Here is a 141508-nt window from a genome sequence, read left to right as displayed (position 1 = left end):
TAGCATTTTCACTTCCTTGGTCAAAACGTAAGATAAATGTAATCGAAAGATAACAGCTACCATCCTCAGAAGTCAGAACTATCATTTTTATATTTTTGAACAAAATCTATAATTTTCCATGTTGAAGAATGTAGAAGCAATCGAATCGATCTCTGCTCACCGATCGAAAGATCACACTTGTGTAATTGACTCTCTCTGTTTGCTAACTCTCTCAACTCTCGATTGTTTGTAGATCGCGACTCTACTCTCGCACGAAAGGAACAAGAAGAAAAAAAAGGAAACGAAAGCAAAGACACAACGCAAGTTTTAGAGTTCCCCAGACCTTGGGTACATCTCCTTCAGGATCGATACCTGGAGTTCACTATTTCTTCTGTATCTCACAGTTTACAAGAGCTCTCTCAATCTAACCACAATGGCGTTTCACCAACGCCTTATATCAGCTAAGGATAAGGTCGTTAGGTTGTTACACGGAAATGATCCTCTGCTACGCAGACTCTCATTAGCTCCTTTGGGCCATTCATTTAATCACCGAGGCCCAAGTGTGACCCAAGACTGTTCAGTCTTCTTGCCAATCTCACAAAGAAGGTAGTTCTTTGTTTGAGATGTGGAGATGCCATTGAAGCTATATCTCTCATCCACATGACTTTGGACACGTTACAGCAACTGGATGGAGAGGATCTGAAGAATCCATTCGGGATGTCGTACTTGCTTTTTTTCCTTGTCGTGTGACTCCAAAGAAGACTGCCCTTGCAGGGACATGGATTCATGGGTTTTAGAACGACATTGCTTTGTTTGTTTTTAAAAAAAAAAAGAAGATAAAATGGCTTACAAAGGGTCCTACCGGTTAGTCGAACCCAGGTCGCTGGATTCAAAGTCCAATGTGCTAACCAATACACCATAGAACCACTATGATTCATTTTGCCCTACTAAAATGAAATGTAAATCATATTCTAGTACACAGCACAGGTGGTTTAAGCCACATGCCAAAGGTGATTGTCTCACTTTTAATCTTATCAACATAAAAAAACAAAACTATAATATTCTATGGTATTATGATATTGTTTGAACTTTGAACTATAACCAGACCCTACCGTCATGTCAAACTATGATGCTTGAAACAAAAAAAAAATGTTGCCATGTAAAATGTAAATTATAGTATCAAATTCTCCAAGTTCGAAAAGAGTATTAAATTCTCCACACCTAATATTATTTACAATGGCTAGTTGTAATGGTGTCAAAAAGATGATTTAGATTAATTTTAGTTGAATAGATTCAATTAGTTAAAAAATATGCGAGTGAGATCTACATGGAAAACTTGGACCAGTAAGATTAAATTTGTGTCTTCCACTTTCTTACAAAGTTGGAGATTCTACATTTTAGAATAAATACTAAATATAATATAACTGTTAATTCTAACTGTTGTTGAAATAACTTTGTTTTTATTCATTTTATTTATTTCAAATAAATTATTTTGTAGAAATATTGTTTTTTTTAATTAGATCAAATTTATCATTTTCTGCTCTATAAATAGAAATTTGTTTCATTTAATTTAGATAAATAATTTTTATTATATTATTGATATTATTTACTAATAAATTATTATTTACATAATAAATATAAATTTATTAAAATAAATTCATAATAAAAATTAAAAAATGAAATTATTTATTTTTGTCAGCACAATGGTAAAATGTTGTATTTTTAAAACAAAACGTTGTATGATGAAAAAAAAACGTTGTATAACATAAAAGTTAAATTAATTTTAATGCTTGTGTGAAATAAAAAAGATGTAATACGGTGATGTGTACTGTAAAAAGTAAAAGAATAGGTTGTTGAATAATTAAACCATTATGCATGGTCTTATAAGAAAAATAGGATCGACTAATTTTTTTTAAAAAACAATTAAAATTTATAAATTTATAAATTTATAAGATCACTTGTCGCTTTGGTATAGAATCATGTTCCAAGCGAATCCAAACTGATTTTTGATTGGGTGCACAGCGTAAATCTACCAATGACAATAGATATATATATATATATATATAAAAAATTAGGCTAAAAATACACTAATTTTTTGAAAATATTTTGGGTGCATGTGCACACCTTCTCTCCTTACTAGCTTCGCCCCTATCAAAAACTTTCCCGGAATGGTCTATTATGTGACGATCAAAAAAGATCCACCGCTGCTAGTAGCCTTAATCTGGCAAAAATAATTGGGAGAATTTTTCTTTTGGTGTTATTTAGTTAAAATGGATAGATGAATCCTAAACCCATCATATTTTTTACTATAATGAAGAAATTAAATTAAAATGGAACAAATGATTCAAAAATGATGAATTTTGTTGGAAATAGATTATGGTGGCTGCAAAATTAGGGTCGCAGGCGGATCTGGTCGGGAAGAGTGACAAATAATATATTACTCTCTCCGTTCGTTTTTATTTAACGTTGTAAGACTTTGCACTTAAATTAAGAAAATTAATGATGCAATCTCTATTCTAGCTTTTTCAATTACTTGAGTTTATTCATTAAGTCAAAGGATATGCTAAACATCACGTTAATAATTCAAGGGTAAGAAAAGTCATATTGTGTCATTATTTGCATAGAATTCAGCAAACGTCTGATATATTGACACAATCTACTGTCAAATATAACCAAACGGAGAGAGTACTATTTTACATTTTATTAAAAAAAAAAAACCACAAACCGCTGGACTATGGAAACATATTGTTATTGTTTACGAAACATATTATTTAAAGTAATAAATTCAGTATTAACTTTTTAAAAAAAATCCCGAGTATTCTCCAATTTTTCAATTTTCCATGAACTTGTTGGATCATCCGTGCTAGTTCTGTCTAACAAGTTTCCGAACAGGAATATAGAAATGTGACTATAATTCAACTTGGTGTGATTTTTTTTATAAAAAAAATCATATTATATATATTAAATCATCCCAAAGAAGGCTAACCGGAACAAACCTCCGGTTAAGCTAATGGAGAAACAGTAAAACATGACAATAGACTAGGCTTATCACTAAGTACATGGAAAAGTAAACTGAAAAACAAACAGCGGGAGGGAAAGAATCCCGGTTCAAGAGACCGGAACCGGTCATCTATCATTACCACGAGATACGCGGGCAACAACGTCAACTAAACCATAAGGTTAAGCCGACCACTGCTTCTTCAATTTCCCCTCAAAGGAGCGCTAACACACAGAATCGAGTTTTACCGGACTGATCATTCTTCAACCGCCGGACCAGAAACTCATGAAATCAAAACAAACCACACCGTCAGGGTTACCGCATTCCCTAACTAGTTCGTCTCTTCTCCTAAGCTCCAACCCGAGAGTGAATAACCCACCAGGACCTCGTCCTCGCACCACGGAGATTCATGAAGGTCCGCTCCAAGAACTAGAGAACTGGTGAAGAGAACGACACATCCTTCTTATTAACGAGGAGAACTGGTGAAGAGAACGGACTGGAACTAGCTTGCATGAACCCAGATTCCAACATTGTTTGGACCTGCTTCTTGATTTCTTCCTTCTGATATGTACATAGCGATACGGCCAAACATTCACTGGATTGCTTCCCTCCTTCAGCACGATGTGGTGCTCAATATCTTGTGGTGGAGGAAGGGTTGTCGGAGCACGGAATATGTTGATGTATTGTTGCAATAGTTGTTGCATCTCGTCGGGAACATAGCCATCGCTGTCAGAGCTCTCTATCTGAAAACAAACGGCGAAGCAAGTATGACCGAGTCGTGTATCTTTCTCTATCCCCTCAGGTTGGGCCTGTATGATGTTGGACGGTTGAAGCCCATGAATTGTCTTGGTTTCTCCAGCCCGCGTAAATTGGAGAGATTGGGCCTCCCAATCACACAGTGTCAGCCCAAGTTGGAGCAGGCAATTGGATTCCTAGGACCATGTCAAGCACTTTAAGCAGCATTGGGAAAAAAATCAATCAGAAACAACACGCCGTCGACCCTTGTCGGTACTTTCCGGTAAATGCCGCTACACTGTATCGGAAATCCATCAGCCACTCTCACATTGAACGGTTTAGTCGGAATGAGTTGCAGATCCAGGAGTGCTGCGGTTTTGTCATTTATGAAATTATGGCTGGCGCCACTATCGATCAAAGCGACCATATTTTGTCTATGTATTTCTGTGTAGGCGCGAATAGTCTTAGGAGATCCCCATCCTGTAAGAGATTGGAGAGTGATCTCAGCGTCCTCTGTATCCGGCGGTATCTCACTGTCCTCGTCTTCATCCTCTACTCCTTCAATGAGCAATAGTAAACTGAATTCGAGCAAACAATAGGCGCGCAGCGACCTCCAGTAGTCGCTCCGAGAGGTCGCTCCAGGCTTCGGGAGCGACCTGGAGGGGTCGCTGCGAGACGTCACTCCGGGCCCGTTTTCGTGTCTCCGAGCGATGAAAACGCGAGCGACTTCTCTGCGTCGCTCTGGTAAGGTCGCTCTAGGCTTCGGGAGCGACCTCAGTGGGTCGCTCTGAGAGGTCGCTCCAGCTCCATTGTGTTGTCGTCACGCGATAGAAATGCGAGCGACCTCGGGGTGTCACTCTGACCAAGTCGCTCTGGGCTTCGGGAGCGACTTGGAGTGGTCGCTCTGATAGGTCGCTCCGGGTCAGTTTTCGGCTTCCACCGGGATGAAATGGCGAGCGACTTCTCCGCATCGCTCTGGTAAGTTCGCTTTGATAAGGCAGGTCAGAGCGACTTGCTGGTGTCGCTCCGGGAAGTCGCTCCCAACGCTCTGTTCGTCTAATGATCATCTTTACACCTCTTTCGAGCTCCAAACACACCCAAATGTCTCCGAGAACTCCATGTGGTACTCCAATACCTGATAAAGACTTATGTATGCAAAATGAAACCTAAACATGGCTAAATCCTAGTCTATATGATCAAAATGCACATGGGTGAATGGATAAAACCATGGAAATATGCAAGATATCAACTCCCCCAAACTTGTTCTTTTACTTGTCCACAAGTGAACTTTCTAGAACTCATAGAGAGAGAGGTTTGAAGATGGGAGCTCATAGCCAAAAGAAACACAACTAGCACTCAATTCAACATCTAATCCATCATGAGCACACTCTCTTATCACACTCTAGCTTCTCTAGGCCTATCTCAACTCCTTTTGCCATTATACTCATCATCAAGCATCCACACATTCAAATCAACCAACTCTCACATTCATTAAGCATAAAACATCAAGTGAATTCTTGCAAATGGTCAATTGGTCCAAATCATTTGGTTGAGTAAAGGGAAGGCTTTTATTCAGTCAAGAGGTTCAAAACACATGATCTTTAAAGGTGGTTTACTCTCAAGACAAGTAGCCTTGACATTGCACATAATATATCTAAGAAAGGGACCAACACATGCATACAATGCTCAATCTCCATTGTTCTACCCTTTTTCCAAACATACAAGTTACACAATCACTTCATAATGTCAAACCCAACTCCCATCTCTCACCAAAAGATCCCAAGAACACTTTGCACATAAAACTCTTTTTCTTTGAAATCTATAAAGGATTTTCTCAACTTCAAAACAAATCTTAGCTCTAAACAACTTTGCTAGCCCCCTTTTCCTTTTTTTTTTTTTTTTTTCTTTTTCTCTTTTATATTCCTTTTTTTTTTGGGGCCAAGACTTTTCATAAACTCGAGCTAGACACTTATCTACTAATTCCAATAAGATTATCCATTTAAACACAAAGAGTCTATTCTTTTCCTTCGAACTTTTCATGCTTCCAAGTCATAGTCACAACACTCACCCCCACCTATAGCTAGACAATAGAGTGCCTAATCTAGCAGGAATGAAGATCAAGCATTGTCGTTCCCGATACTCTCGACATTATGCACATGTAAGGCATTCCGAAAAAGGCCTCACACATCAAATAATGAAAGCTCAAAAGGAGGGAAGTATTTTGGGAATGGTGTACCACTCGAGTTTGTCAAAAAGATTGGCGTAAAGGATGTGACAACTCAAGTGTGTATATCCATGACTCAGTACACAAGGGACCATAAGCAAGAAGCATTAAGTTCGTTCAGTTAAAACAAGGTTATAGTTGGCTTCAAAGATTGAGTTTCAGCAACTAATGAGATTCAGAAAGAGTTTTCAAGGCTCGAAACGTACAAGGCTTTTTGAGAGATGCAATAGCTACTCGAGTGTAAAATAGTGTTCTTTACAAGGCATTTTAAATCATTGCTCCCAATGCAAGTGAATGCAACATATATGCTCTAGACTCTCCTAAAAATGCAAGTGATGCAATCTATATGATTTGTTTTTTTTTTTTTATGCTAAAAGGTATGCATGCAAGACTCAATGAAAAATCATCAAAGCAAACATGATCAAATACTTGGTACCTCCCCCAAACTTAAATGACACAGTCTCTGTGTTGTCAAGTAGAGAGAGATACCCAAAACAAATGTTGTAGTATAAAAGATTGTCGAACCAGTTCTGAGAGATATCAAAGCACCGAGAATGCAAGTAATCACTTAATCTAAGTGCAACCAATGATTTAGATGGGTTTTTAAACTATAACTAACTAAAAGGAATAACTAAATGATATTTTCTTAACTATGGGAAAAGAGAACTCATGGATATAGGGATTAGACCTCGGGTGATCAAGTTTCGAACTAAGGATGGCAAACGATCAATCAAACTATCAACCTTAAGCTTCGACACAATCCTAAACAAACTCTATGTCTAGATGAATGTTCATTTACTAACACAATTCAAAAATCAAATGTCTTTGGTTGAATAATATGAAAGCAATCATAACTAGCAAGTCCAATGGCTATCTTAGCACCTCTAACAACAAATGTCTTTGGCAAAGTATGCTAAAAGCTTAGAAGAGTTGTCTCGGGCATTTCCTCGAACACCTTTCGGATGAGAAATGCCTAAGGATCAACAACTGAGTGGCCAACTCAGAAGATGCATTATGTTCACTCTGTTAGCAAGGAAATATGAATGATCTACACTAAAACATCCTGGCTCTAACCTAATCACCCTTAATCTCCCTAACCCATGAATTCAAAAGGTGATTACTCACTAATCTCCATGATTCCTCTTAAACCCATGTTGGATTTCAGATTAATCATGTAGAGAAACACAGAAAATAGATATAAGAACACATAATTTCAATAACAAAACTGATCAATTGATTCAAGAGATGACTTTCCAAAGATTTTTGGTGGTTTTTCTTAAGAACAAAGATAATATGTCTGGTGGCTACAAAAGGTACTTAAAACATAGGTTTTGAAAAGTAAAAACGTGCATAATAAAATGACCAAAAGGCCCTTGAGTAAACTGAATTCGAGCAAACAATAGGCGCGCAGCGACCTCCAGTAGTCGCTCCGAGAGGTCGCTCCAGGCTTCGGGAGCGACCTGGAGGGGTCGCTGCGAGACGTCGCTCCGGGCCCGTTTTCGTGTCTCTGAGCGATGAAAACGCGAGCGACTTCTCTGCGTCGCTCTGGTAAGGTCGCTCCAGGCTTCAGGATCGACCTCAGTGGGCCGCTCTGAGAGGTCGCTCCGGCTCCATTGTGTTGTCATCACGCGATAGAAATGCGAGCAACCTCGGGGTGTCACTCTGACCAAGTCGCTCTGGGCTTCGGGAGCGACCTGGAGTGGTCGCTCTGATAGGTCGCTCTGGGTCAGTTTTTGGCTTCCACCGGGATGAAATGGCGAGCGACTTCTCCGCATCGCTCTGGTAAGATCGCTCTGATAAGGCAGGTCAGAGCGACTTGCTGGTGTCGCTCCGGGAAGTCGCTCCCAACGCTCTGCTCGTCCAATGATCATCTTTACACCTCTTTTGAGCTCCAAACACACCCAAATGTCTCCGAGAACTCCATGTGGTACTCCAATACCTGATAAAGACTTATGTATGCAAAATGCAACCTAAACATGGCTAAATCCTAGTCTATATGATCAAAATGCACATGGGTGAATGGATAAAACAATGGAAATATGCAAGATATCAAGTGTACCTCTCGTCACAGCTGAAACAGAGGCCAAGACTCCTCTTACGTTTCATCTCATCCGAGCTAAATCGTTTAGGATTCAAAGGTGTGGCTTTCTGGGCTGGTCCTTCTATCTTCGTATTCATCAGTGAATTCCGATCACCACGGTTGTTGAAAGAGGTTAAATGTCGACTATGCTGTAACTGTTCATCCCTCATTCGCGCCAACTCAATCGTCGTTTTCAACGTCTTGGGCTGGAACATTCTGATGCTATCAGAGATGGTATTATTAAGACCCCAATGTAAGTGCCTATGAGAGCCTTTTGAGTCCATCCCGTAACTTTATTCTGCAGACGTTCAAACTCTCGTTGATATTCTCGCAGAGTCCCCATTTGTTGGATCTTAGAGAGGGCTTCGTCGAAGTCTTCCGCTGCGTAGGTCCAAAGCGTGCCCATAACTCTTCCTCAAAGACCTCTCACGTGATCACGATCTGCTCTTCTTCTAGGGCTTTAGAGGTAGCCTGCCACCATTCATTGGCCTCATTTTCCAGATGATACGAGGCGAAGCTGACTCGTTGCACGTGCGGCATATTCTGGTAGGCAAAGTACTGTTTTGCCTTACTGATCCATGCCGTTGGATCCCCATGTTGAAATTTAGGGAAAACGAGCTTGATGTTACGATGTTGAGCAGTTGGTGCCACGAGATTGTTGCCCTCCCCTATTTCTCTATTCACGGACATCGATGGTTGGGCTCTTCCTAGTTGCACATCTCCTTGCGGAGTGCTGGATCCTCCTTCACGGATACTTGTCACCGCATCGGCCAACATCTGTTTGAAGAACTCCTCCATTCCACGAAACCTCGCATCTATGCCCACGTTAATCTGGGCAACTTCATCATGCACCATGCCTAGACTTGTCTCCAGGTCCAACAATCTCTCCTGTTGCTTGCCATAATCCTAATATAGCTTCAGGTTACAGCAAAAAAATTGCTCTGATACCAAATGTTGGTCCCAGTCAAAGCAATGAAAAGAAACTTAAGAACAATTGTTGTTTGGTAGTTAAAACTACCTATTTTTGGTTTTCTTGATTAGGTTAAATAGAAAAGAATACAACCTACTCGGAGCCTCAACTCCACTTAACAAGGAAATGGAAAAGTGGAAGAGTTAGTTTCCTCAACACAAGGAAGACTAGGTCTCTTCTTATATATGCACGCAACAAATATCAAAACGACAAATTAATTAAAATACTTTGGATTTGGTTTAGACCTTCGGTTTGACACCCTCTGGTCCGGTACGAGTACTTCAGCTTCTTCTTTTTTTTCTTCAACGTCTCTTCTTGGTATCGTCTCATCACTTCAGTTAATGTTGTATCTGTTTGAGCAGTTGAGATAACCTTAATGTCGATAAACTCAATGTTTAAAGCATCAGAATCTGCAGCTTGAGTTGTAACAGCGGAACATGTACTTGCATATTATTTGTGGCGTCAGCATAAACAAGAACCTTAGCATGGCAGAGAGAACAGAATCAGAAGCTACTGCTGCAGAGTCTATATAACTTACACACTAGTTGTCACAAAAGTTGGATGCTTGTCGTGTTGTACTGGTGCAGACGATGTGTATCCTTGTCATCACGAATCAAGACACCACACCACTTGCTGACGTCTATAATTTTCACATTATTCGGTACTTCCTTGCATTTTCCTTCGTTGAACTTTCAATATTTTGAATTCGAAATTGATTAAATATATGTTGAACATTCACTCTCCGTTGCAAATTTTCCATCTATTAAACTTTTAGATCACAGAAATATTACTAACATGGTTTTTTGTTTAACCTCTTTTGTATTTTAAACTCTTTATGGTTTCATCTTCTAGAAAAATGTATATAGAATAACTACACCACTGAACAATCAAAAAAACTTAAATCACTCGGAAATCGGCACGTCCACGATTTTTTCTTCTTCGTAGAATCCACTGAATTATGTTTTTACTCCCACGACTACTTTATTGGTGATATATTGTTGGAAATAAACATAAAGATAACTTAAGAGTTAAGTTACATCAATCCTAATAGGATTAGAGAAAAAAAATATATGTGTTCCTAATGAGTTTAGGAAATATAGTCTCTAAATAAAGACTTGCAAGAGGGTTGCACACCTTTGTGAGAGTTTTAGAGATTGTGTGTTTTGTGTGCTTAAGCTTTGAGTGATTCTTAAGCTAATAAAGAAGAGTTTCTTTATATCGAGTTCATACAATCTTTAGACTTATATTTGGTATCAGAGCCAAAATCCTTTGATCAAGAGTTGATCAAGAATCATGGGAGACTTGGTGGTGGCAACGACCAAGAAGGAAAGTGTCCTATGTTAACAACAACAAACTATACCGTATGGGCGATACGGATGAAGATGTTATTGAGAGGTCTTAAGGTGTGGGAGGTAGTCGAGAGAGAATCGACCGAAGGTGATAAGAATGATATGGCGACAGTTCTTCTTTTCCAATCGATTCCGGAGACTATGATCCTACAAGTTGGGAAACTTGATACCGCAAAGAAGGTGTGGGATGCGATCAAGACCCGTCATGTAGGAGCCGATAGAGTTCGAGAGGCGAGGCTACAAACCCTCATAACTGAGTTCGATCGGCTAAAAATGAAAGAAACCGATAAAATTGATGACTTCGTGGGCAAGTTATCAAAGATTTCATCAAAATCTACCGCGCTAGGAGAAAGTATGAACGAGGCGAAACTTGTTAAGAAGTTTCTACAAGGACTACCACGCAAGAAGTTCATTCACATAGTTGCCTCTCTCGAGCAACTACTAGACTTGAATACCGCAAACTTCGAAGATGTCGTAGGTCGCTTGAAAGCATACGAGGAGCGTATAGCTGCGGAAGAAGAAGAAGAAACACAAGATGATCAGAGTAAGCTTATGTACAGCAACTCTGAACCACAACATCGAGACGGAGGATATAGAGGACGTGGTCGAGGAGGCCGGTACTATAATAGAGGAAGGAAGATCATCATATTGGGAAAGTAGAGACCCCTCAAGGGTCACGTGTTACCGATGCGACAAACTAGGACACTTTGCTGCGATGTGTCCTGATAGACTACTCAAGTTACAAGAAACTATCGAGGGCAAAGACGGAGATGACATGCAAGCAGCCGAAGGACTCATGATGCATGAGATAGTTTATCTGAATGAACGAAACGTGAAGCCTAAAGAGTTCGAATCCAGTAAGGATGGAGAAAAAATATGGTACTTAGACAACGGGGCAAGCAACCATATGACTGGTAATCTGAGCTATTTCAATAACATTGATAAAACAATCTCCGGGAAGGTCAGATTCGGAGATGACTCGAGAATAGACATCAAAGGGAAAGGATCTATTTGTTTACGGGAAGAAGAAGAACCTTGCCGATGTCTACTACATACCAGCGCTAAAGAGTAACATCATAAGTCTTGGGCAAGACACAGAATCAGGTTGCGATGTAAGGATGAGAGAGAACACTCTTACGGTTCATGACAAAGACGGGAACTTAGTTGTGAAAGCTTCAAGATCAAGGAACCGCTTATACAAGGTAGTAATGGAAGTCGAAGAACAAAAGTGTCTACAACTCCAAGCACAGAGAGTTTCATCACGTTGGCATGCACGACTAGGTCATCTTGGTGTCAACGTCTTGAAAGTGATGATAGGAAAGGAACTAGTGATCGGACTTCCTGAGTTAAAAGTCGAGAAAGAGGTGTGTGAAGCATGCTTGCGTGCGAAGCAAACAAGGCAATCCTTTCCGGTTTCTACCTCCTATCGTGCATCTAAATCTTTGGAACTAATACACGGTGATCTCTGCGGGCCAATAACACCACCTACAGGAGGAAGAAACAAATACATATTCGTTCTGATAGACGATCATTCACGCTATATGTAGTCTATTCTTTTGAGAGAAAAAAGAGAAGCATTCGAGAAATTCAAACGGTTCAAGTCAATAGTGGAGCAAGAAACTGGTACAACAATCAAAACGCTTAGGACAGACAGAGGAGGAGAGTTCACAAGCAAGGAGTTTCAAAGCTTCTGCGAGGTATCAGGAATACAACGCCACTTAACCGCTCCCTACACACCACAACAGAACGGAATAGTGGAAAGGCGTAACAGAACCTTGCTAGAGATGACAAGGAGTATCTTAAAGCATATGGAGGTACCAAATTATCTGTGGAGGGAAGCTGTGAGATATTCAACTTATTTGATCAACCGCATCGCAACAAAGACCTTGACACTACAAACTCCATATGAAGCTTTCAAAGGAAGAAAGCCGAATGTCACTCATCTCCGAGTATTTGGATGCGTCGCTTATGCTAAAACAGAGGCATCAAACCTAAAGAAACTCGATAATAGGTCTCGTACTCTTGTGCACCTTGGAACTGAGCCTGGTTCTAAGGCTTACAGACTCTTTGATCCGACGCTACAGAGAGTAGTGGTAAGCAGAGACGTCATCTTTGATGAAGAACGAGCATGGGAGTGGAACAAAACCAATTGTCGTGAAGTCGAGAAGCCGGGAATGTTCAAAGTTGTGCTCAAAGGATATGAGAATCAAGACATCACAGATGGATCAGGCATTGCTACAGTTAGCAAAGAAGATGACAAACGTGAAGAAGAAGACACAATCGAAGAGGATCTCGAGCAACAATCAGACGACGATGAAGAAACAGAAGCTCCTTGTCGCCGGTCAACACGAATCAGAAAAACACATGGCTATCTTGATGACTACATCTACCTTGCTGAAGAAGAAGGAGAGCGTCTTATGTTGCTACTAGATGAAGAACCGTGGGACTTTAATGAAGCAATGGAGGAAAAGGTATGGCGTGACGCGTGTGAGGAAGAAATCAAATCGATCGTAAAGAACGGCACATGGGATCTCGTCGACTTGCCTCCAGGAGCAAAACCAATAGGTATAAAGTGGATTTTCAAGATAAAGCGAAACGCTGATGGTAGTATCAACAAGTATAAATCGAGATTAGTGGCTAAAGGCTACATTCAACAACGTGGCATTGATTTTGAGGAAGTCTTCGCGCCAGTTGCTCGGATAGAGACGGTCAGATTTCTTATTAGCCTTGCAGCCTCTAAAGAATGGGAAATCCACCATTTGGATGTAAAAACAGCTTTCCTTCATGGAGACTTGAAAGAAGTTGTATATGTAAGCCAACCCGAAGGATTTGAAGTCGCAGAGCACGAAGAGAAGGTATACAAGCTTAACAAAGCTTTGTATGGTCTGAGACAAGCTCCAAGAGCATGGAATGAGAAGCTCAACAAGGTCCTTGAGAAACTCAACTTCAAATGATGCTCAAAAGAGCCTTCCTTGTATCGCAAGACAGAGAGTGGGCATCCTTTGCTTGTTGCACTATACGTCGATGACCTATTAGTTACAGGTTCTTCAACAGCAAAAATACTTGAGTTTAAGAAGGAGATGTCAAACAACTTTGAGATGAGTGATCTCGGGTTGTTAACTTACTACCTCGGTATCGAAGTATGTCAAGAGGAGGGTATTATAACTATGTCGCAGGAGAGATATGCCAAGAAGATCCTATGTGAAACAAGAATGGAGGAGTGTAATTCTGTTCAAACACCAATGGAGTTTGGTCTGAAGCTCTCGAGGGCAAAGAAGGAAGAAAGCATTGACGCCAAAGACTATCGGCGAAAGATAGGTTGCTTGCGTTACCTAATCCACATGCGTCCTGATCTTGCCTTTAGCGTCGGTTTGCTATCACGATATATGCATGATCCTAAAAACTCTCACGGCGCAGCTATAAAGCAGGTCTTGAGGTACTTGAAAGGAACAACGAAGCTAGGCCTCGTCTACAAGAAAGCTAGCACGACCGAGATTAAAGGTTATAGTGATTCAAGCCATAACATAGATGATGACGACGGTAGAAGCACCACAGGTCATATATTTTACTTGAATGATTGCCCAATTACTTGGTGTTCTCAGAAACAAGAGACTGTAGCTCTATCATCATGCAAGGCTGAGTTTATGGCTGCAACCGAAGCAGCGAAACAAGCCATATGGCTTCAGGAACTTTTGGAAGAGATCACCGAGAAGCCGAGTCAGAAAGTAGTCATACGCCTCGACAACAAATCAGCTATAGCACTCACAAAGAATCCAGTCTTCCATGGCCGCAGCAAACACATACACAAGCGCTATCACTTTATCCGAGAATGCATTGAGAACGAACAAGTTGATGTTCTTCAAGTTCCGGGAGCAGAACAAAAGGCAGACATTCTCATCAAAGCTTTAGGAAGAATTAAGTTCAAAGAAATGAAAGATTTCGTTGGAGTTCAAGATATGGAAGAAGTTAACTTTAAGTTTAAGGGGGAGAATGTTGGAGATAAACATAAAGATAACTTAGGAGTTAAGTTACACCAATCCTAATGAGTATAGGATTAGAGAAAAAAGGAAATATGTGTTCCTAATGAGTTTAGGAAATATAGTCTCGATATAAAGATTTGCAAGAGGATTTCATACCTTTGTGAGAATTTTAGAGATTGTGTGTTTTGTGTGCTTAAGCTTTGAGTGATTCTTAAGCTGATAAAGAAGAGTTTCTTTATATCGAGTTCATACGATCTTTAGACTTATATATATATCATTGAAACTGTTAAGAAAATAAACTTTATTATGCAAAAGTTTTAGCTTCTATCTTACCTTTTTCGTCAAGAAACTTAACCATGTAATACTCCAGCCTCCTCAAAACATCCTCCGGCAAGGACACCTGAACACTAATGGCGTCACAGTTTCCGGTCACCGGCAAAAATAAACAGTAGATGTCACTCGTCAAAGAACCCATATACATTGGTTTTCCTCCTCCAAAATCCAAATCCTCTAATCCCAATCTCGCCCATTGTGAAATAACCAAACTTTTTGAGACGTCTGTTTTTACAGTTTTATCCTCCAGTAAATCTATCGTTGATCTTACATACTCGTCGGTGATTCTCGTTTTCGCGTCTTGTATTAATTTTACCACGTGGTAAATATTACCATTGACTAGGTGTTGTACTTTTCTCTCGGCGCAAGCTAGCACGAATCCGTTACCATAATACCCTTGGGGAAGTTCTGGAGTCAGCTTTTTCCTCATATTGACAGAGAACAAAAGTTTGACCTGCATGGTCAACGGCAAGTCAAGAGATCGAGCCCAAGAGCACCATGTGTGAGCCGCTAGTGCCTCGAACGTGGTGCATTCTAGCGAGGGAGCGCATGTTTTCTTTAAGCGTATGATAAGGGATGGTGTGAAGGTAAGAGTGGTGGGAGCCAGTGGTTGGGACTGTAAATACTTGCAAATGTTGAAGGTGGAGGTTTTGTTTACGGTGGTCCAGGTGAAACTGGGATGTGAGTGTGTGACATGCGGTGGATCTCGTGGTTCTAACATGTGTCGAGAGTGGAACGGTTGGATGGGAAGCGGAGCACTGGTGGTGTTGGCATGGGCCCATGCATGTAGGAACTGCGATGTGCCGATGCCGTCACAAAGGCAATGATTGATCGCAGTGCAGAGGATCATACCTCCGCAACGGACCTGTGTCATAAATCAACAAATTCATAAGGTTTTCTATGTTTAACCTTTTTCTATTGCATTGAATTCAAATAATAGTTTAAGAGCTAATATGAGTCAATGCAAAACCAATATAAGTTAACCCCATGGGTGGTCTACTAGTCTAAATCAACCACACGATACTAAATATGTGTTGTCATACAGATATGATGTTATAATTTGGATATCATTTGAATATGTGGAGAAAAGTCCATATGTGTAGTCCATAGCATCAGTTGAACACACTTGTTAAAAAACTAGGCAAGTAAAAGAGGTTTTGATCTTCTTTGTTACCAAGAAACGAAAAAGAGTAATATAGAACCATAGATAGATAGACATGTTATTCTCTATGTGCCCTTCAATTCTTTTTTATCCACCAGATCTCCTTTTTGTTATAAATCATGGAGTGGATTGCCATTAACCAGGTCCGGACCGAGACCGGCCCAATACCTAGAAGATGGAGAGATGGCCGAAGCCTAGAGAGAGGAGAAAGAGAGCCGACTTCAGGAGAGAGAAAAAGCGGCCACAAAGCTTGGAGAAAAGGAAACTTTTTCCTTTTCCTAGTAGATGTAATCTTACCATTATTATGTATTAGTAGTTTTCCTAATCCTAGTGAGTTTAGGTTTTGGATATTTTCCATTTATCTTCTTCTTGTAATCCTTATATAAAGGAACCCCCTTGATCATTAATAATAACACAGAAATATTCAGCCTCTAAACTCTCTATTTACAGCACGTTATCAGCACGATAGACTCCAAAACCTTGAGACAAAACCTAACCTAAAATCCGTCACACATAAACCCTAATCCAGGCGTAACTTAAAATCGATCTATCTCTCAAACCCTGAGGAACCAGATGACGAGCCACATATCAAATTTAAGCTCTTGACGAGACAAATCTATCAGCGCAAACCGTTCGTCAATCCAATCTAATACGGGCCCACACTCGCAGAAACAATACGCGGCACCGTCTTGATCTTTTGGAACCCTAATCCGAAGCAACAAGATTTTCTAGCCAAATTAAAATCCTGTGAAAGATAAGTTTATCATACCTTAGTTGTTTGATGATATCTTATTCAAATTATGGTGTTCATGTAATCTAATACTCCTTGTTTTTATTTTATGAGCTGAGAGGAGTTGGTGCAAAGATCTCAACACAAAGATGTTCGCGATCCATAACATGACCATGAACTGACGATCTCAAGCTTTACCAGCTCACGGTTCTTCTCATATTGGTGGTCCATTCAACCCTACTTAAGGTTGAGGTAATTCAAAATCCTTTAGAGAACCCATACCGAATTTGGATTGCTTGAAACTAATTGGAACCATAAAATCCTAATCGAAAACCTAGGATAATAGATCAATCCCTAATGAGTAAATCGAAGCTCATTATCTTAAGTTCGATATCCGCATTGAGATTGATTAAATCAATTAAAATCGAACCTTAATAGGTTTTGAATCTCAAAATCCTAATGATCTAATGATCAAATAGAAAACCCTAGAAACCCTAAAAGCTTAAATCAGTTTTGACTTCATCTGATCTATTGATCATTGAGGTTTCTAAATTGTTTGATTGTTTGATTGATTGATCTGAGATTTTAAGATTGATCGATCTAATCTCAAAATTCGAAATCCTTAAGGCCTTGAAACCCTTAATCTCGTTTGAAATTCCTAAAGGCTTTGAAAAACTTAAATCTCACATTGTTTGAAAGATTGATTTAAGGATTATGAATATTTACATATTGAATGGAGTTAGGTTGCTAGATTACTTGATTCTAAAATCTAGCTGAAACATTACCAACCTTGAGATTGGTAAACTTAATTGATATGGATTGTGTGACATTGTGTTACGAAACATACCAAACGGCCGTGTAGCCTAATGCATTGCTCACACTTGCGGCCTTGTGCCCTTGATTGATTAAAAGCCGTGTGGCTTAGTGAATATCAAAGTGACCGTGTGGCCTAGTATCCGGATGGTTATATAAACCGGATTGCATCATGATCCGATCCTTAAGATCGTTGTATCTTATAATGGCCGTGAGGTATAAGCATCACAATGCAAAGCCGTATGGCCTAAGCGTTATAGAGAGACTTATGAAATCATATGCACTGATTATTTAAATTGGTTGCAAGAATTCTAAAACAATGAATTGATTGATAATATGATTTCAGATGCCGAGATTTGAACCCCTGGATTATGCCATTCAAATTGCCCTGAAGTCTAAAGGACTCGGGAAATGTATCATTGAAAGAAATGATGAAATTGAAAGTCAAAAGTTAAGAGCCATTACAATAATGCGCCATCATCTCACTAAGGAACTGAGAAATCAGTCTCTACATATTGAGAATCCTCGTGACCCTTGGACAGAATTAAAGTCCAGATACACTATGGTATTATTACCAAAGGTCAAACATGAATGGATGAGTCTCAGATTCCAAGACTTTGAGACAGTGGCCGAGTTTCACTTTGCCTTGTCCAGGGTCGTGTACCAACTGAGATTATGTGGAGAAGAGGTAACAGATAATGATTGTCTATTCAAGACATACTCCACATTCCATCCAGAAGATTTGTTGTCAAAACATATCTACATAGAAAGAGGTTCTACCACTTACAATGACCTGATCTCTTGCCTAACGGTGATTGAGAATGACAAGGTACTAAAGAAAAGCAGTGAGATGAAATATCCTGAGGAAATGGATCAAGATGAATCCAAGGCAGCCGTGTCCAATGCAATAGATGGACAGGCCAGCTTATCTATTTAACTAAAAGGATCTCGGCATAATTTTATTTTAAAGTCCTTGATTTGTGATTTGCTTTAACCCAATTGTCATTCACGATTTTACATATACAATGGAATTGGTTTTGAATTCATTATCTTGCCTGATCTTACTTGAACATATGAATGATTCTATTTTTGCCTAAAGAGCATAATACCAAGTAAGAAATCATGAAAGGGGTATAGTAAGCATAGTAAAGAAACTATGGCTAAGGCATTCCCTATAAGGCATTATACACACCCAATAATATGTGACCCATTGAGTTATGATAATATGGTTTCCAAGTAGAAACAATGGGTAAGGAAGGAAACAAATTCCTTTAGATTTTAATAAAAACGCCTAAAACCTTGAAAGAAAATGGTCGAGACTATACCTATGATCTCTACTGATCAAAACTATGCTACAGGTCAGTATGATAAAGATGCAAGAGATGTGGTAACCATATTGAGATACACCACGAAATTTTACACTATATGGCATGATAGGATTAGCCATCCTAAAGTCTAAACTTGATGCAAAGATTGAAAAGGCACAGAGTTATCCCGTAAAAGATCTCACGTTGTGAAACATGTACACAAAGGGAAACTCATTAGGCTTAATTGTCCCAAGCACCATGACCTTATAGTATGGTCATGAGGGGGAGAGAGGATAAACCCATGATCAATACTACAAGTTCGTGTACTACTATAACGGCCAAACAATAAAGGCCATGAGAGACAACGGCCTTCGGCCGCAAAGGCAATAACCAGCCTCGTGTACTACTATGGCCTAAAACCATGTTTAGGACGGCCAAACCATAAGGCCATTACTCGGCCAAAGAGACCATGTTATGAACAGGTCGGCCGCAAGGGCCATAACCGGCCAGAGGGGCCATTATCTATAAGACTAAGATTCTAAAGTCTATAAGCTTGGAGACATTATGTTTTACATGTATAGAATGATAATATGCATCAGGCCATATAAGTGAGCATAGATATTCCCATCTCATATTGAATACGGGTCATAAAACCAGACATACACCATCTTAAGAGATTTTGAATAAACTACCACTTACATACATGTGCCGTCTAAGATGGAGCCTCAGAAGAGGATTGGGAATATATAAGAATAAGATCTTCTCCACGAAATAAAAAGGACCGAGAGCCAAAACATGGGTGATCAAAATAGTGGCCAGGTACGGATTGCATGATCAAATGAATCCGAATATTAAAGGAGAAAGATTATAAGCTGGATAAAGAATGTTAAAAGTATGAATGGTTTTAACCATCATTGTCTTGGCAAAGATCTTCGGACTAGAGATTATGATTTAAGACGCCCAAAGAAAGATTATATAAAGCTAGCTAATTGAGAAGCTAATCGAAATGTCAGACACTGACCCGAGAAATAACTAACCAGCTTAGCACCAAATGAATGTCCTAGAATAGACATAATCAAGTTGCTATAGAGTCTATACAAGACAGACCAAGTGTTCCATAAGATAAAGGAATCTCGGATAGAAAAATGGTGCATAGAATACAGATCCGAGATTATAAGAGAAACCATACCAGACATTGAGAAAAGGCTGCGCAGCTACACATCTAAGGTACCAAACCATGTAGTCTTGGGACGCCAAGCTACTAGGTAACAAAGGTCCTGGATAATGAAATCTCAATGTGATCAGATCATGTCTGGAACATAATGGAACCACATGAAAGTGTCGACACACACACACATTTGTATAATAGATACATAAAGTTATAGCACTGAACACAAAGAGATAAGCGAGGATCATGAACCCACGAATGAGTACTCATACAATCATAAAAGATCATATAGATTAGAAAAGATAAAACGTGGAGGTTCAAAGTATCTAAAAGAAAGATGGGCGTATTGGCCATATACATATACAGAAACGCCATCTGATAAACTAGTGAAATAGATGGATCTTGTGAGATAAAGAAACCGTGAGAGAAGACACATGTTCACGAGGTCTAAGAGTGTTCATGTCTTTCTACTTAACAGCATTAGATTATAGCTTGTTACGCAAGGTACTCACAGAGATCAAAGGAACATATTATAAGGAGATAAACTCCTATGTGGTGGATGCTGCTACAGATTTTCGAAATTGAAAATGGTCTGGTCATAAGAAAAGAAATTAGATACAAATGATGTAGTAAGCAGCATATGAATCACTGGATAAGATGAAAGAACAACTTCGTTCCTAAGCTGATTCATGGACTGAAATCTAAAGAAGATGCATATAGTATATAAAAGAAATTGATCACGCATGATCATTGATCTTGGAGTTGTATAAAAGACAATCCAATACAGTCCATATATTTGAAATTCCTTGTGATTATACTAAACCTAAAAGAGGTTAGTACGCATAGAATAAATCTATGTGGGTGTCCGACCAAAAGCGTACGGCCCCGGCCTTTCAAACTAAAGATGTCCGACTCTGTCCGTCTAAGGGCGTCCGGCTCTTCAGCAAAGAACGTCTTGCTCATCTACTAGACGCGTCCGCCTTTTATGACTAAAAGGCGTCTGACCCTTCTTCTTGATCACGGGCTGGTAGAGACAAAAGATCAACCGGATACAAATGTATTGTAATCCATAAGCTTGTGAGAGCCGAGATCTATGACCTAATAATATATATTTCAGCATGTGATATAATCCACAGCAACAGAGGTCATGAGACACCATCAAAAGATGGATAAAGGACTGCAATGTCCGAGATAAATACATATGGTATTGCCTAAAGCAAGAAAGATCGATGACCATATGTATGGATCATGAATATGTTCTGGCCAATAAGCCATAGTATGGTAAGATTATAAAGCCATTGATATACATCTGTGTATAGAAGATACACCGAGAAATAGGTTCATGATAACCATGCTTAGTACATTGTCCATGAGTACTTGGTTTATCCGACCATAGTAAAGAGTTAAGAGTAGACGATCACGTCTAGACTATGGACATATGCAAACACGATTTGCAAAGACCCAATAGTGATCTCCGAGGACAATGTGATTCACATTGCTTAGCACATATGCTTTACCGGGACACTCGATGTCAAAAGACATGTGAAACGACCTAAGAGGTCGAAGTGGTCTAGATACGGCTTAGTGATGAACTTGGCCGAATACTCCCATCCTATACATACAGGAAATATCACGCACCAAGATGCGTAGAATGTAGAACCTACACTGAGGTTCACATCAGGGGGAGTAGTGCGTGTTGTACTCTTTTTCCTTCATCATGGTTTTGTCCCACTGGGTTTTTCTGATAAGGTTTTAATGAGGCAACATGAAGCGTAATACAGATCCTGTATGGTTATGGCATCCAAGGAGGAGTGTTATAAATCATGGAGTGGATTGCCATTAACCAGGCCCGGACCGAGACCGGCCCAATACCTAGAAGATGGAGAGATGGCCGAAGCCTAGAGAGAGGAGAGAGAGACGACTTCAGGAGAGAGAAAAGGCGGCCACAAAGCTTGGAGAAAAAGAAACCTTTTCCTTTTCCTAGTAGATGTAATCTTACCATTATTATGTATTAGTAGTTTTCCTAATCATAATGAGTTTAGGTTTTGGATATTTTCCATTTATCTTCTTCTTGTAATCCTTATATAAAGGAACCCCCTTGATCATTAATAATCACACAAAAATATTCAGTTTCTAAACTCTCTATTTACGACACTTTTTGATTTATTATTATTATTCTGATGACATTTATCAAATCTCTATATTAAAGTTCACATATTTTAAGGAAAAATGTGGTAGGAAAAGATTTTATATCATTCAGACATCAAATGCATTATGCACAGCCTAAAAAATATGCATTTCTTATTTGAAAAGAATAAAGTAGCCGAATCAATTTAGGAGTCAGGAAAAAAATAACCAATATAAACTGTTAGTTTTATTTCTTGAGGATCATATACATCTGGATTTTTTTTTGTTTTACTAGCCGATCCATCTAACTTTATGACATCTACATTATTCGAGCTATACAATTATCCCCATCATAAAAGGAATAAATGGTCTGTTTACAAAGTATCAAATAATATGTATGGAAACGTTTTAAGTTATGCATGATTTTGATATCGAAATCAAGTTTCTAAGCAAGAAAAATAAATAATAACTAGGTTAAGATCCGCGCCTTACGCGGGATCAACATTATATATAAAAGTTATTTTATGTATTAAATATTTTTACATATTATGAAATAATAAATATATATTAAATAATTAAAAGTCAGTAACTATTAAATATATAATTAAATTGGTGCAATATCCAAAAAATATCTTTTTTTATATTTGATAGGATATGTTATTAAATTTAAATGATACTAACATAGATAATATATTTCAGTATATTTTAAATATTAATGTCTATTAAATGATGATTTCTACTCATATAGTTTTTTCGATCATTTGTATCTTTTATAGAAAAAAAATTAAATTACTGATAACAAAATTTTCATTGTGGGATTAATAGTTTTAGTAATTTATAATTTTTTAAAAAAATAAATTGTCAATTATCGTTCAAAACTTTTATCAAAAAAATTGTTCAAAGTGAATTTTGAAACTAAAATATTGTATTTTACATGGTGTATAGTTTAATTTAAAATGATATATATATATATATATATATTAATCTTAATAATTAATTAAATTAGACTTTTTACTTATATAATTTTGTAATCATTTGTATTTTGTCATAACAAAAATTTTAAACCATGGGATCATAAAATTTAAATGTGAGACTTTTAACAGTTTTAGTAATTTATAGCCGTTTGTAAAAATTCAAAATATAAAATATACATAAAAATCTAAATTTTTATTACATGGTTATTGTGGTTGTTTAATTTATTTAATAGTTTAAAGTTAAACAAATATGATAGAAGATACACTATTTTTTATCAAATCTTTATTATACAAATTCATTAATTGTCATATATACTTTAGCCACATTAGGCAATTCCGCAAATTTTATTTAAGGAAATAATAAAGTACATTAATGATGAGTTTATTGTGAGTTTAATAAAAAGCTTATTATATAATTAGATGGACCAACATATTTCTCTAATGATTCTAAGAATCATTCTAGTGATGACATGTGGGTACAAAAAGAAGTTGTAATGCTTCTCAAATAATATATAGGGAATTGAAATACGGAGATAAAAGGAGGAAAAGGAACCTGTATGATAAGAGGAGGGATATCCAAGAAACCGGTAGCTTTAACCTTAAACAAGAGCTTCGTCCAAGAGCTTTTTGGTTTGCGTGAAATTTCAAGAAACTCTTGACGAGTTATATCCATGGAAGCTTCTGCGAAAACTGCCCCCTCCCCATTACAGTCAACCTCGAGCTTGGTCTTGTCGGCAGAGACCTTGATCCGACCAGCGAACGGGTAGTAATCGACTAGCACCCTAGATAGAGAATCTTTGAGGGTTAGAGAGGAGGGAGACTTTTGGAAAAGGTAGAGGTACTTGATAGAGAATCTGAGAAAATGATGGTCGTCGAGGTTGGAAAGGTAGAGAGTGTGATTTGGCGTGGGAGAAGATGGAGTGATTAAGGTTGGTTGCTTTCCCTCGTACAAGCAATCTGGAAGTTCTTGCATCTTCCACTTTTTTCTTGTTTGTCTTTTGAGAGAGAAAGAGAGATAGAGATGGTGGATGTGAATCACAGGAAACAAGAAGGAGATGCAAGATATACTGAACTCATTTTCATTCAACTTAAGCACCATTACAATGCGGCTGAGCCTCACATATATAGGACACTCACCTCAACCCTAATGCTCACGTTAGCACATTACCTCACATGAATCTAGACAACCAAATCTGTTAAAGGTAAAGGCATCGTGTGCTGGCGTTTTGTGAGCTGGCTTCCTGATGGCTTGATCACGACAAAGTCGTGTACTGATCCTTGGACTGATACACACAGCTGGAGTGTTAACGGCTAGTGATGTTGAGTTGGTGGGCCTCGTATCTTGCATTTGAGAGCTCGGCCCACTCGCTGATTCCGAAGCCTCTGGCTTGTCTAGTGTCTTAGGTACACTTAGACTTATACACCCCCTCGAGCTTGGAGGCGGAGGAAGTGAGACTCCAAGTTTGTCTCTAAGTTTGAAGAATGCTTCTTGCCCAAGAGACTTAGTGAACACATCAGCTAGCTGGAGGGACGCAGGAATGTGCTTAACTTCAAGTGCCTTGAGTGCAACTCTCTCTCGCACATAGTGATAGTCCACATCAAAGTGCTTTGTGCGCTTGTGAAACATGGGGTTTGCGGTGAGGCACACCGCTGACAAGTTGTCACAGAGGAGAAGTGGAGTTCGTTGTTGTTGAAGTCCCATCACACGGAGTAGGTTTTGCAACCACACCACCTCTGAAGTAGCAAGCGACATCGTCCTATACTCTGCTTCAGTTGAAGACTTGGAGACAGTTTCATGACGTTTTGAGGACCAGGAGATCACATTGGAGCCAAGAAGAGTACAGAATCCTCCCGTAGATCGTCGTGTCTCTTTACACCCAGCCCAGTCACTATCACTATAGCAGAGCAGAGTAGAATCAGTGTTTGCTTTTATGCTTATGCCCATTTCAAGTGTTCCTTTTATGTATCGTAGGATGCGCTTGAGAAGGTTGTAGTTTGACTGAGTTGGAGCATGCATTCTTTGACATATGAAGTTTACTGAGAACTGTATGTCTGGCCTCGTCAGAGTTAAGTACTGCAGTTTACCCGCCAGACTTCTGAAGTGTGATGCATCAACAAACACTTCATCTTGACCAGGAACTTTGTCGAGCTTTAACGGTAGCGGAGTAGGCATAGGAGCACAATCACTCATTCCTGCTGTGACTAGGAGATCTTTTGCATATTTGGACTGATTTAGGAACAAGCAGTCAGAGTGATGATGCACTTGGATTCCAAGAAAATAATGAACATCCCCCAAATCCTTCATTTGGAAGCCTTTGTTTAGTTGTTGCAGAAGCTGATTCACAAGCTGGTCATTGTTGCCAGTCAGTATCATATCATCAACGTACAGTAATAGGTAAAGCACGTCTGTTCCCTGATGATAGATGAATAAGGAAGGATCAGGGAAGCTGCATTGAAACCCAAATTCGAGTAGAAAAGAACTGAACTTGTCAAACCAGGCTCTTGGAGCTTGTTTGAGGCCATAGATGGCTTTCTTTAGCTTCCAAACGTAGTCTGGCTTGTCCTTGTCCACAAAGCCCTGTGGTTGAGACATGTAAACTGTTTCCTTCAAGTCCCCGTGAAGAAAAGCATTTTGAACGTCAAGCTGTTTCAGAGGCCACTTCTTTGTAACAGCAATATGTAGCACTGTTCTTATTGTAGCTGTACGTACCACTGGGCTGAACGTTTCATAGTAATCAATGCCTTCTTCGTGTTCATTTCCTCTTGCAACAAGTCTTGCTCGAAGTCTCAGAGGATTCCCATCAGCATCATACTTCGTCTTATATAACCACTGAGAGCTAAGAGGATTCTGTTCTTCACTTGGTGGAACAAGCTCAAAAGTTTTTGTTTCTTCCATATTGTTCATCTCAACTCCCATGGCATTATTCCATCCAGGATGCTTCAGTGCTGCTTTCACTGACTTTGGTTCTGTGAAGTCATCCTTGACAGTGAACAAGACATATTTCGGATTTGGTTTGATGATCCCTGCTTTAGCTCTTGTAGTCATCTGATGAACTGGCAAAGCGGCTTGTGGTTCTGCTACTTGTTGAACTGGTACCTCTTCATTGTTGTCTTCATCATTAGTGTGATGTTGTGGAGTGACCGGAGCTGATGGAGTTGCTGCTTCTGTAACCACTGTTCGTGCAGGAAGATCCTCTTGAGGAACTGATGCTACCTCTGGTACAGTAGGCAACTGAATTGTAGCTGATCTCCAAGCTTTTAAGAGAGCAGATTGACTTGATTTGTGGAACCTGCTGTATATATCAGCAAATGGGAAGGAACTTTCATCAAACAGCACATGGCGACTGATGAAAACCTTTCCTGTGAGTGGGTAGAAACACCTATAGCCCTTATACTTCTCATTGTACCCCACAAAGACACACGTTAAGGACTTGGGATCCATCTTGTTAGTCATATATGGTTGAAGATAAGGGAAACACTTGCATCCAAAGACTCTCAACACAGTGTACAGAGGAGCTTTGTTGTGAAGCAATTCAAAAGGACTCTTGTTGTCTCTTAGTACCTTGGAAGGCAAGAGATTGATCAAGGAGTTAGCACACTTATAAGTCTAAGTGTCCTAGGTACACTTAGACTTATAGTGGAAATGGAAACTAAGAAGCAAGATATGTGAATTGGAAAGATAAGTAGTGGTATTACTTGGAGTCCTCTTAGACATGCAGGGTCTGCCCTCAAATATATAGATGCTATTTTAAACTATACAAATTTACAATCTAAAGATTTTATAGAGTAGTAAATATATGTAGAGTAAATATATAAAATAAATTATTGATCGGGTGTTTGGGCTGAATCACAACTAGTCATCCAGAAGAACAGTATCCACAAATAGTTCAGCTTCAGATTTTTAAAGAGTGCATTACCTATTAGGACACATTTTGACTTTCCTTACAACATAAGACACATGCTGCTGGAGAAGCACATTTTTAGTTTTCAATGTGTATTTAGGACAGAAATGCCCTTCTCGTGGCGAACGGAAACCTTGAACAAGTGGGATTTTTTAGCTGTCTAGTTTGTGGGGACCAAACTTAATGATATATATATATATATATACCAACGTAAATGCAACAACATTTAGTTTAGTTGGTTTTTTATTTATATTATTATTATTCTTTATTCTATCTTATGTTTCTATTGGCTTTTTTGACATTGTGGACATGTAAAAAACATACATGAACAAAAAAATGTGGACATGGATGGATGAAAAAACATAGAAAATCTCTTATATACAAATCATAAGAGAAAATTATTACACCGAAAGATACATTGTGGATAACAACGCCGCACCAACACCGAACACATTTTTTAAATCCTAAACGTTGATGGTGTCCACTAACCAAATCTTACAAAGCTAAATGTTGTATAAATTTTACCAATCTTTTGGATCTATTAATGCTTCCGGTGGCGATTAGGTGATTATTATGGCAAAGTTTTTCATGGCGATTACGGGTGCGTCTGAGCTCCGTTTGAGGCGTGGTCGGCGGCTACGGCTTCGTCTCGTTTAGAGGAATACGGTGATGGTCTCATAATTTTGATACGGTCAACGAACTGAGAGATCGAGTCAAAATTATATTCGACAGGTGAAGTTTTTCATGGACGCGTCCGAGCTCTGTTTGAGGCGTGGTTTGGAGCTACGGCTTCGTTTCGCCGAGAGGAACACGGTGGTGGTCTCAGATTTTTTATACAATTAATAAACTAAGAGATCAAGTTGAATGAAATAGGTTTGGGAAAACAAATTTGAGATAGGAGAGAGATGAAACTTTTGGATTTATCGAGGACATGTGATATTTTTAATTGTTTTTTTAAAATTTTTTATCTTTTTGTGTGGAAAGTAGCTTATGGTTTGTTATTGTTAGTTGAGGTTGTGGAAGACATTACACATAGAAAAAGTGTGTGACATGTGAGAAGTGTATTTATGTGTAACTTGAAAGTAAAAATGTGTCCTAGAGAGTATTTCATTTTTAAATGAGGCGTAAAACAGTATCCAATATGTCGTCTGGTCAAACAAATAAATTTTGTGGAATTCATATTCTAGAACCGAGGGGTTTCCGGCCTTGCCCTCATGACAATATACATACAACCCTAAACTATTAGAAAGAATGCCCAGAAAAACAACGTTTATTTGACTGAGTCATGTGTTAATAGTCTACGTGATGGATGGGATTTTGATAAGCCGTAAGGATTCACCAGAATATCTTTAGTCGTGGTGGTGGGAACCGGAATATGGGCCGGAAGTTTAATTAATCAGCACCCATAACAATCTAGTGGTCGGAGAAGAAATTGGATTCTTTTGTGAGACCTTTGGTGCAATACCTCAGTCATGGATTGTTAGGCAGGATGTATCAAAACATTGTTTAGTTGATTGGAACACTTTTTGATGACTTGCTAATACTTTGAGAAGATTGTTAGATAGCATATCTTGTAAAGATTATGTACTTCCTATATTCTAGGGAATATCCTTACTGTTGTAACAGTCTCGACTATATATGTCGCTTATCAATATACTGAACATTTAAGGGGAACTCATTTGCTTACATGGTATCAGAGGGTTATAATCAACGATTATGAACCTATCTTCTCAATTTCTCTTCTTCTTCTCGCTCATCACGTCTCTTCCCTTCTCTATTCTTTACGTCCATGGCGGCTCCTACCCTTTCAATCCTGGAACGCCCCTATGGCGTCACAAATATCAAGAGCCACATACCCCTAATTCTTGATATTGACGATCATAACTATGATGCGTGGAGAGAACTCTTTCTCACCCACTGTCAAAGTTTCGATGTCTCAGGGCATCTTTATGGAACGCTCCTACCTGCAGACGATAATGACCAGGCCTGGATCAAAAAAGATGGTCTCGTAAAACTCTGGTTGTATGGGACCCTTTCCAAAGACTTGTTCAAAGCAACATTCAAAACCGTAGGTACCGCAAAAGAGATCTGGGATCGCATTCAGAACTTCTTCAGAAACAATAAGGAGGCTAGAGCAATACGATTGGACCACGATCTCCGCACAAAGGTAATGGGAGACCTAACGGTTCATACTTATTGTCAAGAGCTTAAGTCAATTGCGGATCTATTAGCCAACGTCGACGCACCTATCTCTGAACGGACATTGGTTATGTACATCCTAAATGGTCTTGGATCAAAGTACGACAACATCATCAATGTCATAATGCACCGTCAGCCTTTTCCTACCTATGATAAAGCACGTTCCATGCTTATGCTCGAGGAAGAAAGACTTGACAAAGGCAAGCGTGTGACCAAGGATAACACAACATCTTCAGAGAAGGTTCTGCTTGCTTCAGATCAACGTGGCGCACACGCTTCACAACAGCAACAACCGCAGAAGGTCTATCAAAATAGAGGAACAAAGAAGAATCGCGGGCGTGGACGGGGTAACTACAACAACCAGCGACCACAACCACAGCAGTGGAATGCTCCTTTCTGGACTGCGAGTTATCCGATGTGGCCACAACAGCCGTTCAACAACTGGAGTCAACAACCACAGCAGATGCAGCAGCCTGGAATCCTCGGTCCACGACCACACATGTTCACCAAACAGAACCAACAACAAGCGGTTACAAATCAAAGAATGATTCTGACAATGGTATTCGCTTCAGCTTTCAACACGATGACTCTCATGGATCCAAGTGATGGCCAATGGTACATGGACTCGGGGGCTACTGCACATCTTGCAAACACGGCAGGTAATCTAAAGTCGATTTTTAACTCTGGCAATGGAAAATCAATCATAACAGCTGATGGAAATAAAATTCATATCACTAAAACGGGTTCCACATCTTTCTCTACTTCTTCTCGTCCTCTTCAACTTAATACTGTGCTTGTTACTCCTGCCATAAATAAAAATCTGATCTCTGTGAGAAAATTCACCAAAGATAATTCTTGTTCTATTGAGTTTGATCCTTTCGGTTTTTCTATGAAGGATCTTCGAACTCAGAGGAGGATTCTCCGCAGTGACAGTACGGGTGATCTCTACCCTCTCTTCCCTTCAAACAATAATGTGATTCAACATCACTCTGCTCTTCTTGCTGCTTCTTCGAGCATCTGGCACGGCCAGCTTGCTCATCCTTGCAATCAAACTTTGAATTTTTTACTTTCTTCTCAAGCTTTTTCTTGTAATAAAAGAGACATGACTGTTCTCTGCAATGCATGTCAACTGGGAAAAAATATCAAACACTCTTTTTTTTCTTCAGATACAACTGTCACTGCACCTTTTGATATTATACACTCAGACTTATGGATGTCTATCACTTCTCCTAGCGGCATTCGGTATTATGTTCTGTTTCTCGACCAATACTCTCACTTTGTATGGGTTTTCCCTCTCAGACACAAACATGAAGTGTTTTCAAAATTTCTTCAATTCTACACTTATGTTAAAACTCAGTTTCATGCTGACGTTAAATCTCTTCAATGTGATAATGGCAGTGAGTTCAACAACAATCAGTTCCATGACTTCTTTGCTTCAAAGGGTATCATTTTTCGATTCTCTTGTCCTTACACGTCCCAACAAAACGGACGCTCTGAGAGAATGATACGGACAATAAACAATGCTATCAGAAGTATCCTCTTTCAAGCCCTTCTTCCTCCTTCTTTTTGGGTTGAGGCTCTGCACACAGCAGTCCACACTATCAATCTCTTACCCTCTAAAGCGATCAATAACCAAACACCCTTCTCCACTCTCTTCAAAAAGCCTACCTCTTACTCACATCTCAAAGTATTTGGCTGCCTTTGTTACCCAAACCTAAATCATCCTCACACTACAAAACTCTCTCCTCGATCATCAAAATGTATTTTTCTAGGTTACCCAATGAATCACAAAGGGTACAGGTGTTACGACCTATCCACAAGAAAAATCATTCTCTCACGTCATGTCAACTTCGACGAGACGACTTTTCCATATCGTGATTCCTCTGTCTCATCAGATAAGAATTATGATTTCCTTGATGATCTCACTGAGGCTTCACCTATGTTTAAACAAATTCTCCAACAAACTCAACAACCAGCATTGCCTCCTCCTGCTATGCCGCCATCGTTGCCACCTCAGACTGCTACTACGGCACCTAAGGAACCAAGACATTCAATGGCTACTCGTTCTAAGTCTGGCATACGCAAACCAAAACAGATCGTTTCTCTTTTAGCTCAAACACAATCTCCTCTTCCTAAAAATCTAAAAGCTGCTTTAAGGGACCTGTTTTGGAATGCTTCTATGGATAATGAGTACAGTGCCATTGTTAAAAGTCATACTTTTGATTTGGTTCCAAGACTGAAAAATGTAAACATTGTTCACTCTTTATGGTTACATAAACATAAATATGATGCTGATGGTGTTTTTCGTAAGCATAAATCTCGGTTAGTTGCGAATGGAAAGTCACAGGAACAGGGCATTGACTTCTTGGAGAGCTTCAGTCCGGTGGTGAAACCGGCGACTATCAGATCAGTGCTTCAAGTAGCTCTAGCCAATGGTTGGAAAGTCAATCAACTTGACGTCCAAAATGCTTTTCTACATGGCACCTTAGATGAAACCGTCTACATGTCCCAACCACCTGGCTATGTCGATCCAGAGCGACCACACCATGTTTGCAAGCTCAATCGTTCTATATACGGTCTCAAGCAGGCTCCAAGGGCCTGGAATGCTCGCTTTGTCTCTTTCATTACTAATCATGGATTTGTGCAGAGTAAAAGCGACGCAAGCCTTTTCATTCACAGCAACAATGGCGCCTTGGCTTACCTCATCTTGTATGTTGATGACATAATTGTCACAGCCTCATCAACATCGCTTCGAGACAACATCATAAGTACGCTCAAGTCTGAGTTCCCAATGACAGATTTGGGACGTATAAGCTCATTCCTCGGAGTATCTGCGAAATACAATGAAAAAGGTTTGATCTTAAGCCAAGCTCGATATGCTGAAGAGATCATAGAACGAGCTGGCATGAAAGACTGCAAACCTTGTGCCACACCAGTTGATATGAAGTCCAAGCTTGCGGATGGAGTTGGCAAGAAAGTCCAAAACCCAACGGAATACAGAAGTCTGGCCGGGGCTCTGCAATACCTAACCTTCACGCGCCCCGATATTGCTTATGCAGTGCAACAAGTTTGTCTCTTTATGCATGATCCTCGTGAAGAACACTTTCTTGCTTTGAAACGTATCATAAGATATCTGCAGGGCACCATGAAGAAGGGTCTACAGCTTCTCAAGAACCAGAAAATGACTCTCACCGCCTATTCCGACGCAGACTGGGCTGGATGTCCCTCCACACGGCGCTCGACATCAGGTTTCTGCGTTTACATTGGCGACAACCTAGTCTCATGGTCGGCCAAGAGACAACCAACAGTCTCTCGATCTAGCGCTGAGGCCGAATACAAAGGTGTAGCCAATGCAGTGGCTGAAACTTGCTGGTTACGGAACTTGTTGTTGGAGATGTACTGTCCTCTTCAAAGGGCCACGATTGTCTATTGTGACAACATCAGCGCCGTATATCTGTCATCAAATCCAGTACAACACCAACGTGCTAAGCACATCGAGATAGATATACATTTTGTACGTGAGAAAGTACAAATGGGACAAGTTCGAGTTCTTCATATACCTTCGTTGATGCAGTACGCAGACATATTCACCAAAGGCTTGCCATCGTCTCTGTTCAACACATTCCGCTCCAGTTTAGGCGTGTCAGACCTCCACGCTGCAACTGCGGGAGGGTGTTAGATAGCATATCTTGTAAAAATTATGTACATCCTATATTCTAGGGAATATCCTTACTGTTGTAACAGTCTCGACTATATATGTCGCTTATCAATATATTGAACATTGAAGGGGAACTCGTTTGCTTACAAAGATTAGATACAATGGTCCCAAAGGATGTCAGGACTCAATCATTGGTAAATTTTCATTATTAAATTTTCCAGTGTACACCACTTCGTTGCTACTTAAGATAATAATGGGTTTAGATTTATATTCACCAAAAATTGATAATGGGATTAGATACACTGGTTTTTGTCCTTTTTCCTTATTCACCATAATTCATTGGAGTATATGTGGGTTTGAACTTTGAACTAGGTCTAGACATTTGTAATTAAACTCAAAATCTGAATGAATCCAAATTTGATTTGATCAATAAAAGCATCCAACCAGATTTTACAATAAAATAATCATTTTTATTTTATTTTCACAAAATAAACCCTCAAGAAAAAAAATGACAAAAAAAAGTTTTATTGAAGGCTAAATATGCATTTATTCACTTCCAATGGGGGTTCTATCCATTGGAGTTCTAAATATGAATATGTGTATTTATATATTGTATATGTGTATGTAGTTGTGGGATCCACTAAATAGTGTAGAACCCCTACCCAAAGGTTCTAAAAATTTGTTTTTAGAACCTTTGGATAGAAGTTCTACACTATTTAGCGGACTCACAACTACATACACATATACAATATATACATACACACATATTCATATTTAGAACTCCAACATTGGAGGTGCTCTTAGGGTTAATTAATCTAAGACTTATAGTTTAGAGTTAAGAGGTTGAGTTTGGGGATGAATTCAAAAAAAAATTTAAATGAATACTAAAATTTTCAAAATAAAAAAAAATTATTTTAGTCTTTTTTTTAGAGTTATTTTGTGACAAAAAAATTAAAAATAGCTATTTGAGATAATTGTCCTTATCTAAATCAAAGAAGTATATGAAAATAGCTATGGATCCAAACCAAAATTCAATTTCGAAATGAATGTTCAGAACTTAAATAAATAATTAAATATTTAGTCTAATGCTTATTTTTATTATTTAGTCATATATAAAAAATTTAAGTTTTTTAAGTACTGTTATTTTATTGATTTTAATTTACGGATATTTTAGAAATGAGTTTAGATTCATGATAAATCTTACTTAAATTAATAAAATCTATACAAACCCAAAATGTTATAAGCAGAATCCAATAAAACTATTACAAAAAAAAAATCAAATGAAAATTACAAAACTGAACACAAATTTAAAAATTCAAAAGACGAATATGTATCTTCTTCGAACTCTCGCATGCGTACTAAAAACTAGGTCTGGACGTTCGGGTACCCGTTGGTGTTTGGATCGGGTTTTTCGAATTTTGGTTCTTTTTTATAACACCTCCTAGGTCTCATTCTTGTAAATTTGCAAGTACAGATCGGGCTCGGATATAACACATCGGGTTCGGATCGGTTTTGTATCACATCATAGAACCCATAAAGTAACCATATATCATTCGGATTCGGGTTATATCGGATCGGTTCGGATATACCCGAAATGAAATCTAAAATTTAAAAGCAAAACATAAGAAATGTATACTTATTTATATATAATTAAGTATTTAAAGTAGTTATTTAAATTTTAAATACTTATTGTTAGATACCATATCAAAATAAATATGAAATTGAATATTTGAAATATATATTCATGTTTCATATAATTACATTGTATATTAGTTTGGACATTCGGACCGGTTTCTTCGGATATCTTTTCGGATTTTTTTATTTTTTCGGTTTTTCGGATTACCCGTTCGGGTTCGATTAATAACACTTCGGGTTCGGATATGTTTTGTACCACCTTACAAGATCCATTCGGGTATTTTTTATATTTCAGACCGGTATGGATCAGATTTTTCGGTTCGGGTTCGGTTCGGATTTCGGATTTCGGATTATGGATTAAATGATGACATCATCACCCAAATTATTACTCCAATGTTTAACAGAATGTTCGTCCCTCTCCTCTCCGAGCCATATTCTAGCCACGTGTCCCACGAACCCCGTTTAACTTTCATCAGATCTCGGCGACGACGGATCCAAATGGGCGAACTAGAGTTGATTGAACCCAAGACCTTACTGATTCCAACTCGAGCTTAAAATCGTACGAACTAGTGCTCTTCTGTTGTTCATAATCTGATTTGGAGAATGTGAGGGGGTTCAACGTAATCCGAGATGCCTTCAATCCGGCGAACTCTCTCTCCGGTGCATGTTGGCGCACCATTCTCCCCCTCGTCGTCTCCTTCTCAAAAGAGTATCAGTAAACACAATAACTCCTCGCACCTCACCGCTGATCCCAAAGGCTCGCGAAGAGGTCCATGGCGGCGACCGTTTCTCGCTTTCTTCCTCGTTGGATTCCTACTAGGTATGACACCGTACGGTCAAACGGAAGAGATCAATCGGTTAAATATCGAGATCAAACCGAAACGGCCGTAGATGGAGTAAGTTTCGTGGAGATTGTGAAGGAGGAGGAGGATTTCAATTTTGTGGCGAGGAAGCTGATCATTGTGGTGACGCCATCGAGCGATGCAAGCGTGTTACTTGAACTGGAGTGCTCAGACTCTGAGGCTAGTGGAGCCGCCTGTGTTGTGGATATAGTGGTGGAGGGCAATGCGGCGTCGTTTGAGACTTGGGAGATTCTTAGGAAGGCGGGAGTGATGTATAGACACTTGGTTTCCAAGAGGGTCCAATATGCAACGGAAGTCAAGTCATTGGATGGCACACTAATGAGAAGAGTAAAAGACTAAGGAGGTTCCATGTCGATATGTCGGGATTTGCTTTCAATAGCACTATACTCTGGGACCCTAAAAGGTGGAGACGTCCCTTTTCCCATCCAACCCGCCAACTAGACACCGTGAAGGAAGGTTTCCAACTATGAGTTTCTCCTTTTATCTGTGGATTTTCTCTGGTGCGCAATGGAGCCCCGTCTTTGTAATCTTATTATAGCATATGACAACGTGGTGTTTCCACGCAGGAAACAACATTTATAGAGCAGGTGGTGGCGCGACATGGAAGGTGTCCCACAAGGTCCCTCGAGGATACTAAACTGGCATCTTCACTTGGATGCTGGGGATGTTACTTATCCATAAGGATGGGTGATCCAGAAGAATCTCCAAGCTTCGCTCATAACTGTGAAATAGTTCGAAGAAACAATTTTTGACTCGTAAAGATTCATAGACTTCTCAAGCAAGATTGAAGTCAACGGTGTTCAGGAGCAAAACGTTAACTTCAAGACCATTAAATTTGATGTTTCTTACGAGATCATTGAGCAAAACAAATTTACGAGATCATTGCATATTTGGTCTACAAGTTTACAAATTGCAAATAATTTGGTCCGGTCCATTACCTTGAGGGTGCCTCGAAGTCTGATGGGCACCTTCCCACTTAGAATCCATGTAACTCAAAAGGCTGAGAGATACAGGGTCTTTTGAATGTATCCTAGAACAGTGATAATTGATATATTAAACGTGTGATTTGGGCTACGGATACATGCTTTGATATATTGATAATTGATATATTGTCAATTTGTCATTACAAATTTAGACCCTTCACGAAGAGATTGTGATGGGCCTTGAATACATGTAAAATCTGATGGTTCATTGATAATATTATAGCCTTTTAAACTCTTTTATCTTCTCTATATAGGAAACAACGTTGAAGCAATTGTACACTCACTACAGGTGACCCCCTTTTCACGGGCACAGTGATGTCTTATAAAAAAATATACACAGAAAAAGGGGAAGAAATAAGAAAATATGAATGACCACACACACTGGCCTACAAAACTGGTCTTGCTAACACAGCCGCACATGTAGTTAGTAGGCCAGAGACACGTGTGGTAGCCATTCTCGAACCATTGACACAAGATTTCAGTATCAGTGCTTTGTCTCCTTCCGCTATTCTTCCAGAGAGGGTCACGTTAAGGCTGCCCCATGAACAGAAGAAGCTGCATCTGAAGGGTGCATTTGTGGCCGCGAATCTTGCCCACTGTCAAGCCCAAGAACTGAAAGAGCTGAACTGGTAAAACATGCATCAAGATTCAGTATCTGACATTTTGTTTTCACTTTATAAAGATTGAATAACGAAGTGTCTGTTTGAATTTAGAGGACGTACTTTGGTAGAGAAGCTCTGATAGTTGGCTGATTCGCATAAGCAGTAAGAGAAGGTCTTAGATCAGGAAACTTCTTCATTATACTTTCAAGTTGTGGCATTGGCAACTGCAGAACAATACCAAAGAGTCGTTCAGAATTTCTGTAGATATATCAAATTCATATATATTGTTCTTGTACCTCCAACAAGACAGGGAAAGAATGTGGCTGTGTCTGAGACACACATTTCAAGAAGCCAGGCCACAGTTTTGGTAGTCTCCATATCTGCATGCATCCAAAAGAAATAGTATCATAAGCACACCAGACGGAAAATATTCACAAAGCTGATGCTTATCTTTGATCTTAAAACAACTCACCTGCCTACTCACCAACTTGGAAAGGATTCCCATGACAAAGTCAACCTGGACAAAAAAAAAGTCAGAAATTTCTGTATTCGGACTAAAAGAATCTAATGCAACCTCAACCTCATATATGAGGCTTCATCATACTAGTTGAAAATCTTATTGCCTTGTCTGTAGATTTTTTTGTTCATGCCAAATTACTTGCTAGCTACGTGTTCTTTCTATATCCTGATTTAAGACTTTACTTAGGATATACATTTCCTTATTAACTTTTCCTGGCGTTTATAAATGAGGATGAGTCTCGTATGTGACTGAGAACTATCCAAGCTAGAGCCTAGAGAGAACTTTGGAGGTTTTGTAGGGTTTATGAGAGGGAAAGAACGCAGTTATCGGGGATGTTTTCAAATTCTATATTATGTTACTTCGATTCAGTTTTATAAAATAGCTTTTGGGTTTTTACGTCACTTTGTTCTTTACTCTACCCATTACGACACTTACAAGTGTTGGAAAAGCATCGATTGCCTGAATTACTGTTCTCATGAAGAGTAAAGGCAGAGGTGTTCGATCAACCTGAAACCATAAAGTATCACATATGTAAATATCTAAACCAGTAGTTCTTTTCTACAGATATGTTCGCTTTTGACTTACCATCTGACCGAGGGCCTTTGCTAAGACTTGCTGCGTGAAAACTGTGCGTTGTTCAAAGCAAGCTGAACATGCATCTGTTATCTGAAAACAAAACACAGCCAAATGAGAAGCTGCTAACAAGAGAGAGAGAGAGAGTCGGTGAAACATTCATAGAGGGACCATTGTTTGCTGAACAGATTAATCAAGTCTATGGCAAGACTGACAATCTAACTACTCAGTTGCTAACTGCCACTAGTTTCCTAGCCTCCTATAGCATCATATGACATGAGAATGCACCATCGACCTTCGCAAAAACAGCTTACATGGAAATAGCAAGAAATAAAAAGGACATTTGATATCATTATGGTGCTTATGCCATAATACTGTAGATGTTAAGACTTAAGCCGAGAATAATTCAGCTAAGAGGAAGGCTGAATGAACTCTCCTGACCCACCTATTTTCAATTAATTTCTTGGTAACCTACCTCTGTCGGATCTACTAAAGAGAAAGGGATGGTAACGAACGAAAGATTTTGAAGAGGAAAAGATACACAGCAGTGTGAATCTAGGTACTAGAACTGATTTCGAGCAAACAATTGCAGGTAACAAGGTCCTTCAAAAGCACTTTCAAAAAAAATGGAAAATCAGGAAATACCTTTTTCAGTGTTGGCCCATCTTTATCAGGAACAACCTCGTGAATAGCAATCAGTACCTCGGCAGGTGTTAGGGCAGGGCCAGTGTGAGCAGAACCCTATCACAGATATAACAAAAATGATCTGACAAGTTGTTACATCGGAAGAAAGGATATATTCCGCCAGAGAGCGCACCACTTCTCAGACAAAAAAAACCACCTTAAGTACAAATAAGAAACTAAAAACAACAACGCATGAAACGAATTATATGCAACATCGTTCTAGCATATCTAAGATAGCAATTAAAGGATGGACCACCAAAAAAAAGCATATATACCTGTAATATATGAGCAAGTGCAAGTTGGAACTTATCAGGTGGAAGATTAAGAAGCGGCGGAAAGATAGGTAAAACCTGTTACATCCAAAAAGAGTGTCTGTCATACGAAGTAAGGAATTGGTACCCACTCATGAGCAGTTTCAAACATCATTTTTGCATCCATCAGAATTCGCCGATGGTTACTACTTAAATTTCCACATTTTCGGATAGGCAACAAAATAGGGTGCAAATGGACAAAAACTACAAGTCTATTCATCTTCCTTCACAGTACAGTAGTGGAAAATCGAAAGAATGTAGAAATTAACCTCGTCTTTAGTGAGTGAAGAAAGCAATGGGATAAGAATTGAAACATCCTGCACCAGACAACTTTTTGTAAGGATTTGGAAACTTGACTCATAAATATATACAAACAAAGAAAATTTATTAGAAAGATCTTCATAACAAAATCAAACCTTTAGCTTCGTTTCATATAAATGCTTTACAGTAGCAATCAAATCCAACGACGGTGCCAATTCTTGTGTCAATATTTGTAACACCTTGACATAAAAAAAAAACAATGAGCTGGTTCAAAATTAGAAAATACTTTTAAGCCAACGTGGATTTACTACAAGGTAACACAGAAGGTACTTACCAATGTCAATAAATTTTCACTTCCCTTAGGAGGATCAGATATTATAGGGAGCAGTTCAATATAAGATGATCCTAATTCTCGTATCAGAATAGGCATATGTCGATGAAAAGCCTGAACCATTAAAAAAATAAAAAAAGTCAGTTTGATGTTTGTGAATATCTTAAACCCCCATTACAACTCGGAGAATTTTCAGTGCCACGCCACTCGTGACGCATATAAGTGAGGGAGGTTAACTCACCTGGATTACTGTTTTTGGAGCTTTCCCGTAAACTTCAAAGACAAGTCGAAGGAGACTAGGTTTCTGGAAAATTTACAGTATTCATCAGAACAATGGGAATATTTAAGGACAGAGAATATTCTGAGCATTAGGAGCAAACCTTTTTACATAAAGCGAAGAACAGAGAAATTAGTCTCTGAGCTTCAGAAAATGATAAAACAGAAACATCACGAGAAGTTTGTAGATCCTGCTGAGAGTGAATGTCAGAGTTTCCAGACCTTGGAGAGTCACTTGTCGAAGTTATCTGACTTTTAGCCTGGAGATAAGTGTCAGCAAATCAACCCATAAAAAGTCAAGGTTTATAAATTAAACTATTAAAGCATGCTAATTCATCGACTAGGCAATCCTCGCAAGGGAAAATTTAGAGAGTTACGAGAACAGAGACAAAAAGCAACTAGCATCTTATAGGTTCTAAAAGAGTAGTAAGCTTTTCTATCTATAATTCGAAGAGAACTAAGCTAAACGCCCTCTAGAGAACGGTTAATGGCTTTTGAAGCTTTGCTGCCTTTTCAAGAATGATATTCACTCAACTACCAGATTAAGACTATATGCTATTACCTCTATATTTGTTCCTTCTGCAGTCTGCGAGAAATCTGTCTCAGAGTTCACAGCAGTCAGTAGCCTATCTGTTGCAAATTGCTCAACATGCTCTGATATGTATGTAAGGTGATATAGTTTGTTTGTGACCTATGCACGCATTTCAGAAAATATAAATTAGAATTACTGTACCAGCAGTTAATAAGAACCATGTTAAAAAAAAAGGGACTAATTTCCTTACAAGTCGGATGGCCTTTGCACGGATGTCTTCTTCATAATGAACTGAACACTGCCATAACAGGATTAAAACATGCGTGAGGAACATGGAAAAATCAATAGAACATGACCATGAATCTAAGTATGAAGATACAAAGAAAGTTTCAAGCAAAACATTCTTTTATTGTAGAAGGCTCATGAATTCCTTTCTGGACTTGAGAGATCAAAACACAATGCTTATGAAATTGCAATTTCTGTGCATTCTAAACAATTATCCTAATATTAAAGTTTTAGAAATTCATAATGTGATCTGTATACAGGGTAAACTGCATCCCAGGCCCTGATGAATAGAGCTGGTTAATCCCCAATGCAGTAAACAGCTTAAACTTGACCAAATTATAGCAACAGAACTAATATGCTGCAACTATTTCGTGGGACTAACAGAAACGGGGGATTTTAAAGGCAACATCTAGAGATCTAAGTTATGAGGAAGGAACTATCTAGCCACTTTAAAACTTACATTATATGAATTCTTACATTCTCCATCACTGAGACAGTGAGACTATAAAGGAACTCTGTGACAAGGCTTGTAAGAAACAAAATAAATAAAGTCTGACTACCGATTCTTACATTCAGTGCTATAGCTAAGCATGCTTTTCGCTCATTTGGACGCACTAGAATTAAGCTCCAAACTACACCAAGCCCTTGGGTAACACGTTCACTATCACAGGCTTCTCCTCCAACTGGGTCAGGACGAGTGGAGCAGAGTTCATTCAGTAGCTTTATGGCAGAATCAGGTAGATGTGGAGCTTCTCCAAAAAGTCTGCTAAAAGACTTGTCGAAAGGAGGGAGAGTATCCAGAAATGATCTTGCCTACAGCAAGTATCTTAGTAAGCGAGATTCAGAAACAAGAAACGTAAAAAGTTGAATAAATGCTCACCACTGCTATGAGAAAATTTTCATAAACAGTAGCATAGGAAGAGGATTCATCAGTGTCCAGATTCGCCATCGAATCCAGATGGTAAAGAACATGTAAAACAAGTTCATGCCCCTAGAAAAAAAGTAACAAACAGATTAGCGGTTCCTCTAGATATATGGTAGACTCTCGGTTACTGAGAGTTGGAGAGGAAAAAGTTTATGCAGACACATAAAAACTCGCACTGTAACAGTATTGTGCACTTCTAAGATGCTACAATATTTATGACAGCCAATACTTTCTCAGATATGGAAGAAGAGACTAAGAATCCAAACCCAAATAAAAAAGTGACGACTGATTTTGATGAACACTGCAGTCAAATACTGGTGATACGTACCTTGAATTCTCGATGATCCACACTAATATGCTCTCTTAGTATGGCTGCAACATCATTGCCAGCATCAATCTGGAAATGGTAAAATAAATAACATTTATCCTTGTAAACAAAAAGTTTAAAGAAAAACTGAAAATAGGATTCAATAAGGAACAGGAAAACCACAAAGAATAAGTATCAAAGAGGCATTCACCTGAGCAATCAATCGGGCAATCAGTGCCATGCGAATCTTGTTACAATCAAAGCCACAGACATGTCTATTTGATTCAATTATCCTTTGTAAAGCCAACTTTCCTACAGTGTTGCTTTGCTCTGTGGTAAGTTCAACATATGATGGAACAGGTGCCAACTCTCGGTAGCTTTCCTCTGCTGCAGTAATATTTGAGTCTACAGGGGGGTGTAGTTCAAAATCTGGCCCTGCTTCTGAAGGCGAGTGTTGATTAAAATCTGGAACAGACACTAGATCCAAATCAAGCTTTGTATTTCTGATGCCTTCATCATCCCTGCAAGGAGACAGTGGAACATCTAAAGGTGATTTGCCCTTTGAGAGATAACCATACTCCTTGGGAATAGGCAACAAGTCCTCTCTGCAATCAGGCTGATCGATTCTTCTGATTATCGAACTTCCCATCACCTTGTTTTGGCTATGATCTACTGTTGTTGGATGTACTGAACCACCAGTCCCTGCTGTGACATCAGGAACCGAAGGTGGCTTGCTCGCTACGGTCGAGATGTCCATCTGAACTGGGACTGTTTCTTTACCCTCATCTCCAGGCAGTGATGTTGGTCCCACAGATGGATTTGAACGTCTTGGATCCATGCGACGAGGGTCCTGCACAGTTATGTGTAAGTTATCTTGGAGAAAGAACATTCAAGATAGAATCAAACATGAGAAAAAAAGATTAAAGATAGAATCAAGCAAAAAATGGAAGTTTGTACCCTTCTTGGGTCGCGTCTAGGGTCGACAACCGCGTTCAAGCTAGGCACATCGGATAATGATGACCCAAAGGGAAGGGTTGAATCGAAAGGAAGTTGTGGCTGACGAGTCGGAGAACGCATGGGATTTATGGAAGAAGAAACGACAATATCTGCTGGAGTAGCTAGAGAAGTTGTCAACGTAGGAGGGTTACTAGGCAAATGCTTCATGCTTGTAATAACAATATCAGCAAGCATATCTGGATGAAGCTTAGAAATGAGAATTTCAAGTGAAGAAGCTCCTCTGTCTCCTTCAGCAAGTAGAGCACCAATCATTGAAACCATTTGTTCCACTGGAGTCGGCTCACTGTCCGAAGGATGGTTACCAGAGGATATGCCATTGATAGAGACAGTTCCATGTGGAGAATCACTTATTTGACCTTTCGGAGTCAAATGCATGTTATTATTATGGCGTAAGCGCTTCGGAGCAACCTCTCCATTGACTGTATCATCTTCACCCTGGGGCATTATTCGTTTCTTTGACAAATCCCAAGAATTCTGATGATTTATCGCCTGGTTGTTCTGAAAGTAGGTTCATCATGAGACTTTAGTGGTCACAGTGAACAAAACTAATGTAGAGGTATAGACGAGTAGGAAAGAATGAAAGAAAGAATAAAATTTCTTACCTTGCCTGACCAATTCTCACGTGCAGCGCGCTCATTATTTCGGATCAATTTATCAACTTGGCGGAGAACTTGATTAGCAACGTCTGCAGCATTCATTGCTCGTAATGCTCTAAGAAGCTTGTCTCTTGACTATAAATGCAAAAATAAAAATAAAAACTATCTCAGTAACAAAACAAATATCAGCTAAAAGAAAAGAAATACGATACTTTGATATATGGTCTGAAAACTTTCTCTTAGGGAAAAAAAGACTGACACGTCTGGTGGAGAAAAAGGATATAACAACAGAAAACTAGAAAAGGTTGAAAATTTGACCAGAAATACTGAAACAATTAAGCAGTGTCTCCGACATGAGGGAACTTGACTTCATGAAAGATGATTGAATATTCCCCCCCCCCAAAAAAACTTTTCTTTCTAGAACTGATGTGCAAGACAGATCGCTATGGTTATAAACACTTCTGGACGTACAGCCTCTATTGAACGGATCAATGAAAAGCAAATTCAAATAAATTGCGCACTGGATTTCAGTAGACTACAATGAGATTAGATAACAGAAACCCAACCCAAAAAGTATTAGCATAAAGATACTTAAAATCGATGTTTGATAATGTTTCAATTATTCAGATAAAAAACAACAGGGAAGAGTTAAGGAGTAATAGACACACTTCATAGAGAAATAAGACAATAAAATATGAATGCTCTACCTCTATCATAGGTGAGGAAGTACATCTAAGGAATCCCAGTAAGGCAGTTCTTATGGAATACTGCACGCTTGCAGCATGGCACCCCTTTACCGACTCAAGATTTGGGTGAAAATCCAGTAGAACGGAAAGGAAACTGTTGTAGTGGACAGGCCTCTTCCTTGCTACCACCGCAAGACTGCGAAAGATAAGATACTGTCAGATACGAGACCAGTGCTTACATATGAAATATTCAAAAAAAAAAAAAAAACACACAAAAGAACACTTTCGTCAAAGAAACTGCCCTAAGTTTCTTCCTATGCAAACAGCTGCATTTAACATATGCAGCATTATTATCTAACGCAAAAGATACGAGTATTTAGAACTTTACTGAGCAACCATTCCTGTGAGAAACTTTCCACAGGCAAATTGTTCACATATCACATTATCAAGCAGTCAGAAATTCTTTCCTGGAAACATACCAACATAAGCAAATCTCTTCAAAGCTAGCATATCCTAAAGACTTCCGCCATATACAATAAGATGATCTTATTTCACATGCTCTTACTTACAACTCCGTCAATAAAAGGGAAAGTAAAACCGAATGAAAAAATCAAAGCAATCTGTGTGTACAATGTCTTTCCTCTAAGAGTTTAACATTGGTCTTTCTAGAAAGATCACTGGCCTCAAGACATTAAAATTTAATAACAGTTCACAACAAAAACAAATATCTGCCAGGTAATTACTAGTTTTTTAAGATCTGTCAAAGTGACAAATTAGTTTGCTAAGCATAGATAATTTCCCCAAGTTAAGCTGAAGCTGCCCCAAAACAGATAAAGGAACCTTGATAGTTCAAAGTGACTAGAGATATGCGACCTAGTGGACATAACAACCACGAGATAACTTCTACGTCCATCTTAAGAGCAAGACATGAAATAAGATCAGGCAGCATGTATTTAACTCATCATTATCCAAATCAAATATCCACCAAAAATGTATGGAGAAGAAACATTCATCATAGCAGCATGTAAATTTTAGGCTAGAATTCACCAAAAGAAACCTTTAATTGCCAAATTATACTGTGTATACCGTAATACTGTAGTGTATACATTTTAATATCCCAACATAACAATCAATAGTGTATTATACACATCAGTATTATACACATCAAGAGCACATAACGATATAAAACTTTCCTCTACCATGTTTCTGCGTAACTTGGAAACATCATTTCTAACTACTAGATCTGACCATTCTGTTCTTTGTTTGATGTCCTTATCACTTGTATCGGAGCTCCACAGCACCCAAAAAAATTGGGCGCCATATGACCAGGCAACTGTCAAAATTCGATAACTGATGCAGCTTCAGCCGAGACTTTTTCACCCACACTATAATTCAGTTAGCTGCAGCTATAACAAATGGGTTGAACAGGCGCTATAACCTGTTTCCATGCTTTATCTCTCTCAGCCAAAAGTTTAGTAAACGCTTAAAACGGAATCACTTTAAAGTGGATAATTATCTGCTTATTGATGTATCTCACAAACATGAGGCACACACCTCATCATTTAAACCCATATAAGCTCATATTAGTGCAGCAAGACACATACTGAATGGTTCGTTTTATCACTAAGATGCATGTGAGAATGAGTGTTTCACATTACGTACTACAGATGTAAAAAGAAAAAAAAAGATAGCAGAAACATAACAATAAGTAACTAAAATTTGAGAGCACCAAAGCAACTATTTCAACTTACTTGCAAGAAACAAACAACTGGCAATCATTTTGATCTAGCTAGCAGGTTGCCAAGCAAAACTAACATCATGAAGAACAGAGAGAAAAGTGAAGACACAAGAATAATGGGATGTATCCAGAAACATACCAACTAACAACAGTTATCGTCAGTGCACCCGGTAAACGACCAGCCGAATGTATGAGATCTAGTAAGATGCCAAATGTCCTATTTGCTTCAGACATGAGCATTGCCGAATTTAGAATGGGGTGACCGCCAACAAGCCAGGAAATGTTAAACATTTTTCTACTTCCTGCAGTACAATAGGAAAAAGATGATATGCCGGAAACAAAATGAACAAAACATGTATTGTGCTATTTCAGATTCATACTGCATGATTAAAACGCAATACCTTCGTTGAAAATTTTCTCAGGATCAGATGCATCAGGAGTAAAAAGCAAAATAAATGTCTCCATAAACTTTAGCGCCAAAACTTTCACCCCCACACAACCAGGCTATCATGAACGAAACAGCAGGCTTAAGTTAGAAAACCTTAAATTGACGGAGTAGCAGAACAAATACTCAACCAAAGACCATTACTAGAGAGAGGAACAGACAGAAAAAAAGGCTATACAGAGCTAGCATACCTCCAAAGCAGTAGAAAAGACAGCGTCTTTGAACTTAACCATCCATGTCCATAGTTCCCCAACCCAACGATAAACTTTACCACGATGATGAAACTGTAGAGATCATCAAGAAAAATAAATCAGCGAGAGAAAAGGGAAACTCAATGAGAAAAATTATACACATTGCTATAGGGTGAATATACCCACAAAGACTTCAATACAACATTATAAAGCTTGCACTACTTCATTTTCGTCACTATTTCATATTACCCTAAAGCCTTTTCACGGTAACCTTAAAAGTAACACAAACATTAAGAAAAAAAACAAAGTTTTGAAAATGAAAAGAAGAGGCCTAATTTCATATGTTTTAAAACAACATATGCTTAATACAACACATCCAACTTGAGAAACATGTACGGACCTGCATTGCCATCTCTTCCAAGATGGTGCAATAGAAAGCTGTTCCAACAGAAATAGCATTCTTTGCAACAACCGGGTCCTCGTCCTTGGCTAAGACTAGTAAGACAGTCAGTAGAACATAAGAATGATCAAGCATCCTCAAACCAACATCTTCAATGATCCTGTCACCCAAAACAAATCGGATTAAATCAACCAATACATTGCTACAGAATTAAATTAAGCTCCTATATAAGTTTCAAATACATCACGCCGTATTAAGGAATTGATTACTATGGCAGTATACGGTGTTTGAAAAGATCAAATTTACATTTCAGATTGGGAAACCTAAAAAAATTTCAACGATTGGGAAACCTAGAATTGAAGCGTGGAATTGCTAGAGGACTCACTCAACAAGGGATTTGCGAACTCGAGTTTCAGGCGACGAGTGGAGTTCTGCGAGATAGGGGAAAATCTCAGCGGAGAGAGACGGCTCAAGGGACAGCAATAACTCCTTCACCTGTCTTAGAGACGAGAGCTTCACCGCTAAATCGCCGTGGTTGTTGGCAGCGGCGAGGAGAGAGAGCGCCTGCGCCCTGGCGGCGGTAGCCATTACTGAATTCGAGATTCGGATGGAGGAATTGCGAAAAGGGGGGAAAATAGTTAGTGTGCCACTCGCGGTTCTTTTAGGGTTTTTCAAGGTTGGAGAAGAAGAAGAAGAATCTCGGCGACACACAAGAGGAGGAGCAGCACACAGCAATAAAACAAACAAAAATCATAAAGAGGTTTGATGCAACACGGTAAAACCGGGGGATGGCTTCAATTCATTTCTTAAAAATTTTAGGAAACATCATGTTGTTTTACGCTTCAGGATCTGCAAAGAGCGCCGTTTGGATTACTTAAACCAAATCCGGTTAAAATTTTAACCAACAGCAGTGTTATTAACCAAATTGGTTCAAACAGCTTAAATACTCTCATTTAGTTATAGACTAGTAACAGAATAATTTCGCACTGCTTAGTTTCTGCGTCACACAGATCACACTTTTTTTTTTTTTTTTTTGGTAAAACAGATGACACTTCTTTATCGATTAACTCATAAGTATTCAGTAAGTTTTGTTGATGGCTACACCCAGATGAACAAGTCCAACTACAACGACTAGTTCCGCATCTCCGCCTCCAACCCCGAGGGCACGCGTTGGACTGGCAAGTGGTGGTATGTTCACAACCTCCTGTTTGATCGGAAAACGGTAGTAAAAAAGATGTGGGTTTAACAAAGACGTCTTATTTATGGTCGGAGAAAACGTTCAGTTGGTTACAAGAGAAATGAAGAGAATGCGACAGAGAGGAAGCCGGTGGCTCGATGAGCTACCGGAAAAGTACAATTAACGGCGAGATGAAGCAAAGGTGAAAACTCTAATCTAGCCGCCAAGAGTTAGTCAATGATTTCGGATCCTTCTCTCGTTGTTTCCCCTTTCCCTTATATAGTCGTCCTGATGTTTCGTCTTTGACCTAATTTACGCCATCTTGGTGGGCCTCCTCTGCTGGACCGAAAAGCCCGTAGGCGTCCGAGCAGCCGCTGAGCCGAATATACTTCAGTCGACGATGATCGACTAAAAGTACTCAAGAGTCAAGCCGAGAGACCTGACTCTTGAGCCGACCGATCGAGCCGTCGCTCTACCTAGTCCGGGCCAGGCCTTTCTATTCTTCGGGCCTTGTGGGGTGGTCAAATCCATCCTCTACAGTAAGTCCCCCCCAGTCCATTAGTGAGCGAAGTGCTTTATGGCTCGTGATGGATTCTAAGGTTTGAAGGTTTGAGGGAATAGAAGGCTTGTCGGAAGGTTAGAGCGGTTGGTCGATGAGTCGCACAGCGTCGTTCTCTCGGAGGCGAGCAGTAGAGACATTATCGCTCCTTTTGGTCGTTGTGTCGCAGGGAAGGTTCTGGAATATTTCCGCTTGAGGCCGATTAGTCGCGGATATTCAGGTCCCGACTGACATGTCTAGATTAACCGTTGGTTTATTCTGATTTTAAGATGACCGACGTCTGATTTAGACGAGAAGCTGAACCATTGCGAGGGTCCGCTGGACATTTGGGAGAGTTTCAAGGCCCAAATGGGCCCGTTTGAATTTAATGATGACGCCTCGAGTTTCCCCCCTTCTCTTCCTTTCATAACATGTCGAGAAGCGGAATCGTCGCGAGGGTCCGCTGGGTTTTTAGGGTGGATTTCGAGGCCCATTTAGGCCCGAATAGACATAATGATAGCGCCTCGAGTTTCCCCCCTCTCTTTTCCTTATAAATACGCAGATCCTCTCTCATTTCTTCAAGTTTTTCTCCGCGATCAAAGGTACTTTCTCTCTATTTCCTTTATCTCTCTAAACGTTGTTAGATTCATTCGAAGCGTTCCCTGCCGTTCCGCTCCACAATGTCGTCGGATCAGAGACTATCGAGGCAGTAGAAGGGGAAGGCAGTCGCAGCAGCATCGACTCCGACAAGGAATCCCGATGGAGGTCGTGTCGGAGATCTGGAGGCGACTCACCGCGCAGCGATGATGGACACGGCGAATCTGTCTCGTTCTCAGAGGCTTCTGGTCGCGGATGCTATGAGACTCGCGAGAGAAGGGAGTGAGAACGTTGTTGTGAGAGATACAACGGAGTGTTCGAGAGACGGGCAGAGCGGGGCGATGCCTGTTGACTCGATCACCCTAAGAGTTCGCTCTGTTGACTCGATCACCCTAAGAGTTCGCTCTGCGGAAGACGGTCCCTCGGAGGATGATGATTTCGAAGCCGAGTTATTTTCGACTATCTTTTACCCTGAAGAAATTTTCGAAGAGCTTCCTCAACTCCATCCCGACTTATTGTGTCCTGCTTTCTTGGCCGGTCAAGACTGGGAAGGCGTAGAGAAGACGAAGTCAACTTCAGGAAGTGTGAAGAGGGTTCTTCGGGCTGCGAACGCCGTAGGCGTGACTTTCCTTGTACCTACAGAAGCGCAGAGACCCTGGTCTCCTCTGATTGGGTACCAGACGGTGTACGAATCCTATTTCCAGGAGGACACTCGTTGCTGGTTCCCTATCTCGCGACTGATCACAGCGTATGCCAGACGTCGAGATCTCACGATCAGTCAGCTGCTGAATGGCTCTCTGCGACTAGCGGTCACTTTGTCGGTTTTGGCAGAGCAGATCGACATGCCAATGAGCGTTAGGTCGTTCGAGGAGATGACCTCGATAACCGATATGAAGGACGGGACTTTCTCGGTGAAGATGCGACCAAACTGCAATGTGTGTGCTGGTCATCCGAACAAGACGCAGAACTGGCAGCGTTCTTACTTCTTCCTTAAGTCTGACAGCTCGGCCTTCGAGGAGCCTCCTCAAGATGATTATCGAGTTCTTTGGAACCGTTCTTGCGGTAGAATATCCTGTCGCGAACCGTAAGTGACTTTGTCGATTCTAACCATGCATTTTTTTTTTTTTTGCTTTGTATGCAGTTGGCCATCCTACCTCTCCAGTGTATCCCGAAGATTTCTTGAGGAGTGTTCGTGCTGTCGCTCTGCTTCGGATCTATCGTTGGTCTGAGATCACCGTTAAGAAGATCCGTGAACTTAAAGATCGGATCGCTCGAAGTACGTTCTTTCGCAGTTCTAGACCGTATTCTTTTAGTCGCAAGATTGCCTATCCTTCTTGATCCTTTGTCTCGTATTTTCAGGAGAGTGGAGATCAGACCTTCCTAGCATCCCCCCGACTCGCAGCAAGCGACTTGACATCTTTCCGAGAGATATTCAGAAGAGAATTTCTGAGGCAAAAAGGATGGGTACTCTTCCTGATTTGAGCGTGATAATAGCGGCCCAGCTGGGACTGACTAGCGGGGAAGGACCCTCGACGACGGTTCCTCGCGCTAACGAGGCTTCCCCCTCCGGTGCCAGAAGTGCGGGGAAGGGCAAGAAAAGGAAGAGAGGCGGCTCGGGAGTCGAGAGGAGCACAGAGGAGACGAGTGACGTCCCTCCTTCTGGTGAATCCCAGAAGAAGAAAAAGAAGAGAAGGACGAAGAGGAAGTCCGCCGGCGAGCAGTCGGAGAATGCCGACGAGCCGATCGAGCAAGAGGAGGAGGATGCTCGAGAAGAAGAGCTTCAGCCCGAGGAAGAGGCTTCTAAGGCTGAAGTCTCGGGAGGACGGAATGATGAGGAGGGAGTAAGTGAAGGGGAGGAGCTTAAGACTTCTCTTAACGCCGTCCATTCGGATGGTTCTGAGGAGGACAGCGAAGGGTCGCCGCTTCTGATAAGGAGGGGTATTGACGAAGGCGATGACGAGAGGTAGTCTCCTGTTCTGACATCCCCTCGCGAGAGAACTCCCGTTCCTATCGGAGGAGGGGCCGTCCAGACCGGTACTTCTTCCCGCGGCGCCGCTGTCCTGAGGAGGGTGCCTGGACTCAGCTTTCCTGACAAGGTCGACTTTCACTACGAGGGACCGGCTCCCTTAGTGTATGTTCCAGAGAAATGTGGAGAGTTTCTCTGTCAACTAAGAGGGAGGGCGAAACCTCTTCCCGCCGTGAAAGACCTTATCTTCAGGAGTGAATACGAAGAAGCTGCGAGGGCCAAACTCCTGGTAAACGGCTTGGTCTCTATTTTTTTATTCCTTAACTTCAAATTTCTCACAATTTCCATTGTGTCGCGTGTTCAGGGTGATAGCACGATGAACGTCGTGATCGACAAATACGACACGGCCCTTAAAGGAGCCTTGGACGAGCTCGAGCTGGCTAAGAAAGAGTTTGCTGAGAAGGAGGAGGTCTCTGCTCGTCAGCTGAACGAGTCAAGGGCCAATCTGGAGAAGCTCAATGGGATGATGATCCGCACCGTTGCTCGACGTGATGAGTTTAAAGCCGCGCTGGAGTCGTCTCGAAGAGTCATCCGCGAGCTTGAACAGAAGAATGTTAATCTCGAGAGCGAGAGGGCTTCCCTCACCGCCACATACGAGCGAGAGATGAAACGTCTGAGGGACTCCAGAATTCTGGAGGTGACGAGAGAAAGGGGGATAGTCGAAGCGGAAATGATCGCCAAAGCTAATCGTTGCTTCGCCAAGATTCGTTCCCGAGAGGAGCGTCGGGGTCCTTACGACGAGGCTCGGTTACTCCACAGCCAAGCTTTTGGGACTAGGAAGTGCCTCGAAGCCTTGAAAGGGACGACATCCCTCAAGCTTCTATTGATATGTTCGTCGAGCACGAGAGAAAATATGAAAAAGAGGCTGAGAAGCTTAAGGTTGGCGAGATTCCCGAAGGCGATCTCAGACTTTCTCCTCTCGTGTTGGAGTCTCAGTTCATAGATGCTCGGATTCTGGCGGGTCTCGATCCGTATGGTTCCAATGCTGGCTTAATTGACCCAGAGACCGCGATGAATCTGCATGTCCCGCCTACTCGTCCGATCGGAGAAAGGCGCGAGTACCCGACGCTTCCTATCGAAAACCCTTCGACTGTTCTTGAGGGAGGAGTGCCTGGTCGAGGAGCTCGAGTTGATGGAGAAAACATTCCCTTCCTCGTGCTATCGGACACTTCAGCTGAGGGTCGCGATTCGCCGTCTCGAGAAGAGTCCTGTCGGGGCGATGAGGGAAACACTGGCGAGATGGTGGAAGAAGCTGCAGTGCAAGTCTCTCCGGTTGTCCGCGAATCGAGCGTTAAGGCTTCGGAGCTTTCTACGCTTAATGATCGCGAGAGTGATCGGGAAGATTAGTCTTCCTTGTTTGTTGTTTCTTTTGAGTTCCGGAGGACTTCTGTTGTTTTTAGATATTCGGCCCTGCGAGGCTTTTATTTTATCTTTCTTTCGTTATTTCCGACTCTTTGAATCGTATTTAACTGTTATCTTATATTTGTCTATCAAATCCGTGATTTCTCAAGATTCAAAGTGACTTTGTTTATTTAGTATAAACGTTATTCGATATGTTGAATCGTTGTAGTGTTAAGCTTGTCATGACTTTATCTCGGTCGTTCTCTTCGACTTGCGAGTGTTCGTCACTTGAGTCTCATCATTGATTGCGAGTTTTCAACGTTGACGGTTCCAAATCGATCCTAATGTAATTTCCAAGCGTTCGGTGGACCAGACCTTACTTAGTAAATTATAGGGTGAATTAGAGTCATTGTCTCGGCCGTGTTGGTTTGAATCGCGACACGGTCGACTCCCGTGAATACGTGTCTGATCAGGACATATCCAACGTGGGATGCGAGTACCAATACACTTGTTCGAGAAGCCGGGGCGTGCTCGTGTAGGCATCGCTCAAGTGATCATCTGCTTCGGAGATAGATTCCTCGGGGAGGGGTTTTGTCGTTTTTTTTTATTTTGGCTGGACCCTTTTCTTTTGGGCTGCCTACGTATCCCTTTGCGGGAATCAAGCCATTCGTAGTTCATGGGTTGCGAGTAAAAGTGGCCTTAGAGGCGCATTTACTCGGTTTTTTTTTTTTTTTTTTTTTATAGAGAGAACGTGACCGTTGGTCGTTCTTTCGCCGTTTGTAGAGAGCGAGTAAAAGTGGCCTTAGTGGCGCATTTACTCGGTACGGCGTTCGTCTCGACAAAGGGTGGAAGAGGCGGAGATGTTTGGAGTTCCAAGCTCTCGGTACTGCTTCGCCTGTTGAAGTCTCGAGGCGGTATACTCCTGGTTTGATGACTTCGACTATCTTGTATGGTCCTTCCCAAATGGCTTCGAGCTTGCCGGCTTTCCACTCCTTAGTGTTTTCGAAGACCTTTCTTAAGACAAGGTTGCCCATTTCGAGAGGACGCGATTTGACCTTTTTATTGTAGTAGCTCTCGATTTGATGCTGGTAATTCTAGATACGGAGTAATGCTTGGTCGCGCTTTTCCTCGATGTTGTCGAGTGCGTCGAGCAGCATGTCGCAGTTGAGTTCGACGTTTTGTGGCATTCGCGATCGGCGCAGACTCGTCACGTTCACTTCTGCGGGAGCCATTGCCTCGACGCCGTAGGCCATCGAGAAGGGTGTAGTCTTTGTCGCTCCTCGAGGAGTTGTTCTGTGGGACCACAGGACACTGTCTAGTTCATCTGCCCAGCAACCTTTCTTTAAGTCGAGTCATTTTTTCTGACCGTCGATGATGGTCTTGTTTGTCGACTCGGCTTGGCCGTTACTTTGCGGGTTTCTCGGAGTCGACATGTTGAGTCGAATTCGCCATCTGTCGCAGAATCCCTTGAAATGATGCGAGATGAATTGTGAACCGTTGTCTGTGATGATCTCGTATGGGAGCCCGTGTCGGCAGATTATGTTCTTCCAGACGAAGTTTTGCACCTCCTTGTCGGTGATGCTGGCATAGGCTACGGCTTCAACCCACTTGGTGAAGTAATCTGTGAGGACCAGGATGAACTTCTTTTGGCGACATGCCGGCATCGGACTGATGATGTCCATTCCCCATCGCATGAATGGGTATGGAGCAGTTAGGGTATGAAGGAACTCCGTTGGGCTGTATATGGTGGAAGCGTGACGCTGGCATTTGTCGCACTTGCGCACGTATGTCTCGCAGTCGGCGTTCATGGTTGGCCAGTAGAATCCGAGATTCTTTACTTTTAATGCGAGAGCTCGTCCGCCCGAGTGATTGCCTGCTGCTCCTTCATGTGTTTCGGCCATGACTAGTCTCGTTTCTTCACTGGAGATACATTTGAGTAGCACCTTCGTCGCGGTCCATCGGTGTAGTTCCCTGTCCATGACAACGTAGTGTGCGCTACGTCGCTTCAGTCGCCGCGCATCCCATTTCTATGTGGGCAATAAACCTTCAGCGAGGTAATCGATGAGTTCCTTGCGCCAATCTGTTGGTTGATCATCTTGCGAAGGAGGTTCTGCTTCGTCGATGTCCATCGCTTCGCTAATCGCTGCTGCAATCGCAGTCTGCTCTGCCTTCGTGTCGATGCTCGGTTTCTCGATTTTATGGATTGGGATTGTCCTCTTGACTTGATCGTGTAGCTTGCTTCCTAGAGCAGCGAGGGAGTCGGCACATACATTTTCTCCGCGAGGAACCTTCGTGAGTTCGAAGAACTCGAAGTCTCGCGTGAGCTCTTGGACGATTTTGTGGTAGGCGTCCATCCTTTCGTTGCGGACGTCGTAATCGCCGAGGTACTGGCTTACGACAAGTTGAGAGTCGCAGTAAGCACTGATTCTTTTGGCTTTCACTGCCTTGGCGAGACGGAGCCCTGCGATGAGGGATTCGTACTCAGCTTCGTTGTTTGACGCCGCAAAACCAAAACTGAATGACTGTCGGATGAGTTCTCCTGTTGGTGATTGCAGTTGCACTCCTGCTCCCGACCCTTTACTCGTGGATGAACCGTCGACGTGTAGGATCCAGTTTACACTTGGTAGGATGAGGTCTTGCTCCAGCTCTGGTGTTAACTCGATCAAGAAGTCGGCAAGGACCTGTGACTTTGCTGCTGTACGATTCTTGTACACGATGTCATGTTCGCTCAGCTCCATCGCCCATTTAGTCAACCGTCCTGACTGGTTAGTATTCTGCATAACCGTTCGGAGTGGTTGGTTGGACAGTACTTCAATCGTGTGCGACTGAAAGTAGGGTCGCAGTTTCCTGGCCGAGGTGACGACAGCTAAGGCCATCTTTTCGAGTGTTGGGTATCTCGTCTCCGGCTCGGTCATTCTTTTACTGGTGTAAAAGATTGGTTTCTGTTCTCCCCGATCTTCTCGAATGAGCACGCTGCTGACGGCGGAGGATGTGACGGCTATGTTGAGAGACAATGTGTCGCCGGCTTCTGGCTTCGATAGTACTGGGGGGGGGGGGGTTGTGAGGTAATGCTTGAGTTGATTTAATGCCTCCTCGCACTTTTCGTCCCAGACGAACCTCTTATTGCCCCTTAGTAGCTCATAGAAGGGAAGACACTTATCGGTTGATTGCGAGATGAACCTGTTGAGAGCTGCTATTCGTCCGGTTAGTCGCTGTACTTCGCTGCTGTTCTTTGGGCTTGGACGGTCGAGGATCGCCGAGATCTTCTTGGGGTTAGCCTCGATTCCTCGTTGAGTGACAATGTAGCCGAGGAATTCTCCCGAAGTGACACCGAAGGTACACTTGGCCGGGTTGAGCTTCATCCTGTAGTCGTTCAAGATCTTGAAGCAGTCGCGTAAGTTGTTTAGGTGATCGTCGGCCTTGAGCAATTTGACTAACATATCGTCGATGTACACTTCCATGGTGTTGCCAAGCTGATCAGCGAACATTCGGTTGACGAGTCGCTGATAAGTTGCGCCGGCGTTCTTTAGCTCGAAGGGCATCACCTTGTAGCAGTAGGACCCTCTGTCGGTGATGAATGTTGTCTTCTTGCGATCGTCGGGATGCATCAAAGATCTGGTTGTATCCCGAGAAAGCGTCCATGAAGGTTAGGAGTTCGTTACCAGCAGTTGATTCGACGAGACGATCGATATGAGGGAGTGGGTAACTGTCCTTTGGGCACGCCTTGTTGAGGTCCGTGAAGTCGACGCATATGCGCCATTTGCCGTTTTTCTTTTTGATGACAACCGGGTTAGCCAACCATTCGGGGTATCGGACTTCAGTAATGAAACCCGCGTCGAGGAGCCTGTTGACTTCTTCGTTTACGGCTTTAGATCGTTCTGGACCGAGTTTTCGTCGCTTCTGTCGGATGGGTTTGAACGTCGGGTCGACGTGCAGTTCATGGGAGGTAACTGCGGGGGCGATCCCCTTCATGTCGGAAGTCTTCCAGGCGAACGTCGAGGCGTTGTCTTTGATGAAAGAGATGATCCTTGAACATATGTCGTCGGACAGTTAGACGCCAACTCGGATGATTTTCGTCGGGTCGGACTCATCAATTGCGACTTCGCGAACTTCCTCCTTCTGGGGGTATATCTTGTGGAGTGGTTTACTGACGGAGTTCACAAGGGAAGCCTGTTGCTGCATCTTTACAGTTGCGATCAGTAGTTCTGTCGCGGCTTGTTGATCTCCCCGAATCGTCTATGTTTTGCCGTCTTTTCCGGGAAACTTGACGCATTGATGATAAGTCGAAGGAACAGCTTTCATGGAATGAAGCCATGATGTTCCGAGTATGGCAATATAGGGTGCTTTGGCGCGGACGACGGAGAACTTGACGGTGCGGGTTATACCACATGCGTATACTGGAAGACGAATTGTCCCGATCATTTGCTCCGAGGCTCCGTTGAAGCCGGTGAGCGTGCGAGAGGAAGGCTTCATATCCCTTAAATCAACTCCCATTTTGTCGAGTGTGTCGCGAAAGATGAGATCGACTGAGCTGCCGGTATCAATAAGGACTTTTGCGACTAGGCATTCACCGATGTCAAGGTCGACGAGGAGAGGATCGTTATGTGGCATGTGGACGCCCTTGGTGTCTAGTGCCGAAAAAGTGATCTGGTGATCATTTTCGACTGGAGAAGGCCACTTCTTAGAGGTGGTTGCTTGACGTTTGTAATCTTTGACGGCTCGAACCGAGTCGCCGCAAGGTGGTGATCCGCCCATTATGACGCTAATGTGCGGGCTCAGGTAGCTCGCATTGATTCGAGTTGCTTCCTCAAATCGTCAGTTGTGTTCTCGAATTTAGGAGTTTCTGCAGGCTGTTTCTTTTTTGATTCGAGACGTCGTCGCAGATCGGACCCTTTCGAACGGTTGAGTTGGATTCGCAAGTCGTCGGCCTTCGAATTGAGCTGGTCACGAAGGTCGCCAATTTGACCGACTCTTCGGGCGTTGCATTTTGAGATGGTCACACAGAGGTCGGCGGTTCCTGTGTTTTCGTTCGTGGCGCTCTTTCGCTTCAATAGAATGCGCAGGTCTTTATCTGTTGTCGAGGGAGTGAGAGACTGCTTATCCTTGCTGTCCAATTTATCGCGCAGATCTGGTTGCACTGTCGGGACGTCATCATTAGAGGAGTCACAAGGGCGAGAGAGTATGACTTCCACTCGTCGCCGGCGACGCGGGTGTTCGTCTTCTGACGAATCGTTGGCAGGGCCGACGTTGTTGACGGGAGTGCGCTCAGGGCTTGCTCTTTCCTCGCTCGGGGCCATGTTCTTTTTAGACTTCTGTGCCTTCTTCTCCTTGTTCTTACTCCAGCTTTTGGTGTTTTTCGGTGTCGTAGGAGAGGTGGGCATTTGGATTGTCCCATTAGTGATCCCGTCGAAAAACTGCCCGATGAGGACCTTGCATTCCTTCGTATCATGGGAATCCCTTTTGTGGTAGAGGCACCATTTTTTGGCTCCTCGGAGTTTGAACTCGCTGGTTCGGATGAGCTTGACTGCTTCGGAGCGGAGTCTCGATCCCAGTGGTTCCAGCCTTTCTCTCGCGTGATGGCTGCTGATTCTGGAGATTCCTCATCACCGACCGAGCTAACGTAGCCTCGCTTTTGAGTGGTATTTCCACCGGAGGAGTGCTGGCGGGGCTCGGGGCGGGTGTCGTTTGTTCGGGCGGGTCGCTGTTTCGCTGCTACTTCTTTTGCGAACTTTGCTCTTGTGTCTTCTTCCATGCGGATAAAGTTGTGCGAGCGAGCGATGGCGTCGGAGACAGATTTTGTCGGGTATCGGTAGAGATCCTGACGGAATGTGGAGTCGACGTGCAAGGTGTTCATCAAAGATTCGACGGCGATATGGTCGGGAATATCAATCTTCGAGACAATAGCTTTGAACTTCTCCATGAAGTCGCGGAGGCTTTGGTCGCTGGCGTGAGTGAGGTTCCACAAATCTGACACGGTCGCTTCCTGGTTGGTGAACATGATATAATTCTTAAGGAAAGCCGTTGAGAGGTCGTGGAAACAGTCGATGGAGTTTTCTCTGAGGCCAGTGAACCAAGTAAGGGCCAGTCCTTCTAGGGTTTCGACGAAGAGTTGGCAAAAGCCGGCGTCTTTGTCTTTGTCGGTCAGGTTTGTGCGTCGCATCGCTATGTTTAAAGACGTGACGTGAGTAGAAGGGTCAGAGAGACTTTTGAAGGTTGGAAGACGGAGTTTCTTCATCTTCTGGAGCAGCACGCCGGTAACCTTTTGCGTGAAGGGTGTACGAAGAGATTCCGCGAGTACATGCTCGATTTGGGGCGCGGACGTCGTCACCTGGTGGATCTTCGAATTGATGTCGAGGACCGACTGTTTCAACGCGTCTAGTTCGCTTGCGGTGTGCGCGTTGATGTCGTTACCGGCGCTTTGGTTATCGTTGTCCCGCGTAGGTGCTATGTTGGTGGTTCGTTCTGTTGCGAACAGGTGTCAACGATACTGCGCCGTTAAAACTTCGGCGTTTGCAGCGATAGGAGCAAGGATCTTTGCTATCGCCGTGATTTGGTCAACTGCCGCCTTCTGCGCCGCTTCTTGTAGGGCGAGGCATGCCAGGATAGTTTCCATAGACGCAGGAGGGGGGGAGTGGAGTTACTGGTGTAGGCGTAGGTGTCACCTCTGGAGCCGGCGTCACCTCGAGAGCTTCACGCTCCTCGCCTGACGAAGAACTGTCGTTGCTAACGACCATAGTGCTGATGTTACTTTGCTAGTTGCCCCACGGTGGGCGCCAACTGTTTGATCGGAAAACGGTAGTAAAGAAGATGTGGGTTTAACAAAGACGTCTTATTTATGGTCGGAGGAAACGTTCAGTCGGTTACAAGAGAAATGAAGAGAATGCGACAGAGAGGAAGCCGGTGGCTCGATGAGCTACCGGAAAAGTACAATTAACGGCGAGATGAAGCAAAGGTGAAAACCCTAATCTAGCCGCCAAGTGTTAGTCAATGATTTCGGATCCTTCTCTCGTTGTTTCCCCTTTCCCTTATATAGTCGTCCTGATGTTTCGTCTTTGACCTAATTTACGCCATCTTGGTGGGCCTCCTCTGCTGGGCCGAAAAGCCCGTAGGCGTCCGAGCAGCCGCTGAGCCGAATATACTTCAGTCGACGATGATCGACTAAAAGTACTCAAGAGTCAAGCCGAGAGACCTGACTCTTGAGCCGACGCTTTACCAGTCCGGGCCAGGCCTTTCTATTCTTCGGGCCTTGTGGTCAAATCCATCCTCTACACCTCCCTATCACCTACCCTGCCACTGCTCCCGAGCTTGAGCTCCCTGAGATTGACGGCAAAACTCAAAAGGTTCGTTCTTTCTTTTGGTTACGACCGGAGTTTTGTCTCTGCTCAATTGAGTTTTGTCTTTAATTCTGATCTCTGTCTCTTTATGTTTTTTTTTTGGTAGATGTATCGAGGTGGGAAGATTTGCTTGACTGTGCATTTCAAGCCGCTCTGGGCTAAAAACTGGTAACTGGTAACTTTGTTATGCTTTGTCGCTGGCTGCATTGACATTGTTAGAGAAGCATGCATTGTTTTAGATCAGTTTACTGTTACAAGGATTACGAAAGAACTCGTTGTCCTGAGATGTTAATTAGATTGGTTTGTTAATTCTATCAATCTGGTCCAAACGAAAGTTATTGTCCTGAAGTGAACATCTAATCTAGCTAATTTTTCTTCTGTGTTTTCGCTTTCATCTTGTTAAAAACGAGTTTGGGTTTATGCATATCTATTTCTTCTAGAATATATGTTAAGCACTGATGAATGGCTCTTTTCTTTTTGGTTTGTTTATGCAGTCCTAGGTTTGGCAGAGATTCCAATTCTTGTGGACTCCGGCATGATTAAGCACAAAGATGACGCAGCCTCATCTGCTGAATCTTAGTCTATTTTTAATCTCAGATCGTTGAGGTGTTTATCAGTAATAGGTGAACTCAGAAATGACTGAGGTGAATGCGTCTGCCCTGTACAATATTTACATTAAACCCAATAAAGATTTTAAGCTTTTGCAGTGTTTTTTCTTCAAATATTTGTACAACTCGAGAGTATTTGATGTTTGTTCATACTTCGGAACTGGTTCATGCAATGGTGAATTGAAACGACACTTGTATGTTAATCCCATAGTAAATAAGAAAGACATAAAATCCATGTCAAGATCTGATAATACATTAGACAGTGATACAACAACTCTATAATTTTCATGTCCACCAAAACTTGTCTTTCCGTATTACTTTACAGTTTCTATTCATAAGCCCCCCCACTTCTTTCCTTGTATTCTGTTTTTAAGTCCGAAGTTGTAGTATGTAACTTATAAGGGGTTCCACAAGCCGCAGAATCCAACTTCGCTGCAGGATCTTTGTCTACAAGTAGTGGCGTCGACTCCACAATCTCTGTTGCTCCAACACTTATGATCTATTTTCTGGTCAGGAACATGGCAAACACTCTCTCTGTGCTGCTCATGAAGTCTAGAGTTTGGAGCTATCGATGGACAGACTTTCATTGACATTGCACTTGCTCCACTTTCCCATGCTCCACTCTGCAGAAGACTCGATTCGATTCATTTTATGCTAATCGCCAATGCACACTAAATAGACAGTGCAAACTATGCATATAAGTCTTATATCTTCCAAAACGATCAGAACTGGAACAAGAGCCAAACCTTTGAAAACGTCCAATTGCCAGAGAAATAACTTTCCGGTAGTTTATCATGCCAAGAGCTCATAACCTGAAGAGGATGGCCCTCGGTTGTAAATATATAATTTCTTTTCGCCACAAATGAATCATCGAAGAGGAGATATAAGTACTTGCACCTGCAAATATGAGATAACAACAACCAATATGATGTTTTGAGTTCTGACATTGTATATGTAAGAAAATAATTATGAGGAGGGAATGGTAAACCTTACGTTTCAGCGAGAAAGAAACTGTGCTGGTGATCTTCCAGTTGCATGGTCGTCACATCTCTAACACTTGCAAATCCCCCTGCCACCTTCGTATACCGATTAAGAGACTTTACCATTGCTTCACCAACATCTAGGTACCATGGATCTGCCAAAAGAACACAAAGGGATGAAATAGCAATATGTTGTCAATGGAGCTTACCTCAAATGAGGTGGTTCACATTATAAACATTCATGCGAGACAAAAAGAAAAAAAATGCAAAAACCTTTTGTAGCTTGGTATAGGTAGAACGTGGATTCTGCTAACTCAGGACGCAGTGGATAGTACCTCTCAGTAGGATGTATCATTTGATGATCCAGTAGATACCTGAACAAAGATTTGTTCAGCATCCTTTAGCCCAAACATCAAACTTGAAATCACTGATTGCATACCTTTCAGGTATAACACCAAACTTCTCCCATGCATGGAAAAACTCCCGGTGCGAAGAATTTGCAGCTGCGACATCCCCAACAAGAACCTAGTAGTAAGAACTTGAGAATGACAACCAGAATATCCCTTTTTCATCTATTCTTTCTAAGGCATTTAAGTAATTTATTCGTTCATTATACCTGTAGACCAGGCCAAAACGCCTGAAGACTTGTTAGCTGCCAATAAGTTGGTTTCCCACTCCACATATTAGCTTCATGGTACCTAAACAAGGTAGATCACCTCATTACTAAATCTAGCAGTTTTCATTTTGGAATAATAGAAGTCTTAATCTCATAGTGGATATTGTGGAAGTACATTTCTTCAGGCTAGTATATTACCAAGGCCCATATCTGAAGTACTTCTGAGATGCCAGATACGCAGAACGAAACATTCGCCAGTAATCTTCTTTTCCAAAAAGAATATAAGCCTTCATGAGGTATTCATAGAAAGAGTCAACCCCTTTAAAAGACAAGAAATGAAAACTACATCAGAGCTGCTTCATCCAAGTCACATATTACTTCCACACATATAAGTAAAAGGATTCTGCAGATATTTCTTGAAAAGGAAAAAAATTGCCATTGGATTTATTCTGAAAATGAATAACATACCAGCTCCAATACCGGAGGAGTACTCTAGCCATTCCCCAGTTACCACATCCAATGTTGTCCCAAGCAGATCTAACGAACTGCGCATCCTCCATAGCTGACGAAGCGTACGTAGTGCAGCTGATTCAAATCTAGGATCACCAGTGAGCCGTGACAAAGCTCCCATTTCAAGAATAAGAGAACCTAACATGTAAAAACGCATATCAATAAACACCATGAACACATTTGCACAACCAAATTCGTCAAAGAAAGATACATACCACATCCTGAAGTGCTTGTTTCAGTTGTCTCATTCTCCATTACTCCTTTCTGCTCACATATATTATTTTGGGTCAGAAGCCTTTTCCAAAAATTCTAAAAAGTTCGATATCCAGGATTCTAGATGCATTGAAGTAAGCTTATTTTTGGTGCAGGCCATAAGTTACGTTTCAGTACCTTAAAGTTAATCCATGCATAGGGTATTCCTGTGGGTGTTTCAAACGCTGGTAAAAAACGTTTTCCAAGGTCTTCGGCTAAACGAAGAAGCTGATTGTCGTAGGACCCCTGGATCAACCTATTAGTTGGATCAATTGCAAGAAGATGAGCAGAGATAAGTCCTCCAAGAAGTCTTATATTGCACTACAGATCAGAAGCGAAAATAGCACCAGTTAGAAGCATCAGAATACGAGTAGTCTCATTTATGGAACTCGGGGACACATCCAGATGAGTGAAGGAAAATTCAACAGAATTTTAACTTCATATCAAAGTAGTTCTAAGAAGGAATAACTTTAACCATTTACTAAAGTACAGTCTTATGAAAGAGCAAATAATTAAGCTTCGTATGAATTCAAATTTTACCTCAAAAAGGTTGACCCGTACATCTACATCGAATTTCAGATTTTCAGAGAGCCAGAGAACCCCCTTTTCAAACTCTGTCTTGTTTCCAAATATAGCAAGGCTGTGACAAAGAGAATCATGTGAAACTGATACTGAACAACCCCTTAGGGAATGCTTTCAATTTTGCATAACATACCTGGACAAGGATTCAACAAGTGTCACAGCTGATCCATTATAATCTGTCGGCAGGTGTTCAAGCTGGAAATCAGAAATCTTCAAGTCAAGCTGCTGCTTAAAATCGTTTATTATTTATTCTCTATGAGCTAGTAAGTTACCTTGAGATTTCCAAGCTCACTGAGGGAGTCGGTGAAACTTTTTGTAATTGGCTTTAACTCATCATGCTGATGGAATTCGGGAATGCAATGAAACTCAGAATCACAGCAGCCAGAATTCATCATACTCTTACAAATGATAAAGTTGGAAGTAGTTTGATACTAACCGGAAATGCGTAAGTCATGTAGTTGTCATACGCATGATAGAACCTGTAGAACAACATGACCAAGTATGAAAAGATTAGCTTCGGATTAACTTTACTTGCTGTCTTCTTACTTCTTTCTCTCTAATTGTACATTTCCTTTCATTTCAGCATTCATGGTTTGTTTCAGCATTAAAGTCAGGAAGTACTGCACCCACATAGTTCTCACAAATACTATAAAGCTAACACAAATGATACAATGAGACGACCAAACAGACTAGTGCGCACGAACCAGCAAAAATCACAACTGGAAAAAGTCTAGATCCATCTAACTCTCTCAAAAAGTGTTGGTGTGATTCCTAATGAAACTTGACGTCTTGACCACAGATGAAAAGATTGCAGATTTGAATGGGGTTTCGGCAATTTCTCAAATACCACCGCCAAACAAAGAAAAAATCATTCAGTGTGATAAAGATCTGATACCACCCGTTGAGATACAAAAAATCTCTTACAACGCCAACCAAAAAGACCGAACCCACAAAGGATCAGCTTGAATTAGAGCACATGTTTAATTACCTAATCCCAAGAATGAGCTAAATTCAAAAAAATCATCAAGCATTGACAGACTAAAAACAACGCTGCTTACATCTCGCGGACTTTCTCTCGCATTTGTTGCTTCTTGACGTCGTCGACATGCTGCGAGGAGGGGTCGATGAAGAATGCGAAGGAGATAAGGAAGCATATGTATACATGCTTGGGATGGAGAGGACGAAACATGGCCCAGGCTACAGGAGAAGAAGTAGCTAATGAAATCGATGGAGATGTGCATTTATCCTTATCCACGCTATGCTGCTTCTGATCTCGAATCGTCAGCTAGATGACAGCGACCAATGCGACTTCTCTTATTTGGGATTTGTTCCCTTTTAAATTACCGTTTTGCCCTTTTCACTCCCAACAAAAGAAAACGACCGACCGTTTACCTTTTGACTGAACAACAACAAAGTTACATAACAACTGAAATAATTAAAAATAATTGAAACAAAAATTCAAAAGTGAGCAATCTCCTACATAAACCTATTTAAATTTATGTCTCAAAATTAATTTAGACCTCCTCCATCAACACTCTTGACACTCAAAATCAGAACTTCTAGATTTAAGTTTTGGAATTTTTAGATTAAAAGTTCAAATTAAGGTTATTTGGTTGAAAACTGGGAAGGGTGGGGGGGGGGTTTCTCCTCATGGCCTAGAATTTTGAAAAATTGGGAGAGTAGTAGTGGATACTCTGAGATTCATCTTTGAGTTTTTTGTTTGTTCATTTTTATTTGAGAAATTTCGTAGAATAGTAATTTTTAAGTTTTTGTAGCAAAAATAACTTTCAACAAAGAAAATGACCAAAATAAATTTTATTAAAGGGTAAAAATATATTTTACCCTAGGGTTAATTAATTTAGACTTAAGGTTTAGAGTTAAATGGTGGGATTTTGGGGATAGGATTTCAAATTTTAAAAAATAAAAAGTAAATATTAAAATTTCAAAATAAAAAAGACTATTTTGGTCATTTTCTTTCTTGAGAGCTATTTTTGTGACAAAAACTTAAAAATGACTATTTGAGAAAACTGTTTAAAATAGCCGGTGAGAAAGCTATTTGAGAGAGCTATTACTTTTTAAGAAATTTTAAAAAGTTCACAAAACCACCAAAAAATTCACAAAAACCATGTTTAATTGGTGGTTTTGTGAACTTTTTTTATTTAATAGAGTCCATCATATTTTGAATTAGTAGACAAGATTGTTCTTGTTTTTACTCGTTAGGATTTCATGTGGTTTTGTTGATTTCATGAACTTTTTTTGGTGGTTTTGGGAATTTTTTTTTATTTAAGAGAGTCCATCATATTTTGAATTAGTAGACAAGATTGTTCTTGTTTTTACTCGTTAGGATTTCATATATTGCTTATGAAACTGTGTGGTTTTGTTGATTTCATGAAGGATTTGTAAAAGTTTTAGAAAAGCATTCCTAAGTTGAAGTATGTTATTGGTTCAGAGCCGACCCAAACAGTGTCGATAGATCAACATTCATATGTTGGTTATATCGATACTGTTAAAAAGATTCTCAAACTAGAAGAGTTTAAAAAAATTTGAGACACATTTATGAGACCTGTTGATGTGCCCCAGTCCAAGGACCAGACTGATCAGAACGCTCCACACGTCCCAATTGAGGTTCATCCTTCCGATCAGATCAGACAGACCAATCGGGCTATGTACCGTCTCGATCCACTTACATCCGGAATGAAGCTTCGACCAAGTCCACGTCCTGAAGACCAATCTGACCGAACCAGTACGCGACCTTCCCAGCCATCTCGACAAGCCAAAGCCAACAGTCGAGCCAGACTTGACTTTGATCATGCCAGACTTGACAAGGAACATGCCAGACTTGACTTGGATCATGCCAGACTTGAGAAAGATCATGCCAGACTTGAGAATGATCATGCAAGACTTGACTTGGATCATGAGGTTTCACAAAATGATCGAGACTTCTCTCTTTTGGCTCGATTGGCTCGTACCGCATGTACCAATGACCGTGCTGATGATCTCTCTACCTTGTTCGATCCGATCATGGACTTTTCCTTTGGAAATTTCTCTAAGGCAAGGATCCTTAAGCTATCAGAAGACTTGGGCTTTGTTGGAACGCAACTTGTCCGATCAGAACGTCCCGCATATGTGCTGATCCTTACCGCTTTGGACTTAGCCGGTTCGGATGCATCTGGACAGAAGCCGAACGGTCACTTTGACTAGCTTTCTCTCTTTATTTCCGTGTATTGACTAGATCTAGATCTAGATCCAGTTTTCTATTTAATTCCTAGATCTACAAAACTCTATAAGTATGAAACTCTTTCATTTTAATAAATCAGAAATCGATTTTGTCAAAAGCTTTTGAGTTAAACTCTTTGTTCTTCGTTTAAGAACTTGTCTTGTTTCTTGGTGAGTCATATCCAAGTAAACACTTCCTCAAATCGTTGGCCTTGTGAGTCATATCAAGCAACGACGAGAGATCCTTCACTTGGTGGTCTTGTGAGTCATATCAAGCACCATTTGGAGTCGGGAATATCGAAGGCCTTTCCGCAACCTTCGTGCGACCCTTCAATCCATTCAGTTCTCCATCCGGAGTTCATATCCAAATCTGATCCATTCGAGTGAACCGATCTTAGGGTCCTTCAAGTGGTATCAGAGCCACTCGTTTGGTATCTTCTAAATCTTTCATCTTTCTCATCTTCCATTTCTTCATAAACACTCTTCATCTATCTATCTTGAATCCGGGCCCCTCATTACCATCCTCAATCTATCAAAAAAAAAAAAAAAGATCTATCAAAAAAAAAAAAAAAGGAAATTCGAAAAGTTTTTCATTTGGGGATTGGTGGTGGAAGAGAAAGCCTGCTGGCTGAGGAGAAATCCAGCCTTTGAGGTGGTTAAAACGGATTCCCAAAACAAAAAATCTCTTATCTTTCTCTCTTTTAAAATTCTCTTGTGTTTACTTGGATTTTGTCCATTGAGTTTCTTTGATTTGTTCTTCTTAGAACTTTGAGTGAAAACTTGTTGTGTGACCATCAAAATTCTGAGTGAAACACGTGTGTGGGTGAGGATCAAACACTTGAGAGAGTGAGGATTTTTATCTGTTAAGAAATTTCAGGAACCATGAGTAGTGATGATGAACGGAACCGTCCCGGAAACTCAGTTGCTGGATTGTCTAACCTTCAAATGCGTGCCTTGAATGATTCTATGTCTAACATGTTGAACGCAGGTTTAGATCAGATCCACCAGAGGCTTGATGAGATTCAGGCCAGCCAAGCTCCTTCTAGAGCCGGAGCAAGAAGAGACCGTCCGCGTAGGAACACTCGGTCCGACAATGAGATCCGAGAGGAGGATGATCAAGAGGACGAGGCCAGATCAGCATACCGTCCAAGAAGAGGTCCTAGAACCCGAGATCCAGGTGATGTCAATCCTTTTGCTAGAAATGAACGTACTAATGATAGCTTAAGTGGACTAAAACTAAAATTTCCACCTTTTGAGGGTAAAAATGATCCTGATGTTTTTCTTGAATGGGAAAGAAAAATTGAACATGTCTTTGATTGTCAAAACTTTTCTGAACTTAAGAAAGTTAGACTAGCTGTTACTGAATTCTCTGGCTATGCTATTAATTGGTATGATCAAGTTGTGACCCACTGGAGGAGAACAGGTGAGAGACCGATTGAGACATGGGATGAGTTTTCCATGCTGATGAGGAGACGATTTGTTCCTGCTCATTATCACCGAGACCTCCACCAGAAACTCAGACGTTTGCTTCAAGGCACTAAGTCCGTGGAAGACTACCACCAGGAGATGGAAACTTTGATGATCAAGGCTGATGTAGACGAGCCCATGGACGCCACTATGGCTAGGTTCCTCTCTGGCCTTAACCGAGACATCCAAGACCGCATGGAGCTTCAAGAGTATGGTAGTGTGGAACAGATGCTACACAAGGCCATCTTGATTGAACAACAAGTTAAGAGGAAAAGTTTCTCAAAGTCGGCCATTACCTCTAAACCGACCTACTCTCCCAAACCGGCTTTTGCTCCTAAGCCAAGCTACCAAGACAACGGTAAGTCTTCTTCCACAACACATAATTCTTTTAAAACTGATGCCCTTGCTCGTGATGACAAAGGAAAGGCAGTTGATGCTTCTGGCCGAGCAAGAGACATTAGGTGCTTCAAATGTCAAGGTCTAGGACACTTTGCCAAAAACTGTCCCAACCAACGAGTGATGATTCTCATGGAGAATGGAGAAGTTGAATCTGAGGATGAGTAGGAGAACAAAGAAGATCTTGGTCCGATCTTTGATGAAGAGGACGAGTCCTTTGGATATCCGCATCACGGGCCACTACTCGTTGCTAGGAAAGGCATGGTCGAGTCTATTTTCGATGAAACGGACAGCCGCTTGGTCGATGGTTCCGTCCCAGCCTTTGATGATGAGTCCGACCCGATCTATGATGACGAGCTTAGCTTCGACTATCCAGCTCATGGTCCTCTACTTGTCACAAGAAGAACTCTGAGTGTCCAACCCAAAAACAATGAAAAGGAACAAAGGGAGAATCTCTTTCATTCTCGATGTTTAGTTTCTGAAAAGGTGTGCTCTTTGATTATTGATGGAGGGAGTTGTACTAATGTTGCTAGTGACACTCTTGTCAGGAAACTAGGACTTGCTACTCGGCCTCTCTCTCGTCCTTTCAGGTTGGAATGGCTAAACGAGGCTGGAGAACAGTATGTGAAAGAGCAAGCCACTGTCCCTATTACCATTGGCCGATATGAGGACGAGGTCGTTTGCAACGTTCTTCCTATGGACGCATGCCATATTCTCTTGGGCCGGCCATGGCAATTTGATAAGAGAGCCGTGCATGATGGCTTCACCAACCGACACTCCTTTGATCATAAAGGGAAGAAGATCACGCTTGTTCCTTTGACACCTTTGGAGGTTCATCAAGATCAGATCCAGCTCAAGAGGAACCGTGACAAGGACCCCAAGCCAGATGAACCTGAATCATCCCAACGGAACTCCAATTTCTATATCAAACAAAGTCAGGTCAAGAGATCTCTTTACTCTCAAAAGCCATTTCTTTTACTTGTGTACAAAGAATCTCTTATGGGTTCTTCTGACCTTGCACCGGAGATTCCGAGTGAACTTTTAGATGTTTTGCAGAAGTATTCTGATGTTTTTCCAGATGAGAATCCTAAGGGATTGCCACCAGTACGAGGCATTGAGCATCAGATCGACCTTGTTCCTGGCGCGTCTCTACCAAACCGGCCAGCTTACCGTACCAATCCGGTGGAGACCAAGGAACTTCAGAAATAGATTGGTGACCTTCTTGAGAAAGGCTACATCCGGGAAAGCCTCAGTCCTTGTGCTGTTCCTGTCCTTCTCATGCCCAAAAAGGATGGTTCTTGGCGCATGTGTGTGGACTGTCGTGCCATCAACAACATCACGGTAAAGTATAGGCATCCCATCCCTAGGCTAGACGACATGCTTGATGAGTTGCATGGATCATGTGTCTTTTCTAAAATTGATTTGAAAAGTGGCTATCACCAGATTAGGATGAAGGAAGGTGATGAGTGGAAAACCGCATTTAAAACCAAGTTAGGATTGTATGAATGGCTTGTTATGCCATTTGGTCTTACAAATGCACCTAGCACTTTCATGCGTTTGATGAATCATGTCTTGAGATCATTCATAGGTCATTTTGTTGTTGTCTACTTTGATGACATTCTTGTCTATAGCAAAAACCTTGAAGATCATAAGATGCATCTAAAATCTGTTCTTGAAGTTCTTAGAAAAGAAAAACTCTTTGCCAATCTTGGTAAATGCTCTTTTGGAACCGATCACGTGGTGTTCTTAGGTTTTGTTGTAGGTGCTGATGGACTTAGAGTGGACGAGGAGAAAATCAAAGCTATCCGAGACTGGCCGAGTCCTTCGACCGTGGGCGAGGTAAGAAGTTTTCATGGTCTGGCCGGTTTCTATAGACGGTTTGTTCCGGACTTCAGTTCCATTGCTGCTCCGCTGACTGAAGTGATCAAGAAGAATGTCGGTTTCAAATGGGAACAAGCCCAAGAAAAAGCTTTTCAGATGTTAAAAGTGAAGTTGACTCATGCTCCTTTACTTGTACTTCCTGATTTTTCTAAAACTTTTGAGATTGAATGTGATGCTTCCGGAGTTGGGATTGGTGCTGTCTTAATGCAGGATAGGAAACCCATTGCTTACTTCAGTGAGAAGCTTGGAGGCACCACACTCAACTACCCCACCTATGACCAGGAACTATATGCTTTGCTGAGAGCTCTCCAAACGTGGCAACACTATCTTTGGCCTAAGGAGTTTGTTATCCACACGGACCACCAGTCCTTGAGACATCTTAAGGGTCAACAGAAGCTGAACAAGAGACACGGACGTTGGGTTGAGTTCATTGAGACATTTCCTTATGTTATCAAGTACAAGCAAGGTAAGGAAAATGTTGTGGCTGATGCTTTGTCCCGAAGGTATACTCTTCTCTCAGCCCTTGAAACTAAACTACTTGGTTTTGAATTTATCAAAGATTTGTATGTGACTGATCCGGATTTCAAAGAAATATTTCAGAAATGTTCCAAAGTGGCTTATGGAAAATACTATCAAAATTCTGGATTTTTGTTCTTTGATAACCGCTTGTGTGTGCCCCAATGTTCTTTGAGGGAGTTGTTTCTCAGGGAATCTCATGGAGGAGGTCTTATGGGACACTTTGGAGTCAAGAAGACATACAAGACAGTTTTTGATCACTTCTACTGGCCAAGCTTGATGAAGGACGTTGAGAGGATTTGTAGACGATGTGTGATCTGCAAGAAATCCAAAACCAAGACATCTAATCACGGTTTGTATTCGGCTCTACCCTTTCCTTCTCATCCTTGGGTAGATATTTCTATGGATTTTGTTCTTGGTTTACCTAGGACTAAAACTGGCCGAGACTCCATCTTTGTGGTTGTGGATAGGTTTTCGAAAATGGCTCACTTCATTCCATGTCATAAAACTGATGATGCTGTGCAAGTTACTGAATTGTTCTTTAGGGAAATTGTTAGATTGCATGGAATGCCTAAGACCATTGTCTCTGATCGTGATGCTAAGTTCCTTAGCTATTTTTGGAAAACTTTGTCGTCTAAATTAGGAACCAGATTGATGTTCTCTACGACTTGTCATCCACAAACTGATGGCCAAACTGAAGTAGTGAATAGAACTTTGTCCGCTTTGCTTAGATCATTGGTTAAGAAAAACCTCAAGCATTGGGAAGAATGTTTGCCTCATGTTGAGTTTGCTTATAACCATGCTATGCATTCTGCTACTAAGTTCTCACCTTTTGAAGTCGTTTATGGCTTTAATCCTTTATCTCCACTTGATCTTTTGCCTTTGCCTTTAAGTGAAAGAGTTAGCACAGATGGCAAGAGGAAAGCAGACACTATCAAGAAGCTACATGAGCAGGTTCGTTCAAACATTAAAGCCAAAACCGAAGGATACAAAAGATATGCCAACAAGAAGAGAAAGGAGGTGATCTTTAAAGAGGGTGATCTTGTTTGGGTTCACTTGAGGAAAGAACGGTTTCCAGAAGAAAGAAAGTCGAAACTTATGCCTCGGGTTGATGGTCCTTTCCAGATTCTTCGGAAGATCAATGACAATACTTATCAGCTTGACTTACAAGGTAAGTATGATATTTCTTCGAGTTTTAATGTGTCTGATCTTTCTCCTTTTCTTGTAGACGATCCAGATTTGTGGACAAATCCTTTTAAAGAAGGAGGGAATGATGTGCCCCAGTCCAAGGACCAGACTGATCAGAACGCTCCAGACGTCCCAGTTGAGGTTCATCCTTCCGATCAGATCAGACAGACCAATCGGGCTGTGTACCGTCTCGATCCACTTACATCCGGAATGAAGCTTCGACCAAGTCCACGTCCTGAAGACCAATCTGACCGAACCAGTACGCAACCTTCCCAGCCATCTCGACAAGCCAAAGCCAACAGCCGAGCCAGACTTGACTTTGATCATGCCAAACTTGACAAGGAACATGCCAGACTTGACAAGGAACATGCCAGACTTGACTTGGATCATGCCAGACTTGAGAAAGATCATGCCAGACTTGAGAATGATCATGCCAGACTTGACTTGGATCATGAGGTTTCACAAAATGATCGAGACTTCTCTCTTTTGGCTCGATTGGCTCGTACCGCATGTACCAATGACCGTGCTGATGATCTCTCTACCTTGTTCGATCCGATCATGGAATTTTCCTTTGGAAATTTCTCTAAGGCAAGGATCCTTAAGCTATCAGAAGACTTGGGCTTTGTTGGAACGCAACTTGTCCGATCAGAACGTCCCGCGGCCCTTGCTGATCGTCCCGCATATGTGCTGATCCTTACCGCTTTGGACTTAGCCAGTTCGGATGCATCTGGACAGAAGCCGAACGGTCACTTTGACTAGCTTTCTCTCTTTATTTCCGTGTATTGACTAGATCTAGATCTAGATCTAGTTTTCTATTTAATTCCTAGATCTACAAAACTCTATAAGTATGAAACTCTTTCATTTTAATAAATCAGAAATCGATTTTGTCAAAAGCTTTTGAGTTAAACTCTTTGTTCTTCGTTTAAGAACTTGTCTTGTTTCTTGGTGAGTCATATCCAAGTAAACACTTCCTCAAATCGTTGGCCTTGTGAGTCATATCAAGCAACGACGAGAGATCCTTCACTTGGTGGTCTTGTGAGTCATATCAAGCACCATTTGGAGTCGGGAATATCGAAGGCCTTTCCGCAACCTTCGTGCGACCCTTCAATCCATTCAGTTCTCCATCCGGAGTTCATATCCAAATCTGATCCATTCGAGTGAACCGATCTTAGGGTCCTTCACCTGTGATCAAACTCAGTGAGAGGAATTTAAAATTATTAGGGAAAATACTCTACGAGAGTAAACAGAAACTCAATGATTTAAGTGTGATTGGGGTTTGATGGTTTGTGTAGCTATATGAAATGTGTTTTTATTTGTTTGTTTTAATCTTTTGCAATATGATTTTTTGTGGTTTATTGTTTATTGCCTATAACAAATTTTACTAGCTATCTACTGACCATTTGATGATTTTTTGTTTCACTATTTATAAGTATAGATTCCAAGTTATCTTAACGTCTAATCGAAGAAAAAGCTAAAACAAAAACCAAGAATATAAACAATAGATATGAGATTTTCAAGATACCATAGACAAATTCTAAGTGACAAGTATAACAAAGAGAGGAAAGACCGATCTTCAGCCAAATTGTGGAGATCAATGACCATAGTGATATCACTCAAATTATCCTAAGGAATGATTTGTACTCTCTCAAATAAGAGATCGAGTTGTAGCACTTAGGAATCAAATTCACAAGGAGCTAAGACACACAAAAGATCTAGTAGTTATGTGGTTAAGCTAGGCAAACAGGTTTAATGTAAATAGCAGTGGTGTGAGCAAGGTAATTGCTCGGCTGATTGATTGGAGTTTTGAAACATATATGAAAGGCGTTAGACTTAGGGTTTCTACTCAAACAATCAGAATTATAAAGATATAGAGACTAAGTGTACGTTGGATATTCTAGAATAGTCGATCAACTTCTGTATTTTTAGACTATCTATTGTTTAGATCTAAGACCTCAGTTGTCGCTTGTTGGTCTTGAGAAAGTGTCGATTGATACAAATTATGGATTGTCAATCGATACACCTTTCAGCCCGTCAATTGATGCAACTACTGAGTTGTTGATCGACGTTCCTTCTAGCAAGCCTTACCGTGCGGGTTTGACTTGTTTACTAGGTTAAACTAAATCAGTTGTTGATTATTTCTAGCAATCCTAGCACAATGTAAACTAGATCAGGCAAAGGACCATGCTTCCGCTTGCACCCAATTATCTATAGACAAGGCCTAGTTAGCTACTCTAGAACACAAACATTAAAGAACAGTTCAATTGATTGATATCCTAACAACTTAGCAATTCTATATTTTGGGCTAATCTCTCATGAATATTTGAATCCTAAATCTAACAAAGAGAACTACTGAGGCATAGGTAAACAATTCATAACAAGATAATAATAAAACTGCATAGAATAGATAGGATTAGAAAAACTTGGAGTTCAAGTCACAAATCTCTGAAGGAGTCTTGGATCTTCTCTCCAAACCTAAAACTCTAATTATTTTGCTGTGTAAAAGTATGAAAGCGTGTGTTGTCTAAAACAGTGGCATAACACATAAATATTAGGTTAAAACTCGTTAGAGGCAATTTGGTAATTTTTGTGGGACTTGGGTTTAAAGCCGGCTGGAACAAAGTCTGGTCTTTGCGCGCTTCGTCGTCGATCGACAACACAAAGTGTGTGTCGATCGATTATCATCTTCAATCATCGACCGTTGGACTGGTTCGATGGTCAGCCACGAGTATTTTTCATTTTATTTCCAAAATGCACCAAAATCATAATTTTCTTCCAAATCACTTCAAAAACTGAAAACATACTATCTAAAAAAAGACATGTATACCATGATTTAAAGTGATTAAAATTCATGGTATATCACATAGTCTGGGAGGTTTGTTTACTTTATTAACAAAAAACTTTTCAATTCAAAATTTCACGGTTTGTGGTTTATCTGGAAGTATTTTCGTTTTTGGACCTTAATTTTGAAGAAATAAACAACATATATTTTGAAATTGGATGAATGATAGGGAATTCTGTAGTATGATGCGTAGATGAGATGGCAAAATTATAATAAAATAAAAATCTATTCTATTAAAACAGCAGTATGACCAGTTGATAAAGGTTGTGTCCAACTATTATTCCTTCTACTTAAAAGTTTTTTTATTATTCTCTTTATTATTTAAACACTAACTGCTGTTAATCTTATATATTTCTACCGAATATAGTAACCACCTCCATTAGTTAGTTCCTATATTCTCGGGAGTCGGGACCCATAACTCCCAAACATAAAAGAAGGTTCTTTCGTGCTTTAATTTGTTTTCTGTTTCAATCAATCTTGAATGATCATCATATGATGAAAGACAATATGTTTACATCGATTGTTGGCCAATTATATATTTGTTTGCTTGACCTAAATGGATCCATTATAAAAAAGAGAGTACAATTGCTACATTAACAAAAGTCTAACCTAAAATAAATATAAACTCACTTTCAATGGTATTTGTTAACTTAATAATATATAGTTATAATTAATATTTGTTATTATCGTGATATACAGTTACCCAACAGCCCATGAGTAAAAATCAATATAAAAAATATAATTTAATAATATATAATTTTCAAAATTAAATCAAATTTTACACCAATAAAATAAAAATCAATTAAGCTAAATAATATATAACGAGAACTGTTTTATAAGAAGCTTAAATTAAATATCCATTCTATTAAATACATATATATATTAAACAAAATATACTAAAATTATTTTTTCAAAGATTTTTTAGAAAATTGTTCTGTTTTCGGTGCGGATTGGATTTCATATTGGTTTTCGGGTATAATACTTTAAGAATTGTTCGAATATATAAGCCATGTCTAATAAAGTATGAAAATTTGATTTTCGGATCGATTCCGAGTCGGGTTTTTTAGGCACGAATATTCTTGACTAATTATATTAGGTAACTACTAAAAAATATAATATGTTGCAAATTTTAGGAATAAAGTTTAAAAATAATTTCTAAAATACATATGACACAAATGTATAGTTATGTAACTTGACATATTTAATATGGTTACCAAAAATTATATTAAATTAAATTAATATTAAATATAAATATGATTACAAAAAATAATACAAAAAAATATTTAAGAAAATTCAAACAAAAAATATACCCGCCCTTTTTAAGGGCGGGTCAGAGTCTCTAGTATCTATTCTATTAAAACAGCAGTATGACCAGCTGATAAAGGTTGTGTCCAACTATTATTCCTTCTATTTAAAAGTTTTTTTATTATTCTCTTTATTATTTAAACACTAACTGCTGTTAATCTTATATATTTCTACCGAATATAGTAACCACCTCCATTAGTTAGTTCCTATATTCTCGGGAGTCGGGACCCATAACTTCCAAACATAAAAGAAGGTTCTTTCGTGCTTTAATTTGTTTTCTGTTTCAATCAATCTTGAACGATCATCATATGATCAAAGACAATATGTTTACATCGATTGTTGGCCAATTATATATTTGTTTGCTTGACCTAAATGGATCCATTATAAAAAAGAGAGTACAATTGCTACATTAACAAAAGTCTAACCTAAAATAAATATAAATTCACTTTCAATGGTATTTGTTAACTTAATAATATATAGTTATAATTAATATTTGTTATTATCGTGATATACAGTTACCCAACAGCCCATGAGTAAAAATCAATATAAAAAATATAATTTAATAATATATAATTTTCAAAATTAAATCAAATTTTACACCAATAAAATAAAAATCAATTAAGCTAAATAATATATAACGAGAGCTTAAATTAAGTAATATCCATTCTATTAAATACATATATATATTAAACAGAATATACTAAAATTATTTTTTCAAAGATTTTTTAGAAAATTGTTCTGTTTTCGGTGCGGATTGGATTTCATATTGGTTTTCGGGTATAATACTTTAAGAACTGTTCGAATATATAAGCCATGTCTAATAAAGTATGAAACTTTGATTTTCGGATTGATTCCGAGTCGGGTTTTTTAGGCACGAATATTCTTGACTAATTATGTTAGGTAACTATTAAAAAATATAATATGTTGCAAACTTTAGGAATAAAGTTTAAAAATAATTTCTAAAATACATATGACACAAATGTATAGTTATGTAACTTGACATATTTAATATGGTTACCAAAAATTATATTAAATTAAATTAATATTAAATATAAATATGATTATAAAAAATAATACAAAAAAATATTTAAGAAAATTCAAACAAAAAATATACCCGCCCTTTTTAAATGCGGGTCAGAATCTCTAGTAACACTTTAAAGTTGTAACAAGCCGGCGGTCGAATATGATGAGCGTAGTTCAATGAACTTTCGAATTTGATAATCAAAACGAAAGAGAATGTGAAGATAATTGTGTCTTTAAATTCTCTTTCATTAACATAAAAAAAAGTTATTCAAGCATAACATATACATTATTATGTATTCTAAGCGTTGTAGGTAAGTGGCTTTTAGTTAAATTAATATTATTTTCGTTTGTATTTGGTATATTAGATGTTTAAAATTTACTAAACAATTTTATATTTTTTGTCTAAATAGGAATTTGACCAAAATTTTATTTTGACCAATCTTTATTTATTAAATTTTTATATATATTAATATAATTGCTTGTAATTTTTTTTATATATTTTATATATTAAAATAATATGTTGTCTGTTTCTAGTAAACAATAAGTTGGTTAAGTTGTTCTGTCTTAGTAAAATTTTCTTGCAATTTTAATGATTTTGGATCTTTGGTTTATATATTTTAATGAATTTGAAAATGAAAAGTAAAACTTAATTCTATGTTTGTAATTTTACAATCTATAAAAATAATATATTACTGAATTTATAATTTATAAATCACAATTCAACATATAACTCAATTATATAGCTACAATAATAAATTTAGTTTGATAATTTTTTAATAAATTATAAAATATATTTGTTAAATATTTAGATTCAAATCAAGAAAAACTTATAATTTATAAATATTAAATAAAATCTATATGTTGGGTTGTATTGATTTTAAAATTAATTAAAATATAGAAATGACTTAAATAACCAATCTATAATAATAAATGAGGGTTTTCTCTCACCTCCTGCAGCCACGTCAGCACAGAAGGAGGGGCAAATCGCGCCACGTGTCGCTCTCTCTTCAAGTTTCGTTGGTTTTTTGTGTGTTGTTAATGGTCTTTCACGAGTGCATAAAATTGTGAAATACTGTTTGGACTCTCACCTCTTTTGGGCCTTAATTTTGTACGTCCAATTCCCATCAACTTTGTCGTCTACCTAATTAACCTTCTTATCTTCTATGGAACGGCCATTGTAACGTACAGATGACCTTCGTATCTTCTTACTAATCTTCTCATTTATAGCACCCCACCCAAACGTCTCATTAATTCTCACTAAAGTATCCTTCATCTCATCCTTACGCTAGCGACTATAAATAAGCATGTAGAGTTTGACCTTTCTCATCGCATCCTCTTCTTTTCTATCTCAACATTTCAAACACAGAAAAACCAATGGCATCCTCAAAGATTCCGGTTTCTGATTAGAAACTAGGTCGTTGTAGTCTGTTGTAAAGGGTGTAGATATCTATAACCTTGAATCTACTAAGGTTCATCCCACCTGAAAATTTCTCGGGATAATCGAGGGAATAATCAAAGATGTTGGAAGAGAAATAAGAAATTTCAGTCCGGTGGAATGGCCTAGGCTCGATTAAGTGAATACATCTATAAATGAAACGAAATAGAGTTCCTCGGCAAATCCAAGCTGGTGAAAGAAGCATGGCACTTGAAACCAGAAATGGCGTGGTTTATGTGGGTCTGACTCTGAGAGGAACAAATACTCCAATCTGGCTAGAGACAAAAGAGACGTAGCCACGGCTCTGGATCCAACTTTGAGAGGCTTGGAACAGAGATCAGTCCAAGAAACATTGTCATCTCTGCAAGTCACGCCATCAAAGGTACACGGGTTTTGCGGGGGGATCATTCTGAGAGTAAACTCTCCTCAGGAAGAACGTTTTTGAAGCTTATAACTTGATGTATTCTCTGTACAAAATTTGAGATTGGTGATGCATGAGGAGAAATTGAGAGAATATATTCGTTATAAAAGCCAAGGAGAGAAAAAACAAATCGAGAAATCTAAAGTTTTAGTTTTGCCATTAAAGAGGAAGTGGTTGTTCTAGGAGATATGTTGAACTGCCAAGGAGAAAGAAGAAAGTCACAACTCACAAGATAGAAACATGAAACGAAAAATATATTTTATTAATGGTGCAAGGAAGAGTGGTTACAGCTGTGCACTCACTTGCCATGATTTCCCACTATTGTTTTAGTTACTCTCACATTCTTACTTTTCATCTTCGTTATAGAGAGATATTTTTAACATTAGATACGATAATGCATGAAAATGCCATTATTTATATTTTCTCTACAGGTATTGGTTTTTAATTTCTTCACTGTTACTTTACATTACTCTATTTATATCATTCTCAATTCACTGATCAAATCCAATAAATATATCTAATTATTATTAATTAGAAAATTGTTCTACAAGATCAAACGTAACACTATCACAACATTCATGAAAATGTAAATCACTATCAAATAGATAAAAGTAAAAATTAAATTTGGGAAAGGAATATAAATAAAAGTTAGTTTTTTGTATCTTATAACGCATATACAGTAAAACCTCTATAAATTAATAATGTTGAGACTTTGAAATTTTATTAATTTATAGAGATATTAATTTACAAAAGTTTCCTTATTTAATTTTTTTCAATTTTTAATATGTTTATATATAAAATACGAAATATTTGATTTTATCGTATGTACATTATTCAAATCTTAGAAAGAGAAAAAGACAAAAATAGCACTAAATCAAGTTTATGTTCCCAAACTAGCACGCAAGGTCAAAAGTCACAAAAATAGCACTTAATGTTTTATCAAAAGTCACAAACTTAGGGTTTAGAGTTAAAGGGTGGGGTTTAGGATTTAGAGTTTAGGGTTTAGGGTTTAGAGTTTAGGGTTTAGATTTTAGGGTTTAGGGTTTAGGGTTTAGGGTTTAGATTTTAGGGTTTAGGGTTTAGAGTTTAGGGTTTAGGGTTTATGGTTTAGAGTTTAGGGTTTACAGTTTAGGGTTTAGGGTTTAGAGTTTAGGGTTTAGGGTTTAGAGTTGAGAAATGAGGTTTTGGGGATAAGTTTTCAAATTTTGAAAAATAAAAAAATTAAAATTTTCAAAGGATAAACTTAGAAATGTGCTATTTTGGTCATTTTACTTTTTGAGTGCTATTTTTGTGATATAAACTTAGAAATGTGCTATTTTGGAGATTTGCCCTCTTAGAAATTTGACTTTCATATTGTTTTATCATCTTATTTGGTGTTTATGTTTTATATGATTGTTAAATGGTTTTCAATACAATTTTACTAAATATTATCAAAATATATTAAAATGTTAAGAATAATAAAGATATTTTCATTGTGAATATAAAATGAATAATATAATGTTTATTTTGTACTCATATAAAATTATATATAGATAGATTATTAATTTATGATTTTAATGAGACTATATATTTACATGAAAGTTTTAAAAATATTATTATATTATCGATTTGTGTCATATTTTACACCGGTCCAAGTTGGGACCGGCAAAATTTATTAATTTATAGAGATTATTAATTTATCGAGTATTAATTTATAGAGGTTTTACTGTATATATATATACACTAAAGTTTAACATGTTCTAAAAACAGGTAAGTGAAAGAGTAAATAATATATAAGCATCTTAAATTTTAGTACATATTTGAAAATGCAAATCAACTCCTAATTAAAAGTAATATTAACATTATTGTTTGTTTTTCATTCATTTTTAGAAATCTTAAGTATGACTCATTTTTAAAAGGTTTTAATTGTTCTACATTTTTCACAATATTTGTTCTATTAGTAAATAGAAAAAATTCTTAGAATCATCGACAACTTTGACTTTAATTTCAATGACATATACGTTCAAACAAATAATGCTTCTTCAATTATTGGATACGTTACAAACAAAAGTTAACTAATCCAAGCAAATAGAAAAAATAATAAGATAATACACAAAATATAATCTCAAACATTTTTCTAACTGAATGTTTAAAGAAATGAGATATTTATGAGTACATCAGAGGCGCCCAGTACCTGAAATTAAGGGATGGATCAAGTCTTCCACAAACAATATACCCTTCTATTTTTCAGTAAAAAATGTATTATATTTATCTTTTTAATATCATTGTAGATTTTATTAAGTCACTTTTAAGTATTATACATTAATTATATATCTGGACAGAAATATAAATATAAATCTAATTTGTTTTTTTTCTGGTGTTGATTTTGGATTTTTCCGATTTTTCAAATTATATAAATGTGGAGATTTTATTGGTTATATTCTGAAATGTTTTTTTAATGAGTTCAATTATAAAATGCATACATTAGCTATACAAAAACATCACGGAAATGCATACATTGAACCCAACGATATATAGTAAAAAAGAAAACATTTACACGAAAATCGCAAAGTCTCGAGACATGTTTAACAACAAATAAAAACTTAAACATGTTAAAATATATAAAAATTTAAAAAATTAAGTTAAATATATAAAAAATGCACATTTATACAATATATTAAATAAACAAAATTCTCAAGTGTGCACCGAATACATGCCCACCAAATACAGTTTTTACTGCTCCTAAGAAATCATATCAAAATAATATCGTTTTGACATCAATATCAAATACATCAAATATATTTCATAAAAAAGAAAAAATCTGAAAAACAAAATACACATTTTAAAATTTTAAATAGCACAAATATCAAATAATTCCCGCGAAGCGCGGAAACACCACTAGTTATTTTATAACTTTACTACACGTTCACTTTACTCGTAAAATCAGTTTCTCCAAATTTAGGTGAATTCTTGATTTGATTACAGTTTTTTTGTTTCTTTTTTTTTGTTGTGTGAAAACACCAGTAAAAAGTAGGGTCAGTTTTTTTTTTTGTGAAAACGAAATGATAGCGCAATATAGAAGGAGCATGGCGGCATGAGAGAGGAGGAGAATAACTTTATTTCTCTCTCTTCCCGCTCCTCCCTCTCTCCCTCCTCCTTTGACATTCCACCCAAAGGAAAAAGTTGAAATTTCAACTCTTTCGACCTATTTCTGGAGGGCTTATCGTTTCTACAAACACCCTTCTTCTCCCCCAAATTTTCATTTCCTTTATTCTTGTCTCCTTCCGAGGAATCCGGTTCCGACACAAACCCAAAACAGGTAAGGAAAATTGTTTTTGTTTGTTCCCTTCTTTGTCCCCTTTCGATTTCTCTTTTTCTTGTTCTGCTATTTGTCAATGTATGAAAAAACAAAAGGGTATTGCCTCATGTTTCTCTTACACAATGGCTTAGCTAACATGTCATTAGGTCTGAATAGCGATTTGCGTTTTATGGTTATGATAAGGGCTTCAATGCGTTCTCTTTAACATACATGTATTCTTCAAGACTCACGATTCGTTAAAAAGGCTTCCTTTTTCTGAAATTGCCCATCAGATTTTTGTTTTCGTTAAAAAGGTTGTGTCTGTTTTCGTTTGCAGAGAGGAGGAAATAATGGAAGGAGGAGGAGGAGGGTCTGCTAACGAATTGAATGGCGATTCTAGTGCTGATATTGCGTTTGACACAACGATAGAGGAGCTTTGCAATAATCTTTGCGAATTGCAGAGTTCTAATCAGTCTCCATCAAGGCACAGCTTTGGATCTTACGGTGATGATGAGTCAAAGATCGACTCTGATCTCCAACACCTCGCTTTAGGAGAGGTGCATGATTTAGATATAACCGAAGATGAAGAAGGAGAAGGAGAAAAGGAAGTGGCAAAGCCTGAAGATTTCGATATGGCGAGACCACCAAGTGCTGCTACTAAGTCAACCTCCTCAAAGTTGGATACGGAGAAACAAGTCGGTAAGAAGAATCCGAACAGACCGAGCTCGGGACTTGGTAACGGCGCGAGGAAGAAGAAAGCAGGAACAGCAAAGTCACAAAACGGAAACGAAGAGCCATCGTCTGAAAACGTGGAGCTGGCGCGTTTCTTACTGAACCAAGCGAGAAACTTGGTTAGTTCCGGCGAAAACATCAACAAAGCTCTCGAGCTAACTCTCCGAGCTGATAAGCTCTTTGAGGCTTCTGCAAACAACGGGAAGCCGTGTTTGGAATGGATCATGTGTTTCCACGTCACAGCAGCGATCCACTGCAGGTTAAAGGAGTACAACGAGGCGATCCCGCTTCTTGAACGTTCCATCGAGATACCAGTTCTCGAAGAAGGCGAAGAGCACGCGCTAGCCAAATTCGCTGGTCTGATGCAGTTAGGCGACACTTACGCGATGGTGGGGCAGCTAGAGAACTCGATCTCCTGTTACACCGAGGGGTTGAAGATCCAGACGAAGGTTTTGGGAGACAACGATCCAAGAGTTGGTGAGACGTGCAGATACTTAGCTGAGGCTCTGGTGCAAGCGTTACGCTTCGACGAGGCTGAGAACGTTTGTCAAACGGCTCTCTCTATACATAGAGAGAACGGCTTACCAGCTTCGCTCGCGGAGGCGGCGGATAGGAGGCTCATGGGACTTATATGCGAGACCAAAGGAGACCACGAGAACGCTTTGGAGCATTTGGTGTTAGCCAGCATGGCCATGGCTGCGAACGGACAAGAGTCCGAGGTTGCTTTTGTTGATTCCAGCATTGGTGACTCCTACTTGTCTTTGTCTCGGTTTGACGAAGCGATCTGTGCTTACCAGAAGTCTCTCACAGCGCTTAAGACAGCGAAGGGAGAGAATCATCCAGCCGTTGGTTCGGTTTACATCCGGTTAGCTGATCTCTATAACCGAACCGGGAAAGTGCGAGAAGCAAAGTCTTACTGTGACAACGCTCTTCGGATATACGAGTCGCATAGCCTAGAGATATCTCCCGAGGAGATTGCTAGCGGTCTTACGGATATCTCCGTGATCTGCGAGTCTATGAACGAGGTGGAACAAGCTGTGACGTTGCTGCAAAAGGCGCTGAAGATATACACCGATTCTCCTGGTCAGAAGATGATGATCGCGGGTATCGAAGCTCAGATGGGAGTGTTGTACTATATGATGGGGAAGTACTTGGAGTCGTACAACACGTTCAAGAGAGCCGTCTCGAAGCTGAGGGCGACGGGGAAGAAACAGTCGACGTTTTTCGGGATCGCGCTTAACCAGATGGGTTTAGCTTGCGTTCAGCTCGACGCGATAGAAGAGGCTGTTGAGTTGTTTGAAGAAGCCAAGTGTATTTTGGAACAAGAGTGTGGTCCTTATCATCCCGAAACGCTTGGATTGTACAACAACCTCGCAGGAGCTTATGATGCTATTGGCAGGTACTTGCTTGTGTTATAATGTCTGTGTTTCTGCATCCTCCTAATTGTGTTATAATGTAATAATGTGATTATAGGCTGGATGATGCAATTGAGCTGCTAGGACATGTGGTTGGGGTTAGAGAGGAAAAGCTAGGGACAGCGAATCCCGGAACAGAAGAGGAGAAGAGAAGGTTGGTCCAACTTTTGAAAGAAGCTGGTAAGGTTACAGGAAGGAAAGCTAAATCCCTCCAGACTCTGATTGATTCTGATCTCATGACTTCCTCAGCTCTTCGTTAACACATATTCTGTTGGTTACCTTTTTCTTCTATATATAGAAAAAATGTGCATACGTTATTTTTTTTTTTGTCATTTGTTTGTGGAAGTTCATTTGTCTTTGATTCGGTGTACTTTGGATAACAGTCTCACATATTTGTTTTAATTGTTGAATGAGAAGATAACATGTAAACTCATGTTCATCTCATAAACAAGAGACAAAACTCCCCACTTAAAAATGGTGCTTGTTCATGTTCTTTCTAGTAAATAGAGTCTCTCTCGTCTCATGGGTCCATAGGTTTTGGAAAGTGTAATTCAAAACCGCTTCTTCATATAGAGGCTCTCGGATAATCTTTCCCCGATTATTTTTAATTCTTTATTATGACCTGGCATGGCAATTAACAAAAGTATTTAACTTGGAGCCTGCTTTATGCCCCCGTCTTTTACCGGGTAGACCCGACCGCTTTTAAACTGCCGCTTCAACACTCGTAAACCAAAACCCTGGAAAACCCTAAAACGGCGCCTATTTCCTTTCAGTATATTCTCTGAGAAGATATACTTGGCCTCCTCCTCCGTTGGCCGCCATGTTTGAGTACCGTTGTAGCTCCATCGATTGGAAGCCATCTCCAATCGTAGCTCTTGCTACCAGCCCCGACGGTTCTCAGGTCGCCGCAGCTCGCGAGGACGGTTCTCTCGAGCTCTGGCTCGTCTCTCCCGGTGCTTTCTCCTGGCACTGTCAACTCGTACGCGCTCTTATCCTTATCTTCCGATTAACAAATCTTCTATAAGACTGGTGAAGTATATATCCAATTGATTTGTGTTTTTTTTTCTTTTCTTGAGGTTAGATCATCCATGGAGATCCAAAATCGAGAATCTCGTACATTGCCTGGATTGGTGTTGGTTCTAAAGGTTCCTCTAGGTTACTTTCGTCTAGCATAGATGGCACGATTTCAGAGTGGGATCTTTTTGACTTGAAGCACAAGGTTAATATATCACTGAACTTCTTATTTGCTCGTTTTCTGCTTTCTAATATCAATCTTATTGTCCAGGTTGTCTTGGATTCAATTGGAGTATCAATCTGGCAAATGGCTGTGGCTCCTCCCTCCGCTGAAGCCGGAGCTAAAGGACCTGAGCTGATTCAGAATGGATACTTGACTGAAAAATCAGATGACGAGGAAGAAAGTGGAACTGAAGATGAGCTTGGAGCGAAATCAGAGGTCTGTGATAGGCATCTTGCAGCTGCCTGTGATGATGGCTGCGTGAGGATATACTCCGTCTCTGAATCCGACAAGTTAACTTACTATAGATCGTTGCCTCGGGTCAGTGGTGAGACCTCTTCACGCCCCTTACTGTACCAATCATTTTGATCCTTCCTTATATTATCTGCTTATAAATTTGTGGATTATTGTTTTTTTTCATAGGCCGTGCTTTAAGTGTGACGTGGAGTTTGGATGCACAGAGAATCTTTTCTGGCAGTAGTGATGGGTGAGGATATTTTTTATTTTACCTTCTATGCATATTTGATTGGAACTTGAGTGTTTTTCGATTTGTCTTTAAGTAAAAAATTATTTGTAGATTGATAAGATGCTGGGATGCTAACCTCGGCCATGAGGTATATAGAATTACAGTTGGACTTGGAGGACTTGGAAATGGGTCTGAGCTCTGCATTTGGTCACTTCTTGCGTTGAGGTATAAATTAGTGTGCTCTTATGTTGATTTTGTGTTTTTTTTTTTTGTTCTTATTGCTAATGATCTCTACATTTCATTCTAGATGTGGAGTTCTCGTCAGCGGAGACAGTACAGGAACTGTCCAGTTTTGGGATAGCCAGCATGGAACTCTTTTGCAGGCGCATTCTAATCACAAGGGTGATGTCAATGCTCTTGCCGCAGCCCCTAGTCATGACCGCGTGTTTTCTGCAGGTGCCGATGGACAGGTATACTGGTGTTCTCTCTCATGTTAATTTCAGTTTGACAATTGATTTATCTTAAAGACTGTTTTCCCTTTGACGAGACATGGGACTTTATAATAAAGTAGAAACATATTTCTTGACCAATTTTAAGGTTTTCACTTTCTAATACTCCGTCATCCATTTGTAGCTTATTCTATATAAGCTCGCTGGTGGTACATTTAAATCACAAGATTTGAAACCTTCTTCCACCATGAAGTGGGATTATATTAGTTGTGCTAGGGCTCATACGCATGACATCAGAGCTCTTACTGTGGCAGTGCCAATAAGTTCCGAAGGTCAGTAGCTTCTTGAGTTATTCTAATTTTTTATTTTCCAGTAAAATTTGTAATTAAAAATCATGTTAGGATGTGTTGAAGGATCACATACACGGAGAAAACTCAAAGCATGCAATAGAAGATAATCAGAAACTAGAACACCAAATGCGTTAAGAGTTTCTTCCTTTGTTAAAACATATAAACCTTGACTAACGCAGCTAACCTCCGAGCTCTTTTGTCGCCCATAATCTCTTACATGTGCAAATATTCGTTTTCTTTGTGTCTATTGCATTCAGTACCTAATTCTATTAATCTACTTTATAATAATCACAAGAAAAGAAACCCTAGCATTGGTTTTGGGCATGGGCCATGATGCGTATCAGGATTCATATGTGAACAATGTTCTCCTGTATCTAGATCTAGAAGCAGCCCTTCTTTCTGTTATTTTGTGGTTGTTAAACTTCCTCCTTTTGCAGGCACTTTTCCAGACAGGTATGCAAAGAGGAAAAGTCGTAAACAGCGCAAGAAGGACAAGCCGACTGGTTTCAGTTATCATAAGTGGGCACACTTGGGGGCTCCAATGCTCATTTCAGCTGGTGATGATGCGAAGCTTTTTGCATACTCGGTTCAAGAGTTTACTAAGTTCTCTCCACATGATATATGTCCTGCACCTCAGAGAGTACCTATGCAGATGGTACATAACACAGTGTTCAATCAGACTTCTCTTCTCATGGTTCAAGAATCTTGTTCTTTAGATATTCTTCGTATTCACATAAGCAGTGATTGTAGTGGGCGTGTCTCCACTAAGCCATTAGTTCGTGTTAAAAGTAAAGATGCCCGGAAGATCATATGCAGTGCAATTTCTAACACAGGATCACTTTTTGCGTATTCTGACCAAATTCGCCCAAGCCTGTTTGAGTTGGAGAAAAGTAAACTTGGAAAGAATCCATGGAGCCCCAACAGAAAGCGACTTCCCAGTCTTCCATTTGCTCATTCAATGGTCTTCAGCTGTGACTCCTCTCGGCTGATAATAGCTGGGCATGATAGAAAGATATATGTATGTGCCAATTTTTGTGCTAATTTTTCTTTTACTGGCTCTCCCTTATCAAATATCTGAACTTTATTTTGTTGTCACTGGTAGATTGTTGAAATTGATAACATGGAGCTATTAGATACTCTTACTCCACGCCAGGAAGGCCAGGAAAATGATTCTCCTCCTCCTCGTGAGCCTCCAATTACAAAAATGTATACTAGCTCAGATGATCATTGGCTAGCTGCTATCAACTGCTTTGGGGACATTTATGTGTTCGACCTGGAAACACAGAAGTAAACATTGTTGTGATCCCCTATCTTCTTACAATTATGTATTAAGACTTGTTCACAGTACTCTCATCTTCAGAGGATTATGAATATGGCTTTGCATATATCGTTGTAAATTTCTTCACATTCAGGGTTTGATTATGATTACAGGCAGCACTGGTTCATGTCAAGGCTCGATGGTGCATCTGTTGCAGCCGCTGGTTTTCATCCCAGGGACAATAACATGCTTGTGATCTCGACCTCTTCAAACCAGGTCTTTGCATTGGACGTGGAGGCTAGAGAGTTGGGCAACTGGTCGTTGCAGCATACTTTTTATTTGCCAAAGAGCTTCCAAGAGTTTACTGGTGAGGTCGTAGGGCTATCATTCTCCCCATCACCAAGCTCATCATCTGTAATCATTTATAGCTCCAGGTACTTGGGATTTATTATCACCAATGACAACTTGCGGTACAGAAAATAAAGTAAACCGTTCTTATCGTGACCCTTGTATTTGTTGTTGCAAAGCAGAGCAAAGTGTTTGATTGAGTTTGGGAAGCCGACAGAACAAGGCGTAGAGATGGATTTGACATTCGGCAGCGTTGGATTGGAGAAACTGGGAAGCGGGAACAGAAAGCGTAGGTTGGAGGAATATAAAAAAGAGAGCAAGAAGGGTAAGGAGAGAGAGACGTTTGAAATGGGAACTTGGAAGCATCCGGTTTTATATCTAAGACATCTATCAAAAAGTGCAACATTGGTGGTAGAGAAACCATGGATAGAAGTTGTCAAGGGTTTAGATTCACAGCCAGTTCACAGGCATATATTTGGGACATAAAGGCATCAGGAGTGAGAAAGGAGAAAGCTCTTTCTCTGAAGAGTTTCCATTTCAATTTTTGAAGTCAAGCTTTACGCATTAGAAAAGTCGAAGAGTGTCAGTGGAAGAAGAAGTATAGTTGCTTTCTATATGTTGTGCAATATTATATGCTTCGAAGGATTTTGTAAGAGCCTCTCAATTAGTCTGTTTTTGGTTTTGTTGTTTATTCGTTTATTTTAATTTTTAGCTTGTTCTATTCCTCCTCGTTAGATACTGAGTTTTTCTATCTCATAATTTTATTGAAGTTTAAGAAAAAACTTGGTTTTTGTTCACTTTTATATGTTAAAAACTTTTAGTTGCCGCCAATATGGGACTCTGCTCATTCCAACGTAATTAACTGTAGTTGATGTAAAGATTAGTCGACAAACTAGCGATTTGTGAATAGTACCGAACGATAAAATCATCTCATAAGGTTATTATTCTTCTAGAATTTATGAGAGGATCCGTTACCATAAAATATGGTGGATATGGGACCAATTAACAAATCTCGCAATCATAAAATCTTTAACATGCATGGAACGTTAGGCTCCACAAACAAAACGTAACACTTTTCTTATAACGATTCCAACCCTCTTTTCCCCTGAATTCAGAATCAAGAAAGTACAAGAGAGAGGAGCAAAACTTCGAAAGCGGAAAGGTTATATGTGTCGACCAAACATACGATGTTAAACGGCAAAGCCAGAATCTCAAGAAAAAAACCATTAAGACACGTACGAGAAAAGAAGCCCCCAGACGTCAACTAAAAAATCCCCACGTGTCTCTCCTTCTTCTCCCACCGTTGCATGGTTCAGACACACGCTGCAAGTGCCTCGTGTTCCTCCCCCACGACCAATCACTTACAGACACAACATCTCCAACAACCAAAGACGCCAATAACGCTTAACAAAACTTTGAATATACATTGCATGTAGTGAAAAACATTACTTAAGTTTAAACAAAAACTGGTGATAGGTGTAGGCACGCATGACGTCCAGCACCAACACGCGTTGCGGTGACAACCACTGTGATTGGTGAACCGAACCACATCCCATACCCATAGCATCTCTTTGTAAAAAACGGCACATTAAACTTACTTCTCCACACGTGTCCCTATCCCCAACCCTCTGTAACACGTACCCATCCTTTACTCTCCAAATGTCTTTCTTCCTTAATATTCGCCTCTCTCTTATTGGCTCTTCACTCTCCTTATTATAACCTTCACCTCGCGTCACCTTCTCTATTGATCTCTCAACATCCATCTTCTTTTTTTTTCTTTCTTCTTGTGGTTGAGTTTATTTTTCTTCCTTTAGTTTGACGCAATGATAAAGATACTCAGCCCTCATAACTCTCACTCGACCACCACCACAACTCTTAAAACAGCTGAGATCTTGTCCAAGTACAGACCTATTGCTCCTAAGCCAGGGACGAGTCAAGTTATTAACGAAAATGACTCTTCTTCTTCCTCTATGTCTCACAAGATTAGCCAATCTCCTTACCTTCGTAACCTCTGGCCTCAGCTTCAAGCTCGTCCTACTAGAACCCGCAAGCGAGGCCGAGGTGGCATGGGTCCAACGTCTCCTCTTTCGTTGAAGAGACACAAGCCGTCGTCATCATCTGCTTCTACCACCACTACTACTCCACAACGCGTGTTTGGTCCTATTAAAACTCTTTCGTTTCAGGCTTTCTCTCACGCTGGGATACCTAACCTGGCAAAAGTTGGCTACGCGTTGGAGAATGGTGGCTCTCCTGCTTTGGTGACTCTGCCTCTTCTTCAATGCTCTCCTTCCAAATGCATGGAGCCAGAGATCAAAGGTGTCATTGATCTAAACAAGACCGCTGAAGTGATACAGGAGAGAGATTTCTTGAAGCAACTTCAAGAACCTATCATCACAACAACCACAAGCAGAGTGATAGCACCGCAGGCCATAAGACCCGTTTGCTCAAGGATCAACGTAGCATGCATAAATCCACTAACCAACCCATCTCGAACCATCAAGAAGTCACCACAAGATGTGGAAGAGGAGTTCGAATCCGATGACGTACCAGCCATAATCTCGGACTCCAACAACAGAGTCAGGCTAGTGAACTCAGCGTACAAGGAAATGATGGGGCAGCCTGAGTGCTTGTGGCTTGACTCGATGGTTAGAGGGAAGAGGATCTGTGGGGAAGTGATGATCCGTTGCTGTGAAGCCAAGATTCCGGAGAACAATGGGTTCTCTTGCTGGGTGAGGATAGAGTGGGGGAGAGACGGTAAGGAGGAGTTTGTGCATGCCTTCTGCGATGTGATGAAGCTTGAGTGTGATTCCAAGGATTACGTCTTTACGTGGAGGTTTCACACAACCACAAGAGAGAACTTGTCGACCAAGCTGTCATGCTTAGCTTAGGGTTTGGAGTAAAAATGTGGTGTTGTTCTTTTGTAGTGGTTTTAGCTTAATGGAATGGCGTAATGAATATATAATATATACTTAAATATGTAAATCTCGGTTAGTGATAGTTTCTGCTGTTATAATACACTATGAAGAACAACATGTTTAAGAATGGTTTCTCGACGTCAAAAAAGAAAAAAAAAAAGAATGGTTTCTCTCGTGACAAACATAACCCTTAGCCATGGGCATTCCGGCGGGTTTGGGTCGGTCGGAACTTTTCGGGTCTGGGTCTTTCGGGTCTTGTATTTTAGGACTCAATCGGGTAATTTTCGGTTCGGGTCTTCTCGGGTTCGGATCAAGATTTCAGAGAACCGTAAAAAACCCGTTATTTCCGGTTCCCTTCGCGGTCGGGTCGGTTTCGGATAAAATTCGAAAATTTCAAGTCGGGTAAAAATCGAAAATTTCGGGTCGGATCTTACGGGTAACCCGATAATTACACCACTTAACCATGACATTACCTACTTTAAAACCTACATTATACCACAACTGAACTTGACAAATGAGCATGTTTAACAACAGATCTAACAACGTCACAAACTGAAAACATAAAGGTTCAATAAACATAACCAAAGGTCCAAAGCCAAACAAAGGGAAAAACCAACCAGACTGATACTGGCTCCAACTCGAACTCAAGACTTTAAGTCTCTACTCTCTACCACCTGAAACTAAGAAGTAAGAACATTAAGAATTAGAATATAGATATGATGAACTATGAAACTTACATTCAGATTAAAGAGTACAAAAAATCAAGTTTATGGCTTACCATTGCCATTTCTTCACTCGTGCCTAAAACCAGGTTCAATTCTAATAAAATGAAAAAACTAAAGATTAGTAAATCACAAGTAACAAGCTAGTGAAAAAAGGACCGAGTTCGAGAGTTATCTTTGATCGACTACGAGACCGAGACGCCTCTGATGGAGGAGATGACGTTGTGCTTCGAAATTGGCGACTTGATTCCAGTTTGTGGTTGAATCAAAAGAGATATACACTATTGATTGAATATCGCTGTAATTTCTGGAAGTGGAAACGAAAATTTGGGAAGTGAAATCGATTTGAGAGATAAATGGAGAGTAGAGGAAAGGATAATATGTTTGGTATTTGGTAGATTAGGGATTTAGGGTTAGCATATTTTCAGTTCTTAGGAAAACCGACCAGGTATCAGGTAAGATCCGACCGGGTATCGGTTCTTCGGTTTTTGAAAAATGCTACCCAATAGGGTATTTTAGACGGGTCGGGTATGGATCCGAACCGGGTTTTTCGGGTCGGGTCGTCGGGTACAGATTATATGCCCAGGGCTAATAACCCTTTTAAGAATATCTCAAAAAATACAATTTATAACTTCAATTTGAAGTTTTTGCTCTCCACTCTGTATTTGAAGTTTTACTTTAAAATTTTTATATCTCATAAAATTTTCTTTTTTTTTATAAATTTAAGTTTTACACATAAAATTAAATAAAATTTTAAAATAAGATTTAAAATATTTTAAAACAAGATTTAGACAAAAATACAAAAAAAACTTAACAACAAAAAAGCTTCTAAAAATTTACATGAACATATAACTATTACACAAATTTAAATATTACAACAACACTAATAGTCATGTAATTTGATCCGGGACCTCTAAAATCTCCAAAATATTATCTACACAAATTTTGTGTAACCGAAAATGGTTGTTGTTGCTGTTTTGATGTTGTTTGTACAATTATTTTTTATTCAAATCAAATGTATTCACGAGTATTAATATCATCGATAGAAACGAAGTCTTCTAGCAATATGTATTTTTATGTTTTACTTTCTTGTTTAGATCTAATGTATTTACAAGTTTAAGACGGCCTGAACAATTTTTAGTTTGTAAACTACAAATTAAAAATAAAGAGAGTCATTTTTTACTTCGAAATGCACTAACTAATTAATTTTATGGAATTATATAATATTTTGCTCGAAGTTTAATATTAATCATGTTATTTCTATTTAATTTTTTTAATATAACATTTTATTTGGCTCTAAAACCAATGCGGCTCAGAGACTTATATTAACTGAGCTTGTTTTTACTTATAGCTTTGCATGAGTAACTTACTTCGTCTTAATATTCTTGCAAGTCAAATGAAACTCTGTATCAGAGCTGAGAGCTATAGTTCATATGCAGCTTGGTGTGACAAGCCTTGCATGTTGGCAACATGCCCTAACCTTCATCCATGCGTCGTGATTTCTTGGGACTAATCTTGAGACATTCATAAGAAAACTCTTAGCGATTACAAGTGATTCAATTCACCTGCGGATTTAATAGAACCTCTAGTATAGAGGCAATGCTAGGCACGTGGTCTGGATCTATCAAGAGCGACATAAAGAAAAATATGAAAGCCTCTTTGTAACATCCCGAGTTGTGATATGTGAAAAGTTTTAAGAGAATTGATTTGGCTACCTATGTCACCAAATTTGACTTACCTTTTCCGGAGCACATCCTGAAAGAACTCTAGAGTTAAGCGTGCTTGAGCTAGAGTAGTGGAAGTATGTGTGACCTATCGGGAAGTGATTCGCGATAGGGTGCGAGTGAGGCCAAAGCATGGGAAAAGATCGGGTGGTGATTGCAGGGTCAGTAAACAATGATTTCGAGCCTTTAGAAAAATTAACGGACCGATCGCTGGAACGGGATGGGCCCACGGGCCGAGAGAGCGGGCGTGGGTGACCCATTAGCCGTGGGCGGTCGGGGTGTTACAATTTGGTATCAGAGCGGGGTTCTGTCCCGGCTCCGACCCGGGACGGCGATTTATGAGACTCGGATTTCAGCGGTTTTCAATGTTTATTGGGGTTTGGGAATTTCAAAATAAAAGTGACACCATTCTGTCCAGAATCATTCGTTTAGTAGTTAGCATTTCTGACTTTTTCTTTTGGTGTGGATGAAAATCAAGTTTCTGTTTGTTTCCTTTTGTTTTCATCTCGTGTTCTTCTCTCCTTCGTATTCGTGGAAGTTTTTCTCGGGTTCCGTCTTGGAATTCGGGACGAATTCCGATTAAGTGGGGAAGAATTGTAATAACCGTGATCCAATGTGGGAAAGCCCATTTGTTTTTATTAATTAAAACCAAAAACCCTTCTTTTTATTTTGTCCCACATTAGAAGTTTAGAAAACCTAGCTCCCTTCCCTTCTCTTATATAAGAAACTCCACCCTTTAATGACTTATTCTTGGGTTCACCCCCTAGGGTGAACCTCTAGGTTCACCAACCAATAGGAATGTGTTATTTCATATTCGATATCTTTTAAAAAAGGAAACAAAATATTGTCAAATTATATTATTTTTTTTAAATTAAAAGGTAAAAAGAAATAAATAAAAAATAGTAGTAATTACAAAAAAAGATATTTTTAACGTCGTCAGCAAAACATTAAACCCTAAATCCTAATCCCTAGACCCTAAATCCTAAACCCCAAACCCTTGGGTAAATCTTAAACCCTAGGATAAATCTTAAACTCTAGGATAAATCTTAAACTCTAAATCAAAATCATTAAACACTAAAACACTCAAGGGCTTAGGGTTTAGGATTTAGGGTTTAGAGTTTTAGGGTTTAGTGTTTATATTTATAGTTTAGGATTTATCCAAGGGTTTAGGGTTTACCCAAGGGTTTAAAGTTTACCCAAGGGTTTAGGTTTACCCGAGGGTTTAGGGTTTAGGGATTAGGATTTAGGGTTTAGGGATTAGGATTTAGGGTTTATGGATTAGGATTTAGGGTTTAGTGTTTTGCTGACGACGTTAAATTTTTTTTTTTTAATTCTTTTTGTGTAAATGCTATTTTTTTTACTTTTTTATTTAAAAAACATAATATAACTTGATAATATTTTGTTTCCTTTTATAAAAGATATCGAATTTGAAATAAAGAAATCTTATTGGCTGGTGAACATAGAGGTTCACCCTAGGGGGTGAACCCAAGAATAACTCTTCTCTTCATTCTCATCAAGTCAAAGTATTTCTTTGCGTGTGACGAGTTGTTGTTGAATTATTTGACGACCAGTCACTAGTGAATTTTCCGGTGGGATTTCCGGGTGAGCTTCCGGCAAGATTTCTGGGCGAGCTTCCGGCGGGATTTCTGGACGAGCTTCCGGCGGATTTTTCTAGTAAGTTTGTCGCCTCCTTACTTCTAGTTACAGAAATCTATTTTAGAAAGGTTGTTATTTTAGGAAAGTTTCTAGTTTAGGAAATAAGTTATTTTAGGAAGGTTACTATTTTAGGAAAGTTTCTATTTTAGGAAAGTTTCTATTTAGAGGAAGTTATTATTTTTAGAAAGGTTCCAGTGTAGGAAAGTTTCCATTTTTAGAAACTTTATTTCCTGAGACTCTAGGCCTAAGCCGTTGATACTCGTGTAGCAGTTGACGTCAGTTGACCATCTTCCGTTGATAATTCTAGCCAGTGACTAAGGTGAGGGTCTATTCCGTAAATCCCGTACCAGTGTAGAATTCTCTCTATCGTAGTTTAGATTTCGAATCATGATCCGTCTGTATGAATTGAGTCTGTTTGAGTCTTGATTGTTAGCCAGTTCATTCATTGTAAACTGGAACTAGGGGTCTAGAGGATTCAACCGTTGATTTGATTGTGTGATGTTAAGAGATGCGATATATATATGTATGTATACATAGCTATGAGTAGGGACTATGTGCGCGGGCGGGGGCTCAGAGATGTCTGGGCTAGCGACGATACTTGGTTGTGCGGACAGGGGTTCAGAGACATCTGGACTTGCGATGCTACTTGTGCGGGCGTGTGGTGCAGAGACGTTTGTACCATGGACGCTACTTGATAGGGCGAGGGTACAGAGACATACTGTACTAGCGACGCTACGTATTATATATCCATATGAGGAGATGCGGGGTGTATGGACTAGCTATAAGCTATCATCGCATTGTTTATGTTGTGTTTGTGTGATGTTTTAGGCGTCTTGTTTGTTCATGTTAGAGCTAAACTTCCATAGTGGGAGTTCTATTTACTCAAGTCAGTGGTTTGCGTGTTTAGCATCCCATACCTCACGGAGTAACTCCCCTGTTACTCACTCCTCTTTCTTCCCTTGCATGTGAGCTTGATGAGTCGTTGGATATCTGGACGGTTTGGTGTCTTTGGGATGATCGTATTTTATTTCGGTTTTAACTAATGATTTATACGAATTTTACATTCGATTTATTTGATATATTTTTATACTTCAATTCAAAAATGTATTCCTTTTGAAATTCTTTTATTAAATGTTATGTTATTTTGTTCGATTTTGAATAATTCGGTTTAATTCGATATTTTACCGTAAGTAACACGCCGTTCTCCATATAGGAGGTGACGGGTGTTACAATTAAATTGTAACAACCGTGACCCAATGTGGGAAAGCCCATTTGTTTTCATTAATTAAAACTAAAAACCCTTCTTTTTATTTTGTCCCACATTGGAAGTTTAGAAAACCTACTTCCCTTCCCTCCTCTTATATAAGAAACTCGACCCTTTCTCTTTATTCTCATCAAGTCAAAGTATTCCTTTGCGTGTGACGAGTTGTTGTTGAATTATTCGACGACCAGTCACTAGTGAATTTTCCGGTGGGATTTCCGGGTGAGCTTCCGGCGAGATTTCTGGGCGAGCTTCCGGCGGAATTTCTGGACGAGCTTCCGACGTATTTTTCTAGTAAGTTTGTCGCCTCCTTACTTCTAGTTACAGAAATCTATTTTAGAAAGGTTGTTATTTTAGGAAAGTTTCTAGTTTAGGAAATAAGTTATTTTAGGAAAATTACTATTTTAGGAAAGTTTCTATTTAGAGAAAGTTACTATTTTTAGAAATGTTCCAGTTTAGGAAAGTTTCCATTTTTAGAAACTTTATTTCCTGAGACTCTGAGCCTAAGCCGTTGATACTCATGTTGCAGTTGACGTCAGTTGACCATCTTCCGTTGATAATTCCAGCCAGTGACTAAGGTGAGGGTCTACTCCGTAAATCCCGTACCACTTATTTCGTTATAAGTGGTATCAGAGCTGGTTAGCCATCTCAGTTCTGACCTGAGAGGCGTCTTGAGACCTGTCGTGGAGCGCAACGAGGACGTTGCATTCTTTGAGAGGGGGTGAATTGTAACATCTCGAGTTGTGATATGTGAAAAGGTTTAAGAGAATTGATTTGGCTACCTATGTCACCAAAGTTGACTTACCTTTTCCGGAGCACATCCTGAAAGAACTCTAGAGTTAAGCGTGCTTGAGCTGGAATAGTGGGAGGATGGGTGACCTATCGGGAAGTGATTCGCGATAGCGTGCGAGTGAGGCCAAAGCATGGGAAAAGGTCGGGTGGTGATTGCAGGATCAGTAAACAATGATTTCGAGCCTTTAGAAAAATTAACGGACCGATCGCTGGAACGGGATGGGCCCACGGGCCGAGAGAGCGGGCGTGGGTGGCCCATTAGCCGTGGGCGGTCGGGGTGTTACACTCTTCGTGAAGTGATATAGCTTCGAGGCACATACAAGTCCCACCATAAGTCCCACCATAGAAGCAAATGTATGGATTTTTTTTATTATCAAACAAGAGGTAAATTAATGATGTCAAAACTTTCTGAGACCAGATGTTTTCTCAATACCTGTCTCATTGCAGCCTCTGGTATAATAAAAGCAGATGGATCTTGCCTTCTCCAGACATGTTTCTGCATGTCTTCAATGCCTGCTTAGGTTGTTCTTGAACCATCTGAAGCACAGCTTTCGACTTCAGAAGGTCTAACTTTTCAATGTCAGGAGCCTCTTCCTTGGTAAAGTCCAGAATAGGTTCAGCATCCTTGAGCCTTTTCTCTGGTGAAAGGACAATACCTAAATATTTCCATCCTCTAGTTGAAACTCCTCCCACCATACTTGAATACTACGTCTGAAGGTCTATTTGAACTGCATTCTTATGATGTATACAAGTATACAACACCTAGCTCCGGATTATTTTTGTCCCTTGTTGCAGCTTTATTTAGAGAGAAGAGATTTTCTCTGAAGGAGAATCCGTTCAGAGTCTAATTTGGAACTTCTTTCAGCGTTTCCATAGTATACACCAAGGAACTGTGTGTTTGGCTCAAAAGATGTTAACTCTGATTATTTGCCACGTTGAGCAGCCTTTGAGAAAAAAATGTATGCCGTCCCTTGACTCAGAAGGACCTAGGGCCATCTTTAATAGATTGGTTACAGTTTATCGATCTCTGCAGTGAGATGATCCGTAAGTTCTTTGATCCCACTGTATTTCCCCAACCACCCCATTTTCTTTACAAGAAACATCAGTAACACAGTTGCCTCCTCTTCTTCTTTTCTTCAAGGATTGTTATGAATATAAATTGATAATGTAAGCGAAGCCGGGATAAAATATGAGAAGAAAGAATGAGACCATCATTTTGCTCGAGTTTCTTGTCTGAGGCAATTATGATAAAAGTTGAGAATAACAAAGGATCGAATCCCAAAAGCAATACAATTTTAAATAACATGTTTGATATGATTCCAATAATAAAACCCCATTATGTCCTTATAGGGTGGTTTCTTCTTGTTAAGCAGCATCAGAGGTCACAAGAATAAATAGTGGCGTCTCTCCTAGCTTCTCCCTTCCCTTGAGCACAGGTAACTCAATCACGCAAGCACACTCAGCAATCGTCACTCCTACTCGCTCTGCAACCACAGAAAATAAAGAGAGTTTGTTTTTGTTTATTACAGGCAAAAAATGCTGGCATTAGTCAAAAAGGGTGGGTTGGAGTTTACCAAGGAGTCGGATAGCAGCAGCGAGGGTGCCACCAGTGGCAATGAGGTCATCAATGATGATAGCACGCTCACCAGGCTCAACCGCACCTACATGCATCTCTATCTTATCTGTTCCATACTCCAACGAATACTCCTCCGAGATCACCTTCCCTGTTCCATGAAGAAACCACCAAATGATGCATTCATTAGGATAAACAAGCAAGGCGGCGATATCAAGATGGTGCTGCTTAATAAGTGGTGTCTAAATGACTTTAACAAACACATTTCTCGTAATTTTTTCAAGATAGTCCAAAACTCAATAGCAAACAACCACTTAGGCTACTGGAAAAAAGAAAACGACAGAGCAGGCCAGTAGCTAGATAAAAGTCACTTTGCTCTCAATAGAAATGAAGCTCGAGCATATTAAGAGGACCTTTGAAGTAACTCTAAATCAAAATAGCAAAGGAAAGAATAAGACATACCAGGAAGCTTCTTGGGCTTCCTCAAGGGAACAAATTTGGCACCAATAGCCAACGCAATGGGAGGTCCAAAAATGAAACCTCTAGCTTCAACACCTGTCACCATTTCATTACATACAAAAAAAGGAATCAACTTTCACCATTCATTAATGGGCAAATAGAGAGGCTTATTGGAAACAAACAGAGCCGTAAGTTAATAATAGGGTATGAAAGAGTTAAGGTACCCGCAACAACAGAGATGCCTTTGCCTTTGTATCTTTCAACAAAAATATCAATGGTGTCCTTAAACGCCTCAGTGTCCAGAAGCAGCGTCGTTATGTCCTGAAACATGATCCCTGTTCAAAAGTGTCCAATTCCATAAGACCAAACAAAACATTAACACAGATCAATCTTTAAACTAGTGGAAAGAACAAAAGCTAGAAAGAAAGGGAGACCTGGTTTGGGGAAGTCGGGGATGACTCTGATGGAAGAAGCGATCTTTGGGATTCTCGGATCTTGCACATCTTCTTTAGTTGCCATGGTTTCACTGTCCCGGCTCGCTTTGCTACTGTTAACACGACGAAAGAATAGGAGAGCCAAATGATATGAGATCAGATGCAGGCTAACACAGACAGACCTAGTAACCAGAATAAAAAAAATACTAATTTATCCAATTGATTTTCTCGCTTTGACGTAATTGCCCCCACCTACCCAAATCTTTTTTTTTTTGGGTAAAGGAAGAAAAAAAAAGTTTGGTATTTAAAATGAGAAAAAAAAAAAAGAAGTGTTTGCTTGTCTAGCGTCTATACCGCAGGAGAAAAGGCGTCTTGGAATTGTTGCTTGGGAGGCGGATCGCAGGAGCACGGTGGCAGAGGGAGAGAAGCAATATATATAATGGAGCATATTCTGAGATCTTACAAAGGCATTTTCAAGTCTTAAGCACCACCTAACTCACTCCTTTTGGTGGCTTATTGTTTTTTTTTTTGGTCAGTGGTGGCTACTTTTTTTTCACATATAAAACACATGTTTAAATGTTTTTATCACCGCAGAAACAACTCATTAGCACAGTCGCCATCGAACTCACTTGCTAACTGTTTTGATCTAATAATGGTGTTTATGTTGAAATGTTTGTTGAATCAATACAATAAAAAAAATCTAAAAATGATTATTAGATTCTTTGAGGCTTAAGAGAAATCTTGAAAGAATCAAATGAGAAATGAACAAGAAAAAGAGTATAAAAGAGATCATATTGATTATAGATTACATTACAAAGATGTTTGAAGTGTAAATGAACCTATGAATCAATTAGATCTCTATATGAAAGTGTCTCAAGTCTAAGAATGGAGAAATAGCCTTTTTTCTCATAAGGAGATAGTTCTTTATTTATAGAAGAGAGATGTAGGGTTTGATGGTAAAATGAGCCTAATTTGGTTGTCTAATGGGTCTTGAGGGAGAATGTAAATCCACATCCAACAGTAAGCCCCCCAAGTTCGTAGAGAGAGATGAAGTCGATCTCTATGAATTTTACGAATAGGGTTTATTAGACAATTAATTAGACACATTCATCCCTATGACGATTTAGGCGAGTTTATTTTGAACTTGTGCCCAATAAAAGGCGAATTTGCTTTAAATTCGTGCTTAGAGAAAGACGAGTTTACTAAACTCATGCTGAGACGAAGGCGAGTTTACTGAGAGCTCGTGCCTTGTAGAAGGAGAGTTTCTGTAAACTCATGCCTTGCCAAAGACGAGTTTTTGTAAACTTGTGTCTAGCGATAAGCGAGTCGACTGCAAATTCGTGCCTAATAAAAAACAAGTTTAATTTAAACTCGTGCCTAAAATCATGTTTACCGAACTATTGTTGATCCGAAGTCTCGTGTTGAGATCGTGTGTGCCGAGCAAGTTGTTGGCTTGTGTGTTCGTCAGGCTATGATGACGTGAGAAAGCGCCGGCTTGTGCTGCTTCCGACAAGCGCGTAGGTGAGGGCCGTCCGTCGAAGCATGAGGACATGATGTGGCAACCGCTTGTTGATCCTCTTTTCCTTTTGGCTCAACGATCTCTGGTTCAAGAAAACCATGATCATGATTAGCTCAATAGAAACCATAGGAGATAACCAACTTTTGCATAATTAATAAGCTAGCGATCAGACTCGTTTTGCTTAATGCCCGTGAGTTGAACATGATGATATATAAATATCATAAGCTAGCAACAGTAAAGCAAATAACAAGAGTCACCCCATAAAAAGCCATATGAGAATGAGTTTTTTAATAATTTAAACCACAGCTATAATGTTCACCATGACACATACGTATAATATAAAGGTGATAAAAGCATGTGATGATTTAATAAAAGGGGCTTATCTTTGTCGTGACGGAGAAACAAGCGTCCAACAGAAAGCTTGTGCCTTTGATTGCTAGAGATGACTGCTGCTGAATCTTGGTATGCAAGCTATGGCTTGATTAGAATCTCGTACGTTGATGGGTCATTAGAGGTCGAGCCTTGTTGTAACTTGACAAATAAGTTATTGTGGACGTGGTTAAAGATCTCGTTTATTGTCGCGTCTTCATCACAAGAAGCTTTTCACGGTCGCTTGCTATCAAGGGAACTTGGTTTTAGATTGATGGCTCAAGAACGCTGACTTGAGATCTTCTAACGACCCCAAAGTCTTGTGCTGAGATTGTTGTTGGCGTGTAGGTCCAATTTTGAAGAGGTTCCGTAAGATCAAAGAGATGAGCAGAGTGGGATGACATGGCTTGTTCAGAAAGTAGACTCAAGTGAACCAAGATCTTCAAACCGCTGAGAACGAGATCCATAGACTGCCGAGATGGCCCGCTGGCTGAGATCGTGTGAAGCTCTCAAGAGCTTCCGTTGATGGAGCTTTCAAGACGTCATGGTGATGAATCCATAAGAAATCGACGGAAGGTCTCTTATAACGGTGAAGAAGCAAGATATTGATCTCGTTCATTGACTTCATGAAACCCCTTGTCATGGCGCCATCTCTCTTAGCAAAACGATGGAAACTTTATGGTTTGGAAACGACCTCTACCCGTTCATTGCATTGATCAATCGTTTATGTAGCTCTCTCAACTCCCTTTCGCTAACAAGAAAACCAAGCATGACCTCATCGTGCTCAAACCCAAGTTCCAGCATTTTCCCAAAAAGAAACAAAGTCTTTGAAGCTGTGTCCTTTTGTGCCGACATGTGGGTTGTGGCGAACTCTTGTCGGGGGGAGACGCTTGTGCCGGTTACGGCGAGCTTGTGTCGAGAGCTTGAGTGAAGAAGCATGACCTTGCCGCCACTGAGTTCATCGTTCTTGAGCAGAAACAGATGAACAGAAACAGATGATGATGGCATAGTGGGAAACACCATCACTTCAGGGAACCAGGTTTAAGCAGAAGCGTGAGAGATATACTGAATTTCTCTTGCTGAGTAGACGTATGTGACGAATTTCTTGGCTCAAACCGAGAGTGGACCAAGGTTGAAGCTTGAGAGAAGAAGCCGCAAGTATCAGTTGTGTACCTCCGCTTCCGAAGCTTCAGAATACACAGAGCGTTACAGATTTGGAAGATAGCTCGGGCTCTGGAGCTAACCGGTCACGGGATTCAGAGATAGCTCGAGCTCTAACGGACGGCGAGGATACGTTGGGAAGAGAGTGAAGGAGATGTCTGAAGCGAGGATGGCTCGTCTTCTCGGCGGTGGCGATCGAGATCATTGTCTTTGATGTCGTTTTGTGTGGGATTACAAACATGAATGGCCATTGTTGCTTCATGTTACCATTAGCTCACCAAGTGTTCGATAGAATTCCCAAAAGAAGGATCAACAGCAGAGCTCATGAAAAAGTTTCTTCCTTTATCCAGAGACCACCGTGGCTTGCTGAGATCTTCTAGTGAAAGATCTTTTTCTTCTCTCCTTCTGTCACATGTTAGATCGTTACCGGCGACCATGGAATGAGACTCGACGGATGTGAGAAAGCAGCGACGGCCTCGTCCATTTAGGAGAACCATTCCATTCTCCAGGAGTTGCAGGTTGTTGTCGGGATGGAATGGAAGTAAACGGATCTCCGTTTTGACGGCGACTCCTAAATCCAAGATAAGTTTTTTTTTTTTTAATTAAATTTCTTTCCAAAGGTTAAGCACATGTATATTATGCTGTGGTCAGTGAATCAAAATTTAATAATGAAATATGATTGTGTAAACTTATCTTTTAGACAATGACTTTGATAGCTTGTCGCCTAGATGAACCGAGATCGAGATCGATAGATCCATGAGTTGTTCCCAAGTTCGATTCTTTGAGGATAGATTTAGATCACTCTTGTAATACAATCTTTGATCTATAAATTCTTTTTTGATGTTTTTCATTTGATTCTTCAAGATTTCTCCTAAACCTCAAGAATCTAATCTTTTATTTTTAGATTCTTTTATTGTATTGATTCAACAAACATTTCAGCATAAACACCATTTTTGGATCAAACAGTTGGCGCTAGAAGGAGGGGGCCAAGGAGAACTATCTTCAAAGCATATCAAACTTTGGAAAATCCAGATGATGCGGATCTGAATCAATTGTCTCAAGCTTGCAATCTCCGGTCTTAAAGTGTCAAAGCTTTTAGACTTCTTTTGGTTGGGTAAGAAGAGAAGTGAGTTAAGATTTGTCAAAGCTTTTAAACTTGTGCCTAAAATACACGTTTACCGAACTATTGCCGACCCGAAGTCTCGTGTTGAGATCGTGTGTGCCGAGCAAGTTGTTGGCTTGTGTGTTCGTCAGGCTATGATGATGTTGGGAAACGTTCTAGCTCGTGCCGCTTGTACCGCTTGTGGTAAGCTCTTCATGAGAATCAGAATCTGAGATTGTCATTTGTGGCGCAATGACAAGAGATTAATCCAAGTAGGTCACAAGTCTACCTCGCAATTGATTCTGCTCACAAAGAAAAATATCATGATTATCAGATCAAAGTTGGCGCCCATCGTGGGACTTCTAGCAAAGTAACGTCGACAAGATGGCAACGAGTAACGAGGGCTCTTCCTCTGGAGAAGATCGTGAAGCCGCTAAAGTAACGCCGGCGTCTTTCCCTGTGACTCCGACACCACTCCAACCCGCTTCAATAGAAACTATCATGGCGCGCCTTGCGCAGCAAGACGCAGCCCAGAAAGCGGCGACCGACCAAATCGCAGCGCTTGCAAAGATCTTAGCCCCCCTCGCTGCGAACGTGGAAGCTTCGACAGTGCAGTACCGAAGACATCTGTTTAACACAGAGAGAGCGACTGGCGCAGCACCAACGCAGACTGCCAACCAAGATGTCACCGATGATGACGTGGCCCAAACCCCGGTGGGCCTTGATGCGCAGACGATAAACGAGCTCGCCGCGCTGAAACAGTCGGTGCTGGATATAAACTCCAAGATCCATCATGTCACCACGTCTGCCCCTCAGATCGAGCGAGCCCTAGCAGAATCTCTCCGGACACCATTCACCGAAAAGATAACGAAGGTCCGCCTCCGAAAGATGGAAAATCTCCGTCTTCCAACCTTCGACGGTGTATCCGACCCTTCAGCTCACGTCACATCCTTCAATATCGCGATGCGACGCGCGAACCTCTTTGATGAGGAAAAAGACGCCGGCTTTTGTCAACTTTTCGTCGAAACCCTAGAAGGTATCGCTCTTAACTGGTTCACTGGTCTCTAGGAGAACTCCGTTGATAGTTTTCACGACCTCTCGACGGCTTTCCTCAAAAACTACATCATGTTCACTCGATACGAAGCCACCGCCAAGGATCTTTGGAATCTCAACCACGCGAACGGACAGAGCGTGAGAGATTTTATGGAGAAGTTCAAATCCATTGTCTCGAAAGTCGACGTACTAGATCATATAGCCGTGGAGTCGTTGATAAACATCCTCCACATTAAGTCACCATTTCGGGCCGATCTTTACCGACACCCGACGAGATCAGTACCAGATGCCATCGCTCGATCCAATAAATTGATTCAAACGGAGGAGGATACTAGGGCCAAGGCGGCCAAAGAAGCTGCAGGGAAACAGACCCCCGCGCGGACGAACGACGCTCGTCAAGAACCGCACCAACATTCCACAAGTGGCAAGCCTAACCAGAAGAAGGGCTACATGAATGCTATAGACAACGGTGAACCATCGGGTTCCACCGCAATGGCGCGAGAGAAGGGGTGGAATCATTGGGATCGAGATACCAGCAAGCCAAAGTCTAGCTCCCCTGAACCAGCAAACTCGAACGTCGTCGAGCCGAGTAAGTGGTGTTCCTATCATGAGGTCAAGTCACTTGACACGAAGGATTGCAAAGTCTTATACGAACACTTTCTCAAATCCATCGAAAGCGGGAAAATCGAGATTGAATCTCCGCAGAAGCCGAAAAACAATAAGAATTGGAGCAAAAACAAAGTGAAGAAGATTCAAAAGTCCCAAGCAAAAGCCCCTCAGAGAGAAGAGCAAACTAATCCAGAGAAAGCCACAGTAAACAATCTCAACCTCGAAGGCAAATCAACTGATGAAGAACCACCTAAGAACCGGCGACAGGTGGAAATGATACTCCCCCGACAGGCTGATTCCTCGGATGACGAAATTTCGCCGGTACCAACGGACTTGCGCGAATAATTGGGCAGAAAAACAGATTCCAAGGACTTACGCACATTTCTGAAGCGGAGGGCCGAAATGGTGCAAAAGAACGAGGCAGACCTTAGGACGTCCCTCGACGAGTCTAAAGCAAGAAAGATTACCCGAACCGGAGCTGCTCTACACCTTCAATCTCAGCCCGCAGATTTACGTGAGCAGATCAACTCCAAAGCCGAAGACTTGCGTGCCAAGCTTAGTCAGCCCAAGCAACATGATTTGTGACCGTGCCTCGAAGTGAAATGACAAGCGCAACGAGAATTGATGAAAGTTACGAACACCCCGCACCTCAACGTCATAATGGGTAGTTCACCTCCTTGCGGGGACTCGGTAAGAGCAGTTAAAGATTACAGGCGGCAAGCCATCACCGCCCAAAAGTGGCCTTCGCAAGTCGAAGCAGACCATCAAATCTCTTTCTCGGCGGCCGACACTCACGGCATCAGCATGCCACATAACGACCCACTCCTAATCGATATCGGAATCGGCGAATGCTAGGTCACGAAGGTTCTCGTCGACACAGGCAGCTCAGTCGACCTTATCTTTTGGGACACGCTCGACAAGATGGGAGTCGACCTGCGCGACATGAAGCCCTACTCACGCACTCTCACGGGATTCAATGGCTCCTCGGAACAGATGATTGGGACAATTCGTCTCCCAGTTTACGCAGGTGATGTGACCCACACTGTTAAGTTCTCTGTTATCCGGGCTAGGGCGCCCTACAACGCAATCCTCGAAACGCCTTGGTTACACTCCATGAAAGCCATTCCCTCCACCTACCACCAATGCGTTAAGTTCCCTGGGAAAGATGGAACGATGCAGACGATCCGCGGGGACCAACGGGCCGCGAGAGAGCTACTTATCGCCGTGGTCAACCTACAACAATCACCTTCTCTCGTCAATGCCGTCACCAAACCAATACATAAGATCTACCCTCAGAAGGAAGAAATCCACGAGGTTCCCATCGATGGAGCTGACCCATCGAAGGTCGTGCGCATTGGCGCTTATCTCTCCGACGATCTGCAGTCATTAATCATTTCTTTCCTCAAAGAGAATGCCTCAACCTTTGCATGGGTAACTTCTGATATGAAGGGTATAGACCCCGCAATAACATCTCACGAATTAAACGTCGATCCGACGTTCAGGCCTATTCGACAGAAGAGGCGGAAGCTCGGACCCGAACGGTCCAAAGCAGTAAATGAGGAAGTTGACAGGTTGCTCGACGCAGGTTTCATCGCCGAAGTACGGTACCCGGAGTGGCTAGCAAACCCCGTCGTTGTTAAAAAGAAAAATGGGAAATGGTGCATTTGTGTTGACTTCACAGATTTGAACAAAGCATGTCCAAAAGACAGTTACCCTCTCCCGTATATCGACCGTCTGATGGAGTCGACTGCCGGCAATGAGCTCCTAACATTTATGGACGCTTTTTCCGGGTACAATCAAATCATGATGCATACGGACGATCGCGAGAAAATGGCGTTCATAACAGACAGAGGGACGTATTGCTACAAGGTCATGCCTTTCGGCCTAAAGAACGCAGGAGCGACTTACCAGCGTCTGGTCAATAAAATGTTTGCCGACAAACTCGGCAACACTATGGAAGTTTACATTGATGATATACTGGTCAAATCACTTCGCGCCAAGGACCATCTCAACCATTTACGAGACTGCTTCAAAACGCTGAACGAGTACGGGATGAAGCTCAACCCGGCGAAATGCACCTTTGGCGTCACGTCTGGAGAGTTCCTAGGTTACATTGTCACCCAGCGAGGCATCGAAGCAAACCCAAAACAAATAACGGCAATCCTCGATCTCCCTAACCCGGAGAACACCCGCGAGGTTCAGAGTTTAACCGGAAGGATTGTGGCACTAAACAGGTTCATCTCAAGATCCACAGACAAGTGCCTCCCGTTCTATGAACTCCTGCGAGGAAATAAGAGATTCGTCTGGGACGAAAAATGCGAGGAAGCCTTCAATCAACTCAAGCATTACCTAACGACACCTCCAGTTTTGTCGAAGCCCAAAGTCGGGGACACTCTATCCTTATACATTGCCGTCACTTCCTCGGCCGTTAGCAGCGTCCTAATATGAGAAGACCGTGGCGAACAGAAACCTATTTTCTACACCAGCAAGCGGATGACGGAACCGGAAACGAGATACCCAACCTTGGAAAAGATGGTCCTCGCTATCATCACCTCGGCAAGAAAACTCAGACCTTATTTCCAATCGCACACTATCGAGGTGCTCCGTAACACTAACTCACTCCTACCGTATTGACATTGTGTCTTTTATATCATGACTTTGGGCCTTACTGGAATCGGACAAAAGATGCTGACCACCTTCTCTGTTGTTGTGTCACATGACGTTTTTGGAGCTTCATTCCATTATCAGATAGATTTACTTGGCTCTCATCAGGAACACCATTTTTTAGTATTTGTTTTTGATGCGCTGAAAAGGCAATGCCCAAATTTAGATGTATATGTTCTTTGGTAATAATGTTGTTCATCAGGAAGTCCATGTAATTGATCTAGATGTGATACATCATCATTAGCTGTTGTATCATCATACTTGTTTACATGGAAAGTGGTCATCTTTATATACTTTTTTAGAGAAAATACCCTTTATTATATTGGTCTTAGACTTTTCATCCTATCTAACAAACTCTGAATTGCCAAAAGAAAGAAATTAAGTTTTTAACCAATGGGAATTTATAATCATTATTGAACTGAGTAGTTTTAAAATTTTGGAATTGGTTACTCAATAAAGTGAACAATGCCCCGTTGTTCCAGAAACAAAGAAACATATTATTATGTCTTTGAAAATGTTGGCTCCTTGTCTTACAGAACGATAAGTGAACAAAATGTATCAAGCGGTTCTTGTAACAGAGGTGACCACGAAAAAGCTACTTGTCTATAGGCTCAAGACGAGTCTCCTTTCTTTGACTTCGCTGCCAACTGAGTCTCTGGCTGCAAATTATTCAAATAAAAAAAGAGATATGAGAAGAGGCACATCAATGATGATGGTCAAAATAAGGATTAGATAATTTACCTCTTTTTTAACAGGCTCTTCTTTCTCTGACAATATCAACTCAATGTGGCATGGGTTTGACATGTAAGCTGCAAAAAGATTTAAATGGGATCAGATTGTGTGGAAAAAAGCAACAAGTTGAAAACAAAGAGTAGCATAAAAGAACATACGATTGATTCTTCCATGAGCACGGTATGTCCTCCGCCTCTGTTTTGCTGCTTGGTTCACTTGGATGTGAGATATGAAAAGTGCATCAACATCCAAACCTTTGACCTCAGCATTGCTCTCAGCATTCTTGAGGAGATCAAGAACGAACTGAGCAGATTTAGCAGGCCATCGACCTTGACCGTTTGAATGCCTGTTCTTAGCCTGAGCAGTACGGCCAACACCACGACAGAAACGTGTGAAGGGGATAGCTTGCTTGTGAGCTATCACGTCTTCCAAGTACCTCTTGGCCTTGTTCAATGGCAGCCTTCTTATGGCGTGCGCTGTCTCCCTAGTGTTCTGTTCACACAAATACATCATCAGAGTAACTCAAATTATCAAACAGACAATGATACAAAAACATTTCTGAAGTATTTAAAGAATCATTTGCAAATATCAAAACAAGACTAGTGGTAACACCTAAAGACACTGTATCAACCAAATAAAATGATTATTACTTTAAGCAGGATAGAGCAAAGGGCACGACCAATCAACATACATCCTCGTTAATTTCTTAATCAAGAACTAATGTACATTACTCAAGGATTATTACAAGTTAAAAAACTAATGTACCATCATGTACTGAACCATTAGCTAATAGAAGAAACGTAGGTTCACCCAATCACGATGACCAATTCGATTTTCCTGACATTTACGTGAGCTTTGTTCATGTAACAACAGAGCCCTGCTTTTTGTTATTCAGGTTTCTTCTATCCTATACTAAAGAGAAAAGATAGTTCATTTTCGAGATACAATAAGACATTTTTTTTTACCTTGAAGTGGACCCTGAGATCAGCTCCCCTCGCCTTGCAAGCTGCAAAAATGCGTAACAAATGAAAAGTAAATAACATTGGATCATTACAAAACCCTAGTAACAGTGTAGTGTTAAGAAAGAGTTGTCACATTTGGTGGAATTGTCGGGCTCCTGGGAGTACTTCACCTGATTAAAAGACACAAGGCGAAAAACATAAGCATGAAAACACTGATTATATGCGAAGACTTGTTGTGTAAACGAGTGTGTTAGAGCACATACCATGGCGGCGAAACAGGTGAGTTGACGGAGGAGAAGTGACTGAAGTAACGTTTAGTAGGACAAACTACTTTTATATATGGGGAGACACATATGAAACCCTAAATGCCGTAGTGAGATAGATATATATCATGGGCCTTTTGGACCACTTCTCATCAGTATATAAACGGGCTGCTTATTTAGCTGGCTAGTTTCGGTTTTTCTTCCTTTTTTTCTTTTTTTTTATTGTAGAAACCTAGAAGGTATTTTTTTAGACACGACAATCTAAACGTTCATGGGTGATACTAGATCAATCCTTGTCTCCGTAGTTGAACCCTTGTGAGGTCAAGTCCTTGTATTTAACTCTTGATTAATGAAAAGTTTGATGTTGAGCCAAAAAAAACTCATCTAGCAAAACGTAGCCTCCAACGAGTGGTTATTTCGAGAACAAGAGTAAGGATTAAAAAAATAAATAAAAAGAAATAAACGCAGAGAAAGAATGAAATATATTTTCTTTGTAAATAGTAAAACTATCTCCAACCTCACTTCATATCTATCTATCCCCTATATATTATTTGAGAAGCATCACAACTTCTTTTTGTATCTACATGTCATCACTAGATGTTAGTCCATCTAGTTATATAATAAACTTTTTATTAAACTAACAATAAATTCATCATTAATATACTTTATTATTTCTTTAAATAAAATTTACAGAATTGCCTAATGTGGCTAAAGTATATATGACAATTAATGATTTTGAATAATAAAGATTTGATAAAAAATAGTGTATCTTCTATCATATTTGTTTAATTTTAAACTATTAAATAAATTAAACAATCACAATAATCATATAATAAAATTTTTGATTTTTATGTATATGTTATATTTTAAATTTTTACAAACGGCTATAACTTACTAAAACTGTTAAAACTTTCACATTCAAATTTTATGATCCATGGTTTAAAATTTTCGTTATGACAAAATACAAATGATTACAAAAATTATATAAGTAAAAAGTCTAATTTAATTAATTATCAAGATTAATATATATATCGTTTTAAATTAAACTATAAACCATATAAAATACAATATTTTAGTTTCAAAATTTACTTTGAACAATTTATTTGATAAAAGTTTTGAACGATCATTGACAAAATTTTTTTTTTAAAAATTATAAATTACTAAAACTATTAATCCCACAATGGAAATTTTGTTATCAGTAATTTAAATTTTTTTCTATAAAAGATACAAATGATCAAAAAAACTATATGAGTAGAAATCATCATTTAATAGACATTAATATTAAAAATATACTAAAATATATTATCTATGTTAGTATCATTTAAATTTAATAACATATCCTATCAAATATAAAAAAATATTTTTTGGATTAATAAAATTGATTTTTATGTTCGCGCCAATTTAATTATATATTTAATAGTTACTGACTTTTAATTATATAATATATATTTATTATTTTATAATATGTAAAAATATTTAATACATAAAATAATTTATATATATAATGTTGATCCCGTGTAAGGCGCAGATCTTAATCTAGTGTCTATCTATCTATTTATCTATCAGTTACTATAACGAAGAGGGTGTTGCCATGTCAAGGTAAGGAGAAAGTGACACATGTCCCATTAGTTATACGGTGAGTTTCAATCACGTGAGTATGCAACGAAGTGGGCTAAGCTATGAGCGTGGGCTTTATGTTTTTTTTTTTCGCATGGAACCCAGCCGATACTTAGAGCTGATTATTGGGGTTCTTAGGTTGGAATTCTTATCGGAATATAAAAATCCGTCTCTTAACTTTTAACTAAAAAAGCTAAGAACCGGTTCTTAAATAAGAGTTTTAAGAATCGATTCTTAATTTTTTTAGTTAAAAGGTAAGAGATGATTTCTTATATTCCGCTAAGAACCCCCACTCTGAGAACTCTCTGATAATTGTTTGAACAAAAAATGGTGTGTTTGTCGGATTCATACAATAAAGAATTTAAGAAATAGATTTCTTAAATTCTTGAGGCTAAAGAGAAATCAACATAGAAATCAAATGGAAAATGAACATCAAAAAGAATTTATTGATTAAAGATTATATTACATGTATGATTACAAGTGTAAATAAATCTAAGAATCAATAAGCTCTTTGTACGAAATGTTTAATGTGTAAAATGAGAGAATATATCCTTTCTAAGAAGGAGGTAGTTTCTTATTTATAAAAAGATATGTCTAGGGTTTCCTAGCAATATGGGCCTAGTTCAATGTCTAATGGGCCTTGAGAGGGTGTAAATCCATCCCCAACAGTAAGTCCCCCCAAGTTCGTTGAGAGAGATGGAATCGATCTCTGCGAAGTTCACGAATAGGGTTTATTAGACAATGAACTAGACACATTCATGCCTATGACGGTTTAGGCGAGTTTATTTTGAACTTGTGCCTAGTAAGAAGCGAGTTTGCTTTAAACTCGTGCTTAGCGAAAGACGAGTTTACTTGACTCGTGCTAAGACAGAGACGAGTTTACTGAGAGCTCGTGCCTAGTGGAAGGAGAGATTCTGTAAACTCATGCCTAGCCAAAGACGAGTTTTGTAAACTCGTGTCTAACAATAAGCGAGTCGACTGCAAACTCGTGCCTAATAAAAAAAAGCAAGTTCAATTTAAACTCATGCCTAAAATGCATGTTTACCGAACTATTGCCGACCCGAAGTCTCGTGTTGAGATCGTGTGTGCCGAACAAGTAGTTAGTGTGTATGCTCGTCAGGCTATGATGATGCTGAGAAATGTGTCGGCGTATGCTGCTTGTACTGCTTTCAACAAGCTCGAAGCTGAGAACCGTCTTTCGAAGCATGATGATATGACGGTGGTGAGCGCTTGTTGGCTATGTTTTTCTCTTTGGCTCTGGTTCACAGAAAGCATGATCATGATTAAATCAATATAAACCAAAAGAAATAACCAACTGTTGCATAATTAATAAGCAAGCTAGGTTGAACTTGTTTTCACTTAACGGTAGTGAGTTGCACATGATGACATGATAATCGTTAATTATTAGTATCATAGGTTACCAAAAATAAAGCGATGACATGAGTCATCTCATAAAGATTATACGAGAATGAACTGCTCAAAATTGTTTAATAATTTATATTAATACCACAATGTTTACCGTAGCATTAATTTAAAAGTTATTAAAATATGTGATAATTCAAGACAAGAACTTATCTTTTCGGTGGAGAAGATGGAGTGGTTGCCGAGAGAGAGCTCGAACTCCTTTCTTCTTCAGTCTCATGTAGGCAACCGTATGAACCGTGATCGAGTCATCATCTCTACCACACATGTTACTGAAAGCCTTCTTGGTTTCCACTTGACCAGAACGTGATGTTACTCTCCCGCCTCAGCTCTAGCTTCCCCGGACACTCTGAACACTCCATGTGAAGGCTATAACAACTAGACCTTTAGCTCTCACCAGCAGCTCTAAGCATCTCGGAGGCTTTCAGCTTTACGTAGCAGAGCAGAGGAAACAGAACCGGTTCATCTTGCAACGGACGGTTAGTTGAGGTTCTCGGTGTGGTGCTTTTCTTGAGACCTTGAGCGAAGAGACAAGGCTTTGCAACCACTGAGCTTGCCATGATGTTGAAGCTACCGCAGCTTGGGGATCTCTGAATGCAATTCACCTTTGAGGTGGTGATGGTTTCAGGGAGAGACAAGGGTGTTCTGTTCAGAGTGCGGAGGTCTGATTCCTTGGCTCAAACCGAGAGTGGACCTGCTCATCTCGGACTTGAGGATCGATGGCTGGATCGAGGGCACCGAGTACGTCGGAGAAAAGCCATCGACCACTTCGTCTTCTTCGTTTCTCAAAAACCAGATTATTGCGAATTTGCACATTTAGTCCCTGTCTTCTCTGAAACCTTGCCTTTGACCCTTCAACTCTCAAATGGTGCAGAAAAGTCCTCCTGTTTCACCCCAAAATTCCCAATTTCGAGCTTTAGCCCATGTGACCTCTGCTTCGGAAGCTTCCAGAATACACAGAGCGTTACAGGTTTAGGAGATAGCTCGAGCTCTGATGGACGGTGAGGATACGCCGGCGAAGAGAGTGAAGGAGATGGCGACGCTGCGAGGATGGCTCGTCTTCACGGCGGCGGCGATTGAGATCGTGTCTCTGATGTCGTGCTGTGGGATTACAAACATGAGCTGCCATTGTTGCTTCATGTTATTATTAGCCCACCAAGTGCTCGATGAAAGTCCCACCCGAAGAAAGCAAAGCTTTCATGAGAAAGCTTCATCCTTTAGCCTCACCAAGTGTTCGACGAATTGCTTCTGCCGGTATCGAATCTTTTGAGGACGATACTTCAATCAAAGTGACGAACTTTATGAGACTCATCTTCTTTCATTATGGCCGTGAGTTTCTTCGATCTTGGTGAGTGAAACTACGAGACAACAAGCTGACGAGAATCTTTTGGTTGAAGAAAGTTTCGAACTTTCCCCTGTTATGGTGAATATCTCTTGCTCCATCGAACCAAAGCCGTGTCTTCGTCTTGGCTTCGAGCTCGAGGAAGAACCAGCGCAGTTACGGCTTCCACGTTGTCGATCTCTGGTCTCCACCGATGGCCATGGATCGAGACATAGACACAGCTAAGAAGTCGCCCGGGTTGAAACTCATGGAATTGGGCTTCTGCTCCTTCAATGGAGAGGCTTGTTCGTGGGTCACCGGTGACATCAAAAGCCAAGCTTTCGAAGAAAGCCCCTCCTTCGTCATCGCCGCCCAGCGGGACTGGCAGCTCCGGTTCCTCCGCCAGCCGGATCGGTTCTTCTTCGACGAGACGGCAAGCTGAGAATCTTCGGTTCGTTGGTGACATTAACGGCAAGGTTTCGAATAAAGCTTCGTCCTTTTTCAAGACTCGTGTTTTTCCAGATTTTCTAGCCGTCCAAATCGAAGAAGAAAGAAGTCGGAGAAGAAAGAATCGATTTTGGATTTTTTTTTTTTTTTTTTTTTTTATTTTTTTATTTTTTAAACCCTAGATCTAGGGTTTTCCCAAGTTTGATATGCTATGAAGATTGTTCTCTTTGGCCCCCTCCTTCTAGCGCCAACTGTTTGAACCGAAAATGGTGTGTTTGTCGGATTCATACAATAAAGAATTTAAGAAATAGATTTCTTAAATTCTTGAGGCTAAAGAAAAATCAACATAGAAATCAAATGGAAAATGAACATCAAAAAGAATTTATTGATTAAAGATTATATTACATGTATGATTACAAGTGTAAATAAATCTAAGAATCAATAAACTCTTTGTACGAAGTGTTTAATGTGTAAAATGAGAGAATATATCCTTTCTAAGAAGGAGGTAGTTTCTTATTTATAGAAAGATATGTCTAGGATTTCCTAGTAATATAGACCTAGTTCAATGTCTAATGGGCCTTGAGAGGGTGTAAATCCGTCCCCAACAATAATCATGCTCATACCCTAAGCCTATCAAGTATGAAGTATCAACGCGTGTTTCACTGGAATTTAGGGTTCATCCCATTCTTTGTTCTCCACCGTTGGAGAGATTGAGATGCTTGACTAGATGTGAAGAATCTCTTCGTTGGATTCCGCTAGCGTCGTTCGATCTTTTTTAATCTCGGTGAAGACACCGACTAACCTCGGGAACTAACGTCTGCTTCATCTCCGGTGGGCTGACCTCGCCGCCGTAACGTTGAAACATTTTCTATCTACTACCACTGAAGATACGGAGTAGTAACGGTTGTCGATTGGATTCACTCAACAAATTTAACGTTTCCATTAACGCCACTGACCCTCTCCTCCCACGACGTCTCCTCCTCAATGGATGTGAATCTACACCTATAAAAGGGAGTTCAAATATGTGAAGTTCATCACTTTCTTCTTCTCAATCATTACAATCTTCACAAATCCACACACCCGGAATGGCAACGCCTTCCAATCTGCTCGCCGACTTGAAAGCATACTCTGTATATTCAAAAGATTTGTATATTTGGTCTCTCTCTCTCTCTCTTTTCATCTCAATTATGTATTTATGTTACTCTGTTTTGATATTTGTTTGATCCAGTGTTATTAAGTGTTATTTCTACTTCTTCATCTTACTTTCAGTGACCGGTAAGGCGAGATGAAGCAGATAAACAATTTATTCATCAATTAGAGGAAGAGGAATCGGCAGAGCAATCCATCTTCTTCCACTGTCTTGAAGATCAAATGCAAAAGGTATACTATATTAGTATATATTTACATAACACTTCTGTAGGTCTTAAAGACATATCCTAAACTTATAGATTTGACTCGAGCCTGAAACAACTTTGTGTGGTAAAGTTTTGCTTTGATTCATTGATCCATTCTATTAAACTTTCTACTGATTTGTTCAGTAACGAGTTCTATCTCCTTTGGATTTGAGTAGGGTTTTTTGTTGACACATGTTGACAAATTCAGGGACTGCAATTAGTGCTGGGAATTTGAGTCATTATCCGCGGGCCCGCCACGTTTGACCCGCTGCAAGGCGGGTGCGGGTCGAGTGATTTGAAAATTTTGATTTGCGGGTGCCGGTGTGGGTCGAGTGCTTTTTATGCGGGGCGGGTGCGGGTCAGCCAAAATTCAACTGCCGGTATCCGCCAACCCGCAAAAATAAAAATAAAAAGATTTTTTTTCTAAAAATATTATTTTTAAACAATTTTTTTTAAAATATTTAATTTAAATTATAAATAGATGATTATTATGATTTTTAATAAAAAATATTTAAAATATTACTTTTTATTATTATTTTTAATAAAAGATATTTAAAATATTAAATTTTCTTATTATTTTTAATAAAAATATTTAAATTAATAATTTTTATTATTATTAATATTATCCGCGGGTCTAGACCCGCAGGTTTAAGCGGGGCGGGTGTAGGTTTCATATTTTCTTCTTGCGGGGGTTCGACCCGTAGCCCAGCTCTAACCACGCTTGAAATAAAGGTTTGTTCTTTTTGTTTTTATGAAGGACAATTTAACTTATGTCTTCCAAGTATTGAAAAACAACTCTCTAGGGATTTAGGCAGTACTTCTATACTCAACTTTATCATGGATGTCTTCAGGATCAACAGCCAAGGAACAAAATTTTACCAAAGAAAGTTCTTGGCGTGAAGATTGCATGTGCATGTTAAACGAGCCGTACGACCTGCCCATGCTACCTTTTTGCAGCATAAGAAACCAACCTCAAGTGCTGCAGATGGTATAACAGGTGGATCAAGATTGACTTCTCAGACTGTTCTGAGGCTAGAAGTACCAACTGCAACCTTCAAAAGTTACACCTTCAAAACAAGTATGGTCATTTAGTTTACATTATAAAAACACTTAACCAACACATGTGTCACTCGGTATATCAAAATTTTGATTTTTAAAGTAGGAGACGCCAGTCCCAACATGTTGATTGTAGATTATATTTGGCACCTGAAAAGAAGTAATGCTTCTTAACTTGAAGATGAAAAATATTTAGTTGAGCATCATTATTCACGAATATGAATTCAACTAATTGTTACATTAGTCCAACTTCATGAATATGTACCAGATTCAAGGAAGGGATACTTCTATCGTAGGCCTTAACCGTGAAAGAAAGCAAACATGATTTTCCCCAAGTCAAAAAGTCACTGAATATGAGTTAAAAATGGAAGATATTATACTTACCATTTTCATAAACGATACCAGATAAAGCAAAGCAGCGAGGTCCTCCACTTAGTCATACAAGAGGGACTTCTTTTGATTTGCTCTCGATTTATTTTAGTAGAACAATTAATCTTCATCTACCTCACAAACACATGTGCACCTGATATGGTTTAAAATAATCTGACAACTACAATAATAGTAGAAATCAAACTAGATAATCAAAATAAAATAAACATATCAAAATATTCACACTGCCAAAATAAAGACAGCCCATAAAAATTCAACATTATATTATGAAATTAAGTTAACCGCAACTAAATTAAGGTTGAATATCATAATATGAAACAATTTTAACCGTAAAAATTGATGGATATAATAACACAAATCAAAGAAATAACGATTAAAAAAATATATAGTAAAAAGTTCATAACAAACATAATTGTTTTTAAAAATAACTAATGTTTCATAGTGTTTTGTAATTTGAAAAATTATATGTGTCTTAGACATGTTAGTAATTTCTAAAATGAATTTTAAAATATATAGATAAAATTGTTGTAAAATAATTATATACTTTAATGGTATTTTTAGGTAAAAGTAAATTTAGAAGTTAAAATAAATTTGTGTTATTAGTTTATTTATTCGACCCGCCCGTAGGACAAATTTACCCTAGTCATATATATAATGCTACAGTTTAAACAAAACTATGCATTTAAAGCTTACGTTAAATTAGGTCGCAAGTGGTCTCCATCTTGGATGACTCAACATCAATGGATCCGCCATTGTTAAAAAAAAATGATTTTCTCCCTCTCAATTTTTTACCTCATGTATCTTTTCATCTCCTTCTCTTTCTCACCCTCCCCTCGACTGTTCCTCCCTTAATCCAAGCAGTGAATTTTCGGTTTACATTAAAGCTAATAACTCCCACGAACGCTCCGTCTACCTTAATTTACAATCGAAGCTTGATGCGTTTTAAACCGATAAAGACAGCAAATCCTATAAATAGGAGAGGTTTGAGACTGGAATCAAGCTTCACGACCAGGCTCTCTAAATTTTTCTTCACTCAAAAACCTTTCGAAAATGGCTTCCTCTGATGCTGCTGTTACCGAATCAGCTACTTAATTCATTGTTTGTCGCCTCCTCCGTATTTGGGATTCAACTAACACCAAAAAAACAGTGAATTTATGGGAATCACCTGGTTTTTCTGGATGAAAAGGTATCATCATCTCTACTCTTTCTAGAAATTTATATTCCAGCTCTGTCTTTTCTATTTTTAAAATAAAGTTTGAGTTTATTTATTTATGCCTAATGGTGATTCACGGATTCATCGCAGCTGGTCGTGCCAACTCTACAGTCCATCTTTACGTGAAGGTTTGATCGTCAACGTTGATGGGTTTGAAGTTGCGCTATGCACTAATATGTACAAGATTGCGGATCATCCTTTCTTTATTCTCTTCATCCCCAAACAACTATGAAGTCCTGACGACTAATCATATTTCCAAGCTCTTGCGAACACACTTTGAACTCCCCGGTAATTTTTTATGATTTTCTTTGCATAATAATATTACACCACCATGTATTTATATGTGGTTCTGAGTCGTCATACAATTCATAAACATTCAGTTGTTGTTAGCTAAATTTGCTCTGTGCAAGGGTCTGACCTTAACAACGCTACCAGAAGAACTAGACTTCTGGTCCGATCGTCATTGACCCGTAAGCCATCAACTACCCTATTAATATTTGTAAGACTTATCTATATTCTCCGCATTCTTTGAAATAACTTTTTTTTATCTACTATACCAGTACAGTGGTCGTCTACCTGCCTTTATAGGACGACGCTAATGTTTACGGGTCTTCTAAACTCGGGCGAAAAAACACAGTCTGTCATGGTGGTCACAACCGTCAATCCAAAAATATTTGGAGGTAAGGTCATTTAATTTTAAGTATAAAACATGTTCACTACAACACTTTCCATACATATATTGTACTTTGATAACCTACACTAAAAAAAACATGTAGACGGGAGTCAATACAATAAAAACCTTGGTAACAACAATTCATTCCATACATATATTTAACTTAATACCATAGTCTACAAAATACTCTTGATCTTGCAGGTAACCTCTATCTGAACTCCACACCAGTGACCAAATTTTATTTTGACACCAACATTCCTCCTTCCATCAAAGAGTTAAAAAGTAGGTTACAACTCATTCTGTCTTGGCTTAAAAACAAATTTAAATGTCTACTAATCTTTGGCAAACCTACGTGCTTCATGCAGCTTGGGAGGTGCAGCAGCAGAGGTTTTCCCGTGTGTTGATACCATGGAAGCGATGAAAAAAGTAAAAATGTCAATTGGAGATCTAAACACATACATCTCTAACTCTAATGAGCAGGTTACGCTCATGATTTTTTTTTTATTTAGGTCTTTGTGGCTTTAAAAATATCACCCGCTAATTGTAACTTTGTTGTCTCCGTGAAGACACAGGAAGCTGATTTTTTTTGTAAAGCTCGGACTGTTGGGGTCCTCCAACAAAATGGATAGTCTGCCTTGCACCGAATGCAACCAGAAGTTGGACAAATCCGGCGCTTTCCTTCCGTGCAACAGTTGTGTTTCTTGTTAGAATGAGAAAATTATTGAGAGTTTATTTCTGGGAAATGAAGAACATGAAGAACATAGAGAGAGAGAAAGTAGATCTCAAAATGTAAGAGAGAGCAGGAGAGAATAGTTTCCTTGATTTAATTGTGGATCTGGGTACAAGTATTTAAAGGCAAGTTGCCTCAGTACACAATATAATAAAATATTCATTGTTTTAAAATATCTTCAACAGTATTCTTCTCTCTTCTTCTTCTCTTCAATAAAATTCGAGCTTATAAGAACCTTATAAAGCCTTATAAAACCTTATAAAGCCTTATAAAAGCTTTATAAAACCTTATAAGTCTCTAGCATAATTCTCAAGTCTGACATTTTACTTCTCAAGTCTGGCAGCTTAATTCTCAAGTCTGGCAGCTTACTTCTCAAGTCTGGCAGCTTACTTCTGCTTCATGTCAACACTCCCCCTCAAGCTTGACCATATGGAACAAGTCAAGCTTGGAAGTCATGAAGTATTCTCTCATTAAAACCTCAACTAGGTAAAACCCTTTGGGAGAAAACCCAAGTCAAAGAAAGAGTAGAACACTTCATGAAGGAGATATCAGTAACATGAGAGGTCTATGAATCCCAATTTTGGATGAATGAACTCACAAACTTTAGTGCTTGCTGCCTTGGTGAAGATATCAGCTAACTGATCTTCACTTTTAGTATAGCAGGGTAAAATGATCTTCTGCTCCACAGCTTGTCTCACCTTGTGACAGTTAACTTCAATGTGTTTTGTCCTCTCATGAAACACTGAGTTTGATGCTATATGTATGGCCGCCTGATTGTCACAGTGCATTGTGATTGGTGTTGTTGTCTCTATGCCCAAATCTTTTAGTAAGTTTCTGATCCAAATGAGCTCACTAGTAAGCTTCCTCATTGCTCTATACTCTGCTTCAGCACTTGAACAAGACAGCACCTTCTGCTTCTTGCTCTTCCATGTGACCAGGTTTCCTCCAATGAAGGTGCAATAGCCTGTAGTTGATCTCCTATCTACTCTGTCTCCAGCCCAATCAGCATCACAATACCCAACAACTTCAGTACTCTTGTTACATGCCATCTATACTCCTTGGCCAGGCGCCTCTCTTAGGTACTTTAAGATCCTCTCCACCATATTCCAATGATGCACCTTAGGAGCTCCCATGTGTTGACTCACTTGATTCACAGCAAAACACACATCTGGTGTGGTGATGGTTAGATAGATGAGCTTGCCCACCATTCTTCTATACTTCTTGATATCTCCAAATGGTGTAGACCCATACTCCCCCTCTCTCAGCACCTTGTATCCTTCTTCTAATGGAGTCTTGGTCTTTTTACTCCCAAGGTTTCCTGCCTCCTTTAAAATATCAAGTACGTACTTCCTTTGCGATAAGAATAACCCCTCTTTAGAGCGGAAGATCTCAATCCCAAGAAAATACTTCAACTCTCCCAAATCCTTGATATCAAAGGCACTTTTAAGAAATGTTTTAGTTGAGAGAATACCTTCCTTGTTGCTACCAGTGATGATGATGTCATCCACATAGACTAAGATGACCACAATACCTTGCTTACTAGTTAATGTAAAGAGGGTGTGATCAGCTTCTGACTTTACAAAGCCTCTTCCATTGAGTGTGGTGCTCAACTTATGGTACCAAGCCCTTGGAGATTGCTTCAAGCCATAAATTTCCTTCTTTAATCTGAGAACATTTCCTGGCTTCACCATGTTCTCAAGACCAGGAGGTGGTCTCATGTAGACTTCATCCTCCAATTCTCCTTGAAGAAAGGCATTCTTCACATCCATCTGTCATAAATCCCACTCAAGGTTGACAGCAAGAGATAAGAGAATCCTTATAGTGTGAAGCTTGGCCACTGGTGCAAAAGTGTCTAGATAATCTTCACCATACACTTGAGTATATCCCCTTGCAACCAGTCTTGTCTTCTTTCTTTCTGGTTTTCCATTGGCTCCATACTTGATAGTGTAGAGAAGCCGGCTTGTCACTGCCTTCTTTCCTTTAGGAAGTTCAGTCTCAAACCATGTATCATTCTTGATCATGGCTCCCATCTCATCTCCAACAGATTCTCTCCACTCCTTGTGTTGCATAGCTTCTTCATATGTTCTTGTAATGTATTCCTGATCCAATTCACTGATGAAGACTTGATGATCTTCTGGATATTGAGCAAGGGAGCATACTGCACTTATTGGGTGAGCTACAGCTTCAGCATTGAAGTAAACTTCTGTGTTGATCCACTGTGAGGGTTTCCTGATCCTTGTACTCCTTCTCAAAAGTTGTATCTGCTCAGGTTCTGCTTCATTTCCTTCACTTGGCGCATCTACTTGAGTCTCAACATCTGATTCTGATGGCATCTCATCTTGATCATGAGCTACAGAGTTCTCTTCAGGTTGAGCTTGTGTAGACTGCTCAACATTTCTACTGCCCCCCCCCCTCATGATTAGGATGAGTGCTCTCAACACTATCAGCTGCAGTAGATGATACATTTTCAGGGACAGGTTCTACACTTGGTAAAGAGGTCATACTGATTCCCAGGCTCTCCATTACTCTCCTAAGGTTATTTGCTCTATCTGAGGCTGATTGAGAAAGATCTTTGAGCTCATCCCAACTCTTTCCATCATAATAGCCTCTAGATTCTGCAAACTTCACATCCCTCGAGACAAGAACCCTTCTTGACTCTGGATCATAGCACTTATACCCCTTCTGAGTTGGAAAGTAACCAATGAACATAGCTTTTGAGCTTTTAGCATCAAGTTTGTTCCTCAGCTCCCCAGGTATCATCACAAAACAGAGGCATCCAAACACACGCAAACGGTCCAAAGATGGTTTGGTCTTATTTAGAACCTCAAAAGGAGACATGTCGTTGAGGACTTTAGTTGGAGTTCTATTGATCAGATAAGTAGCAGACATCACAACATCACTCCAGAATCTTTTTGCAACATTGGTGTGGAACAACACTGATCTTGCTACCTCCATCAAATGTCTGTTCTTTCTCTCAGCAACTCCATTCTGTTGAGGAGTGTAAGGACAGCTTGTCAGGTGAGTAATCCCATGTTGAGCAAGATATTGCTTGAATGCATGACTTGTATACTCTCCACCATTATCTGACCTTAGAATTTTCATCTTGGCATTGAAATGGTTGCAGATATGGGTCTGGAAATTCTTGAAAGCATCCAACACCCTGTCCTTAGACGGAATCAGTGTCACCCAAGTGTACTTGGATTTCTCATCAATGAAAGTGACAAAGTATTTGTGGTTCTCTCTAGACACACATGGAGCAGTCCATACATCAGAGTGAACTAGGTCAAAACATCTTTCATAGATGGTGCTAGACTGTGAGAAGACTGTTCTACAACGCTTCCCCAATATGCAAGCTTCACAATCATCATTTTTGAAGACCACACTTGGAAGCATCAAGTTTAGGGCTCTTGTATGAGGATGTCCCAACCTAGCATGCCATAGTGTGCTATCAACCCCGCTGGATGTACTAGCCAAACACTGAGAAGTGGATGGTCTAGACATCTCTGTCTTCTGAAGATGATAGAGTTCATTGTGAACGTGCCCCTTTCCAATCACTTGACCTGTCTTTAAGTCTTGAAATTCAACCTCATCTGATCTGAAGACAACCTGACAACTCAGATCAACAGTAGCCTTTCTCACAGATAGCAAGTTTGATGTAAACTGAGGCATCTACAAGGCAGTAGATTCCCTATCAAACAACCTCAGGTTCCCTATCCCTTTTATCTTAATCTTATCACCATTTGCTATTTGAACATTCCCTGAGGCAGGCGGAACATCACTCATCAAGTTTCTATCACTAATCATGTGATGGCTTGCTCTTGAATCTATAATGATAGGTTTAGGGTCAAGAGAGTGTGTATCAGCCTTCTTGGATGAGATAAATGATATTAGGAGTTTTCAAGGCTCCTAAGACAAATGTTGTAGTATAAATTATTGTCGAACCAATTCTAAGGGATTTCAAGCACTGAGAATGCAAGTACTTACTTAATCTAAGTGCAACCGATGATTTTAAAGGTTTTCTAAACTAATGATTATTACTAATGCAGTTTCAGAATAATAAAAATGGTAATTGAGTTGACTTTCTTAATTAAGGAAATGAGAACTCATGGGCATAGGAATTAAACCTTGGGTGATCAAGTTTCGAACTAAAGATGGCAAACGAACAATCAAACTATCTACCTTAAGCTTAGACACGATTCTAAACAAACTCTATGTCTAGATGAATGTTCATTTACTAACACATTTCAAACAACAAATGTCTTCGGTTGAATAATATGGGAGCAATCATTACTAACAGGTCTAAGGCTATCTTAGCATTTCTAACAACAAATGTCTTTGGCAAAATATGCTAAAAGCTTAGAAGAGTTGTTTCAGGCATTTCATCGAACACCTTTTGGGTGGGAAATGCCTAAAGATCAACTTTTGAGAAGCTAACTCAGAAGATGCATTATGATTACTCTACTAGCAAGGTTTTGGAATGATCTACTCTAAAACATCCTAGTTCTAACCTAATCACCCTTAATCTTCCTAACCCATGAATTCAAATGGTGATTACTCACTACTCTTCATGATTCCTCTTAAAACCATTTAGGATTTCAGATTAATCATACAGAGGGATACAACAACGAATTGGAAACACAGAATTGCAATAACTAGATGAACAAAGATGATTCAAGAGATGAACTTTCCAAAGGTTTTTTCTTAGAACAAAAGATAATCTCTCTGGTGGCTGCCAAAAGTACTTAAAACATAGGTTTTCAGAAGTAAAAACGTGCATAATAAAATGACCAAAAGGCCGTTGAGTAGAAATAAATTCGAGCAATCAGACGTCGCGCAGCGACCTCTAGTAGTCGCTCCGAGAGGTCGCTTCAGGCTTCGGGAGCGACCTGGAGGGGTCGCTGCGAGACGTCGCTCTGAGTCGCTCCTCGCGAGCGACCTCACTGCGTCGCTCCGGTCACGTCGCTCCGAGTGATGGAGACGCGAGCGACCTCGCTGCGTCGCTCCGGTCAAGTCGCTCCGGGTGATGGAGACGCGAGCGAACTCGCTGTGTCGCTCCGGTTAAGTGGCTCTGAAAGGGTGTCACAGCGACTTCACGGTGTCATTCCGGTGAGGTCACTCCCATGCACTGCTCATCCAATGATCACCTTTTTCACCTCTTTTGAGCTCCAAATGCATCCAAATGTCTCCAAGAACTCCATGTGGTACTCCAATACCTGATAAGGACTCATGTATGCAAAATGCAACCTAAACATGGCTAAATCCTAGTCTATATGATCAAAAATGCACATGGGTGAATGGATAAGACAATGAAAATATGCAAGATATCAACTCCCCCAAACTTGTTCTTTTACTTATCCACAAGTGAACTTTCTAGAACTCATAGGGAGAGACGTTTGAAGGTGGGAGCTCATAGCCAAAAGAAACACAACTAGCACTCGATTCAGCATCTAATCTAACATGAGCACACTCTCTTATTACACTCTAGCTTCTCTAGGCCTATCTCAACTCTTTTTGCCCTTATACTCATCATCAAGCATCCACACATTCAAATCAACCAACTCTCACATTCATTAAGCATAAAACATCAAGTGAATTCTCATTGTAAGATCCGCAACTATGATAATGTGGCCGAACTGGTGGAAAAGGCCGCAGAACAGGAAGCTGGAATCAGTGAGGAAGCCAAGGTGTTTGGCACAGTGGCGCATGTCCATCCTGGTAAGCATGCGGGAAAGAATCAAAAGACGGTGAAGGCTGGCTCTTCCAGCAAGCCGAATGCAACAGGTTGCAGTGCGTGTTTGACTTGCGGGAAGATGCACTCTGGTGTCGGCCGTGCTGCTACGGGAGCTTGTCACCGTTGCGGAAGTATGGATCACAAGGTGCGTGATTGCCCTGAGGAAGACCTAAGGCCGAAGAGCCAGAACAAGGGTGCTGGGGAACATGTGTGCTACAACTACGGCGAAACGGGGCACTACAAGAATCAGTGTCCGAAGGACGCGCAATCTGCTGGGAAGCGTCCGGGCGATGGGCCTCAGCCGGCGGCAAAGAGGCATGCCATCATGCCGCGGGTGTACACAATCGGTGATGAGTAAATGGACCCAAGCACGTCTCGTCCGATCACTGGTGAGTCATCCTATCTCTCACCTTTGCCTTAAGAATTTATGTGTGAAATTGCTAACTTGTAGAGTAGGTCCTTAGTGTTCCGAGTGAATATGTAGGGACATTAGTCATGGGTGGAGTGGCAACCCATGTTCTGTTTGATTCTGGTGCATCTCACTGCTTTGTGCAACCCGAGATGATTGGAATTGGGGAATTCCAGAAAGAACCAGGAGAAGAAGTAAGACTGGTTCGGGCGGCTGGTGGTCAGACCATGTACACTTCAGGGAAAATTCAAAACGTCTCTGTGATGATCGGAGGAGTGAACATGCCAGCCGACTTGGTCGTTTGCCCAGTGAAATCATACGATGTGATCCTTGGAATGGATTGGCTGAGTAAATACAAGACACATCTTGATTGTCATCGTGGCCGAGTTCAATTTGAAATCGGCAATGGAAAGCTTGTCTATAAAGGGGTCAGACCGACCAATGGGAGTCTGATCATTTCAGCACTTCAAGCAAAAAGAATGCTGGAAAAGGGATGTGAGGCTTATCTGGCTGCAATCACAACTGTGGAAGTCGGACCTGATGCTGAGTTGGAAGGGATTCCGATTGTAAAGGAGTATGATGACGTGTTCGAATCCTTGACAGGATTACCACTGGACCGTTATGATCCTTTCACGATTGAGCTTGAGCCGGGCACAAAGCCAATCTCGAAAGCTCCGTACCGGATGGCTCCGGCTGAAATGGCAGAACTTAAGAAACAATTAGATGAATTGATGGAGAAAGGGTTTGTGCGCCCAAGCAGTTCACCTTGGGGCGCACCGGTTCTGTTCGTGAAGAAGAAAGATGGTAGCTTTAGGCTATGCATCGACTATAGGGGATTAACAGAGTCACAGTGAAGAACAAGTACCCTCTACCAAGGATAGACGAGTTATTGGACCAACTCCGAGGTGCTACTTGTTTCTCCAAGATTGATTTAGCTTCGGGATACCATCAGATTCCGATTGCTGAAGAGGATGTCCGTAAGACAACCTTCAGATCGAGATATGGCCACTACGAGTTTGTGGTTATGCCCTTCGGATTGACCAACGCCCATGCAGCCCTTATGAAGATGATGAATAACGTTTTCATAGACTACCTAGATGAATTCGTTATAGTCTTCATAGACGACATCTTGATCTACTCAAAGAATCAGGAAGAGCACAAGGACCATCTGAGAAAGGTTTTGGATAAGCTGCGGGAACATAAGTTGTTCGCCAAGCTCAGCAAATGCAGCTTTTCGCAAAGAGAAATTGGTTTCTTGGGTCACGTGGTCTCGGACAAGGGAGTGTCCGTGGACCAGGAGAAGATAAAGGCCATTGCGGACTGGCCCATACCAAGGAACGCAACGGAGATCAGGAGCTTTCTCGGACTGGCTGGATAATACCGATGGTTTGTTAAGGGATTTGCCAGCATGGCTCAACCGTTGACAAAGTTGACCGGGAAAAATGTTCAGTTCGTGTGGACAGAAGGTTGTGATGTGAGTTTCAACAAACTCAAGAAGATTTGACGACTACTCCAGTATTGGCTCTTCCTATGGACAACGAGCCATACGTGGTGTACACAGATGCATCTAAAGTTGGACTTGGGTGCGTATTGATGCAGCAAGGCAAAGTGATCGCGTATGCGTCTAGACAGCTAAGGAGACACGAAGGGAACTATCCAACACACGACTTAGAAATGGCTGCTGTCGTGTTTGCGCTGAAAATATGGCGGTCTTATCTCTATGGTGCTAAAGTCCAAGTCTTCACGGACCATAAGAGCTTGAAGTATATCTTTACTCAACAAGAGCGGAACCTTAGACAGAGGCGTTGGATGGAACTGGTTGCGGATTACGACTTGGATATTGCCTACCATCCGGAAAAGGCAAATCTGGTCGCGGATGCCTTGAGCCGGAAGAGAGTAGCTTCGGCTTCAGAGAAAGACATGGAGGAACTAGTTCATATGGTTGGAACCTTATGATTAGCTGCCTTGACTGACGAATTGAAACCGTTGGGTCTTGGTGCAGCGGATCAGGCAGATTTGTTGTCCCGAGTTTGCCTTGCACAGGAAAAGGATGAAGATCTGATCAAAGCTTCAAAGAACGAGAAGACGGAGTATCAGACTTCAAACAATGGGATGATTCTGGTTAATGGCCGAGTGTGTGTTCCTAACGACAAAGGGTTGCGGGATGAGATCCTAAAGGAGGCACATCAGTCAAAGTTTTCGATACATCTAGGAGCCAATAAGATGTACCGAGACTTGAAGAGATACTATCATTGGGTTGGAATGAAGCGTGATGTTTCAAAATGGACAGCTGGGTGCCCATTCTGCCAAATGGTGAAGGCAGAAAATCAAGTTCCGAGTGGACTACTTCAGAGTTTACCCATCCCAAAATGGCCTTGGGATAAGATCACGATGGACTTCGTGACTAGCTTGCCAATGAGGAACGGCAAGGACGCTATCTGGGTGATAGTGCACAGATTGACCATGTCCGCACACTTCTTGGCTATCAACAAAACAGACAATCCAGCGGTGCTTGCCAAGTTATACGTGGAAAAGATTGTCAGACTTCATGGAGTTCCGGTAAGCATAGCGTCAGACCGAGACTCCAAGTTTTATTCGGCCTTCTGGAGAGCTATGCAGAAGTCGATGGGGACCAAGGTCCATATGAGTACAGCATATCATCCGCAAACGGATGGACAATCAGAGATGACAATCCGAACACTTGAAGACTTACCGCGATCTTGTGTTCTGGATTGGGAAGATAAATGGGATCAGTACTTGCATCTGACAGAGTTTTCATACAACAACAGCTATCATGCAAGCATTGGAATGTCGCCTTACGAGGCATTGTACGGATGTCCGTGTAGGACACCGCTATGCTGGACCCAAGTGGGGGAGCGCAGCATATTTGGCCGAGATTTTGTGGAAGAGACAACTGAAAGAATCCGAGTCTTGAAACTGAAGATGAAAGAGTCTCAGGACAGACATAAGAGTTATGCAGACAGACGCAGAAAAGACCTTGAGTTCGAAGTATGAGACATGGTATATCTCAAAACCGTCACCTACAAAGGCAAGGACCGATCCTCAAAGAATGCCAAGCTGAGTCCAAGATACATGGGGCCGTACAAGACCCTGGAAAGGATTGGAAAAGTCGCCTACAAACTGGAACTGCCCTCATCGATGGCTCAGTTCCATAACGTGTTCCATGTATCCTTGCTGCGAAAATGCATAAGGAATCAAGAAAATGTGGTTCCTGAACCACCATTTGACTTGAGAGAGAACCTTACTGTGGAGGGACGACCAGTCCGGATCATTGGTAGAAAAACCAAACCTGAAGGCAGAAAGAATATCAAAATGATCCAAGTCGTTTGGGACTGCGATGGACAAGAGGAAACGACTTGGGAGCCAGAGGCGAGAATGAAAGCTGAGTTTCCAAAGTGGTTCGACAAACTTAAGGAAGGTGCAGGAAGAAAGACTCGAGGACGAGTCTGAGCCAAGTGGGGGAGAACTTGTAGCGACCGTGTTCTAAAGATCGATGTTAGGATGATCTGAGGACTGGCTGGCCGGACTGTGAGAATGTACTGAATGGATTGGATGATGCTAGAAAGAGCTGATCAGAGTTCGAAGGACTTTCCGTGGGTCGATGGGAGAACTTGGATCGGCGCCTGATTTGTAGCGACTAGAGCGGAACCATGTACCCGATTAAAGCTAGGAACATATCTACTTTTGAGCCAAACAAAGCTCCATCAGTCGGTCTTACGCTCGGGTTATTGGACAGGCCGTTCGGTTTGTGAAACTCAGGATGTTCGGACAACTCAATGAAAATCCAGGCAAAGCGGAATTTTCGGACAGCGATGGTCGGATCCGGACAAGTGTTGTTGGATTCGGACAAGACGGTTGAACTGGTCGACTAGACAGCGATTGTCGGAAATCAGACAAGGCGGTTAAGACTGTCGGCTAAGCTGAGATGAGCTGATTTAGTCGTATCAGTCTGATTCGGACAAGGCGGTTAGAGTTGTCGACTGGATCAGTCAGCTCTAGCTCGAGTTTCGTCTAAGTAAAACTGGCGGGAACAGTTAAAGTCCGAAAAAGGGGAAAACTCGCGCTGGAACGCTTTGGAGCGCGGGGTGGCGGTTAAGGATTAAGAGCCGAGTGTAAAATACGCGGGAACGGTTAACTTGGCAGTTTCTCGGGCCTAAACCACCCAACTGCCCATTTTAATCGTCTCCTTTGTCTTATTTCGTCATTTTTGTACGGAAACGGGAGGAAAGAACCAGAGAGTAAAGACACCGAGAGAAAAGTCCGATTAAGAGAGAACTTTCGATATTTGGCTGGATTGATCAAGTCCGAGTCAAGAACGATCGTCTGTAGGGTGAATCTGATTGTCTGAACGTACGAAGATCCGACAGAAACCGCTCAAGAGGTGTCAGAAGAGACCGAACCAAACAGAACAAACCGACTCTAAGACAAGGGTGAGTGCATGACTGTGGCCTATCGTACTGAATCGTAGTCTGATTGATAGGAATGTTCTATGTACTGATTGCTTGTCTAATTCAAATTATCTGCTAAGTTCTGGCTTGGTCCGAATAGTTGGTTCCTTCCATCAACGCATCTGGATCAGATCATGCGCCTGGAGCCGTATTGGCCTGCTAAGGCTTGACTGAATCTGATGGCGCGCTGGCTTGGAACGATTGGGTCGGCTAAGTAACTGACTGATGATAAGCATGTCCGTTTATTGACTGATTGACTCGATTGCTTTACTTGGCTGAGTGGGACGGAATGACCGCTCTCACTAAGCATACTGTTTGCTTATGCCTCCTTGTTTGGATGCAGATCAGGACCAGACCCGAAAGAGTAAAGACATAGCTTGAACGCGAGACAAAGGCAGGAAGGAAGGATGGTGGATTTGGGTAGATATAGGACGAGTTTAACATGTAATAGCCTATAGCGAACTGACTTGTTAACTCGAACCTCAGATTATCTATTCAAATCGTATTATGCTTTACTTGACTGTCTGAAAAAGAACTAACACTCTGAAATAATTCTAAGTAAGGAAAAATATGAAAACGGCCCAAGTCTAATCGAGTAAGTCGAGTCAGACTCGTACTGATGTTACGAAAAAATAGGTCGGGTCGTTTCACTAAGCCCCTAGTTTTACTTTAAAATAGAGTGAGAAATAAAGATAACTAACAACGAAATTAATATGTAACTAAAAAAAATTAGAAACTATTGTCCGAAAACATTTAAATATAGTTACGATTTCTTCTTCAAGGTTTAAAAACTCCTCTCTCTCACATATCTCTTACCTGCACACACAACAACTGATTTAGTTTTTTTACAAAAAATGTAATCGATAACTACTAATTCTCCATGTATGTAAAACTATAACTAGGATTTGACCCGTACATCCGTGCGAATATTATTTTGACATAACTATAGTTTTTTTTTAATTTGTAATGCCAAATATTTTAATAATTATTTAATAGTTTTTAACTATTTGTATATTTGTGATTTTGTCATATTGTATTGCATCTTGACAAATAAATCAATTTTATATGGTAGATAAGTTATTTCTTATTTGATACCTACCGTGGCATGGATCATTTATATATTGAATTTTATATAAGTTAGTCTAACCAGTTAGTATGTATATTAATATATTTATTTTACTGAAACCAAATATTTTTTAGCAAAAATAATTTATATTTGTTTAAATGAATGTCTCATAATTTTATGCAAAATTATTTACTTCATTTTTGTATTCTTATAGTTTAAATATAGTTGTGTAGATGACGATATGTTATAAGACAAACATTAACTTTATTAATTAAAGAAAAACATTTAATATGGTTATATATTGATATTATAACACCTTATACAGTGGAAGCACTTGTTTAAAAAAAAAACTATCATAACGTGATATATATATATATATATATATATATATATATATATATATATATATATCATATTTATAGTATATATGTTAAGTGTTGTAAATAAATCAGAAACATATTAAGATAATGGGTTTTTACCTATTTCCTGAAAGGACTCGGAGAGATAATAATGAAGGCAAATGGAAAAAACGGAGAAATTTGCGTAAAAGAGGGATGCTCCAAAACATCACCTGTAACCATTGTGGGGAACCAGAGAGTGTGGATCACATCCTCTTTCACTGCCAATACGCAAACGAGGTCTGGAGGTATGGACCGTGGAATCAATCCATCGATACAACTGATGCTACAACGTTCTTCGAAAAGCTTGAGAGATCTTGGAACCTAACTCCCCTCCCACCTTATGGATTTACGGGCAATGCTTTGCCGTGGATATGCTGGGCAATCTGGACCTCCAGGAACCAACGGATCTTCGAAAATAGATACCAATCGCCAGAAGAAACAGCTCTAAAAACGATCCAGGCCCTCAAGGAATGGGAGATTGCGCAACCCCCGAGCCTGAAAATCCCCAAATCATTGACTACTGGCCAGCAACACGATCCGATGGTCCTTGATCCCTCTGAAATCTTCTGTAACACTGACGCGTCCTGGAGTCACACCTCTAAAGAAGCAGGACTAGCTTAGATCTTCACAAATGGATCAGTAACAGAGATATTTCGCGGGTCGATCTAGCAAAGCGCAGTCTCATAGCCATGCATGGGCGAAGCTCTGGCGATCAGAGAGGCCTTACTCCAAGCAGCCACCAATCACTACTCCATTATCTGTATTCGAACAGACTCTCAAGTGCTTGCACAAGCTATCACCTCTCGACGGAAGACGACGGAACTCTACGGGATTCTATCCGATATCGACGAGCTCGCTTTCTCCTCTTCCTCCCCCTTTATCAATTGTCGTTTTACTTATATTTCTAGGCCAATAACGGACCGGCTGATGGGCTTGCCAAGGCCTGTCTGGTAGCACAGCCCGTTGTAAACCCAAACCAAAACTCTGTTTAATTTCTTAATGAAATTTCATGTTGCTCAAAAAAAAAAAAACATGTTTCCTTGACAGAGGCTTAAAAATACAATGAATTAGCATCACATCATTCTTTCCTCTAATAAAAACCAGAAAATATGTAAAAAGATATCCTAGTGAAACTATCGTTTTGATTAACTTTGACCTTCCCATATCTCCCTTTGAAAATAAAAAATCTGAGAAAAATCTTTTATTGCCTAATTTTTGAAAAAGCATAATTTTGTTTTTCTTTTAACATCCGATTAATTATGCTATTACAATTCTACCACCAGATGAGAATACACGTCTGACTGCGTCACTCCGAACTGCCCTATGAGATCCATGTTCGATGATACGCCATGCACCATGCTGAACACTTTTTGTAATCATTTTTTTCCATAATATGCATAATTTGCGTTTTCTGGGTTTGAACCCTAGACCTCCGGATGTAGAATCATTAATGAACTCTTAGTCAAACCACTGGACTAATGGGGTTTCCAAATCATAATTTTGTTAAAATATATTATTTTAGAAAAATAATTAGATTGATTCATTAGTCAAAAAGACAAAAATATCCTTAATGAAAAGATAAATTCCAATGGCAATTAGTGTAAATAACCAGGGGTGTCAAAATGAGCTAGCTCGCTCAACTCAGCTCAGCTCATAGTGAGCTCAGCTCTTTTATGAGCTATCTCAGCTCAGCTCATTTATTATATGAGCTTCAATATGTAAACTCGAACTCACATCATCTAGATCATGAGTAAAATGAGCTAACTCGTGATCTAAATAAAAATAATAATTATAAAATAAAATAGTGATAGAATAACTTCTATAATATTGTTCAAAATTTAAATATTAAAAAATCTAAAACATAAATATTAAATACTAAATAAAAACCAATACATGACAAAAATTAAAAAAACAACACCTAATAAATTAAATTAAAGCAAAACCAATGATCCTTATTTTTCGTGAGAGTCTTGAGACAATTCATCATCAATGTCTTATATGCATGTTTTACATTTTAATTTTAGAAGATAAATATGATTAATTTAGATATTATCATTTAAGAAGATTTGGTTTGACATTTTAATTTTAGAAGATAAATATGATAAATATACAAATTATCTATTTTTTACATAAAAATAGAAGTTATCCAAATATAATATATATATATATATATAATATTATATATAATTGTAAGTATAAAAATGAACAAGCTCATGAGCCAGCTCATGTTCATTAAAAATTGTTCATATAACTCGTGATTTAATTTAAGTTCGATCATTAAACTCATTTATTAAATGAGCTTAAAATATAGAGATCGTGCTCATGAAAAAACAAGTTGAGCTGAGTTAGATTATGAGCTATAGCTCATTTTGACACCCTTATAAATAACACATGAGGTAAAAATTAATTCTAATGTGTACTCCTCTTTTAATAGAGTAGATTAAAAGTGATATGATCTCACACAATTTTCAAAAGAAAATAAACATTGTTACAACAGTTTCGATGGAGTACCAAATTGGTAAGGTGTTACCAACAAGTATGTTGTTAGTCCTAGTTTGAAAAGCGTATAGAAAATGACAAGTATCATAACCAATAGTGGTTAGAGTATAGACGGACCAATACAAGGAAGTAACATATCGGATCCACGATATTTCATCTAGAAAGTCTTTATTTGATGCTCAAATCGGATATTTTCTGGGTCATGGTTCCGTGCAGCGATGAGGTAAAAGAAACACGCAAAAACTAACCATAAAGAGAGGGACATGCAAGATACTCCAATTAATGAGTTGCTACATGGAGAGTAGTGTGCGTTAAAAATATTAACATATAATTTAAAAATATCAAAAATATGTCAAATCAACTTCATAATTAATACTTATAATATTTATAAAAATCTTAAATTTTCCAAAGTAATTCTATCAAAATAAAATTAAAAATATCGACTAATATAAGCAAACAAAAAGAAAATAAAAAGGAAGAAATTTGATATATATTCAATGCACATGTTTATAACATAACAAAACATTCTTAGAAAGAAAAAATTGTAAACATAGATATATGTCCTTTTACGAGCTGTTCCACCATCGGTCTTAGTTCTTGCCCACCATTGGATTGACGTCCACGACGTGATCTGCTAGTGTTTATTGAACATGACATGATATCTAACAAACACATACAAAATACTATGTTATTTTCCATCTCAATCTTATTAGATTATAGAACTCGCTTAAAATTGTAATAAAAATGTGTATCTTTTGTTTGACAAAAAAAAAGTGTGTGCGTCTTGCGGTAAAACTCTAAACGCTTGTTTAGGTTATGTTGAAAGAATTATTATTTTTAATATATAATAGAAGCAATGGACGTGGACCACTAATGAAAATGTTAATTTTCTAGTTCATGGTAATAGATATTTACCAAGTTTTATTATTTTCCATTTAGTTCCTTGTTAAAGTTGATAGGAAATAATTTTGTTCTATCGTTCCATATACAAAGAGGAACAAAGAGAAATTGTGTGTGTCCATTTATGTAAAAAATTACTAATGCATGTAAAAAGAAAAGGGAATTATTAGTAACGTAATATTTCCTCTCGTTCCTTTAGTTCAAGGTGGTCACCATTTAGGCCCGTAAACTTGTAATATCATAAATCTCTGCTAAGTAATGCATAAAATTTAACCAATAGATCAATTCTTTGTTCTTAGGGCTGAGTACAGATACTCCAACTAAGATGATGAGTGGTTTTGGTTTGAGAGAATCTCATGGCTCGACAAAACTGGTAAGAATTGTTGTGGTTGGTGAGACAAGAACTAGGAAATCAAGTTTGATCATGGCTGCAGTAACTGATCATAACCATCCTGATCCTAGAATCCCTCCTCTGTTACCTTACACAAATTTACCTTCTGAATATTGCTCTGAGGATGTTCTGTTTACCCTTATCGACACTTCTTTGAGGTAAATGTTTATTATGATTTGTGTTTGTATGGACATCATTAAGGGATTCATATAATAATGTTCTGTGGGTAGGTTTATATTTAAACATAATGGTTTTTTTTTCTATTGATGTCTCTGTTAATAACATTTGCAGACCAGAAGACAAGGGAGATATCATTAGGGAAGTCAAGGAAGCAGATGCAATAGTTCTGACGTTTGCAATGGATAGACTGTTGGATAATTCCAAACTTGTGGAAACTTAACATATTATTAGATGTTTAATATGTTAAGATAAATATAATAAGGAAACCTAGAAATAGGAAAAGGAAGTTTCTATTTAGGTTAGATTTGTGTTTTCCATATCCCACATGTTAAAGGGAATTGTCTTTCATATAAATATAGGTCTAATGGAGAGGTGTTCCATATGATCGAAGAGAAACATATTGAGAGCTTTAGTTTTGAGTAGTTTCTAAAGCTAATAAGAAAAGTTGTTCTTATAACTCTTTGTGTTTCTAAGAGATCTGATAGACTAGAGACTTTGGACCGTTTGAGTGAATATTGGCTTCTTCTGTTTCGACATTTAAAGGTTTATTTTCCTTCTTTCTTATGTCTTCATCAATCAATTATGTACCTTTTTCTTATTAAATGTTTGTCTTCTGACCCTTATATTACATAGGTGAGAGTCCCTATCGTAGTAGCAGGTTATAGTGTTATCCAAAAGGAACACAATACAATCGACACTAAAGAGATAACAACACCTATAAGGCAACAATGTCGAGAAATCGAGATATGCATTGAGTGGTCTGCTCCGAGGCTATCTGATATCAGTTGGCTTGTGAGTGAGATCTTAACACTCTAAAGCATTTCAACTTTTTACTATACTTCATGTCTGAAAATGACCAAACTGATTTTTTGAGCAGGCTCAAGCGGTTTTTGTGCAAGCGCAAATAGCGGCTATGAACCATATAGGACCCGTATATGATCAAGTAACCAATTCACTGAAGCCTCGATGTGTTGCTGCCTTGGAACATATATTTGAACTCAATGCATGTGACAATGATTACATTCTCAGTGACGACGGCTTTAACCATATTAATGCTCGTTGCTTCAGTATACCATTGATGCCTTCTCGTTGTAGAGCATTAATAAAATCTGTTCAAGAACTGTGTCCTGAAGGAGTCAAAGAAAACAGCCTCACAGTAGATGGCTTTTTGGTTCTAATCACAAAGCTTATCATGGATAGAAAACTCAGAACGTTATGGACTATGCTTAGGACATTCGGATACAACAATGATATAAGACTTGTAGATGAGATGATTCCTTATTCATCATTCAAACGCATACTTGATCAGGTAAACATCTTCAGAAATATAACTCTATTGTGATTACTTGCTGCTGTTCTGATTTGGTTTTTGTGCAGAGTGTTGAGCTGACAAATGAAGCTATTGGATCCTTAAGGAGAGTCTATCACCGTTTCAATAACTTGGGACCTCAAATGATGGAATCTCTCTTTGAAACTGCACCTGAAAGGTAACTTTTTCTACTTTCAAAAGATCACGAAATTTGAATATAATGTAGTCTTTCTATCTGCACGCAGCAAAATTAACCATGAAGAGAGTGACATGTAAGATACTCCAACTAATGAGTTGCTACATTGAGAGTACTACGCTTTAAAAATATTAACATGTAATTTAAAAATATCAAAAATATGTTTAATCAACTTCATAATTAATACTTATAATATTTATAAAAATCTTAAATTTTCCAAAGTAATTCTATTAAAATAAAATTAAAAATATCGACTACTATAAGCAAACAAAAAGAAAATAAACAGGAAGAAATTTTATATATATGCTAATATTCAATGCACATGTTTATAACATAACAAAACAATCTTAGAAAGAAAAAATTGTAAACATAGATATATATCCTTTTACGAGCTGTTCAAGCATCGGTCGTTGTTCTTGCCTCACCATTGGTTTGGCATCCACGACGTGATATGATATTGTTTTTTGAACATGACATAATATCTAACGAACACATACAAAAAATTATGTTATTTTCCATCTTAATCTTGTTATGATGTAGAACACTCTTAAAAATTGTAATAAACTTGTGTATCTTTTGTTTGACAAAAAAAAAGTGTGTGCGTCTTGACGGTAAAACTCTAGACGCTTGTTTAGGTTAGGTTGAAAAAATAATTTTTTTCATATATAATAGAAGCAATGGACGTGGATCACTAATGAAAATGTTAATTTTCTACTTCATGTTAATAGATATTTACCAATTTTTAGTATTTTCCATTTAGTTCCTTGTCAAAGTTGATATGAAATACTTTTGTTCTATCGTTCCATATACGAAGAGGAACAAAGAGAAATCGTGTGTGTCCATTTATGTAAAAAATTACTAGTGCATGTAAAAAGAGAAGGGAATTATTAGGAACGTAATATTCCCTCTCGTTCCTTTAGTTCAAGGTGGTCATTATTTAGGCCCGTAAAATTGTAATATCATAAATCTCTGCTAAGTAATGCATGAAATTTAACCAATAGGTCAATTGGTTGTTTTTAGGGCTGGTTACAGATACTCCAACTAAGATGATGAGTGGATTTTGTTTGGGAGACTCTCATGGCTCGACAAAACCGGTAAGAATCGTTGTGGTTGGTGAGAAAGGAACTAGGAAATCAAGTTTGATCCTGGCTGCAGTAACTGGTCATAACCATCCTAATCCTATAATCCCTCCTCTGTTACCTTATACAAATTTACTTTCAGAATATTTCTCTGAGGATGTTCCGTTTACCCTTATCGACACTATTTTGAGGTAAATGTTTATTATGATTTGTGTATATATCGACATCATTAAGGGATGCATATAATAATTTTCTGTGGGTAGGTTTATATTTAAACATAATGTTTTTTTTCTTCTATTGATGTCTTTGTTAATAACATTTGCAGACCAGAATACAAGGGAGATGTCATTAGGGAAGTCAAGGAAGCAGATGCAATAGTTCTGACGTTTGCAATGGATAGACAAGAGAGTTTGGACCGTCTAAGTGAATACTGGCTTCCTCTGTTTCGACATTTAGAGGTTTAATTTCCTTCTTTCTTATGTCTTCATCAATCAATTTTGTAACGTTTCTTACTAAATATTTATCTTGACCCTTATATTACATAGGTGAGAGTCCCTATCGTAGTAGCAGGTTATATTGTTTTCTACAAGGAACATAATCCAATCGACATTGAAGAAATAACGACACCTATAAGGCAACAATGTCGAGAAATCGAGATATGCATTGAGTGGTCTGCTCCGAGGCTATCTGATATCAGGTGGCTTGTGAGTGAGATCTTAACACTCTAAAGCATTTCAACTTTTTACTATACTTCATGTCTGAAAACGACCAAACTGATTTTTTGTGCAGGCTCAAGCGGTTTTTGTCCAAGAGCAAATAGCGGCTATGCACCCTATAGGACCAGCATATGATCAAGTAACCAATTCACTGAAACCTTGATGTGTTTCTGCCTTGAAACGTATATTTGAACTCTATGCATGTGACAATGATTACATTCTCAGTGACGATGGGTTAATTCATATTAATGCTCGTTGCTTCGGTATACCATTGATACCTTCTCGTAGTAGAGCATTAATAAAATCTGTTCAAGAACTGTGTCCTGAAGGAGTCAAAGAAAACGGACTCACTGTAGATGGCTTCTTGTTCTAATCACAAAGCTTATCATAGATAGAAAACTCATTATGGACTATGCATGGACATTCAGATACAACAATGATATAAGACTTGTAGATGATATGATTCCTTATTCATCATTCAAACACATGCCTGATCAGGTAAACATCTTCAGAAATATAACTCTATTGTGATTATTTGCGGCTGTTCTGATTTGGTTTTTGTGCAGAGTGTTGAGCTGACAAATGAAGCTATTGGATCCTAAAGGAGAGTCTATAACCGTTTCGATAACTTGGGACGTCAAATGATGGAATCTCTCTTTGAAAATTCACCTGAAAGGTAACTTTTTCTACATTCAAAAGAGCGCGGAATTTGAATATAATGTAGTCTTTCTATCTGCACGCAGCAAAGCTAACCATGAAGAGAGTGACATGCAAGATACTCCAACTAATGAGTTGCTACAGTGAGAGTAGTGTGCTTTAAAAATATTAACATATAATTTTAAAATATCAAAATATGTCAAATAAACTTCACAATTAATACTTATAATATTTATAAAAATCTTAAATTTTCCAAAGTAATTCTATCAAAATAAAATTAAAAATATCGACAAATATAAGCAAACAAAAAGAAAATAAAAAGGTAGAAATTTGATATATATATTGTTAGTATGGATAAGGCTTATCATTAAGATTAGTCTTTATCTTGTAAAGATCTAACTATATAAAGATCTATGATTATCTCTAAGATCTATGTTGATCTATAAGTTAGAGAAGATGTATAAATACTCTACACACAACGTGAATAAGATCATTCATTCATAATCTCTCTATATGGTATCAGAGCTATTCTGATCCTATCACAATCCTTCTTCTCTAACTTCTTCAAAACTCCCCTCTTCTCTAAAATTGACAATATGTCGTCTGATACTTATTCCTCTGCTACATCTGAAACTGCAACAATATT

The 141508-nt window shown here is 39.7% G+C and overlaps 12 protein-coding genes, 1 non-coding gene and 3 pseudogenes across 15 annotated transcripts; 10 read left to right on the top strand and 6 right to left on the bottom strand.

The window, feature by feature from the left end:
- The first annotated feature begins 10362 nt into the window (after window positions 1-10362).
- LOC125587134 lies at window positions 10363-10995 on the top strand. The gene has a single exon (XM_048757292.1). The coding sequence runs from the start codon at window positions 10363-10365 to the stop codon at window positions 10993-10995; it is 633 nt and encodes a 210-aa protein (XP_048613249.1).
- Window positions 10996-14619: 3624 nt separating this feature from the next.
- On the bottom strand, window positions 14620-23902 carry LOC106384064 (alcohol acyltransferase 9-like). Its single transcript, XM_048757291.1, has 2 exons — window positions 23483-23902; window positions 14620-15513 (listed from the first exon to the last, which is right to left on the bottom strand). The coding sequence occupies exons 1-2, from the start codon at window positions 23900-23902 to the stop codon at window positions 14620-14622; spliced, it is 1314 nt and encodes a 437-aa protein (XP_048613248.1).
- A 10884-nt stretch (window positions 23903-34786) lies between these two features.
- On the top strand, window positions 34787-36249 carry LOC106388524 (annotated as a pseudogene).
- Window positions 36250-36389: 140 nt separating this feature from the next.
- Window positions 36390-47617, bottom strand: BNAC05G21340D. 2 transcript variants are annotated; one of them, XM_013828615.3, is made up of 27 exons: window positions 47235-47617; window positions 46850-47009; window positions 46450-46542; window positions 46215-46317; window positions 45953-46115; window positions 44097-44271; window positions 43396-43524; window positions 42734-43291; window positions 41988-42626; window positions 41798-41866; window positions 41425-41535; window positions 41115-41357; window positions 40510-40557; window positions 40290-40418; window positions 39832-39987; window positions 39693-39755; window positions 39455-39565; window positions 39276-39359; window positions 39129-39176; window positions 38824-38898; window positions 38510-38605; window positions 37877-37957; window positions 37727-37798; window positions 37244-37288; window positions 37068-37151; window positions 36892-36995; window positions 36390-36795 (listed from the first exon to the last, which is right to left on the bottom strand). In XM_013828615.3, exons 1-27 carry the CDS (start codon window positions 47435-47437, stop codon window positions 36693-36695), a joined length of 3945 nt encoding a protein of 1314 aa, XP_013684069.1. In that variant the 5' UTR covers window positions 47438-47617; the 3' UTR covers window positions 36390-36692. The 2 variants fall into 2 exon arrangements, with proteins under 2 accessions (XP_013684069.1, XP_013684070.1); XM_013828616.3 differs by having other exon boundaries at window positions 36390-36790.
- A 277-nt stretch (window positions 47618-47894) lies between these two features.
- Window positions 47895-60571, top strand: LOC106384065 (annotated as a pseudogene).
- Window positions 60572-60650: 79 nt separating this feature from the next.
- Window positions 60651-64666, bottom strand: LOC106388525 (alpha-mannosidase I MNS5). The gene is given in 16 exon segments (XM_013828617.3): window positions 60651-61093; window positions 61217-61367; window positions 61464-61605; window positions 61724-61824; window positions 61890-61975; window positions 62067-62148; window positions 62265-62385; window positions 62535-62714; window positions 62792-62840; window positions 62967-63149; window positions 63369-63468; window positions 63544-63605; window positions 63683-63748; window positions 63847-63889; window positions 64469-64602; window positions 64604-64666. Coding segments are annotated over 16 exon segments (1776 nt in total). The 5' UTR covers window positions 64652-64666; the 3' UTR covers window positions 60651-60865.
- Window positions 64667-82064: 17398 nt separating this feature from the next.
- Window positions 82065-84952, top strand: LOC106357844 (protein KINESIN LIGHT CHAIN-RELATED 3-like). The gene is made up of 3 exons (XM_013797549.3): window positions 82065-82395; window positions 82712-84505; window positions 84580-84952. The coding sequence occupies exons 2-3, from the start codon at window positions 82725-82727 to the stop codon at window positions 84779-84781; spliced, it is 1983 nt and encodes a 660-aa protein (XP_013653003.1). The 5' UTR covers window positions 82065-82395; window positions 82712-82724; the 3' UTR covers window positions 84782-84952.
- A 261-nt stretch (window positions 84953-85213) lies between these two features.
- LOC106396903 (WD repeat-containing protein PCN-like) lies at window positions 85214-89423 on the top strand. The gene is made up of 11 exons (XM_048759057.1): window positions 85214-85500; window positions 85603-85740; window positions 85807-86083; window positions 86179-86242; window positions 86333-86446; window positions 86529-86691; window positions 86855-87002; window positions 87458-88038; window positions 88123-88307; window positions 88452-88712; window positions 88809-89423. Exons 1-11 carry the CDS (start codon window positions 85342-85344, stop codon window positions 89110-89112), a joined length of 2394 nt encoding a protein of 797 aa, XP_048615014.1. The 5' UTR covers window positions 85214-85341; the 3' UTR covers window positions 89113-89423.
- A 903-nt stretch (window positions 89424-90326) lies between these two features.
- LOC106357842 lies at window positions 90327-91670 on the top strand. The gene has a single exon (XM_013797547.3). The coding sequence runs from the start codon at window positions 90450-90452 to the stop codon at window positions 91512-91514; it is 1065 nt and encodes a 354-aa protein (XP_013653001.2). The 5' UTR covers window positions 90327-90449; the 3' UTR covers window positions 91515-91670.
- A 7214-nt stretch (window positions 91671-98884) lies between these two features.
- Window positions 98885-103749, bottom strand: LOC106357841 (adenine phosphoribosyltransferase 1, chloroplastic-like). 2 transcript variants are annotated; one of them, XM_013797545.3, is made up of 6 exons: window positions 101556-103749; window positions 100163-100275; window positions 99953-100063; window positions 99732-99824; window positions 99271-99420; window positions 98885-99180 (listed from the first exon to the last, which is right to left on the bottom strand). In XM_013797545.3, exons 2-6 carry the CDS (start codon window positions 100245-100247, stop codon window positions 99062-99064), a joined length of 558 nt encoding a protein of 185 aa, XP_013652999.2. In that variant the 5' UTR covers window positions 100248-100275; window positions 101556-103749; the 3' UTR covers window positions 98885-99061. The 2 variants fall into 2 exon arrangements, with proteins under 2 accessions (XP_013652999.2, XP_013653000.2); XM_013797546.3 differs by lacking the exon at window positions 101556-103749 and adding an exon at window positions 100517-100744.
- Window positions 103750-109112: 5363 nt separating this feature from the next.
- Window positions 109113-110722, bottom strand: LOC106357840 (60S ribosomal protein L17-1). The gene is made up of 6 exons (XM_013797544.3): window positions 110597-110722; window positions 110467-110503; window positions 110337-110377; window positions 109530-109863; window positions 109381-109448; window positions 109113-109298 (listed from the first exon to the last, which is right to left on the bottom strand). The coding sequence occupies exons 1-6, from the start codon at window positions 110597-110599 to the stop codon at window positions 109251-109253; spliced, it is 531 nt and encodes a 176-aa protein (XP_013652998.2). The 5' UTR covers window positions 110600-110722; the 3' UTR covers window positions 109113-109250.
- On the bottom strand, window positions 110129-110258 carry LOC125588207. Its single transcript, XR_007324598.1, has one exon. It is a non-coding gene; the product is annotated as a small nucleolar RNA snoR74 (small nucleolar RNA).
- Window positions 110723-130017: 19295 nt separating the features above from the next.
- Window positions 130018-130470, top strand: LOC125587823. The gene has a single exon (XM_048759056.1). The coding sequence runs from the start codon at window positions 130018-130020 to the stop codon at window positions 130468-130470; it is 453 nt and encodes a 150-aa protein (XP_048615013.1).
- Window positions 130471-133001: 2531 nt separating this feature from the next.
- Window positions 133002-133556, top strand: LOC125587133. The gene has a single exon (XM_048757290.1). It carries the CDS (start codon window positions 133002-133004, stop codon window positions 133554-133556), a length of 555 nt encoding a protein of 184 aa, XP_048613247.1.
- Window positions 133557-135003: 1447 nt separating this feature from the next.
- LOC125587132 (mitochondrial Rho GTPase 3-like) lies at window positions 135004-138490 on the top strand. Its single transcript, XM_048757289.1, has 7 exons — window positions 135004-136883; window positions 137017-137094; window positions 137391-137448; window positions 137539-137697; window positions 137783-138214; window positions 138283-138392; window positions 138460-138490. The coding sequence occupies exons 1-7, from the start codon at window positions 136660-136662 to the stop codon at window positions 138488-138490; spliced, it is 1092 nt and encodes a 363-aa protein (XP_048613246.1). The 5' UTR covers window positions 135004-136659.
- A 749-nt stretch (window positions 138491-139239) lies between these two features.
- Window positions 139240-140885, top strand: LOC106392652 (annotated as a pseudogene).
- The last annotated feature ends 623 nt before the right edge of the window (window positions 140886-141508 follow it).

The sequence above is a fragment of the Brassica napus genome, chromosome C5, assembly GCF_020379485.1.
Source record: "Brassica napus cultivar Da-Ae chromosome C5, Da-Ae, whole genome shotgun sequence".
Taxonomy (NCBI): domain Eukaryota; kingdom Viridiplantae; phylum Streptophyta; class Magnoliopsida; order Brassicales; family Brassicaceae; genus Brassica; species Brassica napus.
Note: the sequence above shows the minus strand (reverse complement) of the source record. Positions and strands in the feature narration are given on the sequence as shown.

Coding starts and splice junctions, on each gene's coding strand:
- LOC125587133 (XM_048757290.1), top strand. CDS start 133,002: ATGGGTTTTTACCTATTTCCTGAAAGGACTCGGAGAGATAATAATGAA.
- LOC125587823 (XM_048759056.1), top strand. CDS start 130,018: ATGGTATATCTCAAAACCGTCACCTACAAAGGCAAGGACCGATCCTCA.
- BNAC05G21340D (XM_013828615.3), bottom strand. CDS start 47,437: ATGGCTACCGCCGCCAGGGCGCAGGCGCTCTCTCTCCTCGCCGCTGCC. Junction 44,272..45,952: donor ACGATAACTGTTGTTAGTTG/GTATGTTTCTGG, acceptor TATCTTTCGCAG/TCTTGCGGTGGTAGCAAGGA. Junction 42,627..42,733: donor CTAGACGCGACCCAAGAAGG/GTACAAACTTCC, acceptor ATAACTGTGCAG/GACCCTCGTCGCATGGATCC.
- LOC106357841 (XM_013797545.3), bottom strand. CDS start 100,247: ATGGCAACTAAAGAAGATGTGCAAGATCCGAGAATCCCAAAGATCGCT. Junction 99,825..99,952: donor AGGCATCTCTGTTGTTGCGG/GTACCTTAACTC, acceptor AAATGGTGACAG/GTGTTGAAGCTAGAGGTTTC. Junction 99,421..99,731: donor GAAGCCCAAGAAGCTTCCTG/GTATGTCTTATT, acceptor TTCATGGAACAG/GGAAGGTGATCTCGGAGGAG.
- LOC106357842 (XM_013797547.3), top strand. CDS start 90,450: ATGATAAAGATACTCAGCCCTCATAACTCTCACTCGACCACCACCACA.
- LOC106396903 (XM_048759057.1), top strand. CDS start 85,342: ATGTTTGAGTACCGTTGTAGCTCCATCGATTGGAAGCCATCTCCAATC. Junction 88,308..88,451: donor TTCGACCTGGAAACACAGAA/GTAAACATTGTT, acceptor TTATGATTACAG/GCAGCACTGGTTCATGTCAA. Junction 88,713..88,808: donor GTAATCATTTATAGCTCCAG/GTACTTGGGATT, acceptor GTTGCAAAGCAG/AGCAAAGTGTTTGATTGAGT.
- LOC106357844 (XM_013797549.3), top strand. CDS start 82,725: ATGGAAGGAGGAGGAGGAGGGTCTGCTAACGAATTGAATGGCGATTCT. Junction 84,506..84,579: donor GCTTATGATGCTATTGGCAG/GTACTTGCTTGT, acceptor ATGTGATTATAG/GCTGGATGATGCAATTGAGC.
- LOC125587132 (XM_048757289.1), top strand. CDS start 136,660: ATGATGAGTGGTTTTGGTTTGAGAGAATCTCATGGCTCGACAAAACTG. Junction 136,884..137,016: donor CTTATCGACACTTCTTTGAG/GTAAATGTTTAT, acceptor TAACATTTGCAG/ACCAGAAGACAAGGGAGATA. Junction 138,215..138,282: donor TCAAACGCATACTTGATCAG/GTAAACATCTTC, acceptor GTTTTTGTGCAG/AGTGTTGAGCTGACAAATGA.
- LOC125587134 (XM_048757292.1), top strand. CDS start 10,363: ATGAAGATGTTATTGAGAGGTCTTAAGGTGTGGGAGGTAGTCGAGAGA.
- LOC106384064 (XM_048757291.1), bottom strand. CDS start 23,902: ATGCAAGAACTTCCAGATTGCTTGTACGAGGGAAAGCAACCAACCTTA. Junction 15,514..23,482: donor TCCCTCCTCTTATCATACAG/GTTCCTTTTCCT, acceptor TTTATGACACAG/GTCCGTTGCGGAGGTATGAT.
- LOC106357840 (XM_013797544.3), bottom strand. Junction 109,449..109,529: donor TGCTCATGGAAGAATCAATC/GTATGTTCTTTT, acceptor ATCTTTTTGCAG/CTTACATGTCAAACCCATGC. Junction 109,299..109,380: donor AAGAGCCTGTTAAAAAAGAG/GTAAATTATCTA, acceptor AATAATTTGCAG/CCAGAGACTCAGTTGGCAGC.